General features: G+C 35.2%; 1 protein-coding gene across 6 annotated transcripts; it reads left to right on the plus strand.

The window, feature by feature from the left end:
* The first annotated feature begins 4,661 nt into the window (after positions 1-4,661).
* CABCOCO1 (ciliary associated calcium binding coiled-coil 1) lies at positions 4,662-119,033 on the plus strand. Of its 6 annotated transcripts, XM_082719181.1 has the most exons (8): positions 4,662-4,839; positions 14,451-14,554; positions 19,211-19,380; positions 29,953-30,097; positions 34,390-34,462; positions 112,404-112,526; positions 112,918-113,058; positions 118,640-119,033. In XM_082719181.1, exons 1-8 carry the CDS (start codon positions 4,765-4,767, stop codon positions 118,712-118,714), a joined length of 906 nt encoding a protein of 301 aa, XP_082575307.1. In that variant the 5' UTR covers positions 4,662-4,764; the 3' UTR covers positions 118,715-119,033. The 6 variants fall into 6 exon arrangements, with proteins under 6 accessions (XP_082575307.1, XP_082575302.1, XP_082575305.1 ...); XM_082719176.1 differs by lacking the exons at positions 112,404-112,526; positions 112,918-113,058; positions 118,640-119,033 and adding an exon at positions 103,814-104,360 and having other exon boundaries at positions 4,679-4,839; XM_082719179.1 differs by lacking the exons at positions 112,404-112,526; positions 112,918-113,058; positions 118,640-119,033 and adding an exon at positions 50,274-51,550 and having other exon boundaries at positions 4,679-4,839.
* The last annotated feature ends 25,146 nt before the right edge of the window (positions 119,034-144,179 follow it).

A 144,179-nucleotide genomic window follows, 5' to 3' on the forward strand; every position in this document is an offset into this window, starting at 1 on the left:
TCCCATGGGTATTTACAATACTCCCCTGCCTGACATCAATTCTGAGAGTAGTGGAACTTGGGTGCGGCTCTTCTAGGTAGAGAATGGGTGAGGGTGGGATGCAGTCCTACCTGAATTATTGTTTAAGATTTCTTATAGACAATATTGCTCATTGCAAAACAACTAAATGGTAGACAATAATGGTGTTGAGCAAGCCAGGCTTAGTCTTTCGTGCTAAATATTCTAGAGTTAATTTTTGCTGATACCAGTCAAGGTGCCAGCGGGAAACAGATGGCAAAAGGTGGGAATGAGAAAAATTTAGTAAAGGAGCTATTTATAAACATGTGGGCAGACATGAGGGAAAGCAGCAAGGGATGGGGAACCATCCTGGGGTTAGCAGCAGGAGGGAGGCATCACCACTTCTAGGCCTGGAAGGGGAAAAGGGACACAGTTACCAAAACCAAGAGACAGCTGTAGCTCTGGAGAAGCTAAGGGATGGGCTGTGGCCTTGAAAGCCTTTGGTGTAGGAACCTGGTATTTCCAACCTACTATCCTGCAGGCGGGAAACAAGGGAGAAGAAATGACCCTCACCTCACTCTTCCCCGCCTCCAAATCCCTGCTGGTGTTTCCATTGGCCAAAATGAACCACAAGTCAGAGCTCAAGGAGTGTAGTAAATCTAACTGTTGGAGTCCGTAAAGGTCAACCATCCCAGTCACAAGGATGAGTGGAGAAGGAAAAGAGTGGACATGAAGGGAAACAGAATGTCCACACACCAGCGAAGACAGAGCCTAGTGGCAGCTCTCGGTGACGGACAGCTTGGGGAGAGCAAAGGAAACAAGCGCATGGAGTGGTTTAAAGGGAGATGAGGAGTAAGATCCCACTTTTTCAACAAATTGATCAGGAAGAAAAAGTATAAGTTATAAAGCTATCTTAAAGAGGTCTCTGGATTGGGAAAAGAGAGTATTTTCTGAATAAGGAAAGAAACTTGCTCCATTTGACGAACAAAAAGGATCCACTGTGAAAGGAATCACTGGAGAAAGAATAATAGATAAACTCACAATAGAGAGTATAGAGTTTGGAAGACAAGTTGCACATAATGAACAACGTCAAAATTGTACCAACTTTTTGTTGAAAATCATTACCAGTTCCCATAGCTGTCAGTCTTAGAAGCACTTAAAACTACTGCAATATGCCGTCTCCTAAACATATTTTACTAAGCTTTAAAATGTTCTCACATATGACTTGAACAGGTCAAGGTACTTGATTGAAATAAGAAGGCCACTGCTGCTCCCCCACACTTCCCATCATTCATGGAAAGAGCAGGACCTGGGCTGAGGCCCAGATGATCTGCTATTTTGTGTTTTTATAAGACAAATTTTAAAGAATTGTCAACAGGGGAACTATATAGACTGCTTGGCATCCAAAGGTTAGAATTTGGAGAGCCAGGAGTTTATGTGAGCAGTAGGTAAAGGTTAAGAAAATGGAATAGATTTCAAAATTGATTATCTATTGGACTACTTTCTTGGCTAAAATTAAATACAGAACAGAGAATGAGGGCAATTACTCACAAATTAACTCTTTTTATATTTTTTTTCTTTCCACATCTAACAATTTTAATGTATTTCGAGGCAGATACGTGTGGTCTGAATTCCATCTGCAGAATGTCAGGGTGTCTCAGAACTGCTTCAAGGCCAAATTGGATTTTTTCCAGCTTGATCACTTAAGATCATCAGGAGTGTTAAAAGATTGAAGACCTCAGGAATCACCTTGTTTGAACTACTAGTATAACATTAATCACACTAGTGACATTATTTCATTTGTTTTTAAAGAACTTCATTCATATTTAAAAGGAGCTATTAACACAGGTACCATGAAATGTTTCCTTACCCTAAGAAGTCAGCTGACATCTTGCTATTGGAGCTCATTGCCATATATTGCCACACTAGGCCATCAACATCCATCATAGCATTGTCTAGACATTTCCTAAATGTTTCTCAGGTATTTAAAAATAAGGTTTATTTTAAACATCCAATACTTGAATTAGCAAAATTGTGAAAATGCCTCTCTTCCAGAAAATCTGATTCTATTTATAAAAAGCACAGGTTTACAGGTATATGGATGAGAATACTTTCATGAGAACAGGGACCAATCCGAATGGTCAAAATAACAGTATTGAGCTATCCCATATTTCACTGTGATGTGGTAAAAGTCAAAGGTCTTTTCAAACAATAATTGTAAACTACAAGACCCATATGTTTCCCTTTCTCTTCCATCCTACAACAATAAGATAAAAAATTGAATTTTACAGGCTTTGGTTTGAAGCCTTTATCTTCAAAAGAGACCTGAGAAGGAAGACTTAACTGACCTTTCCATGTAAGAAAGCACATCACCTACTGAGATTTGTCTTCCTTGTTGGCACCTCCCTACAAAAGAAGTGGGAGGCTAAAATCAGCTTCAACTTGTGCAAATTAAAAGTAACCTTCAGGCTAATGGGCTTTCAACGCCACTCCTTACTGGGCAAAAAATTTTGTGTCCCATAAAATTAAATTACCTCCTCGAAAATGACTTCTCCAATAAATTACACCATTAAATACAGTAAAACTGGAATTCCTACAAAACAATTCTCCCCTTTCTGAGGAAACACTCCCATCACTGTGAAAATTGATTCCATCTTTAATGGAGTATCCATCTAGTCCAAAAAGGGGCACAGAAAACCTAAAAACTATCAAAGAAATAGCAGTACAATTAAAGGCCAGAGAAATAAATCAGACCTTTGAGGTGACTAGAATGGCAGTTTGGAGAGATCAATGCTTTAGCACTTTATCAAATGCTAGATTTAAAGAACGTGGAGAATTGTCACCTAGCAGAAGGTGACTTGTTATTTTCAGTTTCTTTGAAGTAGCTATCAGAAGGAAACAATCAAATAATTAAGCATTGTAATGAGTTTGTGAGGTGGTAGCTCTTATATTAACTCTGGCAGTCACTATAAATAGACTATATTTTCACTAATTGAGGAAGTTCTAATGTAGTTCTCTTTGAATGGGGTTGGAAGTCATAAACACATTGTTGAATGACTACTCTGTGTTAGGAGCTAAACCAGTTTCTTTAAGAATGAAGATATCAAGGAAAGGACCCTACAATTCACGTGAAAGATTGACCAAACATACACAAAATGGGAGAATTCATGAACAAAAGTTGACAGTATGAATTGTATGCATAATTGAACTGTGAGGCAATTGGGCACAATTATTATGAGGCTATGTAAAGCTACAGTACTCAATTTGACCTGAAAGGCCAAATAGGAGTATATAGAGGGGGCAAATATAAGAGGTCCATGATGAAATATTGTCCTGGCTACTGTGTCCTGGGTGGATTAAGGTGACAAGAAGCATAACACAACTTAATGCAGATCCTAATAACATCTAACACTTACAGGTGCCAGACATTTTTCTAAACATTTTCATATATTAACATGGTAAATCCTCACATGTAAAAGCCTCCTGTATTAGCATGTTAAATCCTCAATGCTTTGAGGAAGTCCCTGTTACCATCTCCTTTTACAGATGCGGAAACCAAAGCACTTAAGTAATGTCTGATCTTTACAGTAAACTTTCTGCATAGCAACCCCCATGCAGTTAAATACAAAGTGAACTTTCAAAGCGGGTGTTGTCATCAGAGAAGAATACTAATAGAGCCACTAGATATATTATTTGTAAATGCTTTATTATGGAAAATCTCAAACATATCTAAAATATAGAGTAGTATAATGACCCCGCCCCCTCCATGTACTCAATCTTGATTCACCTACCATAACTCCACTCAATGATCCAAACCCCTCCCCTCACTATTTTGGAGTAAATGTAAACATTGTATCACTTCATCATCCCTAAATCTGTCCGTATGCATCTCTAAGAGGAGCCTCCTTTTTTTTTTTTTTTTTTTAAGATTTTATTTGTTTATTTGACAGAGAGAGCCAGCGAGAGAGAGAGAGAGAGAGAGAGAGAGAGAGAGAGAAAACACACAGGCAGGGGGAGTGAGGGAGAAGCGGGCTTTCTTCCGGAGCAGCTAGCCCCATTGGGAGCTTCATCCCATGATCTTGGGCTCATGACCTGAGTCAAAGGCAGACACTTAAGGACTGAGCCACCCAGGCGCCCCAACCTTTTTTTCTTAATATCGCCTTAAAAGTACAATAACTCCTTAATATCCAAAATCAATGATCAAGTTCCAAAAATATATCTCACTTTTTAAAAAAAAATTATTTATTTATTTATTTATTTGACAAAGATCACAAGTAGGCGGAGAGGCAGGCAGAAAGGAGGAAGCAGGCTCCCTGCCCAGCAGAGAGCCTGATGCGGGGCTGGATCCCACGACCCTGAGATCTTGACCTGAGCCAAGAGGGAGGTTTTAACCTCTGACAACCCAGGTGCCCAGGTGCCGCATATATCTCACTTTAATATTTATTGAGAACTTGCTATGCTAGCATTAGACACCTCTCCACATACTAACTCATTTAAGTTGCCTTTTTTTTCCCCTTCTTGCTTTCATTCTTACTAAAAGGAACAAGTCTGTCTCTAGCAGAGTTTTCAAAGCGCTCCTGAGGGGGTCTTTCCCCGCCCAGCAGCCCTGCAGCGGCCCGGGCCCCGCCCCTGCCCTCCCCCTGAGCGGCCCAAGTTCCGACCCGGAAGTCTCTTCGCGGAGGGATTCGTTCCCCAGGCTCGCGCCTGCGGCCCCGCCTCGGTTGCCTAGGCGACGAAGGGCCGCAACTCCGGGGCGAGATCCTGAGGATGTCTGTGGGGACCACTCCCGGGGGGACGACCCCCGCGGCGACGACCCCGGCGGGAACCACACCCGAGTCGGAGGTACGCCGCCCCTTCCCGGCACCCGCGACCCTCGATCTCACGCCTCAGGCCCACGCGGCCCGCAGCTGGGGCCCGTCCCCAGGGAGGCGCCTGGCTCCGGGATTGGGAGCGCGGCGACGAGTGGCGGCGGGGCAGGGAGCGGACCCGAGCGGACCGGAGCGGACCGGGGCGGACCGGAGCGGTGCCAGGGTCCGGGAAGCGCCCTGCGCTCCCGGAGCCTTACCGCCGGCCGCGCCCCCGCCCCGGAGCGCCGCGAGAGGTGCCTCTCCCGGATTCTCTGCCCTTGAACGGGATCTTGGGATCTAAAATGGACAGGTCCCGTTTGGAAAGTGCTGCTAATTCTTTCGCAGTGATCATAGTTCTCTTGCTCAAAGGTGTCATGGAATAATAACTCTTCATTGTTAGTAGATTGATTAATATTTGCAAGGTCAGGGCTTGGTGTCTCCCTGATTATTTTACCACTTCTCTAAATACGGAGATACATGATAGGACAAAGGAGGAGCCCTGGAAAATCGACCTTTTGGTTTTGGCTTCGTTGCTCATCATCCACTTGTCTCTTTACGAAGGTTAACTTTCTCCAGTGGTTTCCTGTATGTGGAAAAAAGAAAAAGAAAAAAGGATTTATCTTTAGGCCCCTCCCAACACTAGCTCTCAATAACAAATGGGTTTTAGATTACTTTAATTGCGCATAAACTTGGTATCCTGAGATTTTAATGAAGAACATATCTGCCATTCCACATACTGCTAAAATGTTTAAATCTTCACACGGAGTCCATCATGTTCTAGAAAGTTTTTTCTTGAGTTTTTTTTTTTTAAGACTGAAGGTGAATAATAATGTAATTTACATGGCTATACCCAACTCCCTTCTTAGTCTAAATAAGATTTTTTTGTGCAGAAGCTAAGTATTAGCTGCTATTTTCTAAATGTAGAAACACACAGCCAATAATCTGGTGTCTTGCCGCAGAGATACATACAAGTCGTTCCCAATCCAGATTCTTCCCAATACTGCAGACCGCTAAATTAGCACACTGACTGTCCTAGGAGTCTGTTGAAATTAGCATACATTAAAAATACATTTTAATGTGATAAACTGGTTACTAAGCTAGTTACTCCCTTGTGATCTCTAATGTAAGTAATACAATTTCGAAAGTGGCAGAGCAAATTTCCCAATTAAGTCGTGTTATTTAAAAATACACAAAAACTTACCTAAGAAAATGCGCAATTGTCAGTGTACACTTGTTCGTATGTACTTGTCCATGTAGATATAGATATGTCCTTTCTGATAATTTGGAGCTGATGAATCTGCACTTCAAAAAAAATAAATAAAGGAAGAAAAGAAAAAGAAATACCCCCCCTTTTTTTTTAAGATGCAAAGAAGTGCTATGTTCCAAGAGAAAAGAAAATCACTTTTGTTTTTTAGATGGGTCAGATGAGTTGAGTTAATTATAGACCTCAGGTGATTGTCTGCCATCTTAGCACTGTTGGTGGCATATTTGTTAACTTCTTGGAGGAGCAGGTATTCCCTGTGACAGGCAATTCAGAAAATATTCAGTCTTTTAGTTGGTAACAAACTGAAGAAATCAAGAGGGAATTTGGACTCATTGAGCTGTACTCACTTAGCCTATACTGAGATGAACAGGCTGATACACTGCATGGTAGAGCCCAGTTTCCATTCCAATGATAGCAGGGTTCCTCTAGGCCACAGAGAAGCCAGTGGATCTGTAGAGCCTGCATTCTTTAGAGTGATGAGGTCTGCTGGCTGCCCATTTGTGTCCACAATATGTTTTAGGGGTTAGATGGAAAATATGGCAGAGACCCCTCTTTCAGTTAAATACTGAAAGGTTCTTCTTAGTCAGATTCTTTCCAGTATTGATCTCCCAAGACCTGAGCAGGACCCTGGGGGAGGATAACAAAATTATTACTTAAAATACTGTTGAGAAAACAGTACTAATATTCCTTAAAATGTTAATATACAGTAGTAGTATTTATAAAACATTTAGAACTTCTGAGAGTAGTGGCTGTGGGTGTGGCGAATTTGACAAATATTTGGGCTTGTCCTTTTTATTAGTGGTCTTTGGGTTTCCTTTCTTATTTTCAAAGTCCTGTTTCTCCTGTCTTCATCCTCCCTTTCAGACAATGCAAGTAATCTTTACTCTTTTCCTAATATATAAAGTATTGTTTTACTAAGGTTTAGTCTTTAACATGGCTAAAATTAATTTTTGATAGATATATTTGATATATTTGAAATGAGTACCTAATTTTATTTTCTTCTAGACATGAACCATCAGTTATGCCAGCTTCATTTACTGAATAACCATCCTCTCTCTTCCCCTTGAGAATGGACTACCACTATCACATTATGTGTATATACATGTGAATGAACACAAGGATGGACAGAATAGTGGAACTGAATAGACACGCCAAACATTTATTTATTTATTCACACACACACACACACACACACACACACACACACCCCACACACATATGTATACATGTATATGTATTTTTGAATTTCTGAAAATTTATATATGTTATTGTAGATATATTTTTGAATATCTTTTTCTTTTCCACTGACCAGTTTTCCCATTCTTATGTCAATGCCATACTATTTTATATTTAGCTTTAATGTCTAATTTGGAAAGGTTCCTCTCACTATTTTTCTTTTTAAAAATATATCTATTCTTCCATAAGAATTTTTAAAAATTAGTTTATAAAGTTCTAGAATGATATAGTTGAGATTTAAAATTGCCATCATGTTACATTTATAATGTAGGAAGGATTTAATTTTTTTGAAGTTTTCCAATAAATCTCCTTTATTAAGCTTTTTATTAAATTTTTGATAAAGTTTATAATTTCTATAGGTCCTGTATCTTTCTTACTATATTTATAACCAAGTATAGTTTAATCACATTTCTGCCATTTCCATTTCTAATTAGTTTCTAATATAGAGAAAAGCAATTGGCCTTTATATATTCGTGTTATGTTACCATCTTATCAAATTTCTTATTAACTGAAACCATGTTAGTACAATGTCAGGTGTCTTAGGTATATAACCATGTAACCTTCAAATAAAAATTTCTTTATTACTTCATTTTTAATGTTTAACCCACATGTTTTCTTATTATATTAGTTAGAATTTCTACAGAGTGTTAAATTGCAATAATGTTACTAGCCAGAATCTGGTTTCATGAGAATGACTTCAGTTTTTTACCATTCAGTCTGATGTTTTGACAAATAATCTTTTTTGTATTTCAGCTATTTTTTTCTATTCATGTTTTACTAAGAGTTTTGCTCCTGAATTCTAGCAAATTCCCACTTAATATTTCATTATTATATCATTTTTTATCATTTAATTTGACACAAAAAGTATCTTGTTAATGATGATCCATCCTTGAATTTCTGAAATTAATCTTACTTGGTCATAATGATAGCTTATTTTTCCTAGTACACTGTTGGATTCAACTTTCTAAGACAATATTTTAATTAAAATTTTTACATCTGAATTCATGAATGATTTTGATTTATAATTTCCAATTTGTGCTTGTTTAGGTTTTTGTGTGTAGACTCTGCCAGCTTCTTAAAAATGAATTGTCTACAGTCTGTAATTATTAGTCCACAGAATTTATGTGTTCTTCATTGTTAGGTAGAACTTCAAGTGTACAACTATCTGGGCGTGGTGACTTTTTTAAAAAAGCAGACTTACAGTTTAGTTTATGTGGTCAATTCCATTCTCTTTCTTACCCCTGTTCAAATTTGAGGACTTACACATTGTCTTATAATTTTCAAATGTAAGTCTATAGAATGTGTCATATGTTTATTTTTTCATTTAATCATGTTTGCCAAATATTTTTACCTATTTTATTCATCACTTTAAAGAACGAGTTCTTGTTTCACTTATCCTTCTTTAATCTGTTTTTTTTTTTTTTTTTTTTTAATAGCTTTCTTTTTCTTAAATTGGCTCCTTAGCATGGCCTGGACTGTAATGAGGGAAGTAGAGCAGTCTTCTTGGGCATAAAATTTAAGAGATGCCAGAAATTCAGTAGTCAAGATACGTAACTGCAGTGATATAATTGGGATTATAATGCAGTCGAGGGCATTTTTTTTAAATTAAAAGTTAATACAAAAAACTCATAATGGATCAAAATTTTAAATAAAGGCTGAATCAGTAGTACTGATCTTCCTTTTGCATGGCTTCTTAGTTCATTTATTTTCATGCTCAAAGAGAGACTTTCTAAGTATAGAAATTGTAGGCTAGTCTATATTCTTTATGACTGTGAAACCCCTCTTAGTCATCTTTGATGAACTATGTTATCTTTTTTTTTTTTAAGATTTTATTTATTTATTTGAGAGAGATCACAAGCAGGCAGAGAGGCAGGCAGAGAGAGAGGAAGAAGCAGGCTCCCTGCTGAGTAGAGAGCCAGATGCTGGGCTCGATCCCAGGACTCCGAGTTCATGACCTGAGCCGAAGGCAGCGGCCTAACCCGCTGAGCCATCCAGGCACCCCTATGTTATCTTTTTTTTAATGAACATTTATTAAGAATCTTTTGGGATACTACCAGTGATGGATAGAAAGATATCTCAAAAGCTTAAATTCTAGAAGGAAGACATACAATGTGGAGAGTTTAGGTGAATAAGAGAAGAAATTCAGAGAAAAGATTATCTGGCATATAATATTAGGCTTACAATTTTATTGCTTCTAGAATAATTGCTAAAATTACCAGGTGGCGGAATAAAATGAGTTACAGTGAAGTTTAGCTTACATATTTTTCTAGTCAGAGATGGAATTTTACAGAGAAAACCAAATTACATATCACATTTTTATTAGCCTATTCATGAATTTTGTATTGTATCTTTAATTTTCATAAGTCAGAATATATGTGTTGAAAGAATAAAGACTTTTACCACCTTATATCCTTTCAAGTGCAAGACAGTATGTAAACAAACAAGAAAGAGCACTAGTTTAAAATAGGTTCAGGAATTCAATTTAAGACAAAAGAAAACAAAAACCAGAGGCAAACCCTCCTACAAGATGATTATCTTAAACTATCAAGTTTTAGTAAAAAACGAAGCACTAATATTAAGCATTTTACCTAGAATTATTATTGTACAAAAGGTTTAAGATTATTGTATTCCCTTTCATACAGTCTTGTGTGACCTATTTTTCTCTATCCAGAAAATTTTTACATCAAATAAAATTGATCTGAATGTCTGTACAGTGTACCCTCCATGCATATTTTTATTAATAATGACAGTAATCTTGTGTTTTAAAACATTTCAAAATGATTTTTTTACCATGAATTCAACTTAGATTCAAATGACTTGCTGTAAGTCACAAAATTAATCAGTAGTCGAACCCTCTGAGCCCTCCAAATTCAAGTCCCCTATTCATCATTTACTATCATCTAATAATGTCATCAGATGATAGAGATGGATTCAGACAGTCGATTAACAACCTATGTTGACATAACTAGGATCTGCAAAATTGTAAAAAGAAGTAAAAGATTGAATGACTGTCCCTGAGGAATTTACAGTCTAATGGAGTTGGCAGTATAGAATAATTATGCTTTACAGCTAATAATAAAAAACATAACCAACAAACATTTAACAAATATGTAGTCATATGTTATTGACTAAAATACCATCCTGTCTAAAAACTGAGTTCATACAATTCTATTTATAAGATCTAAGAGCCCACTAGGTGCAAGGTATTCTATTAGGTACTAAAATATTTTTTTTCTTATTGAGTTTATAAACTAATTGAATGATATAGTTTAGGTTATAAACTAATTGATTAACCAGTTTACTTTGCTAGCCCTAGGTTACAAAAAGATAGCTAATAAAGTAGCACATTTAATGTCTAAATTAGATTTTTAAAAATAAAAATACAATAACATAATATTAAATACAAACATTAAGTTGTTTGCCATTACCAGTAAGTTTTAGTTTGGGGATTTTAGTACTCTTGGAAGGAAATAAGGAAAATGTAGGATGTGCTCTTGTTAGCTATAGCAAAGCATTTTGTTGTTCTTCTTATTCACTAGAACCCATTCACATAGAAGGATAAATAAATATTTATTGAATTGAAAACATTTGCCCCCACCCTCCCCCAAATCTCACAGTTTTTTATTTTTATGGAGCGACTGCTTTTTACCTCTGCTTCTCAGTCTCCTCTTCCATCCCCCATTCACAGCTCTTCTCCCCATGCTCTGGCTCTGGGCAGTTTTATCCATTGTCATACTTGGAGTGACTCTTAAGCCAATATTTTTAAACTGGACTTTTCTGAGTCTAGCATTTCTAATTACCTCCTAAACATTTCTTCCTCGATATGCGTATTCCACCTTAAATTCAACCACTGAAATCAAACTTGTCATGTCACTCTCTTAAAACAGGCATCATCTTCCAGTGCTTTTTATTGGTGTAACAAGAGTGCCACATATGGCTTTTACAGTCTGTACTCTGAACAAAAGGACTCAGCTTCTGGAGGGCCTGAGAATTTCCACCTTTCTCTTTTCTCAATCATCTATTTCAGATACACATACTATTTATTTGTACCACTTTTAGTCCCCCAGATAATGTTGCATTCACCCCTTTTCATACACACTGCTAGGAGCCCAGTGCAATCCCGTGCCTCATTCCTGACCAGTTTCAAAGACATTTTCATTGAACTTTCCTCTGTGTCCTTTCTCTGCTTCTTTCCTTCCTTCATTCCCCTACAAATTGCCCTTCCTTAAAGAACAGATTTATCTTATCATTTCACTGCTAAAAAGCGTCATGGATTCCTTACTGTCTGTATTACTAAGAACAAACTCTTCAGCTTGTCATTCTTTGACCAGCCAAGGATCTAAAATATTTGTGATCTCTTGTGCAATATGTTGCATTTTGTAATCACTCAGTAAATATTTATTCAAGTATTAAATTTGAGATCTCCCACAACATGTTCCCAATGCCCACTTCCCACTTATGTCCAACTAGACCCTGATTTGTACCCAAGGCACCATTGTGTGAATTACTTGATATTTACAGAACCAGTCTACATGTGTTCTGTTGCTGATTCATTCCATCATTCTTGTCTAGTCTTACCAAGTGCATTTCTGGACCTCCTTTCTATAGGCTTTCATTGTCCTGTGTCTGTCCTTGTCCTTTTATTATGACTCACTTATTTTATCTTCTCGTTTTAAAGTCACCCTTGGTTTGTTCCTTCCACTAGATGTTAAGTTATTGAGGCTAACAAGTTTTTTACTTGTCTTTGCCTCCTCTTGAGCCCCACGCTCAATGAGGAACATGTAAGTATTTTTTAAAGTTTGTAATTCATTCTTGTTCGATCAGTTCCTGGATGCCTAAGAGGACACATACAACAAGACCACAGTCCTCCATTAAAAGCTTCAGATACCCAAGCAAAGATGAGGCTCATGCTCCTTTTCCTTTCTGAGTCTTTAGATGCTTTTACTGTATCTGCTCTCATCTCCTTGGCTTGCATTTGATTTCCATCCTGCATGAAGCAAGCACCCACTTGGCTGGTCCTGTGGGACCCACTCTGGGTCCTTGGACTTGGGTTGCCTGCATCATCTTGATAATCATGAAGTGACCCTCAGAGGAACAATGGTACCCCAAAATTAAGTCTGCACAGCACAATTTGACTTTTGGGGATTGCTAAGTTCCTCCTCTGTGAAACAGAGTTGGCGTAATGCTGCTGTAATTTCTGTCTCTGTGCACCTCTGTGTAACTGGTCTATTTTCTGGGGAAAAGGAAAACTGGGAGAACTGATATGGGACCTATTCTCATTCCCTATTCTCACTCCCTGTTCATTTCCTGTGCTCTGGATTGCTTTAGTTGGCTCTGAAACTTTACTCTCTCTTTAATTGTAAGACTCTCTGGTTCAGTTCTTGGACAGTTTTTCTTAAGGCTCTTAGCTGGCATAAGAGACTGAATCACTCAGCTCCAAAGAAAAGGGACACTTGTTCCTTCCCATCAGAAAGTGTTTTAAGGTGACTAAGAACCCAGGGAAGTGTCAGAAGTTATTTCTTATGTAGCAGTCCCTATCGAGGAAATCTTCTGCATGATAATTATTTGTGGCTTGCCGGGAACACACACATAAGACTGATCATCCAAGTCCTCCAAGCCCCCAGTGATTTAAGACTGTCACTGGGAGTAACCAAGATGCATTTGGGGATGATCAGCCTATTGGTGATTCTCTGGGAAGCTCTTCCCATAAGCAGCACGTTTGATCCACCACATGTTTTCCTAGAATAGAACACAGACTCTTAAGTCTTTCTTTCTTTCTCATTACTGGGTGGATGTCTCCTCATTGTAATGGTATGATGTTGGTATTGCATTGAGGATTGGTGACCAATCCTGTTGAGGACCAAAACTCTTAGAATAAAGAAGTGGTCCTGCTATACCCCCAGTTGCACTGGGTTTTCAGCTTCTAGGGGTAAGATATATGGCATGCTGGTCACTGCCAGGTAGACGTTGCGTCCTTGAATGAGACATAGTGGATATTTCAGTGAGACATGTGGCAGACTGGTCACTGCTGGGTGGATGTCTGCTTCTTGGATTTCCTAGAGACATGTAATCTACCAAAACTAAAGCAATGAAAAAAAGAGAAAAAGAAAATTTGAGAAAACCAGTTACTAGCAATGAAATTTACTCAGTAACCAAAAAATGTTCAAAAGTCAAAAACCAGATTGCTTCACAGGCAAATTCTACCAAACATTTAAAGAAATGTTAATACCTATTTTTCTCAGACTCTACCAGAGAAATACAAGAGGAAGGAAAACTCCCATATTCCTTCTATGAAGACAGTATCACCTCAATACTCAAACCAGATAAAGACACCACAAAAAAAGGAACTATAGACCAATATCTCTCATGAATAAAGATGCAAAAATCCTTAATATCCTTAAATCCTGTATATATAATATTATATAATATATAATAATATGTGGGATATGTAATATAATATTATATAATATAATAATTTAACAGAGTATAATTAATAATTATAATTATTAACAATAATTAATATAATATATAATAAATTATATATAATATAATATATAACAAACTATATATAATATATACACATTATTCAGCCATAAAAAAGAATAAAATCTTGCCATTCATGAAAACATGGGTAGAGCTAGAGAATGTAATGCTAAGTGAAATAAAGTAGAGAAAGACAAATACCATGTGATTTCACTTGTATGTGTAATTTAGGCAACAAAACAAATGATCAAAGGTTAAAAAAGAGACAAACTAAAGGACAGACTCTTAACTACAGAGAATAAACTGATGGTTACTGAAGGGGAGAAGGGGGAAGTGGGATTAAAGAGTACATTATCATGATAAAAAAAATAAATACCAAAACGTGTTTGTTAATTGAAAGCCATCACCCAGTTTTAAATATGCATAAAAGACAGTTTAACTAGACATTCAACTTTTGAGAGGTACCATTACTTGAAAATGAAGAGAAAAATCATTATCTAGAAGACTATTGTGTTTCACTTTTATTTCTGATAGCAACTAGAAACTAAGCACATTTTGATATTATTGGGTTAATAATATTATTGAAATAACTCATTTCTGTTGTTTTGTTTTTGTTTTGATAGAGAGATGCTGAATTCCAGGAACATGAAAAGATTCTGTCTCCAGATTTTCTTTCAGCTGCTCAAATCACTGAAATGCTGGCAGAGGACATAGATGGAGTTCAACAGTAAGTATTTCAATATTACAACCAAATATAAAACAGTTCTAATTCTGCATCTATAAATCTATATCATGCAAATATAGATAGATATATAGATATAGATATATCTCCATATATATATAATCTTCAGAGTCTGAAACACCAAAATTCTCAAACAACTGACTTTTTACACTGCTCAGCTGTCGTCTTTATGTGAGAAATGCATTTCAGACCAACATGCAAATGTTAACAGAGAAGAGGGATTTATTGTTAAAAGCAATCTTTAACATATGCTCTCTTCTACTTCTTTTCTCTTTCATTCGTAAAACTGTCAATTATGCACAGTAACCTTTAGGTCTTCTGTCTCATCGTGACAAGAACAAGTTGTTTTTTCTGTAATATTAAGAATTAATATATTTTAATACTTTGGAAATTATGAGTATTAGCCATCCACCTGTGATTTTTATTGGATATAAAGCTATACTAAATACTCTAATTTCATGGTTTTTTTCCTAAAAATGTGAATATAACTGAATTTATGGGAATAATTCTAATACATGTACATCTCATTCTCTATAGCAAATCATTTACATAGAACTCTAGTCAGATATATCTAACACACAAGTTCCTAAAATGTGTTTTGAGTAATCAGTCATCTTAAAAGTTATCTTGCTCTAATAATATGAAGACTGATTGACTATAATATGTAGAGAGCCCACTTTACACATGATGTGATGTTCTGGACTGTAATGTCTCTTCTACAGGCCAGTCATCTGGATATTAGGAAGGTATTGTGGACCATAATGGACAAATAGAAAATGACTCTGTCAGTGGCTATCATTTGCAAATCTTTCAAATATTGTGGAATAGAGGTGATTTACTACTAAGAAGGAAATATGACAGATGTACTGGCTGGAAGAGAAATCTGAGAAGGGAAGACATATTAAGAGCAGGCAAATGACACTGACAGGCCTTTTCCCAGGATGGTCTTCAGTTTCAGGGCCTGCAACTCTTGCTAGAAATCCTAGTATCTGTGACTTGGCCATATTGCTTACCATCTATATCTTTATAAGTATTAAGTCAATTAAAAATTTCACAGATTTTTAAACAAGTATATCATGGTAATTTTAAGATTTTTATAGAAATGAATGGCCATTGGAAATTCTGAATTTTAGTATCAGAATTGATTAGCAAAATTCTTTTATTAGTATCACTGATTATTTATGCTTTAATAAGTATTTTCCATTTCTAGATATTCCAAATATTGATCATTAAAGTGCAAAAAATAGGTATTTCATACTAGGCAAAATAATATGATGACAGATATTTTTTAGAATTTACAATTTATTTGTATTAAATATCAAAGATGTTATATTAAATGTAATTAATATTAAATAAAAGATAATGCAAACAAAATATTTATACTTGTTTCATTCTTACCACATCTTAAGTTGTACTATGTACCATACCTTGTGTGATGATCTTTTTTTCCCACTTAATGGCTCTCTTTATTGCCAAATATTTAAATTCTAAAAGTATTTTTAATCTTTAAGTGGTGATGTCTAGGATAAAAGAAATAACACAGAGAGTGATACAGAAATTAACTGTATAAAAACAACCAGGTTCAACATGGGTTGACCTTTTAGACTGTTTCATTAATAGACTTCACATGAAGTAATCTCGGATTTTTGATATCAATTTTGGATAAATGACAATGTTATGTCAGGAGGTATTTCTTTGCAGAGTAATTTTTTGAGGTTCTTTATAAGATTTTTACAATAGTAATCCTAAAATATTTGCAATCAATCCTTCACTTCCCATTTAAAATAGCATTATTCTAGATGGCGATTATATACTTTTCAAAATGACAGAAATATAATTTAGGTACCCTGTCACCAAGTAACAGAAGTATGCCAAAATCATGCAGTCTATAAAGCTATAAACCTATTTAAATAAATTATAGGAAATCACACTTCCCTACATTTTAAAATTAAAAACTGTTTCATGAAAGCAGCCAACCAAATGAAACATTATCGTATCATTAAGACATATTTCTAGATTACACTTCAAGTAAAGTTAAACCTCTGAGTACATTTCTCATGATCTCCTAACTATAATCAAACATTCATGCTTTTAATGTAACCCTGATTTTTTACAGATACACCCAAATCCTTTTTGAAAAAATGTTAAGGACTAAATTGAAAATAACTAAACACAGAAATAACCCTGAGAGATCTTTTAATAACCTTCCATAACTGGGCTTCCATGAGCTGTTCAGCTCTTGCCTTAAGGCTTATTTCTGAATATCATCATATTTAAAAAAATAAGATGGGCTCCGATTTCAAGAGCATATAGGAATAATGTAATACCTTTCCTGGGCTTCTTGATGAGATGAAGTATATAGTTACATCACCTATCACTATAGTAAGACTTCCTAAATCCCAGTTAAGCATCTTTCTCTTTCCCCATAGTCTCTAATGCCACAGCTATAGCCTTCTCTCCTCTCCCATGTCCCGTCTTCCCTTATCCCCAGACGAAAAACTTAAAGATTTGCCAGTAAAATGCTTGGGACCTTTGCATTCAAATTGCAGCAGCATCTTGCTCCAGATGCTTCCCTGCATAACCTCCTTTGGGGTGAAATCTGTGAGCTGAGATTAGAAATGGTGAATAGTCAGCCCTGCAATTCAAGTTGAAGGTTAAGATTCAAATGGTACTAGGGAAGGTGGTGGAGGGGGTATGGGGGAGAGCAAAGATAGAGGTGGTCAAAGAAGTTTCACTAAAATACTCTTAGACAAATAGTTGGCTTCATTTACATATAATCAGACACTGAAAAAATGAAAATTAAAAGCAAAGAGCACATCAACTATTTAAGTCAAATATCTAATTTTTTTTAAGGAACAGCATGGAGATGACAGATGAAATGTACAGTAAGAAGGAAGACTAACTGTTGGGAAAAAATGTTCAGAGATATTTGACTCCGGAGTTGACTCAAGTCCTCCATAGTATCATAAAGAAATTTATAATTTTAGAATTGATTTTTCTTATGACTACAAGGTGGCTGCCAGTAGCAATCAAACATACTTATTTACTCTTGTATTTTTGTCCCACAGAATAAAATAAGCCTCATCCTTAGGAATTAGAACAGTTTAGGAGAGTGCCCACCACAGACCAGTAGTTACTATAGAGAATGCCATATATTGAATACCATTATATTGCATTATGGGAAGAGGGGGAGATTATCTTAATTGGTTTAGAGGAATCAGAACTCACTTTTGTGGTTGAGGTCTACCTTGACACCACTGTAGATAATAAGATTTATGTTAGAGGTTAAATACAACATCAGCTTAATTTTTTCCCAAACTTGTTTCATCCTGCTGTAATTATTCTGATTATAGAACCTATTTCAATATTATGAATAATAAGGACTTCCTTTTTTGAAATGGCAGTATAAAGTTGTCATACGCCCATATACAGTCCTTCAGAAAACACATATAAGCAACAAGGAAATACCAATAACTTCTTTATCCAAACAAGGAGAATGCTGTATGTCCAAACCACAAAATAGAGGATGACTGCCAGAAGCATTATAGTTCAAGCAGAAATGAAAGAGAAAGAATGAGAAAGATACACATAGTTGAAGATCTTAGAGTGAGTTAAAAAACATAATTATTCTCCTAGGTGAGAAGAAAACCCGGAAGTGCTATTTCAAGAACACTTGTTTGCAATAGCAGGACAAGGATATACAGGCTTAGAACAGATAATTCCCATATTTACAAGAAATAGATTGTTTATGTGATGGTAATGAGAACCCATCCTACTTTTTTTTTTCCTTTTCCCCACTAATTGAAAAATGAGTAAAAAACTAGAATAAATGATTCTGTACAGAAAATAGCTTGTCACATGGCCAAGTCTGAGTAAAAAAAAAAAAAGGAATATGCATACAAAACCATTTTAAGAAAAAAAAAAAAACTGGCAAGAAAGAAAATACAACCAAATGAATATAGCCATGAGCAGAAAAAAAAAATAGTTAAACATATATCATGAATTTACGAGACCAGTGCTCTAACCCCTGAGCTATGGAGCCTTTATCATGAATTAAAAAGACAACTTATGAAGCAACCACAGCAAGAGTATAAAATAGAGATATAAAAACTCAAGGAAGAGATAACGAAATAAAAGGTAATAAAGCATGTAAAAAGGTAGAGTAGAAAAGAGAGAGCTCTGTGAACAGCCCAAGGGGCAATTAACACTGCTGAAAACCCTAAGGGACCTAGAAGACAGTATTGAGAAAAGTATAAAAAATGAAAAGGAAATTATTTCAAAAAAATATTTGAAGGTTAATAGAAAATTATAGCATAGACAAAATGAGTTGTTGTACTTCGAAGACAGAAGAAGGAAGAAGAGGAGGAAGGTGAGAAGGAGAATTACAAGAAGAGACCAAATGGAAGAAGAAGACCAACAGGAGTGTGGACTCTTGCTCTCTTTATCTCTTCTTCCTCTTCCCTCTCTCTGTTTTCCTTTTGAATGTCATTGTGGACTTAGAATTTTGATATAACTATGAATATTTTTGGATTTAGGGCATTATAGAATTTTCATTCAAGAAAAATCTTCGTGTTTTCAAAACTTAGAAAAGGAGCTATGCATTAATCTGGTTTTAATGTCTGGATTTCCTTTTTGTTACAGAAAATTGAAAAAGTTTTTGAATTTCAAAAACCTTAACACCTGTCTAAAGGAAGCCATTCTGCTAGATTATTATGTATCTGGATTTTTGTGGGCTAGAGGAATGGAATTTTCTGTTATTCAATATTCAAAATTTATGACTTTACTAGATATGTTACTTCATAATCTTAGAAGTAAGTACATTATTTTTTCTTTTTTTTTTTTAAAGAAAATTTAGGCCACTATCTACATTAATGTTCTTAAGCAAAAGTTCCTAATTTTCTTGCAATTCCTTTAGTGAAAATTATAAGGTTTTTTCTGGGTAGAGCAAAGATATATATAGTTGTGAAATTCCTTAAGTTGTGAAATTTCAAACAGTATTTAATAGGCTAAAGTTCTCTTAATTAACTTGCCAAAGATCTGTTAACTTCATTTAAAAATCTTATCAATGCTGTATGTCCCCAAAATATCATGTAGTTCACATTTATTTAGGTATTTTTTCATTGTTTGAACTGTTTTCATTTCATCTTACCTACAAGTATTACTGGGATATCTCATAAATGACTAATGAGAGGAGGTACGTAAGTCAATATCTAAACCCCATTAAATAGACATTACTCACATAACTTAGATTTTGTGACTTTTTTTCTTATATAACTTTGGAATGAGTTACTATAGGAAATTTGGAAATTCTTCCTTAGAGCACTTTTCAGTTGATAATTTTTTTTTTTTTTTCAGAATAAATACAATTGCTTCTTGGAAAAAAGGAAAGAAATCTATTACTGATGTATTGCCAACTCTGTGTGCTAGGCATTAGTTTGGTTCTAATCTTTAACATGCATTATTGAACCTCAGAGCAACTCCTGCATGGGAGGTATTATAACCACTACCTCAGTAGGTTAAGCATCTGCCTTTAGCTCAAGTCATGATCCCAGTCTCCTAGGATCAGGCCCTGTGTCAGGCTGCCTGCTCAGTGGGGAGTCTGCTTGTCCCTAAGCTCGTCTGCTCATGCTCTCTTTCTGTCTCTCAGATAAATAAATAAAATCTTTAAAAAGCAAAAAGATAAATAATTGTACCAATAGAAGAAAAAAAATAATTAAACTTGATAATGAAACTAATTTGTATAATATTAACTGATCAGACAGACTGGTTGTTTTTTTCCCTAATGAGGAAATGGACAAATATTTATAGAATCTTTGAGTACTACATGTCTCTAAACAGTAATCTTTCAACACCATTGCCAAAATTACTTGGCAAACAAGGAATCATGTAACTCTCAACTTGCATGGAAGATAATAATAAATAGATGCCAACTATAAGATGAAATAGATATTGAGATTATATGTTAAAGACTGAAACTGGTATTACAAAAATGCTTAAATGAACAACTGTGAACATCCTTGAAATAAATTTTTTAAAGAATCATGAAAAAAAAAGGAAGGTATAAAGAAGAGATCAATGGAAATTTTGGAACAAAATTATACAATAGCCGAAATTAAAATCTCATTAGATAGAAATAATAGCAAAATGGAAAAGAGACAAAGGAAAAAAATTAGTGAACTTGAACATAGTGTGATAGTAATTATCCAATCTGAACAATACAGAGAAACCTGCCAGAATCCCAAGCTGATTTCTAAATTTATATGGAATGGCTAAGGAATTCGAATGGCTAAAACAATTTCAAAAATAAGGCTAAAGCTCCAAAAAAGCATATACCCAATTTTAAGGCTTACTGTAAAGTTACAATAATAAAGTCAATATTGAATTAGTGAAGGGATAAAAGCATAGCTCAATGAAACAGAAGACAGAATTCAGAAATACACTGATGCAAAAGTGGTCATCTGATTTTTTTTTATAAATATGTAAAAGGAATTCAACAGAACAGTGTAATCTTTTCAACATATGTTGGAACGATTTCTCTCTATATTGAAAAAAATATATAGCTCAGCCTAAGCATTTTATTTGATACAATTAGCTCTAAATGGATCATAGGCATAAAGTTAGAATGTAAAGCTATAAATTTTTTAGAAGAAAATTGGGAGAAAATCTTCATGATCTGGGGTTTTACAAGAATTTCTTAGACATGACCCCCAGACCATGATGCATATAGGAAAAAAATGATAAATTAAGACTTCATAAAATTATAATAGTTTTGTTTTATGAAAAGTCACTGTTAAAAGAATGGACAAGCTGGGCACCTGGGTGGCTCAGTGGGTTAAAGCCGCTGCCTTTGGCTCGGGTCATGGTCTCAGGGTTCTGGGATCGAGTCCCACATCGGGCTCTCTGCTCAGTGGGGAGCCTGCTCCCCCGCCCTCTCTCTGCCTGCCTCTCCATCTACTTGTGATCTCTCTCTGTCAAGTAAATAAATAAAATCTTTAAAAAAAAAAAAAAAAAAAGAATGGACAAGCTACAGATAGGGAAAAAATATCTGTAAATCACATATTGACAAAAGACTTGTTTCTGTAACATATAAAGAGCTCTCAAAACAATAAGAAAACAAATAATTCTATTAAAAATGGGCAAACCTGGTGATTCACAGACCTGTACCCCTGGGGATAAAAATATATGTTTATAAAAAATAAAAAGTTAAAAAAAAAATGGGCAAAGCTGTCAAAAGGCATAACTCATGTCAACTAAGAGGAAAACGTTAGACAAACCCAAACTGAGGAACATTGTACAAACTATCTCACTCTGGTACCTCCCAATCTGGCAAGGTTATCAAAAATAGGAAAAGAGTGAGAAATGTTCACTCCAGGGTAACCTCAGGAGACAAGACTACTAAATATAATGTGATATCATAGATGGGAATGCTTGAAATTTCTTATTATTTTTCTAGAATGTTAAGTAAAAATTGAAGAAATCTAATAATAATTTTAAAAATATATATGTAGTAAAAGAAAGGGATTTAATGAAAGCAAAATATATATACACTCTGACAAAAAACTATTTAAGAATAAACTTTAAAAAGAAATGTACAAGTCCTATGTAAAAAACTCCAGAACTTTTAAAGGTCACAAGGAAGTTTTCTACATTTGGAAAAACCTTTCAACATTCTTGGAAACACTCCACATCACAGAGAAGCTAAATCTCTCTAAATTAATATATAATATTAGTATTCCAATAAAAATACCAACAGTTTTTTGTTGATGTTTTTGCCTGGACTGACTTACTAGGCAAGATGATTCTAAAAATATATGGAAAGTAAGCAAATACAAATTGTCTTTAAAAACTGTAATAAACCATAACATATCTTGTTATTAGCAGTAGAATTAGTAATAGTAGTGTTATAAAATCTCAAATATTTGAACACGGTGGTTAATGACCAAACAGACCAAAAGAACACAATGGAAAGTGTAGAAATATAACCAAGCATTGGAATTCAGTATTTGATTGAATGACATCTCAAATCTATAATGAAAATATATTCTATTCAATAAATAATATTGTGTCCTTCTAGAAAAAAATAAAATTGAATCCAACCCTCTTTCTAACCATAAACCAAAATATATTTCAAGTGGGTCACATTTTTACTTAAATATAAAATAATCGGAACAATAAAAATGTTGTAGGAAAATATGAATTAATTTCTTACAACCTTGGGTGGGGAAAACCTTTATAAATATGCCTCAAAATTCCAAAGACATAAAGACAAAGATAATTAAAGTTGATATATAAAAGTAAAAGTCTACAGAGAAAAGAATACCAAAAGAAAAATTAAAAGAAGAATAAGTAACTGGGGAAATTGTTGCATCGCAGACACCAGCAAACTATTAAGTTCTATAATATAAAAAGAGCATGCAGAAGCAAGAAGAAAAAGACCAATAATGCAATAGAAGAACAAGCCAAGGATATGACTAAATAAATACAAGAGTGTTTTGGTTTTTTTTTAAAGATTGGATTTATTTGAGAGAGAGGGAGAGAGCATACACACACATGCACACACACACACACACACAGACACACACACACACACACACACACACGTAAGTCGGGGGAGAGGCACAGGGAGATGGAGAAAGAATCAGAAGCAGACTCCCCACTGAGTGCAGAGCCTGACACTGGGCTGGATTGTGAGATCATAACCTGACCTGAAACTAAGAGTCTGAAGCTTAACTGACTGAGCCACCCAGGTACCCCAAAACAAGTGATTCTTAAACAAATGAAAAATTTAATATTAAAGGTAATAAGGACAATCCTAATTAAAACTACACAGAAATGTCATTTGTCATATATCAGATTGACAAAATTGTAAAATTTTGGTAGCATTTTGAGCTGTCAAAGCTATGAGAAAAATGTACTATCTTATATTACTAAAGGGAGTATATATATAACCCCCCCCCATAAGTTTAGATTAGCAGCTATCTATCAAATTTACAAATATACTGTCCCCTTTGACCCAGCAATTCTACATTTGGGAATTTATCCTATATATACACTTACACACGTGTATGTAAGGTCATCAGTTGCAGTAATGTTTGTAAAAGCAAAACCTTAGAAATATCACCTGGAGACATTAGCATGACTCATGTTTAACATAATGTAGATACAGATATATAGTTGTACATCAAGTTTACACATATATGCTTCTTAGCTCTGTCCATGGAGAGGGCCTAGAAGCAATGACATCCAGTATTAATAAGCATACCCAGGATCTAGGTCTTGCTTTATAATTTAATTCTCCAATAAAAGAAACCAGGGCTCCTTAGAGAAATGGCTGATTGTAGACCTGGAGCAGGGAACATAGAAGATGAGCCTGGGGCATATTGTAGTGACTAAGAGTAAATGCTCAAAAAATCAAAATGCTGGTGGTATGTCAATGGAATAGAGAAGACAACTGAAAAGATTCTAGTGTCCCAAGTTGGAACAATTTGAACAAAATAACATAGTATATTGAATTATAGTCCAAAGTATAAAATTAACATCCACAAATCCATACTGATACAAATTAATGATTTGTATAAATAATCAACTGGATAACATACAAATTCCTAATACAGAATTCCTAATAATTTATGTAGATAATTCACCTTCCAGAAGTTAAAGCACAATTCTTCACCCTTTCAGTATGAGATATACATTGACTTCCTTCCAAAGAGGACAGCATGGAAAGTGGAAAAAACTGGAACTCCACAGCAGAGAAGCCAAATAAATACTGTTCAACCAGGTGACTAAGGCTGACATCGTTAATGAAGAGCCATGTCAAATATCATGTGCCCTTGATATAATGTGATAAGAATGGCACAATGGTCTTTATCCCCCAAATCCTTAACCCCTGCCTAATCATGAGAAAAATGTAGACAAACCCAAATTGAAGGACTTACTACAATATTTCCAACTCATACCTCTCAAAACTGTCAAAGCTATCAAAACCCAGTCAAGTCTGAGAAACCGTAGGGTCTAAGGAGGCATAATGACTGAATGTAATTTGGTATCCTGGGTATTAATGAGCATAATTTCTTAAGACAGAAAAAAAGACTTCAATAAAAACTAAAAAATAAAGAAATCCAAAGAAAGTATGAACTCAGACAATAATAAATTATCAATATTTGTTCATTAGTTGTGTCAAATATACCACAGCAATGTTAGCAATATGGGAAACTGTCTGGGGTATATGGGAACTCTCTGTGATATTACTGAAACTTTTCTCTCAAGCTGAAACTACTCTGAAATTAAAAGCTTATCAATAGGGATTAACTCATCCCTAACATGGAATACTATGCAGCTATAAAAATAAAAGAATGAGGATGTTTTCTAGGTATGGTATGGGGAATTGTGTATTGTTATTGAGTAAGACAAGGTGTAGAATTGTGTGCTTTTGTGTATGAAAGACAAGCATGAGAATTTATGTGTTATATATACAAAGAATACTAAGAAAATATGGAAAAAAACTAATAAAAGCTTTCCATAGGTATCTAAAATATACAAAGAACACCTACAACTCAATAGAACAAAAATAAATAACCCAACTTAAAAATAGGCAAAAGACTTGAATAGATATTTCTCCATGGAAGATATTCAAAAGGCTAACAGGTTTATGAAAATATCAGTAGTCATTACAGAAATGCAGATTCAAACCACAGTGAAATACCACCCCATGACTGTTAGAATGGCCATCATCAGAAAACAAGAGATGACAAATGCTGGCATGAATGTGAACAAAAAGGAAGCCTTGTGCATTGTTGGTGGGATTGTAAACTGGTACAAACCACTATGGAAAACAGTATTCAGTTTCCTCAAAAAAATTAAAAATAGAACAACCGTTTGACCTGGCAATCCCACTTCTGGGAATATATCCAAAGGGAACAACAACACTAACTCAAAAGTATATCTGCATCCTCATTTTGGCATTATTTAGGATAGTCAAGATGTGGGAACAACCTAAGTGTCTATTGATGAATGAGTAAATAAAGAAGTTGTGGTAAATATATAATAATGGAATGATATTCATCCATAAAAACTAAAAAATTCCTACCATTTGTGACAACATGGATGGAACTTGAAGCCATTATGCAAAATGAAATGTCAGACCAAGAAAGATAAATACTGTATAATCATACATGTAGAATTTAAAACAAAAACAAAACAAAACAAGAAAGAAAGAAAGAAAGAAAGAAAACACTGAACCTATAGAAAAGGAGATCAGACTTGTGTTTACCAGAGGTGGAAGGTGGTCAAGTTACAGACTTCCAGTTACAAAATAAGTACTAGGGATGTAATGAACATGGTGACTACTGTTAGCACCACTGTGTGGTATAAAAGAAAGTTATTGAGAGTAAATCCTAAGAGTTCTCATCATAAAGAAATTTTTTCCCCTCTATCTTCTTTCCTTTCTTTTCTTTTTATTGTATCTATATGAGATGTATATTAGCTAAAGCCATTGCAGCCACCATCTCGTGGTAAATCATGCTGTGTGCCTTAAACTTACACAGTGACATATGTCAATTATTTCTCAAAAACACTGGAGAAAAATTTTTTGTAGGGAAGAGTGTGGGAACTGAGCATGTGTGCAACAAAGGTTAAGGAAGCCTTTTTACAATGTATTTCACATATGGTTTTTGAACCATGTGAATGTATCACCTATGCAAAAATTAAATTGTAAAAAAGAATATATGATGTGAGCAGTCCTATGGTTTGCAAACTTTAAACTGAGTGTTCACAAACTAGAAACAGAATAAAGAAAAGTAAAACATTTTCATGAATCTCACATTCCAAATTTGACAAGATATTTCCATTTTAAATTTTTTCCATAACTTACAACTGACCCAAAATATTTCTTCTAGGTGAAATTTTATATTGTTGATATCAGTTCAAAAATGAATTTTAAAAACTTGAGCAGGATCCATCCACTTACTCATAAACTAGGAGAGAGTGAAAGTGCACATATAAAACTCAAGCAGGAAAAAAAAGTCAGGGATCTAGTTTTTCCTTTGGGAAGGAAAAAAAAAAATCCTCTCAAACTTTTAAACCTAACAAGGTTATAACTATCATGAGGAAAGAATATAATTTTAGCCAAGCATGCCAGAGAAAGAGGAAAAGTCTGTTTATACTTAAACTAAAATGTGGTAGAGTCCTGAGCCCACAGTGAACATTCCCATCCAGCAACATTTTAATAGAAAAAGCTACAGAGAACATAGTTGGGGCTATTAGTTGTAGCACATGGTTGCCCATTAATAAAACTCCAGTGAGGAACTGCATTTTCTACTGATTCAGTTTCTGATCTGTTCCTTGTCTCATGCTAGTGCTACAAGGCATACTGCAGACAACCCACCTCGAATCAGAGTGAATCAAGCTAAAAGATTATGCAACCTGGGATATATACAGTTCTCTCACTAATGCACATTCTGGGGAGCCTGTGTGGCATAGTCGTTTGAGCAACCGACTCTTGGTTTCCACTTAGGTCCTGATCTCATTATCCTGAGATCGAACCCCAAGTCCGGCTCCGCGCTCAGCATGAAGTCTGCTTGAAGATTCTCTTTCTGTTTCCCTCTGCCCCTCCTGCTCTTGTTCTCTCTCTCAATCCATCTCTCTCAAATAAATAGATAAATAAATCTTTAAACAAACAAACTAACTAACAAAAAACCAGTATACATTTTTGGGTTTAGTTTTTCCAGAGCCTGACCAAGAACGAAGCTGTCAAGTATTAGATTATTTGACCTCTGTCCAAATCCATAGGCTTAGATTTATTCCATTGTATATAACATGAATATTAGCAAATAACCATAGGATACTTTTTAGTTCTATGAAATTGAATTGCTTCCCCCTAAATAAGAATGATAATAATAGGTAACATTTGGGTAGGATTAACTTGCGCCAGTTACCGTGCATTTGCTTTCCAAATTCCATCTCATTTAATTCACACACAACCTTGAAATAGTTCTATTATTCTCTCCATTTAAAAATTTTTTTAAAAAGTAAATGAGATTTAGAAAGATTAAATAACTCCTTGAAGCCACAAGCATCAGCCGCTATGAGTGAGAAACTCACCCTTCCTACTACTATATTAAATGTTGCCAACTTTATGCTAATTCTAGAAAACACTATACATACGTAATATACTAGTGTACATAGCATTTCAGTTTCTCAACTATTTGGCATGCATGTGTTATTTGAACCTCACAACAGCACCATAATTTTGAAAATTGGTCTTATTCTACACTTACAGATATAGAAAATGAAACTCAGCTCACCTAGCTAGTAAGTTAGGGGTAGTTACCATCTTAAATCTTCCAACGAATTATGACTAGCATGCTCTTTCATTACTGTAAATTTTTGAAGATAAATTTTATTTCTTACAGAACATACTATTTAAAAGGTTTAATCTTTCACATTTTAATCACATCACTAAATGTGGTTTTTAAAAGAGCAAATATTTCAGTTAGATAAGTGAAATGATAACTTTCCTAATTCTTAAAGCCATTATCTATAGAAAGACATTAGACATAGAAAAACAGTTTTAAAGTGTCAATTATATTTCAACATAAGGAAATAGTCATATAAATGTATTTTTGTGCTTGATAAGTATAATTACATCTGGAATTATAATCAATTATCTAAGAATTTCTTTTTTCTCTGCATCTCTAATTAATACCATTTTAGTAATAAAATGATTCAGATTTTTAATCCATTCATTTTTGAATTGCTTTTATCCAGTAGATATTTCATTTCTGAGGCTATCCCAAGAAAGTTTCAAAAGAAGGGGATCATAGGGAAAAAAGTGTACAATAATAATTGAGCTCCCCTTAGAATGATAGAGGAAAGCTCAGTTATCCAGCAATAATTTGTGTATCTGACATCTATAAAGGATGATCTGGAGGGAGGCTATGAGAGAGGGACAAATTGCCATTCATTAAACCAGTTTTTAATTGCTAACATAGTTTGTTTCATTCTAATTCCTACAAATAGGAATCTAGATGAAACAAATTGCAAGTTAGTGATTATAGTATCTTCCTAAAATTTTTAATTGCTTTACTATCATTTTATCAGTAATCTGGGGTCATAACACATCCCAAAGTGAAAGGGTAGCTGTGTAACCAGAAGTGGCTATGTCCAACAATCAGCTTATGTTCTCATAAATCCTGTGCATTACCCTCTCTTGCTGCCCTGAAAAATTCACTCAGTTAGCGAGAAGTCCTAACTGCACTGGTTTCCTGAGAGACATGGAGAGTTGGTTGGGACTGACCTGGAGGGAGGAGCTTACATGGAACAGCTCAGGGTTCCCTGGAGCCTTCCTCCAAGCCCCCAGCAGACACCTCCCCCAGGAAGCTGTCCAAACTCGCCTTTGCTAGAGACTTTCAGTTCTCCACCTCCAGACTCTTCAGTTTTACGTCTATACTCGTCACTTGTCAGTGTGTGTGTGTGTGTGTGTGTGTGTGATGTAATAGTATTTTGCCTGCCACAAGTAAAAATGAGCATAACTAAACAGGAAAAGAAGATGGAAGTTCCTATTTGTATCATAGACACTATAAATGTTAAGTCTAAAGTTTTTGACATTTATCTACTTTTTTTTTCAACTGGACACATGCCATACAAGATACTTTTGCTTTTTTGTTTGTTTTTAGTTGCAAGAGAAGAGACCACAATCACTGACTTGTTTATTTTTGGTAATGGTGGCAAAGTGGTGTCAGCGTCACTCGGCACTGTCATCTGGCTCTCACCACTTCCACCAGGCATACATTTGAGAAACAGCTTACATAAGTTATAAGTCTGTAGCTTGGAAAAGAAAAAAAATATCTTGATGTTTTACATAAAAATACATATTTCTGGCATCTATTGAAAATCTTCAGTCCCAAATTCCCACATGTTAACAATCAGTCAAAGCCAAGTGTTGGTTGACTCTGTTCATTTACATTTTCAGTTCTGATCAGCTCTCCTGTCTACAGTAACCGAACCTACTATGTAGGTCTTCCTCACCAGCTAATCCAAACAACTTTTGTTTCATTTCCATATATACACTCTTATTCTAAGACCATTAAAAAGCATATTTTCTATTTTAAAGTAATTTTGGGGTAGATTTAAAATTATCTTTGCATCTTAAAAATGGAAACAAAGTCTTTAGACAATTGTGTTGCATTATATTGTTGGGTGTATCAGCTATTCTTTTATAAAAAATGTAATTATTAACCTATCATTAAAAAAACATTGCTATTACCATTGTCCACACAAATATTGAAAAAGTAAATATTTGCACACTAATGACATCTTGGATTATTTTTTTCCCAAAACATCTATCAAAATAATGCTTAAGACTTCCCTGGATCTTATTTTAGCACTGCATATGTCTTTGGAAGACAGCATAAAATGGCTTGGAGAAGTTATGGCTGAAACAGGACCATCACATTCACAGAAAAATGAGGAATCGAATGTCTTTAATATAAAACAAGCCAATGCTGTCATCGATTACTTAAAAATCAGGTATGGATTTGCTTTCAGTAGCATGTATTTTTTCATTTCATTATTTTTTACAAAATGTCTATTAAATAAAAATGAATTCAGTTTTTAGATATTTACAGAATTTATGCTATAATTAACCCAGCCAATAATGAGATAATATTAAAATAATGAGAGAAAGTTAAAATCCAACAAGTAAATTTCAGGACATTGAGATTTTGGCTAGCTTTCCATTCTTAAAAAAAGGTTTGTATTTGATAAGAATAATTTCATCTGAAATTATAATAGATTATCCAAAAATTTCTTTTTTTCTCTGAATTTCTAATTAATATCACTTTATTAACAAAATTATTCTTTTAGATTAATCAGACTTAATTACAGTAGACTATATTTTAGTAGTTGGCCTTGGCATCAAAATTTCACATTTTAGAATAACATTCATTTCCATTTAAACATTTATTTTAGATGTTTTGTATTAGAAATTAAAGAGATTTATGTACAAGTTTCCTTAGGTTTATTATGTGCCCTAAAATATTTTGTAGTATTGACCAATTAAATTCATCAAGTTTTTCTTTATGCTTAGAAAATGATGGTGAATGGAGGGAAAGTGTTTTTATTACAGTGATTCTTCATTGGTGAAATAAGAAATCCTTTTATATAATGTCACAAGGTCTCTATTACAGTCATGCACCTCTCCCAAGTGACATTTTTAGAGTTTACAAATATTTAAATAAGAGTTGGTAAAATCTTTCTTTTGCCTAACTAAAATCTTCTACAAAATATCTCTTTTCCTCCATTACTATATACTGCAGTGTTTTCCAATTTTAAATTTTAAAAATTCCAAAATAAAGCATGCTGCATGATGTCCTAGACATGCTCATCATTTGCTTGGCAAAGATCCTAGCTGTTGTCTGGAAGCTTTTAAAATATTAACATGTTTTATTTGATAATGCTTATATACTGGTTTCTGGCATGAATTAATAATAGTATATGATATAATGTCTTTTTTATATAATAACACCTGATATAACATGATTTCTTAGCATAAAACATATACCTCCTAATGTATGTCTCTCACTAAAAGCTACAGTACTCTTCATATCAATTAGAGTAAAGCAAGGTCCTTGTGTGGGAGGAAGGAAGGAAGTGGAAATTCAGAACTGGAGAATCTGTTTTCTGAGGTCTTTCTGCCCAACAGAATCAGTGGGTGAGGGGAATTCTCTGCACATTTATATAGCATCCTTCTTTCTCTTCTTTATCTATTTGAGACCACCAGATCTCTCTTTGAAGAACACACTATTACATCTGAGCTCTAAATCCCAGATGTTTATAATGGACACTGGGACTAATAGTTAACCACAACAACTAAACCCATGCAGATGTCCTAATGATATTTTCTAGATGGTGAAAGATGGCACCTCTTTTCTCTTTCGTCTTGTCTCTCTGGACACACACTCACCAGTGAATTTCTTGACATTTCATTTCAGAAAATGGTTAAGTTAGGAAAGGATTCCGGTGTTAGTCACCATTAAATGCTTACCAGGATAACTTTACTTACCAAAAATTTTTAGCCTCATTTCTAAAAGCAACAACAAAAAAGTAGTATTTGAGAGATAGTCATGTAAAGTAAATCAGAACTATTTTTGATGCCATTAAATCTTCATATTGTGATTTAAAGAAATTATACATTTAAATGCATCTGTTACAAAAAAAATAAAATATCAGTTAGTATGATATCTAGAATCGATACTGAAGTTGTGTAAAGACAAATGTCATTTTCTACAATTTCTATTTAGAATGACTCATAGGTCCACAAATACAAATTTAATGGCAGTTAAACCATATAATATTTTTCATTTTAATGACTACAAAGAAGTTTTGTAAATATGAAGCTAACTCAATTATTGAAAGTATAAGCATGTTTCAATTTAATCTGATATTAAATTTACTCAACCAGTGAAACTCTCATCAACTTAGAGAGAGTAGTTTTTAGAACATGACCTATAGAACCTGAAACTTAACTGTCAATAAAATTGAAATTTTATTTGATACTGTTAATAGAATCTAAATTGTATACTCCATCATGTGCCTGTGATTTGGAAAAAACTAATACCAAAATTCCTCTCTAATGTTATTGTAGGTACTGACCAATCAACTCAGGTAATATATATTGATATGTTTTATGTAATACATACAAATATAAACGCTACTGCAGCTTGTCAATATAAGACATCATTTAGATATATGTGATCCAAGTACACTTCTGTCATTGTGTATTCTACCCATTCATTGGGAATCAGGTAAAGGTAATGTGCACAGGCATTTCTCAATATAAGAAAATCAACACTGCCTCTCTGTGCACAACAGGGTATCCTACTTCCTGGCACGGAGCCCAGATGTCTTGACCCATTTTATTTCTTCCTTTGATTTAGAACTAAGACAAGATGTTTAACAAAATAGTCAAGGGGTTTGAGTCAGCTGGAAGTCTTCCTTCTAAAGAAAGAGGAAATGTATTCCCATAGCAGAGGTGTCACTTTGTTCCCATAGGAAGTCATTGAATAGTTCCTTGATAAAGTTAGAGAACCTCAACCAATATGGGGACCAGAGTGAGGCAATGGAGGCAACTTATCCTAGCCCTGAAAAGTGCCTCTTCAGTAGGTGTCCTACTCCCCCCATCTGTCTTACACTAGTCCTGGCCTTGCCCCAACTTGTATCTTTGACTACTGCATCCAAGTCATGAATTTTATTTTCATTGCAAGAAGTGAATTTTCCTTTTGGCATGAGACAATCTAATTCTTATATGCAATGAGGAGAATAAGTCTGACAGATTATAAAATTGCAGGAAGGAAGATTTATGAATTAACTTATTTGTGTAACATGAGATGCAAGGAAAATTTACACTAATTCACTGAAAGGAAGTCAAGTTATTTCCAAATACTCTACAGGCTTCAGTTTTTTTACTCAAAATCAGTTATGGCCAGTCTAATATTTTTAACCTTAAAGCTCTCTCTAGGTAAGCAATGTAAGGGAAGGAGAATTTGAATTTATTTTGCTTCATTGAATCATCAAACTTCACTAATCTTGATGTATTTTCTAGCCAACAAATCAAGCTAATGTCAAAAGCTAAGTTAGTTTTCTGAGTGTTGATGACTAATTTGAATATGTGAGGTTTTTTTTCCCCAAAAAATTTAAAAACCCATGACTGAAGTCTGCATGCACATCACTTTTTAATGGATTGTGTTAGTAGTGAAATCAACTGCTGATAAAACTCAGACCCAGCTGCCTGAGGATTTCTTCATTGATTTCAAATGAATTGAAACTTTGATCCATTACAGCATTCAGGAGAAGCCATTATTATACATGCTCTGTAGCTACATTTTGCAAATGTTAATTTCTCAGTTATATTAAAATCAATTTTCTTAAATAGCAAAAGGCACCAGAGTGAAAGAGAAACCACTAAGACAATTTTTTTGTTCTTGGGCATTTTGCTGTATTATGAGTCTATTAATTTTCCCAACCAGCAGGAAGAGAATTAGAAAAATCCAAATATTATCACAAACAGGATATTAGAAATCAGCCCTTCAGTAAATTTTTAACTCTCAATAATACTTCACTGAAATCTTTAAACTTACTAGAAAAACTTGTTTTAAGACTCCTATCCTTTAGCTCTTCACAGTTCTTATATACTGACCGCCTAATCTTTGGATAGAAACTGAAGAATTATCTTTCTTAAATTAATTCCTCTTTTTGACCTGTGATCAAATATTCTATAAGAAAACCAGATACCTTCTAAATGGATTTCAGTTCGTGTTGCATCATTTTCAGGTGTTATCAGAGATTAATTTAATCTTGAAACAGTTTGAGAACATGAGACGTAATTGATATGGAAGTAGATTATAGAATTCAATGCCTTCATTCCAGAGGAAATTGACTCCAGTTTGAAGCAAAACATGAAAAATAATGTGAAATTTAATGTTATTTAGGGGCAGTGCATTATTTGATTGTCAACCAAGAAAAGTCAAAATGTAGTCTAATTGCTCCCTTATCCCAAACCTCTCCACACATCACAGATTAATTTTCTGATCTTATATTATGTACTGTGTTATACTGTCAATGTCTCAAAAGAGTAAATCATTAGTTTCTCACCATTTCTGGATAATTCATTTGGAATAAAAGATGTAGCTAACTCCATATTAGTGTTTAATGTCTTTCGTTTGATCATTATGAACAACTTTCCTTTAATAAATACTCTCACATATTTGTTTTCTTTCCCAATATAAGCTTATCAGTGTTGCACATTTATTTTTGTATTTCAGCTTATTTCAACACTACAAGCTATATGAGTTTCTATTCTACTCTACCAGGGAAGAAATTGTGATAGGAACTGAGGTAAGTAATTTATCTAGATGGAACCAATTAAGCTGAATCACTTAATGCATGCTGATCAGCATCTGGATCTTTAACTGCTTAAAGCAACTTCTTGTCAAGATTACTCAAGTGTTAATATAACCAACTAGTAGTTTGCAAAAAGAATAATTACATAAAGTGAGCTTTGGATTAAGAAAATAAGCTGTCTTTGGGCATTAAAAGCATTGTTAATCACATATACTTTATGTATTTATGGATTATTTGACAAAGCAAAATTGAATAGGTTATGTATGTCTTCATACAAAGAAAATGTAAGGAAGTGAGATAAATTAATTGCTAAATCTCTTCTAATTTCACATTTTTTTCAATCTACTCATTTTTTTAAGGTCTAATTCAAATCCCACTTCCTCAGTGAAGCAAATCTTCCTTAATTGCATCACATCTCAAAGGAAGGGTATAGACAATGTCTTTAATCACATTCTATTATTTTATTCTAGTTTATCTCTTTCTGCTGAATTCTGGGTACTTTTACTACACCAATAAGCACATAATGATACACTATGATGCACACTTTTTTTTTTTTAAGATTTTATTTATTTATTTGACAGAGAGAAATCACAAGTAGATGGAGAGGCAAGCAGAGAGAGAGAGAGGGAAGCGGGCTCCCCGCTGAGCAGAGAGCCCGATGCGGGACTTGATCCCAAGACCCTGAGATCATGACCTGAGCCGAAGGCAGCGGCTTAACCCACTGAGCCACCCAGGCGCCCCTGATGCACACTTTTTAAAATTATTTTTTGTGGATTAAATTAGTCAACACAATTCAACTGTAATTTCCTTGAAGGCAAGGATGAGGCACTGTTTTTCTATCAAAGCGTCAAGTATAATGCACCATAGTGGCCCCTCAGTTGATACTATGTAAGTGATTCAGTGACATTGAATACAATGACATTTCTATAAAAAATTATCTACCTAAAGATACCTTGGAACAGCTTTATATATTAATTACAAACTCATAATTGCTATAAATAAATCGCGGGTAAGAAAACATCTTAAGGAGGCTAAAGATGCCATAAAAAGTGCTTCTTTTTTTGTCAACTACTGGAGAAGGTAATGTTGCCCAGAAGTACCAGACAAAGGAGAGGCCCTGGTCACAAGTAAAGAGTGAATATGGTATGTTTACATGATCTTTTTAATTTTCTGGATATTAAGCACCAGGTGGAATGTGCGAACTTTTTTCCTGCCAGAGTGTTATTTTTCTGAAGTTTATAAAGTGCTTATATCATTAACACCTAAGTCACTGTTATTCATCCTCCATGTGGGTCCGTTTTCTTTGTGTTCTCCTCACACTATATCTTTTTTTTTTAAGGATTTTATTTATTTATTTGACAGACAGAGATTACAAGTAAACAGAGAGGCAGGCAGAGAGAGGAAGGGAAGCAGGCTCCCTGCTGAGTAGAGAGCCCAATGCGGGGGCTCGATCCCAGGGTCCTGGGATCATGACCTGAGCCAAGACAGAGGCTTTAATCCACTGAGCCATCCAGGTGCCCCTCTTCATACTGTATCTTAAATTATGTGTCACTTGACAGAGTTTTACTGAAAATATTTCCATTGGAGAATTACATCATTAGTGCAGCAGAATTGCAGTAATGATCAGTTTGGAATAATACCCTATCTCATCTATTCAGCAAAACTTCGGAAAAATGAAAATGGTTTTAACAGCAGCATAAGCAGATATTTAAAATCATCAAGAAAAAATTTCATAAAGAACTCCCTTTTCCTTTGTTAGTTACACAATCACGCCTTTCTTCTTTGTTGTAAGGATATATTTAGGTGACATTTATGCTTATGGAAAGATAAAATGGAGAAAGTAGACTGGGATTGGTGCCTTTATTTTCCTTTGTCTTTTGTATTTTCTCCAAGCTGACCAGAACTATAAAAAAAATCTTTAGTGAATGGATATTGGGTCTTCAAGTATTAGACCACTCATGGTACTTTAAAGGATTAACCAAAGCAGATATTATACTATAATATTTGATGTCATTGTAGAGTGTCTGATAACTCTTGGTGCAAATATGTTTTTTAATTAACGACCTTTCATAGAGGAGACAGAGGTCTGCCCTGCTAGATTATTCACGCTGACTTCAGTGCTCTGGGACCAAATAAGGTCGACACAACAACTGCATAAATGTTTCAAGTTTGACTCTCAGGCTAGTGTTAAAATTAAAGAACACTAGCAAAATTTAGTTTCTTTCTTAATTATTGATAGATGGTTATAATAAAACATGCAAATCCCCTCTAAAAATAATTACTAAATATTAATTTCCATCATGAAAAGAACATGAGTAAACTATATTCATACTTTTTTTGGGTTTTAGTTTAAAAAAATCATCTTTTTTTTTTTTTTTTTTTAAATTTTTAATTAAAAATATTTTTTTTTTTTTTTTTGTTTTGGAATTTAGTGATCATTTCTGGCTGTGTCTACTCACCTTTTCCAAGAAGTTTCACGTTATGTTTAGATCATTGAAGCATATTTCCAGTAAAATCATAATCTTGACTTGAGATGCTTCATAGTCTAGAAACATTTCTAATAGATACAGTTCTGTACCGTTCATGTTTTGTAGTTCATTTGGTGGTTCACAGATCATATATGTTGGAAGGCAGTAAACAATCTGATTGAGCTAGGATAATTACAGAATGGAAGTAGCAAATTCCCATAGTTGTGGCCTCCTGAGAGGATGCAGTATATGAGATTCTCTCACTATTTAAAGGGATGAGTCACTGATTTCTACTCCTGAAACTAATTTTCACTGTTTGTTCACTAAAATTTAAATATAAATAAACAAACAAAAAGGATGGAAACTAACTAAATAAATAAAAAGACGAGGACTCCCTTTTAGTCCTGTAAGCCAGGAGCTCTCCAAGTCTAGTTTTGACAATGCAATTAACCCAGATACTCTGACACAAGAATTGTAAGGGAATCAGAATCTCCTTTGGGGATATGTATTTCCTTTAACCTAAGGCCCCACCCAGCAAGAAACCTGGAAACTATTATGTTCTCTGCCTTTGTTACCTAAAAACTACATGAAACATTTAAAAATTGCACACAAAGAACAGTATCAAATATTAACAATGGTGATGATCAAAATCTCATAGCAGATATCCAAAGTCATGGTTCTAGTCAGGTATCTGCCACCCAGCATCTATTAATATGAGATGATACAAATATAAAATTATTTATTTATTCATTCAACATATGTTACTATTACACTGTAGGTTTTGTTAACTTCCAGGAATACACAATGATAAGCAACAGTTCTTGTCCTCAAGGAGTTGGCTGTCTAATGAGAGGAGAAAGGTGATTAAATAATTATAGTATGGAACCCAAAATGTTATGTTACTATGGGAACAAATAGAAGACAAAGAGGAACATCTAACGTTTATAGGTTTATAGAAGTTTCTAAGAACAAGTAAAATCCTAAGAGAAAATCTAAAGGTTGTGAATGATTTAGGCAGTATACTTTCAGCACCAAGAAAGAAATCCCACTCAAAATAGTTCATGCAATTAAAAAAAAAAAAAAAAAAGAAACGGATATATTACTTGATCACAAAGTGGTAAATAGAAAATGAGCTGGACTAAGGTTAACCAACTCTAAGTAGCCAAACGATGTGAACATGTGAATGTGTGTATGCATGCATATATGTCAATTCTCATCTCTCTTGGACCTTTTTCATCACTTTTCTCTGATTTTTTTTGTTTTGGTCTCATTGCCCTCTACTGCACACAGTCTTTCCTCCAACTGGTGGGAGATATGTCAGAGGCAGCTCCAGGTTAGCAACTCCAGGAGAAAGGAACATTCCTTCTCACATTGTTGACATTATTGGCTATGCTTGTGCCATGTGTCCACTCTCAATTAACCACCGTGGCCAGAGGAGTGGAGTCATGCTCTTGGAAGACCCAAACAGCCATACTGAATGAGTGTCAGAGGATGAATAGCTCCCCCCAAAAAACAGAAAGAGCCTTTGCAAAAGGGAAGAGTGACTTAATCAAAAGAGTGAACTAAGCAGACATGTATGACTCTTCCATCCAAAATTCCATAAGGCCAAAAAATCAAAAAATCCATAATGTAATGGGTAAAAGATTTTATAACATGTAAAACTATGTTTAGATGAAACCACAGCTAATACATGCAAAGAAGATGCTACGGAGTTAATGACATTTCCGTAAGCATCCCTCATTGAAATGAAAATGGGAGAAAGCTTTAGAAGGAAAAAAGCATGTAGGGGACTGCTTTCAGAGCAACTGCACTGTTCATCTCCTTTACCCTCTGCTGCTTGTGATAGGGACTCTATAGTATTTGCTCCCAAACTAAAGAAACTAGTTTGGACGTTGACACCAAAACTTCAGTTCTGAAGTTTCCAGGAGAAATCATGAATATACCTTCAGTATAAGGTACTGGTACATATAATTGCCACAATTATTTTCCTTCTCCTGTAGTCTCTGGCAGCAAACTTTGGCAAACAAACATCTCCAAGCAAGTGAACCAAGACCATCTAATGTAAAGATAAGCTGGCAGCCCAAAATCACCAAGAAGTTGAGGAAAATAAAATCATAGATAGACATTAAACTCTATTAATAAATCAAGAATAGCTAAGGAACAGAGTTGACAGAGCAAATGGTAGAAGACTTTAAGTCTGATTAAGATTCTCAAGAAAGTTTGAAAGTTTATTGTATTCTTGAAAAAGGAACTAATAGAAATCTCAGAAATTTAAAATAAGATTTGAAAACTTTTAATAAAGTATCAGGTATAATGTTGAAATATAGAAAAAAAATACTTAGAACTGTGAATTACCAATATTTACTTGAGGGCATGTAGAAAATCTTAACGGAATGATAATTACATAAGACATTGAAAAATCCAAATATAAAAATGGCTCCAGCATTAGAAGATTTTATAGACTAGTTTCACCAACATTTCTAAAGTAGATAATTCCCTTTTATATAAAAATTATGATAGAGGATAGAAGGCGTTAGGGAGCTTTCAACTCATTCTTTGAAGTTAGTATAAATCTGAGAATGCTTTCAACTTATTCTATGGTTGACAATAAATTATAATCAAGAATAAAAAAGAATGACACAAAGTTATGGTCAGTCTCAGGTATGATAATAGATAGAACAATCTTAAGTAAAATATTAGGTTGGTGGGATTATGGATATTGGGGAGGGTATGTGCTATGGTGCGTGCTGTGAAGTGTGTAAACCTGGCGATTCACAGACCTGTACCCCTGGGGCTAAAAATACATTATATGTTTATAAAAAAATAAAAAATAAATATAAATAAATAAAAATAAATATTAGGAAGTGAAATATAGTAGAAGATTGGATGTTCAGATAGGATTTATTCCATATGTGCAAGTGTGGTTTAACAGTGGGATATCTATTAATGCAATTCAGTACCTTATCAGCTTAAGAGGAGAAAAATCAAGTGACCATCTCAATAGATATGGTAAAGTATTTGATAAAATTAGACACCCATTTTTCACTTTAAAAAAACTTCAGTTATTCAGTAATATATAATTTTTAACTGAGAATATACCAACACAAGAAACTCTCTAAAACCATCTTAATGACAACATTAAAATACCATAAGGAAAAAGACAAATCTGATTATTATTACCAACATTGCTTTTTATTTCCTAGCCAATGTAATAAAACAAAAAAGAAGTCAAAGTAGAAGAAAAAGAAAAATATTAAAACAAGACACAAAGCTTTTATTATTTGCGGATGGTATGTTATGAATCCATCATTAAGAAAATAATATTTTCTTATACATTAGTAACAGCTAATAGAAATAAAAAAGGATCACAATGATAATAATGAAAACCATAACAAAAACATGCAAGGATAATACAAAAAAATAAGTAGTTTTAGTAAAGTTAATTGGTTTTGATTCTGAGTAAATAGAAAGTAAAACATGTTCCCAGTTGAGAACACTCAATTGATGAAGACATCATGTCATTCCAAATTGGCCTGTAAACTCAGTGTAATCAAAAAGTGCCATTGTGGTACTTTACCAAGAAATTTTTTTAAAAATTTTTTATTGTGGAACATTTCAATCAAATACAAAATAAAGGAATAGGATATTAACCCTCATATATCCATTACCTAGCTCCAACAGTTATGATCTTGTGGCCATAATGGCTAAGTATTTTTTTTAAGATTTTATTTATTTATTTGATAGAGAGATCACAAGTCGGTAGAGAGGCAGGCAGAGAGAGAGAGAGGGGGAAGCAGGCTCCCTGCTGAGCAGAAAGCCCCATGTGGGGCTTGATCCCAGGACCCGGGATCATGACCTGAGCCAAGGGCAGAGGCTTAATCCACTGAGCCACCCAGGTGCCCCATGGTTAAATATTTTAATATGTGATTCTAAAATATAATGAATTTAAAGTAGTTCTTTAAAATCATCACATATGTAGTTAATGTTCAAAATTATCTTATAACTTGTCTGTATTTGTGTTTTATGTATCCATTTGTTTGTTTGTATGTTTCTTTGAAGCACCCAAATAAAATACCCATATTGCAATTAGATTCTTATGTCATTTTAGCTTTTTTTTTGTACCCCTGGGGATAAAAATATATGTTTATAAAAAATAAAAATTTAAAAAAAAAGAAAAAAAGATTCTTATGTCATTTTAAATTTATAGGTTCACTATTTGTATTTTTTATTTCCTTATAATTTGTTGAAAAGTCCACATCTTCTATCCTATAGAATTTTCCAGAGCCTAGTTTACCAATTGTGTTCTTGTGCTATTCTTAACATTTCTCTATCTTCCATATTTCTAGTAAATGGATAGTTAAATGTTGGAAGACTGACTAAATTAAAGTTCAAATGCTTAGAAAGAAGAATTTACAGGTGGCTATGTTCAATTTTATTAAGAGGCAAATAAGGTTTAGTTTTCTTTTTGGTGATGTTAGCAACCACTGATCATTATTACTAAATCTATTATTTCATTAAGGGTTAAAATTGGTGACATTCTACTTCATCATTCTTTTTCTATTTATGAGCTGGATACTTCCATGAATAGAAACTTCCTCTCTTTAATTGTTTGATTAAATTGAGGTACAGTTCATATAGAAAAGACAGGATAAGTGCTAAGTTCTTCTCCTTTCTTCAATAGTTTTTAAAATAGTAAGTTGGATTTTTAGTATCCTCCAAAATTGACTGGTAGACTGCATGATTCTCCCCAAGCACCTCAAGATGCTTGGATACTAATTCCTGAAACCTCTGTATATGTAGCCTTACATGGCAAAAGGAGCTTTGCATCTGTGACTAAATTAAAGGATTTGAGATGGGGAAATTATCCTGGATTATCTAAGTGAGCTCAATGTAATCATAAGATTTCTTATAAAAGAAAAAGGGAGAAAGGAGAGTCAGAGTCAGAGACAGGGAGAGAAATTTAAAGATGATATTACTAGCCTTAAAAATGGAGGAAGAAACCAGGAGCAAAGGAATTAAGGTGGCCTCTAGGGGAATGGATGAGGCAAGGAAACAGATTCTCCTCTAGAGCCTCTAGGATGAATGCAACCCTGTCAACATGTTAAGTTGAGAACTTCTGACATCCATAACTGTAAGATAGATCTGTGCTGTTTCAAGCCACTCAGTTTGTGGTAATTTGCTATAGCAGGAATAGGAAACTAATATAGACTTTGATATAATAGCATGCATTTATTGCATTTTGATCTATTTTAATTACTATTTTTATTAATGCTCAAGTTGTCTCATCTTTGATCAATGATCACATTGATCTGTTTGCCAATCCCTGTCTGAATACCATATTTTTTTAACTACCATCACTTTATAGACTGTGCTGGTATCTGATATGGCAATGCCTTTTCCTCTTCCTTCTCCTCCCTTCATCTTCCTCCCCTATCCACTTCCTCCTCCTCCTTCATCATCATCATCATCGTCATCATCAGTATTTGATTGATTATATAGTTCATTATACGATAGTTTATATTTCCACCAATATGAAATTTGGAATTAAACACATGTGTGTATTTCTAGTATGTAACATATACAAGTATTTAGAAAAGTGACATTTAAAACCAGTCAGGAAACTAGAGATACAGTAAAACACATCAATGAAACTAGAAGCTGGTTTTTTGAAAGAATCAGTAAGATTGATAAACCATTGGCCAAACTAATCCAAAAGAAAAGAGAGAGGACTCAAATTAATAAAATTATTAATGAAAAGGAAGAGATCATGACTAACACCACAGAAATAGAAACAATCATTGGAAATTATTATCAGCAGTTATATGCCAATAAGTTAAGCAACCTAGATGAAATGGATTGAGGCAGTGATCAAAAGCCTCCCAAAAAGCAAGAGCCCAGGACCTGATGGATTCCCTGGAGAATTCTATCAAACATTCAAATAAGAAATAATACCTATACTCCCGAAGCTGTATCAAAAAATAGAAATAGAAGGAAAACTTCGTTAGTTCCCATGACCTCCTCTGAACCAGTTCAGAGGAACGATACTTAAAATGCCATCCTGATCAAAATTCCACTGGTATTTTTCAAAGAGATGAAACAAACAATCCTAAAACTTGTATGGAACCAGAAGAGACCCCGAATTGCTAAGGAAATGTTGAAAGAGAAAAAAAAAAAAAACTGGGGGCATCATGTTGTCTGACTTCAAGCTTTACTACAAAGCAGTGATCACCAAGACAGCATGGTACTGGCACAAAAAAAGACACATAGACCAGTGGAACAGAGTAGAGAACCCAGATATGGACTCTCAACTCTACAGTCAAATAATCTTCAACAAAGCAGGAAAAAATATACAGTGGGAAAAAAAGACAGTCTCTTCAATAAATAGTGCTGGGAAAATTGGACAGCTGTATGTAGAAGAATGAAACTCGACCATTCTCTTACAACTACACACAAAGGTAAACTCGAAACATAAGGTAGGAATCTATCAAAATTCTAGAGGAGAACGTGGGCAGTAACCTCTTCAACATTGGCCACAGCAACTTCTTTCAAGATATGTCTCCAAAGACAAAGGAAACAAAAGTGAAAATGAACTTTTGGGACTTCATCAAGATCAAAAGCTTCTGCACAGCAAAGGAAACAGTCAATAAAACAAAGAGGCAACCCATGGAATGGGAGAAGATATTCGCAAATGACAGTACAAAGATCTGATATCCAAGATCTATAAAGAACACAAACTCAATACACACAAAACAGATAATGTTGTCAAAAAATGGGCAGAAGACATTAACAGACACTTCTCCAATGAAGACATGCAAATGGCTAACAGGCACATGAAAAAATGTTCATCATCATCAGCAATCAGAGAGATTCAAATCAAAACCACATTGCACCAGTTAGAATAGCCAAAATTAACAAGACTGTAAAAAACAAGTGTTGGAGGGGATGTGGAGAAAGGGGAACCCTCTTACACTGTTGGTGGGAATGCAAGTTGGTGCAACCACTTTGGAAAACAGTTTGGAGATTTCTTAAGAAATTAAAGATAGAGCTACCCTGTGACCCTGCAATGGCACTACTGGGTATTTACCCAAAAGATACAGATGTAAGGGAAAAAAGGGCCACATGTACCCCAGTGTTCATAGCAGCAATGGCCACAGTTGCCAAACTGTAAAAAGAACCAAGATGCCCTTCAACGGACAAATGGATAAGGAAGATGTGGTCCATAGACACTATGGAGTATTATGCCTCCAGCAGAAAGTATGAATACCCAACTTTTATATCAACATGGACGGGACTAGAAGAGATTATGCTGATTGAAATAAGTCAAGGAGAGAGAGTCAAGTATCATATGGTTTCACTTAGTCGTGGAGCACAAGGAATAACACAGAGGACATAGGGAGATGGAGAGAAGTGAGATGGGGGAAATCAGAGCGGGAGACAAACCATGAGAGACTGTGGACTCTGAGAAACAAACTGAGGGTTTTGGAGAGGAGGGGGTGGTGAGATGGGGTGGGTATTATGAAGGACATGTATTGCATGGAGCACTGGGTGCAGTACATAATGAATTTTGGAACACTGAAAAGAAATAAAATGGAAAAAAATAAATAAAACAAAAACCAGTCAAGATAATGGGCTGTGTGTTTAATTTTAAAAGTTAGATTTCTACCTCACCCCAAACTTGGAAATGAGTCTAACCTATTAAGAGATTTATTTTCTATAATAGCAGACATAATGACAAATTATAATTTGGCCCCATGCTTTCTCTGATAACAACTAGAAAGACTGAACAGGGTTTTTTTTGTTTTGTTTTGTTTGTTTTGTTTTTTTAAGACGATGAATTGTATGGTGATTAACATACCTCAATAAAAAAATACTGTAAGAAGTAAACATTAAAAAAAATCTTAAGTGTTTGAAAGTATATGTGCTAGACAAGTTCAAAAAAATTGGGGGCCAAACATACACATGAAAATTGCTCAACATAAGCTGGCATCAGTGAAATACAAATCAAAGCCACAGTAAGATACCACTTCACACCAGTCAGAATGGCTAAAATTAACCAGTCAGGAAATGACAGGTGGTGGCAGGAATGCAGAGAAAGGGGAGCCCTTCTACACTGTTGCTGGGAATGCAAGCTGGTGCAGCTACTCTGGAAAGTAGTATGGAGGTTCCTCAAAAAGTTAAAATCAGAGCTACCCTATGACCCAGCAATTGCACTACTGGGTATTTATCCAAAAGATACAAATGTAGTGATCCGAAGGGGCATGTGCACCCCAAATCAAACGTTTATAGCAGCAATGCTCACAATAGCATTTACACACACACACACACACACACACACACACACACACACACACACACAGTGGAATACTGTGCAGCCATCAAAAAACCCCAAATCTTGCCATTTGCAACATCGTGGATAGAACTAGAGGGTATTATGCTAAGTGAAATAAGTCAATCAGAGAAAGACAATTATATGATTTCTCTGATATGAGGAATTTGAGAGGAAGGGTGGGGAGCCATGGGAGAAAGGGAGGGAAAAATGAAACAATATGGGACTGGGGAGAGAGACAAACGGTAAGATACTCTTAATCTCAGGAAACAAACTGAGGGTTGCTGGAGGGAAAGGAGGTGGGAGGAATGGGGTGGCTGGGTGATGGACATTGGGGAGGGTATGTGCTATGGTGAGTGCTGTGAATTGTGAAAGACTGATGAATTGCAGATCTGTACCCCTGAATCAAATAATACATTATATGTTAATTTAAAAAATGGGAGGGCAAAGTAGTAGTGAGCCTGGCATTTGGAAATGTTTTGGTGGACAAATGGTACTAGGAGAACAAAAACTGGAGGGGAAGGGAAACATAGTAAATCCAACAAGTTGTTGGGACTCCAAAAGACCACACTCAAAGAAATCAGCCCTGTCATAAACTGAACTTCAACTTCAAATGATCTCATGTTTTTGTAGATTTAAAGAGCATCAGTAGTTCCATTAACCTCTTCTGTAGAGTAAAACAAACTCGTGCTACACTTCAGATAATATCAGTAGTTGTTTATTTTATAACTGGTGTCTGCCACTCAGTAAAATTATGAGACACACAAAAAATAGAAACAGATCCAGAAGTGTTTCCAGTGGTGGAGTTATTAGTCATACACTGTAAAATAATTATGCTTAAGAAATAAAAAATATTCTGGAAAATAAAATATAGTGAATTTCAGCAGAAAATTATAAACTATTAAAAATACGAAATGGATATTTTGGAATTAGAAAATATAATAATTGAAATTAATAACCAAATGGATGTATTTAACAACAGGCTAGTCATGACTACAGAAAAAACTGGTAAATTAGAAGATTAATCAAAAGAAAATACCTAAGGTGAATTATGGGTATGCAAAAGCATGGTAAACACAATAAGAGATATAAGAGAATACTGACAGAGTGAAAAGGTATGCCATAGAGTAACTGAAGTCAATTCCACAATAAGAAGATAGACACAACATTTAAAATTAATTTTCTAGAAATAATAAGTTTTACACCACTTTAGATTTTACTCACCTGTAAACATACCATAGTAAAATTCACATCTAAACATATAATAGTAAAATTTCTAAAAATGATAGGTTGGAGTAGTTTCCAGATCTGCATGTAAGGAGTTTGAATTCTCCACTCTATCCTAACAAAGAATAAAAAGCTGAACAGATTGAAAATGAACAACTTCATGGATACATATGAGAAGGAAGGACACAGGGCAAATGGCTTCCCCCAAGATTGGAGAAACGGCAAATTCAGGTCACTGTGGCTTATTGTAATAGACTTATAAGTAGAAACTGTCATGGGAACCAGTGCCAGGTAAGAAAGCCTGAAATGTAATTGACAAACTGCTGGAAGCTCAGTGCCAACAACTCTTGAGATTTAAAAACTCTAAATGGGCCCAGTCATGAGGGGCCCCACGACATTCTGAGATTTGCCCCCCAGAGCATGATTAGAAATCCACAGTAAATATTGAGAAAAATATCACTGTATTTCTGGCAGGGGGAGAGGGAAAAGAGCCACTTTGAAATATGCCAGACTACATAGTTATTCTTAACAAGACCTGCACTCAAGGGAAATGAGTTAACCAGAGCCTAACCTGCTGTGGGTATTGTCACAGCCTGACCAACCTGTGTAATTGGAAACACCCAATTCCAGCCCACTCTAGCCATTTGACCCATCTAAGGAGGGAGAAAAAAGCAGAAACTCTTGTGAAGTTTGCAGTCCAGAGGCACAGGCTACCTAAAAGACTGATATGTTATCATAGAACCATAGAACATGTTCTCTACCCTCATGCTTTACCACCACATTACTGAAGGCCAACATACAGTAGTTTCTTTTGCCTTTTTACTATTTATATTAGATCCAAAAGATGAAATACTTAGGTATAAATTTATATGAATAAGTACAAGATCTGTATGAGGAGAACTATAAAGTTCTGACAAATGAAATCAAGAACTAAATAAATGGAAAGGTATATTCCATGATCATGGATAAGAATACTCAATATTGTTGTCAGTTCTTCCCAATGTGATGCATATATTAAATGCAATCACAGTTAAAGTCTCAAAAGTTATCTTATGAAGATCAAAAAATTCATTTTAAAGTTTACATGAATAGACAAAAGGGTCTGAATAGCCAATACAAGGTTGGAGAAGAAGAAGAAAATTGGAGAACTGACACTACCTGAACTCAAGACTTACTATAAAGCTAAAATAATGAAGATAGTGTGGTACTGGTAAAGGACAGACAAATAGATTAATAGAACAGAATAGAGAACTGAGGAATAGACCTTTATAAATATAAATATTTATAATATAAATATTGATCTTTGACAAAGGAGAAAAGCAATATATTAGAACAAAGGTGACTTTTTGAACAAGTCATGCTGAAACAACTGGATATCCACACAACAAAAAAATGAGTCTAGATACAGAACTTATCCTATACAAAAATTAACTCAAATGAATCACAGATATAAATGTAAAACACAAACTACAAAACTCCTAGAAGATAATGTAGAAGAAAACCTAGATGATCTTGGGTATGGTGATGACTTTAAAATACACACAATTCATTGAAAAAAAATGATTTAGCTGGACTTTATTAAAATAAAAAACTCTCTGAGAAAGTCCATTATCATGAGACTGTAAAGATAAGCCACAGACTGGGAGTAAATATTCACAAAAAATACATTTGATCCAGAATATACAAAGAACTCTTTAAACTCAACAATAAGAAAACCAACAATCTGATTATAAAATGGTCCAAAGATCTTAACAGATTCCACACCAAAGAAGATATACAGATGGCAAATAAGCATATGAAAAGATGCTCCACATCATATTTCATCAGGGAATTGCAAATTAAAACAATAATGGGACACCACTACACACCTATTAGAATGGCCAACTGAAACACTGACAACAACAAATGCTAATAAGGTTGTAGAGCTCCCTAATGCATTCCCAAGAAGTATTGAGACACATTTTATAAATTAAGTGCAGGCATATAAACATGTTTCCATACTAATATATTGACAGAGATCATCTGGGTGTTTACACAATAAAAGACTGAATAGAAAAAAATAGGTGAACTCCCAATCCATAAAACTAAATACTTTGTAAGTGTGTTGCTGCCACGTTTTAAATATAAATTAGGTTTAGCTGAAAAGTAATTTATAGAGTAAAAATCTGGTGTTGTGTTATAGCATCCCAAATTTTTTCTGAGAAAATAAAGTTGATATCATGAATTATGTATACATAGTACATTTTAAAAATATTTATTCATTTTAATTTTACCAAAGTGACAACATATCAAATCTTGGATCATTTGTACTTTCAAAGGTTATATATATATATATATATATATATATATATATATATATATTTATACACATATACAAATATATATATATTTAAACATACATGTACATATTTGTGTTTTAATATAAAAACCTTACATGATTGCTTTGATAGTTTCTCTAATTTACAAAATGTAATAGATAAAGTTTTATTTTTGACTGTTTAAGTCTGCATACTTGATATGTTTCAGAATTTTACTTTATAACATGGACTTCTTCACATAGACTCCCTCTGCACAACTCCAGGAGGCACCATTCCATTGTAGTCTATATGATTAATGGAGTTGTGCATTGTACAAACTGCAGCTGCTATGGAGGCCCTGTTTTCACAAGTGGTACTGTAACAGAATCTGATTATTATAAATATGGTATACTCAGAAAGATATTTAAAGAGAATGATAAATATACCTAAGTGGTTACCTTGCCTAGAGTCATGTTTTGGCAGTCTTTCATAACCCAAAATAATACCACTTAAAGTCAGCAAATATAGAAAATTCAGACCTCTCTAAAATCAGTGAATGTCAATTGTATATAATTTCATTTTCTGAGCACTTATTCCTAAAGCAAAAACAAAATAAAGAAAACACTTTTTTCTTTCTTATTTCAAAACCCACATAGATTATGGGTGTTAATGACACTGCACTTAAAAATTGTTAGCTTTGGGGGGGAAAAGTAACCAGATAGGAACATAAATTTTATTTTCTTTCTTTAAACTATAAAGTTACAGTGTCCTGAATAGACAAAATATGAGACTTATGTAAACACTCACTCTTTTAAGGGGAAAAAAAAAAGCAGCAAAAACAACATTGCATGTCTGGTCATATTTTGAAAAGGGGAAAGGCAACTGAAGCGTATCTGTAAAGATACCTTTTTTCTATTCAGTTTACCCTTGAGATGTAATGTACCTCTCAAAATAATCTAAACTTATCCAGATGATATTTTTAATCTTGAAAAAAGACTTTTTTTTTTTCTTGTTGGATGATCCTATTAGCAAACTGCTGGAAGGGAAAATCATACAGGACATAATTTGTAGTTTGACCTACTCACATTGGGTGTTGCTAAAGAAAATCAATCAGAAATTGTTGTGTTAAAATAACTCTATCTGCTCTAGCTGGCATGTGTGACTGACTTTAGAATCTATCATTTAAAGAAAATGGTTGACGTTTGGGTATACAATTTATCAAATTTCACTCTAGTCCTTTTTCTCCAAAGCACAGGAAAATAATCATCCCTCCCTAAATATAAATCTTTTAAGAGAAATTCAGAGATCTGTCTTCAGTAAAATAACTGATAAATAGCAGAGCATAATTTAAAGATGGTTTCCATCACAGATCACATGGCGCCTAAACTCTTGAACCTGTCACTCAAGTCTTTTCATCAGTTGGCCCACTAGCATTAATCTCAGCTCCTCTCTGACCAGTTTTCTGATTGGTCTTTTCATAATTACAGGTTTCCTGCTTACTGCGGCCATGAAGTAAACTCTTCCTACCGCCTGAAATGCTCCCCAACCTCTCTTCTGCCAACCCAAAGCTATTATTCCCTTACAGCTCAATTTGAGGAACACTCCTTTTAAGGAATCAAAGATAGAAAAAGAAAAGAAGGAAAGAGAAAGGCAGGAAGGGAAACTATAATGGGTGGAAGGAAGGGAAGGAGGGAAGAGTACTTTCAATCATTACATTTTTATTTCCTCATTATTAAATGCCTTCCAAATATAGCACTATACCTTAGGAACTAATTACATAGCTCTATGAGATCAGAGCAACTGATTTTTTTTTTCCTCTTGTTTTTCTCAGTATAGGAACTATTTTTATTTACCTAATGTTTTGGTAATTGTTTACTGAACCAATTAACCTAAAAGAAGGGACATTTTTTTTATTGACCAAACCCAGAACATTATAGTTGGGGCTATTATTTAAAAAATCTGAATCACCCCTTTTAAATATCAGTCATTCAACCCATTATCAGAAAATTGAAAGTTGATATAGAAGAAATATGTTTACATTACTCATTTTTAATTATGAAGATTCTACTTTATATGGACCACCTAGGGAATGTTTATTGAATAATGGGAATGTCTATTATAAATTGAGGCTACTAATATAGTAGTATTAAGACAGCAGAGGCTGCTAATGCATTGACCACATCAAAAAGTATAGCTGTTTTAGGGGATGGGAACACACCACAAACAGAAATCAAACAAACCCAAAAAATAAAATTTATACTACAAATGACAGAAAAGCATAAACAGACTTAATGTTTTACACAATTTCTTATAAATCAATGAGAAAAAGGTGACCACTAATAAAAAATTAACAAAGCATATTTAGAAGAGAAGATATATAAAAAGTCAACAAATGTATATAAAGATTTTCACACTAGTACTCAAATGCAAATTGAGCTAAAATAATCATATTCCCCAAAATTACAATGGTAACATACTGTCTTGTGAGAGTGTGGTGAACTGACATTCTCATATACTGATGGGAGGAATATAAAATGGTAAACTCTCCAGAGAGCAGTTTGACAAGCTATATCAAACTTTAAAATGTGTTTACCTTTTGAGCCAACAATTTGAGTTTGAGTTTATCCCAAAGAGGAAATCAGACTATAGGCAGAATTGTTTATTTGTATACAGTAGAAAAAAATATATAACATCCGAACTGTGAATTACCTAAGTGCCTATCATTAGCAAGCAGTTTTATAAAAATATGCGGTGACTTCATATAATATATTGCAGTCATTATTAAGAATACTCATATAGGATTGTGTTTATGATGGAAAATTATTCACATTATGTTAAGTAAAAAAAAAAGACTACTGAATGTGTTTATTGTGATTGCAGTTTATAATTTTATATCCATATATATGTATATATAGAGAGAGAATACTCCCTGAAGGACAGACATCAAATCATTAGCTACAGCCATTTGATAGTAATAGTATATATCTCATAGTATCTGCTTTCCCTTTATGTTTGTCTGTATGTCCTCAAATTTTTTGCAGTCAGCATGTAGCTTTTTCCCAGAGTGAAGACTATATAAGTTTTATCTCATTTCCTTTTACTTTTCTTATTCAGCATTATTTCTTCTTTTTCTTGCTTATTTAACTTTAAAAGATTGTATAACATTATGAAAATGTCTGCTTTATTTTGAAGAGATGCATTTCATGTTTATGCGATTAGGCAGTGTTCTTTTTCCCTAAAGCAAAAGGTTCTATTGCAAATGATTTAATTGTTACTCGAGGATGAGCATCTTATTATTCATGAGTTATATAAATCACCAAAATGTCCACAGTGATCACAACAAGACTTGGAAAACAAGGATGCTAGCTACAGGGAGTTACTTTATTACTTAAGATATTATCCAGCCAATAGATGGCAAGAAGTGGCAGGATGAATGGAGTCTAAGAAAAATCAATGTCCCTATTTTGTGATTACATACTCAGCAGAATCCATTAATAATCCAAGCTTCTGGTTTAAAGAAAAAGTACTCTTTTCATTCTTCTCTAAGATGTCTGGACATGTCTAAAATAGATTATATAATGTTCAGAGACCGCATGTTAAAAGAAGCATATTCAAATCACAATGTGTTAGGAGAAAAATAACCTGGATTTTTCATGACCAGAGAACTGACTCTGAAGAAGAAAAAGTTCAGAGAAGATATAATAACTATCTTCAGATCTAAAGATCTGGCAAGATAAAAAAGAGATTTGTCTTTGTTTGACTCCCAGCTGGCAGACCAAAGACCAATGACTGGCTACTCTGAAGGAAGATTTTGACTAGGTATATGCAATCACTTTCTAAAAAATAGACATATACAGAAATGGAAAGGATAAGCTGTGGAAAGGCAGGGGCTTATGCCTTCCACACTCTGATACTAGCAACTCCTAGCATAGATCCTGGCAAACAAAAGGCACTTACAAAATTTTATTGAGTGAATTGAGAGGTAATAAATTTTATCTTCATTGAGTGTACTCTGATTCACCTATATGATTATTTTGGAAAGATATTTTGTAAAATAGTTTACAGCATTAGATAGGAGATTGAGTCAGATTATCTATAAGTGTGTGGCTATCCATCCCAAATTTTTCTAGGATTTTCTAGTATAATTCCAATTTAAACTATTTTTGTCCTGTTCTTCCCTTGAGTATACTTCCAAATGTTGTTTTGTTAGTAAAGCTAATAAAATTTATGATGAGCCAGTCTTACTCTAGGTAGCATAACTAATAGAATGACAAAGTAGATTCCTTTCTACAGGCTGGAAATCATGTTGGACTGCTATAGTTGGTGTGGATAGAGAACTACAGTTGTTTATAACTGGGAAGTCATTCGCTATAAATGTATAGCTAGCTCTATCTTGGTGAATGCAGACTTAACTGTTACACATTTCTGTAATCAAACAAAGCCAATCAAAATTGTATGTAGAGTAACATGTTTTTATTGATTATTTTCTTTAAGAAGATGATTTTGGTCACAGTTCTATACTATTCGGCCATACATAAACCAGTGTTTCCATAGCATTCAAGTTTGATTACGAGGCCAGACTTAAGTCTTCATGTTTGACAGATGGTTGGGAATATGCAAGTAAGTGTGCATTGTGCAGAAAAGCATGCAAGTGAAGAGTCAATCAAGAGAGAATAAACATGCTTAGAAAGAGACTACCTTATTGGTATTCTGACTACAGAATCAAGCAACTTTCTATGCAAATTATGCAGCTGCATCAGCACCATTGACACTATAGGAGTAAAGAGGATAAAAATCCCAAAGTTTTCTGTGGCAAACTAGCTCTGTGCTTTATCAAGGAAATAATAGAAGGGTAGGTGAGGTAGAGTGTTTTTTGTTGGTTGGTTTGATTTTTTTTTTAATTGCTTATTTCTTTTGTTTGCTTGAAGCACTAATGACCATAGCAAACGTGGCAAGTTTAACTGATGAATATAGAGTTTCAAAGCTCCCAGAGCATGGCTTTTGGACTAATAGAAATTTAGATGGGAACAGCAACCTACTTTCCCTTATTTCAGGATTAGCATGCCTGCTGGTACAGACAGAATTCTTCCAGTGTTTATGGGTGGAGTGTCTCTCTCTTTCTTTCTCTCAGGCTCTATCTCTGTCTGTCTGTCTTTCTGCCTCTATTTCTCTCAAAAGAACAACCAAATTGGTACAACAACCCATTATTCAGAGAATGTTTTACGGTTCTTATTTGATACTCAGTAACTTAAAGAATTTAGGACATTTTAACTAAAGAGATCAAGAATTTTAGATGGGAAGAGACACACAGAACTAACAGTTAAGTGAACAGATATGTTTGCTCCATTTAAACAGCAAGAAATCAAACTCGAATTATCTTTTTTTCAATAAAAAGCAAAATATATAAACATCACATATTAATATTTACAATTTGAAGCAACTCTTCTATGAAGCCATTCCTGACTTCCATAAGCCATGCTGAATCCTCCCTTCCTACTGACCACTGTTGGGATTTGACATTAAGGCATTGCACTTTACAGTGTTAGTTTGTATGTCACCTGACTATGGAGGGAGTTCCTCTCAGGCCTGCCCTTGCCTTTTGAAACACACACACACACACACACACACACACACACACACACACACAAATACACATGTACAAAAACACAAACACAGTTGATTCCTAGGAGCTAGAGGGAGATAGTTAAATCTTTATATTGTAAGCTTTCATTACAAGGTCAGCCCAGACATTATGCATCTGGATATATCTGGATATTTCTGGATATTTGTGCCCCTTCATGTTTCTTCTAACATTCTTAAATATATGTACACAAGTTCCTTAACACTTCTTCATTCAAGAGCTTTCTCTTTCTTTGATGCAGGCTGGATTTAATGACTCTCTTTTAGAGAACAGAATATGGCAGAACTGATGGGATGTCACTCCTAAAATTAAGCTATAAAAGAACTGTGGCTTCCATGTTGTAATTACCATAAGGCTTTCTTTCACTCTCTTGATATCTGCCTCTTGAATCATTTGCACTGGCATAAGCCATCCGCTGTGTCACAAGGACACTCGGGAAGCTTTTGGAGAGGCCCACTTGTCTGGGACCTGAAGCCTGCCATCAACCACATGAGTGATGTAGGAGGAGGATCCTCATCCCAAGGTGAAATGATTACAGCCTTGACCAACAGCCTTACTGGTGAGAGCCCCCGAGCCAAAACCACCCAGCTGAGCCAGCTTCAGATCCTGACCCACAGAATGGTTGACTTTAAGTGTTTAAGTGATTTTGAGCTGCCACATTTGGGATAATTTACATAGCAGCAGATAAATAGCATATTTCCTATTTATAGCAATAGCTGAAATCTCTTTTTCCTCCAATTTCAGTCACCCTCCAGTTCTCACATCTTCATCTTTTGTTGTCTCCTCCCCTGTGTCAGGCTGCTCTTGCACAACACACTTGTCCTACTCTGATGGCTCCTCACTCTTAGGAGGCCTTCTGGAGTTGAAAAAAAATCAAATTCTCCACTGTGAATGGCTCATATCCCAAATTAGATTGCACATAATAGGTGCTTAATAAATATCTCTTCATTGTATAATCAAATTTCTATTTCTTCTGATTTGTGCAAATAAAAATCATTCATTTGAAAAATAGCATTTTCTTATTAGGTCAGACAAGAATTATAAAGAGAACTGTTTAAGTGTTTGAAACTAAGCCTTTCATAAGCAAGACTTACTATAAAACCTCACCTGGTACCTGAGCCAAGCAGATATTGGTCTCAGTGCCTTCTTTGGCTTCAGAAACCAGAGATAGTGTGCATTTAAGTTCCACATGGGCAAAGCTCAACAAGTATTTCACCCTGAGGAAAAATTGTAGGTTCAAGATCACTGTCTTATAAATGCATTTCCAGTACTAGGTATTGCCAGTAATTTTCAGATTTGTGTCTATTGCTACCTTTAATAATCAAGATAATTATTAAACAATTGTGGTATGCCTGCCATACTAAGTTCTCCGAGTCAGTTTGTTTACAAATACTTTTTTCACTATCGGTGTGTGACATGGGTTAGCAAAACAAACACAGTTACTTGTAATGCCAAATAGGCAAAAGAAATGGACAGTGATTTGATGAGCCCACAGGCATGTACTCATAAGCCAAGTACTGTAAAGGAAAAATACAGATTACTATAAAGACCTGTATTAGAAAGCTTTCTCTAATCTGGGACAGAGAATCACAGAAAGTTCCTCTGAGCTAATTACCTTGGGTAGAGATCTAGGATAATATGTAACTAGGTAAAAGTGTAGGGCTGATGGGAAGCTAAGTTAGCTGAGCATTTACAATATACCAGGAACTGTCTAAGCACTTCAGGTATCAACATAGGTAATCCTCACCATAGGAGGTGGGCTCCAACTAACCACATTTTAAAGATATGAAACCTGAGAACTAATGTCCACATACTTACTGCTGTTCCAGACTTTCTGCAAAGACTGACTTAAACCGTAGGGACACCAAAGAAAACTGTGAATGAAAGTGATTGTTCAGACCACTTTCTAGCTAAGCAGCATGTCATATTAATTACCTGTGGAAGTTTTAACAATTGAAATACCAACAAATAGAACATGGTATGACTTTATTACCTTCCAAACATGTTTTCTAAAAAAATAAGATATAAATCATATTACAAAAATTTTGTTTTAAATTATTACGCACTTTTATAATTTTCTTGATTTCTTTATGCTTTCTACACAACCACCCCAGGCTATTCTTTTTTATATAATAAATACTGCTAAACAAATACATATACTCGGCTTATATACAGTTTATGAAAATGGACACTGTTACTGTATATTAAGTTACAGCCAACATTGAGAAAAGAGAAGGGAAAGTACTTTATTATTCTTTGTTAAGTAATGAATATTTTGGAGTAATGTAATCCTTAAACACAAATGAGCATAACTTTGATATAAATGTAAATTTTTTTAAATCTTGAGATGTTCCTTAAGATAAACTCTATGACTGAAGTCCTGAATATTTAATTGTTCCATTTTTACAAAATGAATGCAGTCATTTATTCAATATAATTAGTTATCTAGATGAAAACAATTATAATTGAACATAGCTATTTCCTAAATACATTTTAAATACCATAGATAAGCCTACATTAAATACTTGGTCTATTGTTTGGATAGATTTTGTTTGCCACTCCAAGATCCACTCCCCCTTTTTCTACCCTACTCTGTGCCTCAGAAGGCCAGCATTTCTAGAAATTATCAGTAGGCTCCTTTAGCCTTTGACCTCTAGCTGAGCCAGTGGGGTGACAGGGGGCATGAGTGGGAGGAGAGAAACTGAACTGGCTTTCCTCTCAGCTCCCTCTCTACTGGGTCAGTGCATATTGGGTGTGTCCTCTAGAGAAGGATAAGGTTCCTGTCATGTCGATACAGCCCTTCCGTCTGTATTCTGGAAACTGTACCATCCCTTTCCCCATAAGGCCCAAGAATAAAAATAGATAGAGTGCTGAACCATCCTTGTTACTTTCTCCCAAACCAGCCTCCATCTTTGTAAATAATCCCGTTATTAAGCCCTCCTCAGTTACCCAGGGCCAGTAATATAGTTATTTGTAGAAGCCTGACCATAAAATAATTGACAATAGGATTGGCCTCCAGAATTTGCCTTCACGGAATTCTGAACTGGGCTGATCACATATGAATGGGGTATCCAGAAAATTTACTGGACAGGAGTAGGGTGAAGTGGAAAGGCAACACCAAAGAATATGGTATTAGACAAAGAGGGCAAAACAAAAGATGAGAAAATAGAGGTTGAGGAGAATGAATGTATTGATGTGGGTGCACTTACTCAGGATTCAGGACTTGAAAGTGTGGCTCGAGTACCCAGAAGTAGCTTTACTAGTCTGCTTGGCTTGTTAACTAAAGATTGAACTCAATGGTGGACTACAGTCAATTAGGATGATGTGCCAGAATTTCTCTGCTATAATGCAAGGAGAAGATTCAGATAGCTCAGGAAGAGGAAACAATGTATAACCTATTTAGCCGCTTGCTAACCATTATCCCTAGGTGGGTCCGGAGGACACACTTCTTTGATCAAGGCATTAAGAAATGCATTGGTGAGGGAGTCAGTAAGATCACTGGTGGCTGGTCTCTGTAGGCTGACTCTGAGCATGGGAACCATGTTTGGAATATAGATCACATTTGCCATTCCTACGACATGCCTATACTTTAAACACTGAATGAATTTTTAATAATATTATTGAGAAAAGAATGCTACAATGAAATCCCCCTTTTAAAAAATCTCCCATAAAATCTACACTGGTCACTAACACTTTAATGAATATACTTTGCATGATTGATACAAAAAAACCACTGAGTCCTATTTCAGGTTTGGCACAAGGCGAAAACGAAAACTGATACATGAGATTGGTCCAAAGTAAATCACTTACAAGTTGGGTTTTCATTGACAATACTCTTAATCTCTATGAAGCCCAGTTTCTTCATCCACAAAATGAAGGGAATAATATCTGTCTCTCATAGTTGTGAGGATAAGCAAAATAGAGGGCAGTAACTCAATTAATTAAGTTTGCCGTCTTCTGGGCTCCAACACCTTGGGCATTTCTCTCTCATAGCACTTGCAACCTAGTACCATATGCTATACTGCAAACCTCTTAAGTTTGGGATCCATGTCTCTTTATATCATTTTATATCCCCAGGGTCAATACCTCAACACATCATCAGAGGCCAACTGTGTGAGCAGTTGAATGAAGAATAAATGTGTTATATTGATAATGAAATGAAAGTAGTCAGCTTGTGATTTACCTTCTTTTCTATTCCTTTGTGTGTTTAAATTTCATTGCCATCTGCTCCCTTTATAACCATAAACAAATTACTTAACTTTACTGAGCTGTAGTTTCCTCATCTTTGAAACTGGGAAAGATTTGTATCATTGAACTTTCAAGTGTTATAAAAAATACATATATAATATATAATATAAATAAATATATAATAAATACATAAATATATTTATAAATATAATATAAAATATATAAAAATAGTGACGTTATAAAAAACTTTGAAGTGTTATAAAAAATAAATTATAGGGGCGCCTGGGTGGCTCAGTTGGTTGAGTGTCTGACTTCATTTCAGCTCAGGCCATGATCTCAGGGTCATGAGATAAAGCCCAGGATCCGGCTTCATGCTCAGCAGGAAGTCTGCTTGAGGTTCTCTCACCTTTCCTTCTGCCCATCTCCACCCTATGCTCACTCTCTCTGTCTCTCTCAAATAAATAAATAAACCTAAGAATAAAATAAAACAAACTATATAACATTTAAGGTATCTGGAAAATAGGGAATACTTCATAAATTTTATTTTCGTTTCTCTTCCTCCTTTGTATCTCAAGGGCCTGGCACATTATAAGCACTGAAATATTGTTATCTGTGATGGATCATACATGCATTTCTAATTTTAAAGTTTATACACCATTTATTCTTTAAAAAAACAACAACTCCTAAGTATCAGATTACTGTCCATGGGATTTCAAAATATTTTTAAGTCTTTTATAGTTCAAGTGTTCTAAGAATTTGGAAGAGGCCCCACTTCTGAAAACTATTTCAGTAAATCCAAAATGGATAGTTGTGGAAAATATTTAACATTCAATAGTTAATTTTGAATAGAAAGGATATATAGTTAATTTTTTCCTTTTTATTTATACAAATCACAGGAAACAGTTTAGATAGGTTATTCAAAAGAAGCTCCCCACATCATTTCTAATGGGATACATCAACTCAACTGTTGCCCGAAGATTATTCCTAACAAATGTACATATTGTTTGACTTTACTTGGAATAAACAAAAAGCTTAAAATTAAATTATTGCTTAGACATAAAACCATTAAGTTAAAATAAGTCCAGACATTTGGAATTAAGTCAGTTTAAGATAGTCACCTTTGATTAAAACATAGCTACAATGTTTGGATTATTTTATTAACTTTATGTCATAACCATAAAAACTCAGTTAAATTTTAACAGTAAGTTCATAGTGCCTTTACACAAATTCACAAACAGAAAAAATCAGTGTCTTTACACAAATTCATTTAAATACTGCAAGGGACTCCAAAAATTACTAAACCACTAAGACAAAAGACAAAAAAAGAAGACTTTTAAAAAGGCATTTAAATCTCTACTGGCCTGCCTTTCTTTCTTCCCTTCAAATAGAAAAACATATATGTGTAATTGACAAAAGTCAGTGCTATTTCACTGATTTTTTTTAGGGCTCTCGTACTGTATCACTATCTAAAATATAAGTAATTTGAACTGATTTAGAAAAGGAAGCTTTACTTGGAGCCTTATTTGTGTTGAGTGACTTTTCAGAAATCACATTTTTCAGATTAAAGGGAATGTTTTTGGTAACATAAGCTGTACTTGCCATTTCAAAATTATAATGAATTAAAGGATGAAGGACATGTTAAAGTATGAGTGACTTCATAAAATAAGCATTTTACATAACTTGTAAATTTAAATTTTTGTTAACTTGAAGACAGAATGATTTAAAAATGTAATGTATCAATTTGCCAAAGAAAGAGAAGAAACTTACCTACTTACTATTTTAAAAGATTTCCAGTGAGATTTTTGTATGTAGTCAATGGAAAACTTTTGTTCTATGCCATAGATTTCCAGTTCCTAATACAGCATTGTGACAGGAGGCTTTAGATACTGAATCTGTGTCCGTGTGTGTGTGTGTGTGTGTGTGTGTGTGTTTAAACATAGATATATATAGGGAGAGTGATAAAGATTTCATTATAATAGCCTCCTTAAGGAGCTCTTAGAGTGAACTAGAGAAATCCTAAGTTTCTGTTGAACAGTTTGGATCCTAAAAGCAGTTGTGATGTTGCTGATACTACCTGAATATACATACACTGAGATTCTCCCCTTAGGACAGTGACAGATCTTGGTACATACATCCTCAACTACTGGGAAATATTAAAAATGTAATAGGTTGTGTGGACAAGCACAAATGTTAGAGACACAATGAAGAACTGAGGCAGAATTGAGTGACAAGGATCATCTCCTACATAAGCGCACTCCTTCAAGACTGGGAAACATGGCTATTTCATCCAGAAGCCAACACAGAATCAAGCAAAAGGAAGAAATAGAGGAGTATGTTTCAAATGAAAGAAAAATGTTAAACCTTGGGAAAAAACTTTAATGAAATAGAGATAAGAAATTTACCTCATAAAGAGTTGAAAATAATGGCCTAAAGATGCTCACTGAGGTGGGGAAAAGAATGAATGAACACAATGAGAACCTTAACAAAGAGATGGACAATATAAGAAAGTACCAAATAGAAGTCACGGAGCTGAAAATCATGATAGCCAAAGTGAAAAAAGAAATACACTAGAGAGGTTCAACCGCAGACTAGATGAAACAGAAGAAAAGATCAGTCAGATGGAAGAGAAGACAATGGAACTCATCCAGTCAGAGCAGCAAAAGAATGAAAAAAAAAATGGTAAAGATCACCTAAGGGACTTACAAAACATCAGAATACTAACATTCACTTCAGAGTTCCCAGGAGAAGAGAGAAAGGAATAGAAATCTCATTTGGAGAAATAATTACTAAAAACCTTCCCAACCTAGAGAAGGAATCAGATATCCAACCCAGGAAGCCCAGAAAGTTCCAAATAAGATGAACCCAAAAAAGACCAACACCAACACATGTTATAATTAAAATGTTAAAGACAAGTAGAGAATAAAACAATTTATTACCTACAAGGCAACCTCCATAAGATAATCAGATTTTGACCAGAAATTTTGTAGGCCAGAACAGAATGGCATGATATATTCAACTTACTGAAAGGAAAAACTTCCAATCAAGAATATTCCATGTGGCAAACTTATCTTTCAGAATTGAAAAGAAAGATAAAGAGTATTCCAGACAAGCGAAAGCTAAGGAGTTCATCAGCACTAAACTGGCCTTAAAAGAAATGTTAAATGAACTTCTACAAGCAGAAAGGAAAGGACACTAATTAGTAATAAGAAAACATAGAAAAGAATACATCTCACTGGAAAGGTAAAAATATAGTAAAGGTAGACATGATATTATATAAAGAAGATCCTAAGTTGTCCATCAAAAAACTGTAAGAACTAAAAAATTCAACAAACTTGCAGGATAAAATGTCAAATATACAAAAATCTGTTGTTTCTATATACTAATAACAAACCATCAGAAAGAAAAATTAATGAAACTCTCCAGTTTATAATTGCATGGAAAGGAATAAAATGAGTAGGAATAAATTTAACTGAGAAGGTGAAAGACCTGTATATTGAAAAGCACAGGATATTAATGAGAAAAAAAGGAAGACACAGATAAATGAAACAATAGTCCATGCTCAAGATTTGAAATTATCAATGTTGTTAAAATGTCCATATTACCCAATGTGATCCTACAGATTCAGTGCAATCCCTATCAAAATTCCAGTGAAAAATTTCATAGAAATATAACAAATATTCCTAAAAGAACCACAAAAGACCCCAAATAGCCAAAGCAATATTGAAAAAGAACAAAGCTGGAAGCATCACACTCCCATATTTCAAAATATATTAAAAGCCATAGTAATTAAAACATTATGCTATTGATATAAAAACAGGCATATAGATCAATGGAATAGAATAAAGAACTCAGAAATAAACCCACACATATATGGTCAATTTATTTATTATAAAACCAAGAATATGCAATGGGGAACATTCTCTTCAGTAAATGGTGTTGGAAAACCGGAGCAGCCACATACAAAAGAATGAAAGTCAACCACTATCTTACAGCATACACAAACATGAACTCAAAATGGATTAAAAATTTGAATATAAGACCTGGGGCACCTGGGTGGCTCAGTTGTTAAGCATCTGCCTTTGGCTCAAGTCATGATCCCAAGGTCCTGGGATCAAACCCCACATCTTGCTCCCTGCTCAGCAGGGAGTCTGCTTCTCTCTCTCTCCCTCTCCCTATTTGACATCCCTCTTTGATTGTCTCTCTCTCTCTCTTTCAAATAAATAAAATCTTTTTTTTTAAATAAAATCTTTATTAAAAAAAAGATATAAGACCTGAAATCATAAAACTCCTAGAAAAAGCATAAACAGTAAGTACCTTGATACAGGTCTTTGTGATGATTTTTTGAATCTGGGCACTATAAAAGCAAAAGCAACATAAGCAAAAATAGAGACTGTGGATTCTGACAAATGAACTGAGGGTTTTGGAGGGGAGGAGGATGGGGGTTGGGTGAGCCTGGTGGTGGGTATTAAGGGCACATACTGCATGGAGCACTTGGTGTGGTGCATAAACAGCGAATCTTGGAACACTGAAAAAAATTTTAATTTAATTTAAAAATAAATAAATAAACAAGCGGGACCAAACTAAAAACTTCTGAACAGCAAAGAAAACCATAAAGTGAAAAAGCAAGCTACGGAATGGGAGAAAATATTTGCAAAGCATGGATCAGACAAGGAGCTTATATTAAAAATATATAAAGAACTCACATAATTTAATAGCAAATAAAAAACACAAACATTCTTATAGGAAAATGGGTAGAAAATCTGAATAAATATTTTTCCAAAGACCTACAGATAGCCAAGAGGTACATGAAAGTATGTTCAACACCATTAGTCATCTGAGAAAAACAAAACAAAATCACAATAAGATATTATTTCATACCTGTTAGAATCGTTATTATCAAAAAGACAAGAGATAAGTATTGGCAAAGATGTGGAGAAAAAGAAAGAAACACTTTTGCACTGTTGGTTGGAATGTAAATTGGTGTAGCCACTATGGAAAAGAGTATGAAGTTCCTCAAAAACTTCAAAATAGAACTAGCATGTGATCCTGCAATTCAACTTGAGTATCTGTCCAAACAAAGAAAATACTAACTTAAATAGATATTTATTGCAGCATTATTTACAATAGCCAATACATGGAAACAACCTAAGTGTCTATCACAAATGGATAAAGAAAATGTGGGGTGTGTGTGTGTGTGTGTGTGTGTGTGTTATTCAATTGTTAAAAGAAAAAATGAAGATTTTGCAACATGGATGGACCTCAAGTGCATTATGTTAAGCGAAATAAGGCAAAGAAAAACAAATACTTTATGATGTCTCTTATATGTGGAATAAAAAATAGAAAGAAAGAGGGGGGGAGGGAAAAGAAAGAAAGGAAGAAAAAAGAGACAGAAAACTAAAAAACAAAAACAAAACCAAGATAGAACTAATTGGTGATTGCCAGCAAGGTGCAGCAAATAGCAGGAGAAAGTGGTGAAGAGTTTCAAAGGGTAAAATGAAAGAAATATATTCTTACTTTTCAAAATAGTAGAAATATGTTCTTTGGGGGCATTAAACAATAAAGCATAAATTTTACAGATAATTACAGATTTCTTCAATATGAAAAGTTCTTCATTCAAAAAATAATTATTCTGGCACATATCCCAGCTCTGATTGATTATCTTGTAATGGATCATGCAGTAATCAAGAACAAAAGAAAAGTGGATACATTTTTAGAAATCCACTTGAAGGCTTTGGATATCTCACAAGGCAGTTAGGACTTAAGGCACAAATCCAGAAAGAAATGAACCTAATATTTTTGTTCTGCTTTTCCCCTAGGGGCATTTATTTTAGAAAGTACAAGGCAAGAAGTTGAGAAACAGGTAGAGGACAACCTTTAAGAAGCAGAAAAGCCAACGGAACTTTTGGCAATTTTGTAAGGCTAGGAAAACAAAGGTTAGAGTATGACTATTCCAAGGCTGTCAGGATTAAGAAATCGAGATCACGGATAGAAGGTAGATGTAGAACAGTGAACCTTATACTCTAAATCAGCTATCCACTCCACACATATGCTGATTCTTAAGATTTGGCACGCAAATGATTCAAATGTTATGCAGATGAACCTCTTCAGCAAGCAGATCTTTAAGCAGTCTTATGGTATGAGGGGCATTAAAAAAAAATAAAGTTCAAAAATCCACTGGCCAGTTGGGATCTTAGAGTGATATATCCTAAGAATGGAGGTGAACTGAGGCATACTTAGCCTTACAGCGTTTGGAAACTAGCTCCATTATTTTTCAGTCCATAATTGGATTAAAATTACTCTACTCCTACTTATGCCTGTCTGGAGGAAGATAAAACAAGTCAGTGACCTGATGGACAACTTCAACTGGCCAAATATATGTGTAATGGACTCCTAGAAAGAGAAAGGGAGGAGAAAAAAATATTTGAAGAAACAGTGACAAATTTTTATTTGAGTTTCATGAAAACTATAAACTCACAGATCTAAGCAAGAAGCTCAAGAAACCCCAAACATGAGACCCATAAAACTCAAGAGAAATCTTAAAAGCAACCAGAGAATAAAAACATCATCTTTTTTTTTTCACATGGAGGAAAAAAGATAAGAATGAGAACACAGTTCTCACTGGATGAGAACAAAGCTCTCCTTGAAAACATGCAAGCCAGAAGATGGTGAAGCACTAAAAGAAAATAAACTGTCACCCTAGAATTCTTTATCCAGTGAAGATACCTTTCAAAAATGTAGGTGAAATAAATAATTTTCTAGAGGTACAAAAGCTTAAAAATATATCATCAGCAGACCTGCATTACCAGAAATGTGCAAGTGAGTCCTTCAGGCAGAATAAAATGATACTAGAGGGAAATCTGGAGCTATACGAAAGCATGAAAGCACTGGAAATGGTTAATATGTGAGACAATATAAAATAATGAAAAATTATGTAAAGCAAAAATTAAAACTATATTATTGGATTTATAACATATAAAAAACCTAAAATGTATGGCAACAGTAGTACAAAGGCCAAGAGGAGAGAAAAAGGAATACATCATCCTAAGTTTCTATACATGAAGCGATACAGAATATTACTTAGCGTAGACTGGATTAAAGGTGTATACTATAAACTTTAAATCAATCACTAAAATTACACCAAGAAATACAGTAAAAAGAAGAATTGAAATGAAATAAAAATATGCTCAATTAATTCAAAAGTAGACAGAAAAAGAGAACAAAGGACATATAGGACAAATAGAAATAACTTGCAAGGTGTTAGTTTAAACTCAACTATATCAGTTATCACATTCAATGGAAATGTAAAACTAACGATATCAATTATCACATTAAATGTAACATCATAAATAAAAGGAGATCGTCAAATTGCCAACTGTATGACCCAGCTATATGATGCCTATGTTAAACACACTTAGAATATAAGGCCACAAATCAGCTAAAAGTAAAAAGATGGACAGTATATATACATATATATATTATATATATGTATATATATATATATATTATATATATATAATTCTAATAGTCATAAAAATAAGGGAGGAATAAGTTTATAAATATCAGAGAAAGTAGATATCAGAACAAAGAATTGGCTAGTGAAAAAGGTCATTTCATAGTGATAAAGGAGTCAATTCAAGAGGACAAAAATTCTAAACATTTATGTGTCTAAAAACAGAGATTCAAAATGTGTGAAACAAAAACTGATAGAATTATAAAGAGAAATGATAAATCCATAATTACAGTGGGAGATTTCAACCCCTTTCAATGACTGATAGAATAAGAAAACTAAATGAATAAAGATATTGAAGACTTGAACAATACTACTAAATAAAACAATACTACTAAATAACTTGACATAGTTGAATTTATAGAATAAAAACAAAACATTTCTCTAAAATGAACAAAGAATATTTATAAACTTGTCCATATTTTGGGACATAGAACAAGTATGAATTAATTTCAAAGACTTAAAACCATGCAAGATGTTTTCTGATCAAATTAAATTAGAAATCAGTAACAGAAAACTCTGTATTTGTATAAGCTAAATAACACAGTTCTCAACAATCCATAGATTAAGAAGAAATCAAAAAGGAATTTTAAAACTATTTTGAATGGGATAAAAATGAAACAAAATATATTAAAATTTATGGGATAAAACTAAAGTAGTATTTACTGGGAAATTTATACCACTAAAGAAAATGTCTTTATCTCTGACCTCAACTTCCACCTTACGAAATTAGCAAGAAAGAGAAGATTAAACACAAAATAAATAGAAGAAAAGCAGGAAGTAGGAATAGAAACCAAAAAAATACAAAAGCAGAGCTCTTTCTTAGAAGATTGATACAATTTATGTCTCTGTGAAGCCTGACCAGAGATAACAAAGAGAAAAGACAAAATCACCAATATCATCAAAAGAGAAGTGACATTACTAAAATTTCTACAAATGTTAAAAAGATAAGGGAATATTATTGTCAAGATCTGTGAAGGGTCTGAGATTTTACATACTTCACAGTTTAGCTATCAGTTTCATGGATGCTGGCAGAAGACAGACTCCTGAGCCAGAGACAAGTTAGAGAAATAAATGTAAAATACCAAATTACACCAAAAGAAAGAATTAGGAAGGAAATTAAAAAACTAAGAGCAGAAATTAACAAAATGAAAAATATCAACCGATAGAGGTAATTAACTAACCCCTGAGGTTATTCTTTAGAAAGACTAATAAAATCGATAATGTTCTAGCAAGGCAATTTAAGAAAAAAGAGAGTACAAAATACAGTGTTAGTAATAAGACGGAGATCTTTTTAAAAAAATCATACAGACATTAAAAAGATAGTAAGATAATATAAGCAATATTGTATCTAAATTTTTATACTACATAAAAATTATAAATTTTATAAAATCTAATAACTCTATTATATCAAAGAAATTGAATTTAATTAAGATGTTTTAAAATTAGCTTAAAATATTTTCCTAAGGAAATTTCCAAGGCCAGATATCATCATATTTAAGAAAGAAATAAAACTAATCTTATATAAACCTTCAAAGTTTATAAAAAGATTAACAACCTTAATTTCAAAACTTGTCAAAAACATTACAAAAAAAGGCAAAGTCTTGATCTGTCATGAACATACATGCAAAAATTCTAAACAACATGTTAACAAATCAAATGCAATGGCATATGAAAAGATAATCCACCATGAACAAGTTAAGTTTACTTCAGGAATGCAAGATTTATTTAATATTTGAGAATATACCAATACAATTTATCACCTTAGACTAAAGGAGGGCAATCATACTATCTTCTCATTAGGAGCAGAACAATCATTTCATAGATCTGACACCCAGTCATTATAATATCTGCTAGAAAATGTTGTATAAGTATCATAATTAATGATCAAATATTGAAAAATTTACCCCTGAAAGCGGGAATAAGTATATCTGCTCTCACTACTTCTATTCAGTATACACTGGCAATTTTAGCCAGTTAAATAAGGCAGGAAAAAAATTGGAGGTATAGAAATGGGAAAGATCAAAAGCTGCCATTTTTCACATTTGACCTGATTGTATATGTAAAATGCAAAAGAACCTACAGGAAAATCATTGGAACTTACAAAAGAATTTTGTAAATCAATGAGCAAATAACCAATATACAGAAATATTTTTTCTATGTACTAGCAAAAAACAATTAGGAAATAAAATTTAATAAAATGACAACCTTTATAATAACATCAAAAAAGCATGAGATCTAAATGAAAAGTGCATAAAGCATATATACACAGAAGACTACAAAATGTTACTGAATGAAATTAAAGAACACCTAAACAAATGAAAGAATACACAGTGGCCATGTGCTGGAGGTCTCAATATAGTAAAGATTGACAGTTCCCTCCAAATTGATCTACATATTCAACATAATCTTATTAAAAATCCCAGCAGATTTTGTGCATTGACAAACTGATTCTATAATGTATAAAGAATAGTGAAAGACAAAAATGGGCTAAAATGATCTAGAAGGAAAAAATTAAACAGTTTATACTATCATATTTTAAGATTTGTAAATCTACAGTAATTAAGACAATGTGCTTAGTTTTGGACATCTAGACCACTGGAAGAGAATAAAAGACTCCAAAAAGAGACTCACAATTACATGATCATTTAGTTTAATGACAAAGGTGGCAAAGTAGTACAGAGAGGAAAACATGGTCTCTTCATTGAGTGATGTTGGATCAAATGTATAATTCCATAAGGAAAATAACGAATCTGGATTCTCAACTCACGGTATAAACAAAGATCAATTTCAAATGAGGTATACATCTCAATATGAAGGGTAGGGACGCCTGGGTCACTCAGTTGGCTTTTGATTTCATCTAAGGTCACAATCTCAAGGTTGCAAGATCGAACCCCATATTGGGCTCCCTGCTGAGCATGGAGCCTGCTTAAGATTTTCTCCCTCTCGCTCTGCCCCTCCCCACTCATAAATATATAAATAAATAAATAATGAGCAAATAAATAAATATGAAAGTTAAGCATTTAGACTATTTAGGCTAGCAGAAAACCTAGAAAAATATCATAATGGCCTTAAAAAATACTAACCAGAAAATAAAAACCTTGATCAACTCTACTGTAATAACATTACAGACTTGTTCCTAACTGAAGACACAATTAAAAGGACAAAATTTCAAGCAGATTGGGAGAGTGTTAGGAGAGAAAGACTTATCTGCAATAGATAAAAAGCTACAAAGCAGTAAGATATAAGACAGAGAAGCCAATAGTCATCAAGAAAATGCAAACTGTTGGAAGCTGACCTCTCTCTATACGCTCTCTCAGCATAGTTTCTCCATGTGGCTAGCTGGGCTCATTGCACGGACGGCACTCATTACATGGATCCCACAAGTGAAGTTTGTAAAAGGGAGGAAGGGGAAGCTGCCAGTCCTTTTTAAGGTTAGGTTTAGAACTGGACAGTGTCACTGTGACCACATTGCATTGGTAAAAGTCGTCACAGAACCAGCTAGGATTCCAGAGAAGGGGAAATTAATTCAACCTCTCAATGCAGGAAGTGACAGAATTTGCAGCCATCCATAATCCATCACATCTTCCCACCTCCCTCAAAATTATGCTTTTCCAAAACTAGCTCTATCATCAAAGTTCACTTCAAACCCTTTCTCTTTTATGAATTATTAACCCCCTAAACTGAAAATAGCTCTTCCATTTCCCCCTGTGAACTCTCATTTTATCTGTACCTTTCTCGGGGCACTTTTAACTCTCAACCTTGAATTATTTATATAAGTCTTATCTCCTCTACATTTCAAATAACATTATTTCTAGTTGCTGAAATAAGAAATTCATATTGTAGAAAATTATCAGGATATATGTCTGAATTATATGTGCCTCCCCCACATTGCTTTACAAATACGAGATGATTAATAAACATTTATTGAGGAACGTTGGAATAAAATCCAAATTTCTAATAGGCCAATACTAGAGGTTTCTGAAAGTATTTGACTTGCTACTTTCTTCTTTATCCTTAATCATATTTTTAAAATATAAATAGATAAAATAATATTAAATAATGTTTGTGTATATTCTACCAGGCTCATATGAGGGGCAGGGTACCATAATAAAGAAACAAAAGAAAATGACACAGTGCTAAAACTGAGCTCTTAGCTATGTGCCAGGAACAGCTCTGAGAACTTCATCTGCACAGCCCTACAAAGCTTTTAAAGAAAAAGAAGAAATAACCAAAGAATGAAGAACAAAGGAAACAAAAGAGTCAGGAGAAAATGTATCCTATAGACTCCTGAGCAGTTCTAAGACTTCTGAAATTCTGACATAAGTTGGCTTACTTGATGAGGGAAACCAGACTCTAAAAACATACTCAGGAAATGACTTTCAGGGAAAAAAAGGCATCTTTCCTCTGAATTAGAGTCTACATTTTCCATATTTATATGGAATACAGTCTATCTCATGAATTCTTATTTTTGAAAACAAAATTATCAATTCTTTCTTCCTAGAATTTCAAAGACTTCAAATTACCTTGGTGTAATTTTTAATATAATATTAAATCCTTTAATCATGCATACAGGAAAAGCAAAGCCTAAGAATGACTTACTTTTTAAAAATTGTGCTCTACCTAGACATAGTAGTCCACACTATAATTAGAGAAAATTAAACATATTTCTGATACTTTTTTTAACAATCAGAAAGTATTATGTGCTCAGTGCTATGCTGTATGACTGTTGAAAATTTTAAAGGAGTGTAATATGGTATCCAACATCAGAGAATATGCAGTCTGTTTGACAAGATAAAATTAAATAATTAGGGACTTAACAAAAAAGGTTTTGTTTAAAAAAAAAAGACAAAGGGTCAGGAAAGGGAGTAATTACTATGGAATATAACACAAAATAAAATTCTGTGGAGGAGTTGGGAATTGAGGTAGACCTACAAGGAATTATAGAATTTTAAAAGGTCAGCAAAGAACGTCCCAGATTTGAGAAGGTGGAAATTCGTAACAATATGAGCAAAGCCACGGAGGCAAGTATGTTATATTTTAACTAGATAACAGGGAAGAGACTACTCATCTTGAGCAGGGCTATGTATTAGAGAGTATTAGAAAATATAATTTAATGGGTAAGCAGGGTAGATTACTATAAATGGATGCTAGTCAGTGTGTGTGGTTCAGGCTTGGTACAATAAACAACTCAAAGGCGTTTTCATACTTCACTGTGAGAACATTTAATGAACTAAAGGGAACTTGCCTGAATTTTAACATAGGAAAATTCTTCCTGAAATACAGTACATTTGGAATGAAAGCTTTCTACTTTTTTGCCATGAATTCAGCATAATTTTCCATAAAGAGATTATTATTTTTGACATGAAGCAAAGGTCAAAGTTTGGGTGTGTATTTGTGTCCATGAACATGATGATGTGTGTAGATGTTTTAATTTACAAAGTCAGGGTCAGGAGGCAGGTTAGGGCTTCAAAGTGTCATAGTAGACTGTTCATTTCAGTCCAGAAAGTAGTCAGCTTACTGGAAAATAATCAACTGGATTTAAATTAAAATAGTTACATATTATTTGTGAAAAGCAATCCCAACTTATTTAAAGAAAAGTATAAAAATAAGCATTTTTTTCCACAAAGAGATTTTTATTTAAACATGAAGCAAAGGTCAGAATTTGTGTGTGTGTGTGTGTGTGTGTGTGTGTTTAACTTCCAAAGTGTGGTTCAGAAGACAGTTTATTACTACATTTAGTCAATCCAACCAATCAAGTTGGTCATCTCAGTCCATGAAGTAGACAATTTACTGGAAAAATTTCCAAAAAACTAACTTTAAAACAATATATTTACTAATTCATTGTGAAAAACCACTAATGAAAGTATTAATAAAGGTATTATTTGTTGAGATCTAAGAGCTTCTCATTCTGTCAATAGAAATAAATTCGATTAATCTGATGGGATACATTTCTCACAAAAAATGGTTAATTTCAACCCAGTGCCTATATCTTCTAGGTACTTAAAATTGATGTTCAATTCATTATAAAAGGCCAGCAAAACTGCCAAATGAAAAACTTTCATCAATTACTTTTCATTTCACAAATATGCTTTGAAAACACTGTTAATTTTACAGAAAGTCATTAGGTTAAATAAATTACCACTTGGATACACTTACTAATGAAGTAAAATAATTCCAATATATAATTTACTTCTAAATGCCTCAGAGCTTCAGAAAGTATTAATAAAACCCTGACTTCCTGTATCTTAAACCAAACAATAAGACTGATCATTGCTTTCCTGGGTCTTACTAAAACAAATTATGAAAACTATAATGGGCTTCTTGGAAAGGTAATGACATGGGCATGTTTACAAAACTCTTTTCTTTGATTTCTAACTGAAACTAAGAGAAGTTAGGCTGCTACTATAAATGCTTCAGACCACATTGAGAGAGGATACAGAGAGCCAAGTTTAGCTCTCCAGTTTATGACACAGTACAGAGCTGCAGGTGACATGTGATAAAAAAAAAAATCTAAAGATTCCTGCTTTTTTGTTATTGTTAGCTTCAGAAAGCCAAAAAATACACAGCATAGGGTCTACTTTTCTACTCCAAATGAGCAAGATTGCCAAACAGATAGGAAGTGGTTTCTCCAAACAGCACGCAGTCATCTCTGACCTGTTCTTTTAATCAAAGGTCATGCCATCTTGGGACAAACATTAAGTGGTAGGGTATGAAAGCCTTCTTTCTATGTTATTCTCTAGATTTTTTGATATTTTTTGACTGGAGGCTGCTTCTCTCTGCTAGGAGTTTATTCTATTTTGTGATTTGCTCCCTTAGCTTTCAATTACTGATTTGGGAGGATGTCAAGGGGCACCAGATAGAGGGTCCCTCACTCAAAAATAAGTAAACAGTTTTTTTAAAAAACATCTGTAATTAACAACAACAAAAATGAGAAAGAAGGAAAAGAAGAGGAGGAAGAGAGGGAAGAAAGAGAAAAAGAAAAGAAAGAGAAGAGGAAGGGAAAGGGAGAGAGGAGAAAATGAATGAAAAATACACACTGGCCTATTAAAAATAGATGAAGAAGACTAAAGATTTAGAGAAAAAATTTTAAACTATAAATGTTTCATAGCCCCAAAGAAATTAAGGAAACATGTATGACATATAAAGATATAAAACAGAGTAAAATGAAAAAAGAACTGATACTCTATAGAGAGAAAATGATGACATCAAAGAAATTAAAATATTTAAAAAATAATAAAGAGTAGAAATGACCCTAGAAAAACTGACCCATGACATGGAAATCACATAAGAAGTATGTGGAAAAAGACAGAGACAAGGATTATAAGAGATTCAGTGGAAACCCAATATATGGAGGACTGCCACCTCTGAAGAAAGCAACAAAAGAATAAAAAAAAAAAATCAAAACATAATTGAAGTAATATTTCTGAAATGAAGAAAGACAGGATATGAAGAACAAAAAGAGTCACTGTTCTAGAAGAAAAAGGTAAAGAAAGACAAACTCTGAGACATATCCAGGTGAAGTTATTGAACTTCATGGCTAAAGCATTTAAGCAATAAACATAAGTCACCTGGAGTGCGTGGGTGGCAGTCAGTTGAGTGTCCCCTGCTTGGTTTCTGCTTGGTCATGATATCAGGGTTGTGGGATCAAGCCCCATACTGGGCTCCATACTCAGGGAGTTTGCTTGGGATTCTTTCTCCCTCTTCCTCTGCTCCCCTCATTCATGCTTTCTCTCTTGCTCTCTCTAGCAAAATAAATCTTCAAAAAAGATAAGCTACCAACAAAGGGAGAAGGAAAACAAAAACACAAATTTAAGAATTCTCCTTAGCAGGTTTAGATGCAAGAATATTTTTTTAGGGGCACCTGGGTGGTTCAGTTTTTAAGCCTCTGCCTTCGGCTCAAATCATGATCCCAGAGTCCTAGGATCCAGCCCCACATCGGGTTCCCTGCTCTGCAGGGAGCCTGCTTCTCCGTCTCCCACTCCCTCTGCTGTGTTCCCTCTCTTGCTGTGTCTCTCTGTCAAATAAATAAATAAAATCTTTTTTTTTTTTAAGAATATTTTTTAAAGATTTTACTTATTTCTCAGAGAGAGAGAGAGTACAAACAAAGGGAGCGTCAGGCAGAGAGAAGCTGGTTCCTCTTTGAGCAAGAAGACGGATGCAGGGCTCAATCCAGAACTCTAGGATTATGACCTGACAAAGGCAGCCGCTTAATTGACTGAGCCATCCAGGTGCCGCTAGATGCAAGAATGTTGTGGAGCAATGTCAATGGAATTTGGGGAAAAAAGAGATTTGACTCTAAAATTGCAAATTCAGTCAAATTGGTATTCAAATATCTAGACAATATGAAATAATCTTGGATATACAAAGTTTGAGGAAGCATATCTCCTAGGTATACAGGTAACATTTTTGAAAAATCCATTAGTGAAAACAATCTAGTCAATATAGAGAGATTCATCCAAATAAAAATTACAGAAACGGCAAAGTCACAGGATGAGAGATGGTTGGTGAATACTGAAGTTGGCTGAGCATAAAATAAGGCCAAATTCCTAACTAACGAAGCATAAAACAATGTAATCATTATAATTTCCAAAAGAAAAACTACAAAATGTGGAAAGAAAATGGTGATAAAAGACTTTGTGAACACCACAGTATCAGGGTTCTGGGCATGAAACAGCATCCTTAAGAAACTTAAAAAAAAAAAAAAAAACTTTGCTTACATGGGGATGAGAACTTCCATAAGCTGGTAAGCACCTAGGTATAAGCAACAGCAGGAAAGGCATTGATACTTCTGGTAGAGAGTATTAATGTTCCTCCATTTCTTCTTCTTCCTGGGGAGGCTTATATCTCTGTGCTCCACTGAAGTTAGTGTTGGCCATTACTTGTCTGAGCTAAGAAAATGTGAGCTGAAATGTCATGAAACAGATAGGCAGAGACTTTTTAAAAAATATTAATTATTTATTTTAAAGTGAAAGAGAATGAGGGTGGGGGGGAGGGCAGAGAGAGAGAATCTTTCAAGCAGATTCCCCACTGAGTGGGAGCCCAGTACAGGGCTTGATCCTACAACCCATGAGATCATGACCTGATCATAACCAACTGAGCCACACAGGTGCCCCATGAGCAGAAATTTTAAGTTATATTGTGCTTCTCCATCCTCTGGATCCCAAACTGGACACCAGATAGCAGCACCACAATGAACAATAAACAGCTTTTATAGTTGTAAGTCACTGAGGTTTGGGGGCAATTTTTCAAAGTAGCAAATCTAGCTTTGTCTCACTAGTGTACTATCTCTAAGCCTGAAGAGGGAAGGAAAAGGCAAGTTGTCACTAGAGTATAAGAAGTGATGGAATCATTGAAAAGGAGCCTAGAACAAAAGTCAAAAAGAGGTATAATATAGGCAAAAACCATACCTAAGCAGTAGGAAATAGGGAAATAAGTACACCAACTTTTCTTTCTCTTTGCCCTTACATTCTCATTGTGGATCAACTGGGCCAAATCCAACTGGACTAAGAAGTAATCCATTCCACAGAATTCAGTGTCACAAGTTGGGTCTCCTGTAATCAGATGCTAAGATTAGTTTAGATGCAAAATCTTTACTAGGCATCAACACGTGTGAAGAGAAGGGGGATGAAACAGGATCAGACAGAGAAAGACATAAAACAACTACACAATGAACTGCAAAACATAAGCCACCCCCCTGTAGAGCTCTGAAGTGAGAATTATTCATCAGAGCATCCCACATAGGACCAAAATGGCCACCATATGTGTCCATCTTGCCAGAAGTAGAAAGCCTGGTAACAAAAGCTAGTTGATGTCACCTGGCTGAGTCATTTTGTCTATTCAGTCATTTAGGTCTTCCATGGTGGATGGCCTAGAGTAGGCATTAATGTGTGATACATATACACACACACAAACTATCTTTATATTTCATCTATTGTTTACAGAGAAGACGTTAACTTTAATCTGTCATCAAAAAATTGTAAATGCAATACTTTAGTCCCCAAAGAAAGCCTCTACAAATTCCTATATTTAGAAATAGTACATAACACACTGGCAATAATTCATTAAAATTAGGAATGAAAAACAACTAACAAAAACAACACAGTAATAAATGCTTGCAAATGTTAAAAGTCTCTGAAATGACTATAGCCAAAGAGTAAATCCAAACCAAAATTGCTAGAAAAATAAAAAATTTAAACACTAATTGCCAAATCTACAGAATACAACCAAAGCTCTACACAGGACCTTAAAGTTGTTTTACTATGAAATAAAAAAGAACTAATAAATAATCCTACTCAAGAATTTAGGGAATAAACAACAATTAATAGCAAAGAAATCAGAAAAAGTCATTAATTAAGAAAAAGAAGAAATTAATGAATTTTTAAAAAGAAAAGCAGCTGAATGAATAAATAATTGTTTCTTCGGAAAGAAAGTATACTAAGTAAAATATTAGCTGGTCTAAATTTTAAAAACATAAAGGGAAAACACTGATACAAAACTAAATGTGAATTAGAAAGTAGAAATGACCATAGATCACTATAGAAAAATGTGGTTGAGGGAGAAGAAAAAATTATCAAAATAGTCACAAGATGATTTTGAAAGCCTAAACCAACCGATAGCTGTACCATGGAAACTAAAAACAAAAAAATCTTCAGAGATGAATTTTTTAACCTTCAAATGGCAGTTAACATGTATTTAAACTCTTACAGGGTTACAGAAAGAAGAAAGGCTGCTCATGTTGTTCAGGAAGCCAAAATAATGATTCTAAGTCTTGTCAAAAGTAATCTAAAAGAGAAAACTATAAAGCAATTCACTAATGAATATTGGTGCAAATAACTCAAATACAATTTTAGCAAGTACAATTTACTGATACTTTAAAAGATCAATATGCTGTGATTAAGTAGAGTTATTGCAGGAATACAAGGACAGTCCTCTGACCTAAGCCATTTCTTAACAGACAAGAAGAAAAAATTATGTTATTTCCTTGATAAATATTTTAAAAGCATTTAATAAAATTTAATAGTCACACACACTCCTGACAAGAGCTCTTATTAAAATAGTAATAGAAGGATACTTTTAACATTTTTAAGGTATACATTTCCCAAACTTAAAGCTAAAGTACAAATACTACAAGCATTCCCATTAAAAATAGTGCCCTAGAGTTTCTGCTATTATTTAACAATTTTAATGACTTATAGCCTGTATAACAAGAGAATTAAATAAGCAAATTCATCTCCTTGGGCTGTCATAACAAAATACCACCCAGGCACCCCCATATATGAGATATAAGATGGCATTCAAATCAAAAAATGAAATATGAAAAATGGAAAAATGCCCATTACCAGGTCACTCTTAACATCAAAGAAAACACCAGATAAATAAAATATATAGTTAAGAAATTAAATCATAGTAGAACTAGATGAAAATATGAGTGAATTAATTTTTAATTTCTTTATAATTCTAGATGGAGAGAACTTTTCTGAGCATGTAAGAAAAAGATCAATTTATAAAAAACATCATAATTACATTTTTAATAGAGAGAACAAAAACAAGTTTGAAAAATTTTTAAAAGAGAAATATTATTTGTAATACATGTTAAACAAAGAATTAATATCCTTAGCAACTAATATATAAGAAGAGAAAGAAAGGGGCGCCCAGTGGCTCAGTGGGTTAAAGCCTCTGCCTTCGGCTCAGGTCATGATCCCAGGGTCCTGGGATCAAGCCCTGCATCGGGCTCTCTGCTCAGCAGGGAGCCTGCTTCCTCCTCTCTCTCTCTGCCTGCCTCTCTGCCTACTTGTGATCTCTGTCTGTCAAATAAATAAAAATCTTTAAAAAAGGAGAGAGAGAAAGAAAACACTACAACTGTAATATAAACAAACAATGTGAACAGCATTTCATGAAAGAAGAAACAAGTGTGTCAACTAGATATATGAAAAAAAAATTCAGGTTCACTAACAATCACAGAAATACAAACAAGGTAATGTTACACTATTTCCTTTATTAGACTGGCAATCCTGAGTGTTAGCCCTTTTGTGAAAAACTCTCCTGAATGGTCTGTGGAAAATTAAAGTGGTACTCTGCTAGAGTATAATTTGTTAAAATGTATCAAAATTTTTAAAAAAATCCTTTGATAATGGCAATTCCAATTTCAGGGTCTTAGTCTAAGAAGAGAATTCAACATGTACAGAGATATATCTATGAGGACTTTTATCCTAGTGCTGCTTTTTACAATCATGAAAATTTGGAAAATAATGTTCCTCAACAAGAAATTAAGCACATATGAATACATATATCCAATGTAAGAGTACATAATACCCATTAAAAATAATGAACTCATGAATTTTCACTCAAGATTGACAAGGAAAGATTACAAAATACCTCTATCCTATCACCCAATTACTTAAAATAAATATATACATATGCTGGGGCGCCTAGGTGGCTCAGTGGGTTAGAGCCTCTGCCTTCAGCTCGGGTCATGATCCTCAGGGTCCTGGGATCGAGCCCGGCATCGGGCTCTCTGCTCAGTGGAGAGCCTGTTTCCTCCTCTCTCTCTGCCTGCTTCTCTGCCTACTTGTGATTTCTGTTAAATAAATAAATAAAATCTTTAAAATATATATATATATATATATATATATATATATATATATATATATACACATATGCAATATTAAATGTAGCAATATAAAAGATATGGATTTATCTTATATCATATTTGGGTACATAGAATAATGTCTGGGAAATGTTTACATGTTAAAGATTTCTGGGATTTGAACAATTTTTAGTTATTTTTCTTTTGTATTTTACTATTTTGTATTGCTTAACTACTTTCACAATGATTCTGTTCTTTTTTTTAAATTAAAAATCAATAAAATCATTTTCACTGGTGAGGAAAATACTATGACAGGGGATATGTTTATTCATTCCAATAGTTAGAAACCACTATTATTAGTGGAATCATATATGATCACCCAGAATTGGACGACTTACTTTGAACTCCCACATCACTTCATTTATTATACTTGTATAAATTATACTAATGAAAGACAAAATGTGATATTTTAAACTATCATCTTCCACCAGATTATAAATTCTTAAAGTTATGACTATTTCTTATTTGAGTCTCCTACAAATTTTAACATAAGGATGTACTAAGTAAGCATTGATTGAGTTGAGCCAACTAAACTTATGCAACCTTTTAAAAAAATCATGATCTTTATACCTATTATACTAATAAAACTGGAATTTTCAAATCATTCTAGTGTCAAAAACCAAACTCTGCATACTGAATAAAACAAAGCAGAAAGATAGATTTATCAGAAAGCTTTTGACCTGCAAGTTGGGAAATTCAAGGTTACAGGAAAAAAGAGTTACAAGTAGTTCAAAGACTAAGAGATTTTTATGGAATAAAGGTGAAAGTCCTTGGCTTTTTTGGCTGATGGGTTGCCCAGTTGTCTTCTTTCTGATTTGGATCAGGGTAGCTGAGTCAAAGGAATCAGGAATTGCGGGGATGCGGGGTTTTTTCAACGAACAGATATGGCATTTAGGTTATTGGCTAGTATCTTCTCCTGGTTCTGAAAAAAAGTTGTAAATTCCTGTAAGGTTAGGTTAGCTTTCCTTTATGTGCCTTCATTGACTCCATTTTGTCCTTAACATAAGTGACTTCATTTTAGTGTGTTTCTACACTAGTTACAAACAAAAAGACTTAAGAATTGGCCATTGCAAAAATCTCAAGAATAATTTTTACAATAGTAAGATTTTTACTGGTGTTCTCAGAATATTGAAGAAAGAGATTTAAACCGTTTCAAGTTAATTAAAATGCATCCAAAAGAACTCTAGAGTTCAAAGAATGTACAATCAAGCCCCTTACACACAGCATTTCTCTCCAGTAAAAAAAATAACTAGAAATGTCTGTTTTCATCTATAACTCTGCAAATAGCACAAGCTCAGTTTAAAAAAATGATTTTTGAATGTATCTAAGATAAAAAGAAAAGCAGAAATGTTTTTTTTGATAATTGTCTGTCATTCTGTTCCTTTTCTGTATTTTCTGTAATGTGCATCTATAATGATCAAGAATATTTTCTAATTTTGTAAATGATCAGCATGACTCAATAAAAAAAATAAGTTTGAACACCTAACCAGTAATATTTTTAAATATTCCTTGAGCTGGAACAATTAGATGTTTGAATTACGTACTCTGAATGCTAATGTATGAATACTTTTCTCCTGTTCCACATTCATCTCTCTATATATAAACTATTTAAATCACAGTATAATTATGGAATATGTTAGTAGAGGAAAGGCACAGTGTTTTATCAATGCCTGTAAGCATCATTTACATTAACATCTGTTACAGAATTGGTTTTAAATTTATTTCTAGAGCCTTAAAATCTGTGGGTCACACACACTCAGTGTTTTTAAACTATAATGTCATAGGACTAAAACCACTTTTTCAACCTTCCTTTGTTTTAACATGCTTTTGAAGGCACCTGAAAATATGGGTATTTTATCTTTCTATCTAATTTCTTTAAATCCTTTTACCTCTGTAAGTCTTCTTATGTGTTGTGTTTTCCATTTTGTTGTTGTTTGTTTTCTTTTAAATATACAAAGTTAGTTCTCATGTTTATATCCGGGCCTTTACCACTTTGCATATCAATTTTCAGATGCTGGCAATAAACGTATCTTTCTTGAAATATGGAAGTATGAGATAGATCTGCCAGGACTGCAGTTGACTTATCAGTATTTGTAAATTAGCACCAAAGATCACCAGGTGATTGTGGATCTCTGGGCAAAAACATATCAATGGGGAACTAGCTTCATAAGTAAATTCATTAGATATCCCCTTGCCAATTCAAAAAGAAAAATAATCCTTAATATTTCTATGCATTTTATATCTTCCTTCAAAGATGAAAAAATATATTGAACTCTTGAGATTATAAGGGAAAGAGAATATAACAATATTAGTTCCTTTTATAAACAGATAGCTAACCTGATTGTTTCAATTAATATTGAATAGACTCCAAAAGATTACGTCAGGATTTGGAGTTTCAAAAATTTTGACCAAGTTAAGCTTCTGCCAGCACACTGGGCAGGAGGCTGGGGAAATACACTTTATCCATCCAGAGTCCAGAGTTTAGTCACTACAACTGGCAGCAGGATGGGAGATTGACGTGGTCAGAGCCAATATTCTTAAGTCTTTCCTCCTTCCTCTCTTCATCCATTTCCCTTTCCTCTCTTGGAGTTTGACTTGGGCCAATGGGGAGAGAGGGAGGATAGCACATGTCTAGAGTTAAACTTTTGATTGGCACAACTTTGAAAACTGGTGGCATGTGGTGGGGGGGGGTGTAGAATTGTAGAATTGAGCAAATAAGTTTGTCAAGAAAAATGGTTTTTTTTCACTCTAGGAGAAGGAAATTATATATGTGGTAAGAGGAAGACTACAACAAACCATATGGTATTAGAGTTATCAGTGTGAACTAATGGATTTTAATATTGATAGATGATAGATAAATAGTTAGAGCATAATATAATGATAATTTTTTTCTAATATCGTCCACTGAGATGACCCAGCACAATGATACCTTGGTAACATTCAGCACACTAAGGGCCCAGCTCTTGGTTTCTAAAATTCATTGTCCAGTAAAAGAAATGATTGCCTTTGGATTTGCGGGGGAAATGTTAGATGGATCTAGAATATGTTGACATACTAGAAAGCAAAGGAGTATACAAAGAGTGATGGGATCTTGTCCAAAGGACACATGATTCAGCTTGAAGGGCCTCCTATTAGCCAATCTGAACATCAGAATAAATTATGATATGAACAAACCATAGTCATTGGAGCAAAATATGTATCCATGAAGCATGACTCTTATAAATACATGAATTTTAAAAAATAAATATATGTGGGAAATAGGATACATCAGTAGAACGACAACTAATAAATCCAAAAAGAATAATGAAATTAGAATATTATTATTTAGTAATCATCACAATAATAATTTATTTCAGCATGAATGATCAAAGAATGTTAAAACTAAAGGTGTAAATTTGATGAGGAAATAATATTTAGTCTTAATGTATCTTCCCATAAAAATTGTTATTATTTATTAAATAATAAGTCTACTAGGTTGAATAATTGACTTCACAGCAGAGAACCCTAGCCAATACTATCCTATCCAAGTAATACACATTAATATTATAAGAAATTATGCAAATTGACATTGTTATTTACTGATAAGCTGCAATGAGAAGAATATAATAGAGTACTCCTGTCAAAAATGCGTTTAAGAAGGTATGTGCTATGGTGAGTGCTGTGAAGTGTGTAAACCTGGTGATTCACAGACCTGTACCTCTGGGGCTAATAAAACGTTATATGTTAATTAAAAAATAAAAAATTTTTTAAAATGCATTTAAGTCATGAAGATCAAATGAACCCCAAAGAACAATATCCTAAAAACTAACTGTAGGCCCTTCAAAAATATCAGGGTCAAGAAAAATAATCTGATAAATTGAAACAAACTGCAGAAACATTTAACAACCAAACACGCTTCTTCAGGATTGGATCCTAGACATATAAATGACATTATTAGGACACTTGGCAAAATTCTGTTGGAATCTGGGGGTTACATGACAATATTAGATCAAACTTAATTTTAATAGCTCTTCTGTGACTATGTAGAAAAATGCTATTGTACTTAAATTTACTCTGAAGTCTGATAAGAAATGCAGCATTAGTCTGCAATTTAATCTCAGCAGTTATACAGGAACTCTGTATTATTTCCATAACTTATGTGTAAATTAGAAGTTGTTTGAAAAGAAAAATGTAAAACAAACAAAATTTGATCAAACCTCTATGTAATATTTTTTAAATCTTAAGGTCTGAATTATGGGAGCACTGGGAATTTATATGGGCCCCTCAAAGAAGTTGCTTCCTCATGCTATGACTCTTGTTTCTATTGGATTTTGTTACATAATCCTGCCCAAGGAAGCACAGTGTATCATTTTGTTTACCTAAAGATGAAGCCCATATAAAATCCAGGGTTGTAAACTTCCCTTTATCATCCTCTTAACTATTGTAGTGTGAACTCAGCTAATCTCATATTTCATCTTCTGATTGTTCTTGTTTTTAAAATCAAAATGATAATCACTCCTCAAGCCACTGATTTTTTAGTGGAGTCAAATTTGGAAATTAAATGAATTTTGCTAAATGTTTAAGAAATGGAACATTTTGGCTAACCAAAATTTGCTTTTATTTTGACATGTCAGATCTTGCAAAAAATCTATCAGTATTCCTTACTGATTGTGGTAAAAATAATAAATGAAGAAGGAAGGAAGGAGGATAAGGGAGAGAGAGGAAGAAAGAAAGGAAGAAAGAAGAAAAATAGTTTTCTTAATAAAACTCTTTTTAAGGAAGACACTTTAGTATTCAAGAGTGATATAAAATTCAGTGGAAACCTGGTCCATCCTTAATATAGATCCCAGAAGTTGCATTTTTTGAGTTACTAACATCAAGTCATTTGACTACAACTGAAATAATCTTCGACAAGTGTGCCAGGAATACACAATGGGGAAAGGATAGTCTCTTCAGCAAATGGTGTTGGGAAAACTGGACACCCACATGCAGAAAGATGAAATTGGACCTCTGTCTTACACAACACACAAAAATCAACCCAAAATGGATTAAAGACTTAAACATAATACCTGAAATGGTAAAACTCCTAGAAGAAACATAGAGGAAAAGCTTCATAGCATTAGTCTTGACAATGATATCATGGCTAGAACACCAAAACCGTAGGCGACAAAACCAAAAATAGACAAGTAGTAGTACATCAAACTAAATGCTTCTGTACAACAAAGGAAACAAAACACGATGAAAAGGCAACCTACAGAATGGGAGAAAATATTTGCAAATTATATATCTGATAAAGGGTTTATTTCTAAAATGTACAATAAACTCCTACAATTCCACAGCAAAACAAAACAAAACTGATTTTAAAATGGACAAAGGACTTGAAGAGATATTTCTCCAAAGAAGTCATGCAAATCAACAACAGGTATAGATAGTAAAGGTACTAATATCACTAATCATTAGAGAATGCAAATCAAAAACACAATGAGATATCACATCACACCTGTTTTCATGGTTATTATTTAAAAGAAAAAAGATAATATGAGGATATGGAGGAATTGCAACTCTTGTGCACTGTTGGTAGGAATGTTAAGTGGTGCAGCCACTATGGAAAAAGAGTAAGGATGCTCCTCAAAAAAAAAAAAAAAATTAAAATAGAACTACCATATGATCCAGCAATCCCACTTCTGGGTAGGTAGCCAAAAGAATTGAAATCAGCACTTTGAAAAGATATTAGCACTTCCATGTTCATTGCAACACTGCTCAAAACAGCCAAGATGTGGAAGTAACATAAATGTCTATCAGTGGATGAATGATAAAGAAAATGTGATATATATATATATGTATATTTATACATATATATATATATGTATACACACACACACATACACACACACACACACATACACACACACACACACACACACACACACATATATATTGGAATATTATTCAGCATTTAAAAAGAAGGAAATCCTACCATTTGCAACAACATATGGATGGATCTGGAAGACATTCTGCTAAGTGAAATAAGCCAGTCACAGAAGGACAAATACTGCATGATTCCACTTATATGGGGTATATAAAATAGTCAAATTCATAGAAGCAAAGAACAGAAGAATTGTTGTCAGAGGATGAAGGGGGAGCTAGACGGGGAGCTATTCAATGGGTATAAGCTTTCAGATAAGTTGCAGAGCTCTGCTGTACAACATACTGACTATAGTTAAAGAAAGACATAAAAGAAAACTTTTGGAGGTAATGAGTATGTTTATTACCCTTATTGTAGTGAGAGTATCATGAGTGTATGCATATGTCCAAGCTCATTATACATTAAATATGTAAAATTTTTAAATGTGTTAACAGTGTACTTCAGTAACTGGAAAAGATTTTTGAACATAGATGTCCTAAAAACAAAAAATCCAGTAAATAGAATGTTCTGGTTAACTAGATTCCAGATTAAAAAGCAAAGAAAACCTTAATGGTATATGATTCTATTATTTATGGTAAGTATCTGATTATGTAATTTGCCAATTTTACATAAGAATAATATTTAAAAGGCATTTTTATTGTATGGAAACAGTTTATCCAAGTCTTTATTTTTTTATTACTTTTTAATCTACTTTTTGAGTTCTTTATTGGCTTAAGAATCTATAACTATGAGCTAAAAGAAAAGATAATTAAATTAAAACAGGCTGTCCTGAATCCCCAGGGGAGTGATGAACTAGTGTTTTAATTACCAACAAATTTAATTATTCAACACAGGTATAAACCAAGTTTTAGAGCACTCTGTTTTAAGTAAGTGCTTTGCATTTTTATGAAAATATGATGTCATCAATTTCTAATATAGAATGCAGATTAAGAAAGTTATGAGATTTGTACTGCAGTTATATTCTTTTGCTTCAACTACAAATTCCCAGAATATTAAAGCTATTTGTATTTGACCATAAAGAGAGATATGTACCACCCAAAAGTTAAGCCAGATTGATGTAGGGATTTTTACCACTTTAACTTTCTACCAGTCTTTCCCTTCCCTCCATTGTTAGGATTTTCCTAATTGCATGCCATTTTTTTGGCAAAACTATACTGAAATGACTAATTTACTTAATGGAAATAGATTTGTTATGTATTTGTAGAACTGTGTAACTTTAACTACTGATCTTGTTACTCTTCAAATTTTATAAAACTGTCTATTCAGTATAGCTGTTTTGAACTTGTGTGGCATTCTGTTAGTCCTCAAAATAACAAGACAAGACCCACAAGAGGTACATGATAACTGCCAAGAGCACAATTATTTTCAAATAAATTTAACTCTGGTAAAATAACAAAATATTTTATCTCCTGGGAACGACTTGAAAATACCCTAGTAAAATTGAAATTCAGGACCAGGGGCATTTAAAACATCTTAATTTGGACTAACTCCCCACTTTTATCATTATAGTGCATGTTTTTAAAGCCCTATTAGGAGGAGGTGAACCAGTTTGGAAAGGCTTTGCTATTTATATTTTGATTATATTTCTATATTCACTGAGATTGATTTATCTATCTACTCTATGGTTAGCTAGGCATACCATTATAAGTAATATATTTATTTGTAATAACATTTACATATCCTACTTATAGAAATGTACCACTTATAAGTAGTAATGCATTTATCCATTGAATGTCTTTTGGTTTTGATTGCTTATCCTGATAGTTCTAAAATATTCTTGTTATTTGTTAAAATATTATATAACTTTAATCTGTTTAGATTTTGCTTCATCCAGACCACACATCTTACCAAGTTTGCTATATTTTGTGATAAGATTTAATGTTGAGTATATGCCACAAAAGAAAGGTTAAATTACCTGTATTCTTTTTTAAGAAAAAATATTTGCCACATATGAAATCTACCTATCTTGAGTTTTGAAAACTAGACTTTTCTAATTAAGGAGAAGGAATCATTATTTTAGATGTTTAATCAAGGATCAGCTAATGACAGAATGGGTTGCTATAGTTGCAATTTATACCAGAGTCACACTATAGTGCCCTCCTGTGGAGGTTTGGTTAAATCTTCACTTTTATGCCCATGAGAATGACTTTCACACTAAGTGACAAAATCATTACATTCAAATTACTGAAGTTTGATATAATTTGGTCATTTTTTTCACTTATGACGAGATGTTAAATTACTTTTAAAATATAAGAACATTCACAGTTCAGAATATTTGCAGTTGAAAATACAAACTGAAACATGTCAGCTTTTTATCTAGATTTCTTAATTATTTTATGGAAATAGATTTCTTGCCTTGATTTTTCCTTAAATAATTAAATAATGAAGAAGAAAGAGTATTATAGACTCAATTCTATAATTAGAAAGATAAATTCTTCATCTAAGACATTTTCAGATTTATGTAATAGAAACAGTTTTATTGTAAGAAACATAAAGACTGTAATATTCTTAAACTACAAAAGAAAAAAATGATAATAAAGGTTTAGTTTAGAATATATACTTATTTATATTTGCCCAAAAATATGCAAAAGGTGACTTTTTCCAAACTTGAGCCCCCCCCCCCCACCAATTCAAGATTTAAACTTTTTCTGAGGATAAGTTAATGTTACATATTGGGTATTTATTTCAAATAATTTGGTTTGTTTGGTTTTCCTCTCAGCCCTAAACCTTCCCCTACTCTTAGTTTTCAGGGTTTGGAACTGCTATTAATTACCACATATGGCACACAGACACACGGACACACATATACTCAATATATATCCGAAGCCCTTTTCACTCTTGGCACATATTAATATTCAAGTTCAATGTGTAAAAAATCCTCAGATCAGTGGATTTAGGTGTCTCCTGATTCCTCTTGTATTTAGTCTTTTCAGTAGCCTACTGCTTTGCTACCCAACCTTTTCTATTTGGTAATGCTAAGATACCTGCTAACTTCTGAGAGCCTAAAGCCCACCTTCCTTCTTAAACGGGAAATTAGACAGGTGTTAAGAATCAGTAGAACCTAATAAGGATTTTCTTGAAGAAGTAGGAGAGGAGAAAAACATTAAAAAGAGTTGAGACAAAAACCAGAAAGCTATCTACAGCACTTTATGTAAACAACAAATACAATGGATTTTTGTCTCTTCACATAAATCTCTTTAAATCTGTCTCCAGCAAATGGGAAGGGGAAAACACTGGTTTTTCAAAGTTTAAACGTCTGTAATTACAGACTATTAGGTAACTGGCAACATTCATGACTAGAGAAGTAAGTGGAGCTCTTTCTGAAGCAATAGCCATGATCAAAGAGATTATAAGTAAGCTCATCCAAACTAGAAGTGTTGGATAAAATCTTAAAATAAAAATAAGATGAGATAATGTGGAAGAGAGTGGAGAATGGCATTCATTTTCTTTAATAAAATGAGATTAGAACCAAAGTTGAGAAACTCAACCTAACTTAAAAGTAATCTTAAAATTTTAGAAGTATTCTTAGTACTGCATATCCTTGTTCTTCTACATTCTAAAACAAATCTAGGAAAAAAATAGGATTTCCCAGGGCCAGGAATGTAGGAAGTTCCATTGACAAGGAGTGATGTAATATGAAATATCCTTATAGAATAGTAAAGTCACTGGAATAAAATTGGGGCCCAGGCAGAAAATTTCCCTCACAGGGATCCAGGACAAAGCCCCAAAACTGTTTACAGCAAGAGCATCATGTGGTCCTCAGTCAAAAAGGAACATGTGGGGCTCCAAAGACAACCTCAGAAAGCTAATTCAGCACAGGAGGAACTTCATCTCTCTTTCTAGACTCCAGGCAGGTTTCTGTCACAATAAAATCAGATAAAGTCAGCCAGCTAAAACATCTAAGACTAGGTGATGGTAATCCTTCAATACTGAGTCTTAGTTTCCCACCAAAAGCCCCTGAGGCAGCTACATATGCTAAACCAGTCCAACACCAATACAGCTTATTATTCCCTCACACTAATATTTTTTGAACTTCTACCATCCCATAAGCCCTGGAGGTCGTCTTGGAAAGGAAACTTTTTTTAAAGCCTAAATTCCTTTTTTTTTTTTTTTTTTCCTACTTCCTGTAGCAAAATTGCTCTGAGGGCTTGATGACAGGTGGGAAAGAAGAATGGATAACCAGATCAGATAAATGAGGGAAGAAATAAACATTTAAAGAGATGCGCACAGGGGTGCCTGGTTGGTTCAGTCAGTTGATCGACTGACTTGATTTCAGCTCAGGTTGTGAACTTAGAGTTGTAAGATTGAGCCCCACATGGGGTTCCACACTGGGCATGGAACCCACTTAAGATTCTCTCTGTGTCCCTCTGAATATGCTCATGTTCTCTCTCTCTCTCTCTCTAAAAAAATAAAATAAAATGAAATAAAGAGATGCTAACAATTCTAATCCAATGTTTCCTATATTCCCTTCCCTTATTAGTTCTTAAATAATATCCCACCAAGGGATCTGTGCTACTATCTAAGCCTGACCATGTACCTGAATCATTTGTAATATTTTCAAAAATTTATTCTTGACCTCCCCCACCATAATTCTAGTTCAATAGGTCTAGGTTAGGGCTTGGCATCTCTACTTCTTAAACACTGCATGGTGATTTTAATGTACATGCATGGCTGAAAACTGGCAGATAAAGCTTTGCCTGCTGCAACTAAGTTGAATTTTCTGGCATAGTTCCTACCATCTCCTAAGTATGTATGGTTTATTATTTGACAGCTGTGGACAATATGATCTGTGACAGAATCTCTGATTTGTCTCCCAAAATCTATTCTCTCATTTTCCCCTTAATTGAAGATTTTGGGGGGACAGCTGGATGGCTCAATCAGTTAAGCATCTGTCTTTGGCTCAGGTCATGATACCAGTGTCCCGGGATTGAGCCCCACATCGGGGCCTCAGTGGGGAGCCTGTTTCTCCCTCTCCCTCTGCTGCTGCTCCTCTTGCCTATGCTCCCTCTCTGTGTCAAATAAATAAATAAAATCTTTAAAAAACAGAAAATTTTCAATTGTGCAAATCATTGACTGGAATAGACTTCATTTTCCAGCCTCTTTTTCAATAAGTAAATAAGTAAACTTAGCCAAAACAATTCTGGTTTATGGGATGTAAGCATAAGTAAAGTGTGGAATTTAATGGAAGTGTCCTTAAAGGGAAGAAACATATCTTTCTTTTTCCCTTTGCGCTATTTTTCTGGCTAGAATACGAAAGGGAAGCATCTGGGTGGCTTGGTCAGTTATGTATCAGACTCTTGATTTCAGCTCAAGTCATGATGTGAGATCAAGCCTCACATCAGGCTCTGGAATGGGCATGGAGTCTGCTTATAAATCTCTCTCTCTAACCCCCACCCCCAAAGTCTCTGTCTTTCTCACTCTCAAATAAATAAATACATCTTTTATTTGCTTATAAATAAAATTTACTTAAAAATTAAAAATTTACTTATAAATGCAACATGGGGGCTTAAGTGGGTAGGAGAAGAATCAATGAAACAAGAATGGGATTGGGAGGGAGACAAACCATAAGTGACTCTTAATCTTGCAAAACAAACTGAGGGTTGCTGGGGGGAGGGGGGTTGGGAGAAGGGGAGGTGGGGTTATGGACATTGGGGAGGGTATGTGCTTTGGTGAGTGCTGATTCACAGACCTGTACCCCTGGGGATAAAAATACATGTTTATAAAAAATAAAAAATTAAAAAAAAATTTACTTATAAATAAAAGATGTATTTATTTATTTATTTGTGAAAATGAGAGATCAAGAGAGAGAGCATGAGCAGGGAGAGGAGCAGAAGGAGAGGGAGAAATAGAATCCCTGCTGAGCAGGGAACCTGATGCAGGGATCAGTCCAGGGACTCCAGGTTCATGACCTGAGCCAGAGATAGGCACTTAACTGACTGAGCCACTAGGTACCCCAATAAAGGAATCTTTAAAAAGAGAGCGGTATGGTTTCAGGTGGAGCAATTATTTTGGACCATGGAGTAATCTTGCAAATAGAGGCCAGGCCAACATGAAGGAGAAGCAAGACAGAAGGAACCTAGACCCTAAAATAATAGCCTTCTATTGCTAAACTCTTGATTTTTATGTGAAGGCAAGATAAAATAGAATCTTGTTAAAGCTATTGAATTTTGGATTTTCTGTCACTTTAATAGCTAAATGCTATCCAAATACACCAATATCACTACTTTATATTATTAACAAAAAAAGTTACCCACTTTTAATTTTAAAAATTAAAAATGTCTTTAATGATAACCCCAGAATCAAAATGTTATATTTTATCCTCTCAAAATATTTGTATTTTTCATATACTTCTAACATAAACATTGTAGTATACATTGTATTATATGCTAATAATTATATTGAATGATACACATTGTAACACTTAAAGTCTTTTTGAAAATAATAAACAGTAAATACTTCATAAATTCAAACTTAAATAACTTAAAATTTCAGAATGTCAACCTGGTCTACAGTAATATTAATAAAATATTAATAAAATATAATATAAAATATTAATATTTTGTTAATAAAATATAAAATTAATAAAATAAACAGAGACATAGAATGTAGACAATATTACATGGAGTCTCTTTATAAACAGCCTCTTGCTTTCTTAAGTGGAAGAGGTTTCTAATTTGGCAGTATTCACTGTTTGTATGTAAATGGGCATTGTTATTATAAATGAAGTAGTTTTGGTTTTTGCTTTTTATTTTTTAAGATTTTGTTCATTTATTTGAGAGAGAGAGAGCATGCGTAGCTTGGGGGGTGGAGGCAGAGGGAGAAGGAGGGGCAGACTTCCCACTGAGCACGGAGCCTAACGTAGAGCTCGCAGGGCTTGATGTAATGCAGGCCTCCTTGCGGGCTCTATGCAGGGCTCTATACCAGGACCCTGAGCCAAAGTCAGAGACTTAACGACTGACCCACCCAAGTGCCCCCTGAAGTGAGGTTTTTTAAAAGTCATTAAGGTAGATAGAGAATCTCTACTTGTAATATTTTATTAACAATTTATTTGTTATGCTAATCTTTTTAATAGTTGTTCTTCAAGAGACTAAGTCTTACAGAAAGCTGTTTAGGTGACTATTTTCTTGATTTTCTCAAGAATGATACATAGTAAGATTCTATATGCATAGGAAAGAAGTTAATTTATTATAAACAATGAATGCCTTAGCACAAAGGCTGACATCTCTGGGAATCCTTGTTGAGAAGCTTAGAATGCTACCACTTAAAAGTAAAGCTCTATTTAGAAGATATTGTATAAAGCTGTCAAATTGAGGCTGACTTTTCACTCAAGTCATCCAAATTAATAATATTAACTTGAATTCTTCAGAAATTTGAGCTCATTTTTTTATTCCATCTTTGGTAAGATGAAATGTTAAAAAAAAAAAACAATTCTAGATTACAGTTTTTAAGCATGAGACTGATATGATAGAAGTAGTATTTTGATCAAAGTAACTTGGTAATATTCTACACACAACATTTGAAATAAAAACATATTAGAGACAAAAAGATAGATGAAGAAATTAGGAAATTGAGAAATAATAAAAAATAGGCCTGGGATATAGCAATGGAAATGGAAAGGAATGAGCATATGCAAAAGTTAACACAGAAGTTGATGCCCATTTAGATATGGAAAGACTAAGAAAGTGAACCAAATCTTGTACAGATTTGAGCAAGAAGACCTGAAAGTAATTGTGCCATTGACATAATTAGAGAAGATATTTTCATAATGATAGTAAGGGTTGTGATGTTAAATGCATTAAATTTGATGTGATAATGGAATGAGAAAATATAAACTTCCTATAGACAGCTGGAGATAGACAGCTAGATATATTAGAAAGGTCAATTGTTTGAATCAGAAGAGGGAACTCTTTCTTGTATAATAATCTATATCTAACAAGCTTTGTGCTTTTACCACCCACTATGACATCTTGACACAAAGGTACAGGGTCCAAGGTCATATTGCCATGTGAGTGTGTCCTTTAGGACCAGGCCCCAGACATGTGTAAGCAGTGGAAGAGAAACCAGGTTTGAAATGTATTGAGATAGACGTTAGTCTATGAAAAATTCTAATAATTATCAGCAGTGTAAAAGTTATTCAGGTCTTGCAATAAGAGTTAAATGACATTTTAAGAACTCTAAAATATATTTTTGAAGACTTGGAAGAAAAACCTAAGTGCAAATGAAATGCAAACATTTTATTCAATAAATTTTGAATATACCATTTTAACTGCAATTTGGGCAGACTTTTGGAATGTTTTAGTTCAACAAGTGAGAAATTACAGCTTGTGATTTGGACTTATATTCAGAGTACCTTCTTTTGTCATCTTTAAATTGATTTATTAAAGAACTGAGAAAAATTTAAAGTATGGTAGAATATGAAACAAGGGTAATACAGATGAGCAATTAAATCAGTAGAAATTATTCTGACATCAATGAGTAATTGTAATCCTTCAAAATTCAGATCAGAACAAAAGTAGTAATCCAATAAAAAGAAGGAATACATTTTAAATCAAAGCAATGAATAGTCTTCTAGATTACTTGATAGTCCAATTAGTGAAGAAGAGTGAATCATAGGAACACATTGTAAAAAGATTTTAATTTCTTTCATTTTTACAAAAAATACTAATATCAGTGAAGATAACCTCAAACATATAATATTCCTCTACAACGAAGACATCGACACAAATTGATTAATGAGTGCCGTCCGTTCAACAAGTAAAGATTATTTTACATTGTTCACTACAGAAGAGAACCTGAAAAGCATCTTAAATTCTGCAAGTCATATACGAAAGGAAACTTGGGTACAGGTTTCCTGAAATCTGACATCAACCCTCAAATGTACGTAATACTACATGATACTGCCAATAATGAGTTGCAAGGCTGAAATTCCATTTACAGGCTAAAAGACCCACTAAGCTTTACATTATTTCTATGGAAGATAATATTACAAAATCGTCATCATGTGAATAGCAGATGAGAGTATAAAATCCAAAAAGTTAAATATATTACAGTTGTGAGGTCAACCAGTTAATATTCTTTATTTTTCTATTCTATTTGTAGAATTTGTCCATTTTTGTTTGTTTGTTTGTTTGTTACATTTTATTTATTTGAGGGAGAGAGAGAGTGAGCCAGAAAGAGAAGGAATGTGAACCGGGGGAAGGGGAGAGGGAGAAGCAGACTCCCTGCTGAGCAGAGAGCCCACTTCCCGGCTCTGTTCCGGGACTGCTGGATCATGACCTGAGAGGAAGGCAGACGCTTCACCTACTGAGCTACCCAGGTGCCGCTGTCAGCTCTTTAATATATGTAGTTTCTCGTTACTACTATTACCATTCTATATATTCACTTTTGTATGTAATTTTGTATCATTAACAGCTTCACGTTCCCTCAAACCTATATTTGGCTGCCCCTTGTACATGGTTCCTATTGGTAGAGGAGAGGAGACACTTATTTTCCATAGCTAGAAGATGATGGCTGTGGTCCTGGGAGCTTGGAGAAGTTGGTGGTGGCAGGGAAGGCAGATCGAAGTAGATGTCAGATTTCAGAGCAAATCTGACAGGACTCGCTGAAGAACTCGATACAAAGGCTGAGGGAGAGAGAGGAATCAGGAATGGCCCCAGGGTTCTGATTTGAATATCCGGATGCGTATCTGCGCCATTACCTGGAAAACTGGGAAAGGAACAGGTTAAGGGATAAAACAAAGAGTTCCTCTGGACAAGAGAAGTTTGTCATGATTTTCCCCATCACACCACACTGCCTTTCATGCTGCCTATCATACTGTACTTCATACTATAGTCACACCCACACCAGACTGTAAACTCTAAGTAGAGTAGAGAACTCACTGCTCTTTGCCCTCATGAGCTTAAAATTTCCATTCAGTTGAATTTAACATGTATCACAGCGAACATATACAAGATGCTCTACCAGAACTAGCTTTAAAGTCTTTGAATCAAACTTGTCCTACAAAAAAATGCAAATGGACGAGAACCCAGGTTTAGAATGAAGTAGACCAGATTTAGCACTCTACTTCAGTCTCCTGCCAATTGTGGCATCTGGGAAAAATACCATAACCTTTCAGAGCCTCTTGTTTCTCGTCTAGAAATGAGAACAATTATCCTTACCTGGTAGGATTATCACAAGTAAGAGTAAAACAATCTATGCAAAATGCTCATCACAGTGCCCAGCATCCCTGAGCACTGAATAAATGGTAGGATGCACTCGCATTTGGTTTTCTTGCTAATACAGATAATGTCTATACCACCAGCATCACAAAATCAGTGTACTAGAAAATGTTGAGAGAGAAAAGTTACACTTTCAGCATAAGAACATAAATTATTTCAGGAAAAGATAATAGGCTTCTGTATTCTTTCAGTCCTGAAAAGGGGGAGGGGAATTAAAGGCGCTGTGAGCAAAAATAGAATGACTTTACCCAATTCTTTACTGCACTATTTAACCTCTGCTTTCTTAATCATATGCACAGCAGGGGAAAGGATGTGCTAAAACAATTCATGTGTCATGAACAAAGCAGTCACAGATTTTAGCTCAAAAATCACACTAGGAAAACCACCAGTTGGAAGTAAAGTAATAAGGCCAAATTTATTTTTTTAATTGAGTCTTGAGTTACAAGCAACCCTTTAATTACATTAATCAAGCAGGCTTCCTCTCAGCCAAGGATGGGGGAACTGCATTGTTCTAACTTTTGCTGAATTTGTTTTAAAAATTGCTGGATGTTATTTAGACATATGGAAAATAAAATCCTTTGATTTCTTTTTAATTTTTTTCCCGATGTTTCAATGTAGCTCTAGCAAAAGACACACACTTACTTCTTAGACATAACTTACTCTAAAAGGCTATAAATCACATTTTCAATTTAAAACATTTAAATATTTAAAACATTAGCACTCCTCAAATAAAATTTCATTTTGTTGTTGGAATTTTACATCATAATTTTTATTCCCACTGTTCTGTGCTTTGACTTTTTGATATATGTTCCCACAAAATCCCCAAGAAAATGGTTCTATCGATTAAACGTCAGTCAGCAAGTTACTTGCCCCATGTGATAGGTGGCAAATCTAAGGCATACTGGAAATTAAATGACTTGCCCAAAAGTTACGTAGTTAACCAACACCTGCCCCTTATGACCCTCGCTCTTCACCATCACTGAGTGCATCTCTTGTCAAAGTGCTCTTCTTACTCTCTGTGTTTATGTAAATGCCACTTTCCCTGTCTATCTTTCTGGCTGGGATTTGCCCTCTCTGTCTGACTCTGTCTACTTGCTAGCCCTATTTCTTCTTTAAGATTTAATTCAGGTACCATGTCCCTTTTACATCTCCCTGGGAGATCCCCTCTTCCCTTCCACCGCAATGAAGTGGCTCTTTCCTCTAAGTTTCTAGGACGCCCTACATATACTTATAATAATTACTGCACACTGCCAATTACTGTGCTATTTCTACCAAGCCCCCCACCCACACACTGGCTTGTGACCTCCTTGAAAGTTAGGGAATGTATGTTGGTCATGTCTGAATTCTCAGGGCCTAGACAGCAGTTGGCTTATTAGTACACCCTCAGTAAAGGTATGATAAAAATGGTTGTTGTATATGTGAGAGTTTTGGAAACGTAGATTGACTTGTTTTCTGGGAGAAAAAAATTATGAAAGCTTTAAGGAGGAGCTGGGAGTTTAGCTGAACTTTTGAAGACATACAGGATTTATATTAATATCTTTACAGGAAATGTAAAGAAACTATATTTCTGTCACTGCCAGTCATACTTTGAGAACGCAATAAAATAATTAATATTTTACAGTAAGGGCCCTAAAAGTATACATTAAATATTCTATGTTGTCTCATTTTTTAAAGTGATTATTGCCATGTAATTTACACTTTGCTCAAGTAAGTATGACAAACGTGGCATATTTTTCATCGGTGTCACCAAGCAGCCCAGCAACAATTCATTTGATCTAATATTTCATAAATGAAACTTGTTTGAGCCAGGTGGTTTCTTTCAGATAAGTGAGGATAATCTTGGTTTGTAATCAAACAAAACTAGACCTCCAGTGGCACTCTCGTGTTGCACTGGTGTATCAGCCCTAGGAGGCACTACAGAGCCAGAGCTGACACCCTCAGAAAGGAGATGCATTCGGCCCTGGTCCTTACTCACTGCCATGCAGCAATCGTAAACCAGCTCAATCTCCATTTAAGAAAAAAAAAAAAAAATACAAACACCATCTGTGTCTTAGTCAAAAATGGAGTTAAATAAAACCACTAATTCAATAAGGTTGAAATAAAATGACAAATGCTTCAGGAGGGAGGTACTGTGGAATGAGTTTTCATTTCCAAATGAATACCTATATTCTGCAGACCTGTATTTAAGTAGATCATCCATTTGTTACTTTTCTCTTGAATCAACATCTTGTCCTTTGAAAGAGTAGCAGCATTTCAGTGCTATTCCTGTGTGTGTATAGTCAGTAATGTTTGTCAAGAACTTTGGGAGAAAAGGACTACACAAATGTCAGTAGTTATTAATATTTGGGTTTTTAAAAATATATTTAACTATCAATACATTTTCCATAATCTATGACCAGAGGCCCATTTGTATCCCTCCCACTATAAACATTTTAAGTAAAAATAACCATTAGCCAACAATAGTATTTCTTCTGTTCTTCCTTATAAGCAAAGTAATATTTATCAGCAATTAACAATTATGCTCAAATTCTTCATGAGCCAAGTTTATTTTAAAATGTTTTTATAGTCAAGTGGTTTAATGCCACTTATTCCTCTGGCTTTGGATAATTATTATGAAGAGGAGCTAGCTGACAGTGGAAACACCCACATACTCCTCCATGCCCTTCCCTTTCTTGCTAGTGTCTTCATTTGGCTGATTCCCTAACTGGTACATCATTCAGTCATCAGCTAAGTAAAGGATGACTGACCAACAGTCCCCTATTCTAGCCCAGTTGTAGCCATTTCCACACATCGTTATAATTGATTTCGTATCCCTTCCTTCTAACTTCACCTCCAGATTGTAACCCCTTTGAGCTCAGAAATCCTACCCAGATGGAATGCACCCATCTCAATTGAAAGGAACTGAAATCTAAATCTTGCTCAAGAGACAAAACTCTTCTTTTAAATATGGGATCTGGTACAGCACATAGCTTACTAGCAAAGTCACAGCAAAGCCAGCAAAATGGCTTTTTACTTTTCTGTTAAGTGGTATTTCTACTTTGTTTTCTTTGAAAGATCCAAAGTATTAAAAAGGGGGGACAGAGGATAATGGAACAGGTGGGGTGACCTACAGCTGGTTCTCAAGTTCTCTAGCTCAAAATCTAGTTTAGCTTAAAAAAACAAATTGATTTGAGGACCTCTCACCATGTGCCCCATCCACTCATGCATTTTTAAGAAGTATACAAATTCCCACGTTTGGCATTGACTCATAAAGAGAAGAATAGGCCAAAATGTAAAGACAGTGCTACATAAAGCAATCTACAAATACGGACGTATCCTCTTTCTGGCTTAAACCAGCAACATTAGCCCTTCACTTTTATGTGCACTAAATTTCACTCTAGTTTTAATAATAACATCAATAAATATAATAATAAAACCTTGTTTATACAAGAGGTTCTTCTAGTTAAAAATGCAGTGAGACTCATGGTACTTTATACGACCCAATTTATATTCCCTTTGATGATTTGAAAGTGATAACTTCGTGTGATTCATTGCCACCTAGTTCTGAATTTTAATAACATAATGACTCATCACGATTTTTACATTTCTTAGAGAACCAGCTTGGCCAAACTATTGCAATTGTTTTTAGTGGGGTCATCTGAACTACGGTTCCCAGAATGCTCATGAAAGGGATATGCTTATGTGTTTCCAACAGCCATAATCCATCATGGCTGGTGCCAGGTCGACACATTATGAGTTTACAGTGTCAGCCCAGTGAATTAAAGCTTTGTTGTAGACCAGCTTGCTCTGCAATTATTTCCAGTTCATATCCTATAAATCATCACTCTTCACATGACAATCAGCAATTTCCATCTAATATTCTAAACATCCATGTTTTATGTTAATTGTGCTATCTGATTCTGCACCTAGAACAATGTGACACGACTGGTACCAATAGCTTAGAAAATAAATGTCACTATCACTAGAACCTATTTAAGGAATATTCTACCTTCTCACATTTTTGTCGAGCTGTTTGGTATTTATGTTGAAATAATAGGAAATGAATTTAAATAGAAACACTTCTCATGTCTTATCTCTGCAAACAAAAAAACATAATTTACAATAAATTAGCACCGCAGTTGTTAGTGTAGCTCGGCTCTATTTTGCAATTCTCACACCGAGGCTCACAAGTTGACACTTTTTCTGATAAGGTAATCTTTATAAGGTAGTTCTGTAGGTGATTAAATCTGACAGATGCTAGGGAGATGGTGAAGTTCAGAGATGTAGCAGCAAACGCTTTAAAAAATTCTTGCTAAAATAATAAAATGCCTATGATCTACCAGCAGGAAAATCGATCTAATAAAAGAATAAATCAGTTATAAGGCTATACTTCTGTGTCTACAACCAAAAATAAAATTATTTGCCAATAACCAAGTAAGCAAACCAATTATAGCAAAATAAACTGTAGGGAAAACGCTATTTTTTTTTTTTTAGAAGAAAGAATGGCCGTAAAATATTATCTTCCCAGGTATTTCTTAGTATTTACCATCATTGCTGAGATGAACAGAACAAAATGTTTCAAAAACAACTAGACGCTAAAGAAATAGAATTTGCCTTTTCATAACATTTTGATCTTCTATCTGTTCTTCAAAACATGCCTTGAACACCAGATCCCTCAAAGTAAATCTTCATCTTCTCTGGGCTATGAAGTAATCAGGTGGCTGATGTTCACAGTGATACTCCAGTCCAAAATCAGTGAAGGCTCAGTTGTAGATTGTATAATTAGATTAACCCAGCTAATACTATGGCTTAGTTTTGCAATTTACCTTTATTATCTGAATGGTTTTAGTCCTAGTTTCTTACTTCTAGCCAGATTTCGAAACAGTAGCTCATTGTCCTTGCTTGTTTTAGAACACTTAAATGATGTTAGCTTTGCTGGAATCGATTGATACTACAATCTGTTGAAGCACTATATTACAGCATGTGCTGTTTTCTGATTTTCTTATCTAAATATCAGTTGCCTAATGTATGGAGTTCATTTATAAATACCAGGAAGTTCCCTACATCAAGTAAATTAACATGCCGGGCCACATTCTCTGGCTTCATTAGCAACTCTTCATGCCAGGGCTGTGTTCATACAAGTGTGAAAACCAGAACGATCCTTCAAGGCTTTTCTCCTGGCCTGAATAATTTCTTCATCAGGGAAAAGGCTATACTCACTCTAATATTCCAGTCTTACCACCACGATCTATACATTTGGTATAACTCCATCTTACTTCCACCTTTTGGAAGAAACGAACCATTAATAGAGGGAAGAATACATCAAGGAGCCAGGCTAGACACCCAGATCAGGAGCGGTCTGAGTTATAGGTCATAGTAGATGGCTGAAGTTGGGGGCACAGGCTGGTGGCAGGAAGGAGATACAGAAAAAAATCATAAAATTTGACACCTTGTATGTCAGTAGAGTTCTATAGCAGGGGGACATGGTGATAGAGTGATCTATGGACCACAGTGATTTCTTACATTTAACTATTCAATAAATATTTATTACTTTCCCATTATTTATCTGCTGCCTGCCAGGAAATGAAGTGGGGAACAAAACAGACCAAGTCCCTACCCTCAGGAGATCTTTGCTTATCATTATTGTAGACATAAATAAGTGACATGAAAATGCATATTTTTAAAAAAAAACCTGCACACTTTTAAGCTGTCTCTACATGCCTGACACTGTATAAGTGCTTTACACATACTGATTTAATCTTTACAAAACCCAAGTGGTGGATGACTACTATTATCCCCATTTTCTAGATGAGGACAGTGACCTTTGTTGTAGGACCACGTATGAATAAGCCTCCTCAGAGAGCTGCAGTTATGCCTTTCACTGTGTTTCAATATAGCTGGTGATATTTTGGTGCAACGAATTTTAAAATAAAATTTGTGCATTCTGTTTTTCACTCAAAATAAATGAATGATGCAAACTATGAAAACAGGTGTCTACAATCTGTAAAACAGAACACTATAGTCCCTATAGGACAGCTGTTGAGATCAAGCCAAAGCACCACTGGGTCTCTGCTAAAAGAGTAAGTTGGTACAGCTGTCTAATTCTTTTCATGAAATGGATGGGGCTGATCAGAAATTAGAGCCACAGGGTGGACAATGAAACTCGTCCACAACGGAATGAATATCTCATTCACCCAGGTTTGACTTTAAAATTATATCAGCCATGAAAATTATTTCACTGTCTTCTGTCGTGAGTAATCAGGCTATATTTAATTTTAATCATTAAAATGTAAAAATAATAAAAGCCACCAAAATAGTCTATAGTCAATTTTCTGATAAAGCAAATTTGTTTTTTTCTCCATTTGTGATTTAAATGGGCTCCAGAAAGTTTTTTGGGACTAAGTGTTAATTAAAAATATGGAAATGGATTTAAAGCACATTACAGCACACAGTGGAAGAATAATCACAAGAGATTTGTTCACACAACCATACTCATTTCTCAATGTGTTTTTTAACTGTCTAGGTTATTGGTTGCTTTTCTGCATGTGCCTGTTCCTAGAAAAAAAAAACTGTGATTCCAAAGAAAACAGTAATTACAATTACAACAAATGAGACAAAATGCTGTTTGAGTGGGAACATGCAGTTTTAGTCACCAACAGCAAACTGGTGCTCCTGTGCATTCCTGCTTACACAAATGAATTAAGCATGTTCTCAAATTTGTTTTTAAACCGAATGCCTTTTACATCTTGCCATCTCAAAAAAAAATTACAACCTCCATGTCTTATTTTTGTTGAGTTAATTTTGAATTATGCACAGTAGGGCTGTGGGGAACTGGTAAATAAATTCTTCCTGAAATTCCCTGACCATTTATGGTCAGATCCCTAGTGTGCATATATCATTTCGCTTTCCTGATCCTATATTTTTTCACTTGTAAACCAGAGAGAAACATTATTGGGACTCCATAAAAAAACAAGCAAACAAACAAACAGTGGGGTTCACTTGCTGCCAAGGATTAGGTGCATGGATTTTGACGTTAAATAGATCTGAGTTCAAGTTCTGCCGGAATTTGCCATTCTCTAGTTAAGTTGCGTGATCTTGGCTGAGCCCAAACTCTTGAGCTTTAGGTTCTTCATCCAAATGAGGTCTATAAAACCTCTCTTCACAAGGCAGTATGAATCGAAGGACCTAATATTTATAATGTGCTTTCTAACTAGCTCAATGCCAAGCTCAGAGTAGATTCTCAATAAATGAGAGTTTCTTTTCTTCATCAGCAATGTTCATTTTCCTGGATGGTGAGGAGTACTGCCACAACTCCAATGGGTACCATTCATATTTGTTTTGGGGGCTGGGGATGACGGTGGATGGTCAATGGAGAGCAATGTGAATCATGGACCCCGGAGGTGGGCAACTCAGAAAATCTAGGCATTTTCTGATGTTAATATTACTTCCATTAGAAGCTGTGTAGGGAGAAAGTGGTGTCTCTAAGGAATTCTCTAGAATTTTAAACTATACTGTGTAAAACAATTCTTAGTCAATTTAAGCAATGCAGTCAAGTCAGTGAGAGGTGGTTTTGTTGTTTGGCATTATGGTAATCAAGCGAATACTCTAGGATTCATTCATAACTGAGAAATACAGGTATTGCCCTGATGCAACAATAAACCATTAGATTTGCTTCTCAAGTGGTACGATTTTTCATGTTAACCTTTTAAAATTGAATCACAGCAGATCAAACAAGTTGTCAGCCCTGAAAATTCTTAAATGAATCGTTACCCTAATGGAGTATTTAATACCTAATGAATGCTGCCTTTGTACAAAGACCTGAGCTAGGGTCCCAAGACAAATAACACGGTCTTTGCCCTCAAGTCATTTCCACAAAGTGGTGGGAGATCAGGCCTGCATAGCTGTGACTCAAAGTACATAGAACAAATAGTCTTCAAGGGGAACAAGCAAAATGCTCTAGCACAAGGGAGGTCAAGGAAAACTTCACTGAGGTGAATGAGCTAGCCTGGAAGGGCAGATGTAATATTGATCAGCCAGGATGAGGAAAAAGTGCCCTCCCAGCAAAGAGGGCAGCATAGGCAAGACTCACAGCTGGGAAATCACCTCCATCCACCCTTGCTGGCTGACTGACTGACTTTCTCTTTTTCCATAGCAAATGTTTATAGAGCACCCACTGTGTTGTAGGCACTGTGCGTAGTGGGAAAGTAGTAATGCGGTATGGCTGGAGTTAAGATCTCTGAAGGCAAGATCTTGGCTCTGGAGGCTACCGGTGGGCACAGTTAAGAAAAATAAGGGGGCTGGTATGACACGCATCACAGAGGTGCCCCCCAACACTGATTTAATGTTAAAGCCAAAGGAGAGGGAACAACTGAAGACAACCTCAATGTTTTGAGTCCAGAAACCAAGAAGTTGGTGATGTCCTTGGGAGAGAAAGAAAATGAAAGAAGAACTGGTTTGCAGAAGATAATTAAGTAGAAATAAATGGACAAGCTGCAGCCTGTCTAAGACTCCATTAAGTACTGAGAGTGTCATCCAAATATTCTTCTACATCATGACAGAAAATACTGAATTTGAGGATCTGCACAGGCTGGCGACTTTGAGCCTTGTTTAAAATAGAGAAAAGCCTACTTGAAATTTAGTAATGTAGGAAATAGCATCTGTAACTGAACTAGAGAAGACCTAGCTTAACCCCCTGATTCTACAAATAAAGAAAACATGTTCCAGAGATACTCTCTACTGAGTGGCAGAGTCAATCCAGGACTCTGACTACACATTTAAGGGGGGGAGAAGGGGAACCAGATTTCTAAAACATTCAAATCTGAAATACAGATACCACCTAAATTTTTCAGATTTGCCATGATTTCAATTTATTTTTAACAGATTATAGGTGAAAGGTGAAAGGGGTTTGTTTTGTTTTGTTTTGTTTTGTTTTGTTTTGCAGAAGTCTACTGCTGTGTGTCATTGTCCACAAAACCAGTTTTGTAATTTCCAAGAATTCAGATTCCATGAAAAGCCTCAGAAACCTAGAGGACCTAGAGCTGTTCCTGGGAAGGAAAGACAAGACTCTTTTTAAGTTATAGAAATAATGACACCCCCATGTATATAATAATGGGCTGCACGGCATAGAAGGAAGGACCTGGGTGCTTTCTGAAAGAGCCCAGTTTCCAGAACGCCAGGCACACAAGAGTAATCAACAGCAGTTTTCTCCCAAGCAAGAAAATCCTGCCCTGCTGATCAAAGAAGAATGACTACTGCACTTAAAGAACCAGTTAGTGGAGATTTTTTAAAAGGAGGGCTGGGGGAGGGATGGTGGAGGGAGTTAGGCTGAGGGGGAAATATTTATAACTGTGACATGTTTCCTTGTAATAATTTATGAGCCCACTGGAGAAAAAGGAAACACACAAACTATGAATAAAATATCCCGAATGTAAACATCATGCCTTCTGCGAATTTTCTTTATTTAAAAATTAAAGTTGAGGTTGACTAAAGTAAATGACTACATTTTCGTGGTCTCTTATTTCCTTGATGCTAAGGGTTACCAACTGATTTACAACTTCCTGTGTTGTTTTTTAATCTATATTTGTCAGCACATTTTTAATGTCAGATTACTTAAAATAGACATCTTGGGTCTAAGAGGTCAGGAATAATAATACTATGTTGACTTTTCTGAAGACTTCATAGCACTCTACAAACATTCTGGTTTAGCCTTAAAAAAAAAAAAAGCTTTTTATTTCTAAATGAAATTAATTTCAATATAGTTTTAAGAAATTTTTTGTTTGTTTTGGAGGGGTTTTTTTGTTTTACTTTTTTTTTTTTTTTTTTTTAACTTCCAACGGATGATGACTTCAGGACCGAAGTGCAAGTCAATTGGTATGCTTTGAAGTTAAGTAAATTACATGGATAGCTTTATCCAAATAGTTTCAGCCTCCTCTTACTCAGGTAATTTAAGCTGTGAGAATAACAGGAAGTCCATGAAAAGAGAAAAACTAGAACCAAAGACTTAGGGTTCCTTCATTTATTGTAGTTTCTCTTCTAATCATTATGACTTACTGTCTCAGATTATTTTCTGCAAATTCCAGGTACTTGTTCAAAAAGAGTATTCTCAAATATAAAGCCCATGAACTAATTTCATCTTCATGGAACCTATCATAAGATATAATTAGAATGAAACATAAATAAGATCAATTTTTTAAATTTATATTTGAAAATTCAAAACCAGCTTCTCAAAGCAGCAAATATAATTGCATAACTGGTCTTTATCATGCTGACTAATTTACAGATCCTGATACTTAATTCTTGAAACAGGAGATGATTTAGAGTATTTCCTCAATTTTAAATATTAAAAACCATCAAGCTTTAAATAGAATGCCCGGATGAAGCTAAAACACATTTATCCATGATGAGAACTGTTTGAAATACTCTACACTGAGTTCAGGGATATCCCTTTCAGAGTGTAACTTAGTTAGCTAAACAAATACACTCTGAGTGGCTTTTTGTTAGTTATTTTCCAATTATTTATAATAGAACCAACCATACATTCCCTCTCTCACCCTAAGGAAGTTGCAAGATAAGGTCAATCTAAGAATCAAAAGTACAATGTTGAACTTAGCAGTTTGAAGAGGTCCGGTGTTCCAATTTTCACAAAAAGGACATTCTAAAAAATGTGTCCAATAGGCCCTAAGTCCTCACCTTTGATGACATCTGTTAAAGGAAATCTTTTGGGCGTGAACTCAGTTTGGACAACCATGGGCCACACTGGATGCTGAAAAACGAAAGGTGAAAAGAGTGATACATTGGATGGGGAAGGGTGAAGAGGCCGTTTTTCTAATTTTGAAAGTTAGATGTAAACATCTCCTTTTCTAAATAGGTGGTTTGCCTTAGTCTCGATCATGTCACAGAACAACTAACTATGTTATGCTATCTAGGTCTCCAGAGAAAAGTTATTTGGGTCCGAGGAACTCTTCAAATAAGGTGGCATTGAATACATATTTGGTAATTTAAAGGCTGTAACTATATGGAAACAGGGTGACAGCATGTTCTTATTAACAAACTCTTCTCCATTAGCTGGACTCTTGGGGCAATGTTAATTATTTCATACAGAAATACCATGGACCGATATTCTCAATATGGCTACTCTACTCTTTCTTCCAGTGCTAGCATTAGAAAGATGATCCTTTCAATAATAACAGTAATTATAAATAATAATAATAATACACCTTTGGGTTTAATAATACTTTCCCTTTGAAGAACTCCCAGAATTTTCATCCACATTATTTAATTTGTGCTTGAAACAATTCAATGAAGTAGCCAGGTAGCAATTATCATTATCCTACTCTTACAGATAAACAAACTGAGGCCTAGGGATTTTCTTGGCATCACACAATTAGGAACAGAGCCAAGTCTAAAGCCTATAATTCAGTGGTCTATCCTCCAGATTATTGCCATCTTTAGAAAATATCTGGGTATCTGAAGAACTGTTCAATCCCTCAGGAAATGTTTACACCAGAACCAGATCAAAACATCTTTTCCTTTTAAATTGCATTTACACTACAAGAAGGTACTTTTTTTTTTTTCCCAAATTCATTAGAGAGGATTTTCTTGTCTGAGGTCATTAAGATAGGAGTACTCAGATTTCTTTTCGAATTGTAATGTTGGCCTTAAGCAGAACTACGCTTGGAAATACTAGAGATGTCTCAAATACTCTGGAATCAGTTTCTTTAGTTATTTCACTTTAAAAAAAAAAAATTTGTCAAGCCCAAGTTATAACAAAAGATCTAAATAAAAATGGGCACAAGGTGTTAACTCAAGTGTCCTAGCCGGGCTACAATTTGGTTTACTGTGGTCTTGCCACTTCATCTGGAATGGGGAGTCTTCATTTCCTGTCCTAACTTTTCGTGGGTCACTGGTCACTGTTGAGGTGATCAGCGTGTGGATCTGATGGTCTCAAAGCTCTGTTAAGTTATAGATGTTCAAACTGCCAGTGTGTTGTGGATAAAAATAGAAGTTGCTATTAGATGTCTATTCATACCCTGCAGAAGCCTGGCAACATTTTGAACCTTTTCAAAATGTAAATACTGCATATTAAGCACAGGAAAGAAAATTAATGTGCTGCATTTGCAAATTTATTTCCAAGTCAAAAATGCAAAGGGGAGGAGGACTCTTGTAGCAGAATTGATATTCTACATTTATGGGGTATATTAAGAAGTTTGTAATGGCCTGAACACAAAAGAAAACACTTTAGAAATGGATTAATTGAAGTTTCTCTGATAATCTGAGCTTTTGAATTTCCTCTCTTTTGATTTTAAATTTATGGCCTCAGTATGACATTGCCAGAGTTTATTGCATTTTGCAGGTGGCACTCATATGTTGTTACTTTTTGTGTGGTATATTGTGGGCAATGGGTTACAATTTTTGTTAAAAATTTCCAGAACCACACATGTACCTCTTCATTAGACTTGCAAATGAGTAATGCCTTTTTTCAAGGGGAGAAAATAGTTAAAACATTACAGGAATTTTTTTTGCCTTTTTTCCTTAGTATTGGGAAATGTTTGTAATAAAGTTTGCTTTTTGAAACTTTGACATTTTGTAGTAAGTTTTGATTTACATATGAAGTCATCATCTGACAATTTGAAACAAATGTCTTTTTAAAGCATACCAGTTTTTTGTACGTATTTCTATCGCTCCAAAAAGGTTTAACAGATTTATCTTGCTTTCTGCTGTTCAAAACAGTGGAGAGTTGTCATTTTAATGGCATTTTTAATATCTTAAATATTTTAATAATTGGATTTAATAATTTAGTAATTGCCACCTTGATCGTGGATTTTATCAGTACAACCACTATCCACAAATCCACCCACACTTTTTTTCAAAGAAAAATAAAAAATAAGTAACAATAAACAAAAGCATTAAAAAAAAAAGGATAACAAAAACAGTAAGCCAGACTTCGCACTATCATTAACACGAACACATAAAATAGAAAAAGAAAGCATGTAGTAACACAATTTTCAGATACAATTTTTATACTTCTCAGACACAATAAAATCTGGAGCAGATTCTAATTCCTATAAGCATTCTTTAAACCTACACTGACCCTGTACTTAGTTCCAGGAGGACTCAAAATTCCTATCACTTATTCCCATGATAGATGTCCATTTCATATTGAATATGTAAAATCTTAAAAGTATTCTAGTGATTTCATTTGGCTTGTAAAGTAAAGATCTTGGATTTTTTAAAACCTACATAATGTTTCAGTGATGAAATTTTGTACTTACGAGTATTAAATTATGCCAAAAAGCCATTTACTTGATATTCTTTAAATACCATAGCACAAGTCAACTAAAGCTCAGATTGTAGACCATCTTAAATAACACTAATGCAGTGTGCACGTAATGAACAATATAGCTAACTTAAGTTAATTTTCATGTAACAGATAACATCTGGGGGAAATGTATATTGGTAAGTTATGCAAAACTAATTTTCTAGCGACCACATCTGTAGATGTTATTTATTGTATGTTCACTTAACAGTCCATTATTCTGTTTAGAAATCTATTCTCTTCTTTATTAGAACTTTTAATGTACTCACCTTGGTTCAAATGGTCTGCTCATTATCAGAAAAAATATAAATGGCATTCACATGGAACAACATGATTGTTTTTATTATATCCATTTGTGTGCAAGCATTCAAAAATGGCAAGAGAAACACATTTATTGCTTTACATTCAAAGTAATATTTAGAGGGTATTTGAAAGTCAAGCAAAACCAATCATTTGGCCAAATGGATGTATGTGTATAATCAGAAACTCCTGATTTTTAATCTCAGCATTAGGCCTCAGGCAAGTCACTTAAAATCTTTTCCTTTGTTTCCTGCTCTGAAGATTATGGGTGCTATTCTCTTAGAGGAGAAGAAAGGGTGCTTGCTAAATCAGGGTACCAAATAGGAGCGTTTTTTTAATAAACATACTTGAGCCTTTTTCTGTTTTTATTTTCCTAGGTTTAAGAGGTAACATATTAGACTTTTGAGGAAAAAAATATGAGACAATTACAATGCTACAGGAATGTATAAAAATAGTTATAAAACTAGCTTTATTTAATTTGCCTCAACTATTCATAGACTTGAGGAAATTATAACGTTCTTTCAGAAAATCTAACTTAATAAAGCTGACCATGTCTTTCTGTTTTAAATAGATTTTATTACAGAACCAGTGATGTTGTAAAACATGAGGTTTTGTTAAAAAAAAAAATACAAAGGCCTAATTGTATTTTTTTAAGAAAGTATTGCATCAGACGGTTTCATTTAAACATATTTGCTAGCTCTCTGCTCTCACCACAATTATTGATTCTAATTTTCCTTAAACTTATTTTTTAAAAAGACTTCTTGATGGGGGAAAATCACTATGATGCTTCTGGCACTAGGTTTATTTCAAACTATATATTTGATAGTATGTCTTCTTATTATTGAGGTGACATTATATTTACCCCCATCTAAAACTGGGGCATTTCTTTCCTTTGTAGTATCTTAGTAACAAAGCCAAATGTAACTCTTTGTGAAAGAGAAAAATGTGGCTATGATTTGGTTCACTGATAGTATGCAAAACACTCTGAAGAAATTCTCACCACAAGTTTTTGTGCAGCAATTAAATCAAATGAATAGCTGTATGAGTTATGAGATATATTCATAAAAATCAAGCAAAAGAGGTTCTTGAGATAAACAGGAGTTCCACTCCACCAAAAAAAAATAATTAATTAATTAATTAAATAAAAACGTAGGGCTGGAAGTGGCCCAAGTTCCCAAGTATGTGCCCGATACACACACACGCACACACACTGCCAAAGACCAGGAAAACCGGGTAATTGGCAAGTAGTTCAGATGAGCCTCGTAAAGAAATGCGGGCCACAGAGGTGTGAGGGAGGAAACTTGCCCACAAGTGTGTCTCTTGCACTTATGTGTACCATCTGATGGAAGAAAAGGCATGAGGGGGGAGGGGGGATCTGTTACCACCAGGATGCAGAGGTGATCTGCTGAGAACTTCCACGAGAGGGTCAGAAAAAATTCGCAGAAAGTCCTAGCCTGTGTGTAGAAAAGCAGAGCTGCAAGACAGATTTGGCAAGAGCAGCAAAATAAAATTCTGCTTCAATAAAAGAAATATTTTACCTTGAAGGTTTGCTCATGCTTTCCTTTTCTGGGCATACAGTAAAAGCAGCAAACCCTACTGGGTTCCTTGCTCTCTGCTTTCCAATGGCTGACTCGCCACCACTTCCCCCAAATTCCCATTCCTCACCCTCTGTGAGCATGTGCACCACTCATTAAATGCTTCATCATCCACCCTTGTCTCTGGATTCCCATGTGCAGCTTATTTATTTTACTGATAATGTTGCAAAGAACACTAAATTATATTTAGCTGTTTCATTTTCCAAGCTTGGTAAAATAAAGAGCAATATAAGGTGTGGGAGGATGAAAAAAAGACACAAATAATTTTGTGGGAAGAAGAAAATGTTTGCATGTCTCATTTAGGGGAAAAGATGACTTGTGAACATGATGAAAGAAAAGGATTGTTGTATATTTTTTATGTTTCTATTAATGTTTCGTCAGTTTAAGAAAAATAATCTGGAATGATTTCACCTAACAGAATAGAGATTAAGTGATTAATAATAATCAATAATTTCCAAGTACAGCAACATGATGATATGGATACTGAAAACTGCACAGGCTGAGAAGTCAGCACAGCAGGGTTTAACTCCCAGCCTGGGCCCTCGGTGATGATTTGACCTTAAGTCAACCATTTAATCTCTTGGTTTCCAAATTGCCTTGACTATTAACTTCTATCTAACACTTCAGTCTTTCTCTAGATTTACTAAGCAGCAACTTTCTATAAAATCGAATTAAAGTTAATAATATGAAATCAATATGAAATACATTGGGATGACCAAGCATTAGCTTAAGTTTTTAGGACATTCCCAAACCTATCTAAATAAAAAATATTACAAATATCCAATTATTAATATTCATAATGTTTCGATCATTTTGAAACATTACAACCTGTAAGTTATACATGATCACATGAAAGTTAACTTGAAATATTGCGGAGAAGAGGTTGGGTTATGGACAGTGGGGAGGGTATGTGCTATGGTGAATGCTGTGAAGTGTGTAAGCCTGACGATTCACAGACCTGTACCCCTGGGGCAAATAATAGATTGCATGTTAATAAAAATAATTAATCAAAAATAACAAAGAAAAGAAATATTGTGGAGAAGTTAGAAATGAATGGATGATGATTTCCAGTTTTTCCAGGTCCTGGAGGATAGTAATTAGCTGGTGGCTTTATGCATTTCCAGACTTTTGTCTTTAAACATGTATGTTCATGGTTTGTCTTTGTCAGCACATGGTGGGTAGCTTCACCTCTAGGCCTCAAAAGCAAGCTCACTGTATAAACGAGAACATCAACGTACTGATATACAGTGAGGAGTTTAATAGGGCATGACGATCAAAGCACTGAGCTCGGCACTTCTTCATAGATCAGTGGAGATGGGAAGTCAAATTACGATCAAAATGTTGAATTGTTAGAATCAGAATTTTAACAAAAGGAATTAAATGATTCAGATGTTTGCCATCATCAGTACCTTCCTCTCTTTCTCACCTCCAAGTCATGGTGGGATGGACACCACTTAAGTTGACTTCTTGACTCCTATTTCTTCATTTCCAGTTTTGACCTACCATTGCCCTCCATCAGTTTTGCCCACTTGCTACACAATTCTGAAGTGCTCCTGGTGAGGTCTCGCCTTGCCCTCTGTGTTTTCGGTTGGTTTTGCAGATCTCCTCTCTGATTCATAGTGTACTGACGTTATGCATTAACCTTCAGAGCCTTTATTGTCCTCATCACCAAGTTCTCGGTGGTCACTTTGCCACTGCCCCCAAGAATGGCCACACTCTGCTGAGTAACGTTGATCACCATTAGGCTGTTGGTAAATATTTCAAGCGCCCAACCTCTGCCAGAACTGGAGAAGGTATACAAAGGATCTAAAGCATGGTCTCTAACTTCAGAGAGCTTGAAGGAAACAGGAGGGGACACTGATGCATAAAACAATTAAAGATCAAAAAAAAATTAAAGATCAAGGCAGTATAAAATGGAGTCCTAAGCCACATAGTATAGAAAGAGAATAAGACAGTGAGAAGAATAAAATGCTAATTATCAGATACAGAGATACAGAGAACAAAAAGCAACAGAGAACTAAGAGGGCAGTGGTGTCAAGAATTCAGAGGAGATAGCATTTAAAAGATAATAGACTTGGAACTATGTATAAACATATGCATACTCATGTAAAAATTTTATGTTACATTAATCATAATTATGTATTATATAATTTTAATTAGTTTAATTGATAATAGGTATATGATGTATGTTATGTAATATGTGCTATGTATTATATACTATATATTCATTACAATATATAGAGAGAGATGAATGAACTGGCCGAAATTGTGGTTAGTCACCAAAAGCTTTTTCATAATACAGCTCTTTTCTTCCCCTCCAGCAAGTGTTAGAGGTGGTCAAGCCTTCAGGTGGTCTCTTCCCAGATCCTCTAGAAGAAGGAATCTCATTTGATATTTATTCAACATTCATAGAGACACCCCCAAAACTGGATACAGAAATGAAGGTAGGCTTCCTTCTGTCTCTTAATTCACCTTGTTTCAGCATTATATTCTCTATGGGCAGGAGAAAAAAAAAAATGCTCTTCCGTTGTCTTTCCTTCTGATTTTTCCCAGCTCAATATAAACATTTCTTTTAGGGTTGACTAGCTGGTGGGCCAGCTGAGAATGGCTCAGCAATTTTAATCTCTCTACCTTCACTTTCCTCAAAGGAAGCACTGATTAGCAGCCCCATGACTTGATCTGTCCATGAGAAATGCAGGATAACATCCAATCAAAATCTTCTTCCAGATTGACATCGTTCCTTGTAGAAAAGCACCCAGGAGAGGACTGAGGGCACATATAAATCACCGAATGTTCCAGAAGTCACTTAAGTGTGCTTTCCTTTTAATATTCCAGGGATTGGATCAAGAACAAGGCCCTGAGGAATCTAAATCAGAAGCCAACACTTTCGTCGTGGATCCTTTAATGGGTTTCACCATCAAGGATATAAAAGCAGTGTTGGATCAAGTCACAGATGATATTGTAATTGGCTTTCAGGTACTCACCCTTGATAGTGTGCTCACTTACTTTATTATTACTGGTTAATTAGCCAGCCTGAGCTTTAATGTCTGTAAACACTACCCACACTCTGCCAGCAAGAGTGATCCTTAGGATGGAGGACTTCAATTTCACATCTCCACGTAATTCACAGTTGAGTCATCGGAGACTCAATAAGATCACAAAACAGATTCACCAACAACACCTAGTGGTGGGGTGTGTTGCCAGTTTCCAAAATCCCCCATCATCAGAACCCAAAAGGTCACACAGTAAAGACTCCATGCCTGTCACACTCTAAACATGGCTCATACAAGAGTAAACCGAGAACGAACGTGGAATTTCAACCATGGTTCTTAGGTAAGTCTTCTCACCAAATTTGTAAGAAGAGGCCTAAAAATCCTTGAACTCCCTGTCAGGTAGTTTGTTCATTTTTAAGTACCATTAGTAGCTAAGCCATGTTCACCAAAGGCTGCATGGAAATGGGGATGGGACAGCTATCCCGGTAGCTCACGGACCAATCAGTTTAACTTTATGTTTAATCTTTTTTTCCTGTCCAAACAAAACAAAAACCCATCTTTACCTGAACACAAAGATTTAACATCATTTTTCAGGCAAAATGGTTAAATAAGTGAGTTGGATATCTTAAGAAGATTTATGATTTCTTGTAGAAATGACCATGAATCAATAGAACAACATACTACATGGTTAAAATATTAATGCATCTCAGGGAGGGATTTAATTGTTATCTGAACATGAGATGATATATGAAAAGCACATCATATTAACAACTAATTTAGAGAGAGCAAAAGATTGGCTTGGCATAAGCATACCTTGTTACTTGTCTAATCATCAAACGTTAATGCACTATTTACATGAACATTTAATGATTTGATACGAACAGAATCAGCCAAAGTCCTCAGCTTAATAAGGGGTGTTTAGTGTTTACCAGAAATAGTGGTAGAACACGTTTTACACAAAGCTTTATTGTTAACAATCCCATGAATGTAATAACTGGTTACTGTGTGGAAGGGCAGAGTGCAGTTGAATTAAACTGAGTTCAGAACATATCTCCTTTTTAGATTTGATAGCATTTCATCTAAATATAGTTTATGTATAATCATGGCCCTGGGCTCCTTTGCCATCCTGCAGCTCTGAAATTATTGCTGAGGAACTACTAGACAGTAATAGAATTGTTTGCAGGCTCCCAAAATTGAAAACATCTTTACCAAGGCCATGTTCCATGTAGTGAGCAGTATATTTTTAACTGTTCATTGAATTTTTTTTTTAACTGTTAGAGTTTGCAACACTTATACCACTACTCTATAACAGAAAGAATATGATTACTGTATGCGTGTGTTATTGTCTCTTTGGCCTGAAGCCAACCTTCCTGGCCCTGGAAGTTCATTAACTGGTTCATCTAAATGCAATTAGGCATAGAAAGGACTTAGACCAGAGGTGGTGGGAGCAGATCTTTTAGGTGCCACAATCCTTTCCATTTTAAGTGGATTCATGGACATTAATCTGGGCCAAATTACTGCTGATTTTTCAGTAAAATGGCTTGGTGATGTGGATTTATACAATGTCTCAAGATATAGCAAACCCTTTTATGTCTTTTCTCTCAACAGTCCTGGTAAACTACATGAGTAAGAGTCAGGCACTTCCCTGATAAGTAAATTGGAAAATGATAGACATGGAAAGACTAAATCATTTATCCAGCATTTCCAGAGTCAGAAACTGTTGAAAGGCCCCGAATGGGAGCTGTGACCTGGATTCTAGTTCTAATCCCAGTGTTATCCACAAAAACCACACAACCTCTAATATCACAACCAGACTACTTTGGAATTTAATACTCCAGTGGTGTGGCACGATTTCAGTGTTTACCCTTGTGTCTTGGTCAAGTCCCAAGTTTAATTACTCTCTGCCTACCTAAAATTTTTCCCCTGTTTTAGATAGGTAGGTTATTTTCCCCTTCTAAACCCTGAGTTCCAATGTTGCTCGCTCTTAAAATTGCAACGGTCCTGTTCAAAGGTAGCCACATGTCAGTGGTCAGGGTAAGAACATGCTGACTGGCTGTAGGAACAGTTAATGAATTAATATTTGCAAGATGTTTTCAATTTTCCAATAGCTTTTTTTTCTCCTTTATTTAAGAGCCATGTTGTTATTATAATTTTTGGAGGAAACAGCAGTAGAGAATTCATGTTTTGAATCCAGTTTTTTTAAAGCTCCTTCTCCAGTGTGGTTTCAGGCATTTTCACTTTTTATAATTCAGAAATTTCAGAGAATGTAGTGTGAATCTTTAAATTTTTTATGTTAATCCACTTACTTTCCCATTGACGCACTTTATAGTTCTAGAGATTTATTAAGAATGAAGTTATCTTGGCCCTGAGATGTTAATTAAAATTATACTGAATAGAGCAAACATTTTAAGCTTATATAGTTTAGGTATTATAATTTTAAAGATACATTCAAAATGAAATTATTTTGGCCCTGAGTTGTATAATAAAAATTATACCCAATGGAACAAACTTTAATATATTTAAAGAATTACGTTTCAGAGAAATATGAATACTAACACTAAATTCTTACATTAAATGTTGGCTGTTGGCCCTGTCCAAGCAACAGGGCAAAATAATGTAAAAACCTTGAGGGAAGTTTGCCATCTTGGGACTTCAGGTATTTTTAGGTCAACTTGAACTTCCAGGTTAGAAAAACTGAATGGGAGAACACCTCAAGGTAGTGGTCAGTGAGAGGATACTGAGACCAGGTCATAGGTTTTCTTTCTTTCTTTTTTTTTTTTTTATTAGGTCTTGTACTATTATTATTTTTTTAAGATTTTATTTATTTATTTGACAGACAGAGATCACAAGTAGGCAGAGAGGCAGGCAGAGAGAGAGGAGGAAGTAGGTTCCCCTATGAGCAGAGAGCCCGATGCGGGGCTTGATACCAGGACCCTGGGATCATGACCCAAGCTGAAAGCAGAGGCTTTAACCCACTGAGCCACCTAGGCATCCCGGTCATAGGTTTTCCATTCTTACCTTAAAGGCAATAGAAACTTTCCCTATGCTAGTGATTGTGGGATAGCTAATCATCTGCTCAGCAGCATTTGAAGAATAACATGGAGATGTGGTAGACTAATGACAACCTCGTTCTTGACCAGAGCAGGAGGCTTTTCATCCAGGCTCTGCTGGTTGTACCTGAACTGAAGTACTGATCACCATGGTCTAGAGATCTGAGATGTCAGCACACAATGCTATTTGGCACAGACTTTATCCTCACGAACCTTCTCCCCCAAGCCCACACCTGTGTCAATGATTTTTGTTTCGGTGAAATACCAGAGAGGTCTCCGGGTTAATGTGCAAACACAGGTGACACAGTAAAACAGAAGCTGGTGTCCTTAGTTGAAAGAAATGAAAGTATAAGACATAGAACACATAGAACACATCAATTGAAAGTGGGAAGAGTTAATTAACTGCTTAGTTAGAGTAATGTTTCTCAATCCTTTGGAATTGTGACAAGATTGTTTCTTCAAACCATTTCAATTTCTATATCGTCTATTAGGTTGCACACCAGAAAGAAGCAGGAGTAACATATTTTAAAAATATTTCACAGTCATACTACTGAAATATAACATTGGTGAATATATCAGAAAATTAGGAGTTGGAATTACAAATTTAAAAGTTAGCATGTAATGTTAACATACTTAATTTTTAACTACTTAATTTTTCAGGTAAGAACTAATACCCAAGGTGGCTAAGTGACTTATCCAAGGCTACATAACTAAATTAATCCATCTCCTAGACCAGTGCTCTTTCCACCTCTACTAAAACCATGACCGAGGGGATTAGTGATTTCTGAAAAATGACAGAGTTCCTTTATAATCTGGATACCCATGTTCATTCTTCCTTGCCTCCTCACCCAACCACCAAGAAAGGAAGAAGGAAAAAAAATGAGAAACCAGAGGCCAGAGCCTCAGGTAGGGCTTGATAAAACTTGAATCGGGGCACCTTGGTGACTCAGTCGGTTAGGTGTCTGACTCTTGATTTCAGGCCAGGTCATGATCTCAGGCTGCTGAGATAGAGCCCCACGTCAGGACTGCACTCAGCAGGGAGTCTGCTTGAGAGTCTCTCCTTCTCCCTCTGCCCACCTCATGCATGCTCTCTCTCTCTTTCAAAAGTAAATAAATCTTTTTTAAAAATAATAACAATGAGGGATGCCTGGATGGCTCAGTTGGTTAAGCGGCTGCCTTTGGCTCAGGTCATGATCCCAGCGTCCTGGGATTCAGTCCTGTATCAGGCTCCTTGCTCCATGGGGAGCCTGCTTCTCCCTCTGCCACTCTGTCTGCCTGTGCTCACTCTCTCTCTCTCTGACAAATAAATAAATAAAATCTTTTAAAAAATAATAATAATAACAATAAAAAAAACTTGAATCAAAAAGACAGATACTCACATAAGGATCTAGAATTGTTAACATCAATGATCTTTTCAGAAATATTGATTCTTACCATGAAAGTGAAACAAAATCTTATCCGATAAGGTAACCAGGGTGTACAATTCAAAACTATCTATTACAGTTACACTCATAAATAAATAAAGAAGAATGAACATTTATATGTAGCCCAAAACAGTATTTGATTTTTTAAATGTATTCTGTATAAATTGAAATAACAGAAGTTTCTCAAAATGCAGTAACCCCGAAGACATCAAATTATGTTATAGATGTTAACATTCTAAACTTCAAATTGCTTATTAATAGTTATGTGTATGAACTACTCCTCGTATGGTCGTAAACGTTTCTTAAATCACCTAAACAAAACACCAGTTTTGCCACATCGCTCGCCACTGGCTTCTCAATACATAATTTTATTATCTGTCATGAAAAAGGGAAGACATTTCCGGGACTACTAATGTTCAGATAATGTGGAAGGATTTCTGGAATTGTGCAGGTAGTAATGTCAGCCCACAGAATATCACTGCCAGAGGCTAAATGCTATCACAGCTGCAGCAAACACTCAAACCTGTCAGCAATCACGTACTTTTTTCTACCCAAACTGTACCACAAAGTGGCATAATTCCAAGAGTTATAAAGTATGATGAATATTCTTAATTATGAAAACTGTTCTAATTGTGAGATTATTTGTGTTGTGATTTCACAACAGAAGCTTTCTGAGATCTCATTGAGAAGGTATTACACAGGAGACAAAAACATGGCACAGGGCTGGGGGGAGCCACGCCGCCGCCCTCACTGAGCCCAGAGCAGTTATTCTGATTCGGTGCTTATTGGTAAAGTCTGTCTGAAAATACAGATAAATTATCCTATCTCCCAACACAAGGCTATGTGAAAAATGGCTGTCCAAATACCACTTCCTGTTCACAGCAGCCATGCTATACGTCGGGAATGTGCACAGAAATATGATAAAGTTTATCACATCACTACAGGCTGAAACACGGCTCTGTCTGCAAAACAGGAAGGTGTGTGAGGGATAATGTCTGTCTTTAGGCACTATAGTATGTCAAAACCACAAAGACAATGTGCAGCAAAAGATAGCTCCATCATAACCACTTTTTTATGATTGTCTTCACAGACCGAGATAAACGAAAAGCTGCAAATACAGGAAGAGGCCTTTAATGCACGAATAGAAAAATTGAAAAAGGCCTGAGGACCCAGTACAAGGAGAACGATGCTAAACTTCACAGAAACAAACACAACCAGCCAGAATAATAGACCCTACTTAGCAGCCGAACTCCTTCATTTTGTTGGGAGAGGAAAACCAAGATCCACATTTTATTATCTGAAGTAATTAGAAAAGTATTGGCCCCCATTTTGCTATCTCCTGTCCCATAACAGCCTCCAAATTTATGGCACTAAGAGTAATAAGGACATTTTGTATACAAGAGTTTGGAGAATTATATATAAAAATACAATTACTTTTACGATACTCCTTTGACATTTTGACTAATAAATGCTATTCATCTTCAGGGAGAATGAAGCCAACTTTTTTAAATAAGGAAAAATAATAATAATTTTATCCATATTGACCCAGTGAGCTGCCGCATTACTGGAGCCCTGTGAACAGATACGACACTGCCAAGGATAAAACATGCTAAACAATAGTAATTAAAATGCATATACTATGGGTTTTTTTCTCCCCTTAAATCACTTGGTTTTCTTATTTAAACATTTCAGTGTGAAGCCAATTTTCTGAAATTATATAATGCAGTTTGAAGCACTTTAATTTATTCTGTACTGTATTTGTTATTTCTAATCTTGTTACTCTCCCAGGAGAATACATGACCTATATAAAAAGAAGCAATGTATAAATGGTTATTAAAGACCAACCTATATATAGATTGTAAAAATCTTAAATACAAATCAAACTCACAGAGCTCTTAAAATTAACTGTTATATTGGAGTAGAATGATTGAAAACACCTCAAGCCCCTTAAATATGCTTAGTAAAATATGATTTTAGAAGAAAAATATCCATTTGCCAACTGATTGTTTCAGGTTGGATAAATTAAAATAATAGCTAGCTAGATCCTTTCCAAATTTCTTAGACTTTAGAGTATCTGAGAATGGAGAGCATTACTGGGAAGGGGAGAGTTCCTTTAAGAGCTCTCCAGCTGAGGAGTGCCTGGGTGGCTCAGTCAGTTCGGCGTCTGCATTTGACTCAGGTCATGATCTCATGGCTCCTGACATGGAGTCCCACATCAGGCTCCCCGTTTAGCTGCTTCTCCCTCATCTTCTGCCTGCTGCTCCCCTTGCTCTCTCTGTCAAATAAATAAACAAAATCTTCTTTAAAAAATAAATTTTTAGTTGATAAAGGAATATACACACTCAGTTAAAGACAACGACAACAAAGTATAGACAATGAAAAATACATTTCACCCAAGCTGGGTACCCCCATTTCTCTCCCTATGAGGCGAACATGGCTTCCAGTAAATTCTTTTTTTTTTTTTTTAAGATTTTAAAAATCTTTTTAAATAATGCTGAGTTTGATCCCAGGACCGGGGGTCATGACCTGAGCCAAAGGCAGGCATTCAACTGACTGAGCCACCCAGGAGCCCCCCAGTAAATTCTTGAGGAAGTATTTTTTATCCATTTAAATAATTGGATACTTGCATAGAGTGATCTTTAAAAAAAAATGTAATTTGCATGTTCTTTACATTGCTCCTTTCATCAAATAATATATTTTGGAGATAATTCCCTATCAATACATTTCCATAAGTTTTTAAACTAGTCCTATTGATGAACTTTTTATTGCTTCCAGTATCTTATGAGCACAACGCTACTTTGCCATTTTTATGAACATGTATGATTGTACCTATAGGAAGAATTCCTTGAAAGGGAAATTTCTAGGCCAAATTTAATACCTTTCAAATATATTTCACTTATCACTACATTGTTACCAACAGCAAGCATTGGCCAGTTTTTTATCTTTGGTATTCTCCTAAATAGAACATAATGTCACAGTGTTGTGTTAATTTGCTTTTATCTTCTTATTCCACACAGATTGAGCAACACTCATATGTTTATAAGCAAGTGTGTGTGTGTGTGTGTGTGTGTGTGTGGTAAATCCTCCTGATAACCCTAAGGCAGAGAAAGATAGGTATTATTAGCCTCATGTATGGTTGTACCTGTTGTGGAGCCTGAAGCTTAGAGAAATTATTAACTTGAACCGAGTTGCACAATTAATAATGGATGGATCAGGGCTTTAAACCCAGGTCTGACCTATTTTATAGATGAGGAAACTGGAACACAGGAAAATTTTAGGTACCTTTTCCATGATCACACAGCCAGTAAGTGGTAGAAACAGGTTTTGAATTTAGGTTGCTATGATCATAAAACCCACATTCTTCACCTTTATCTTCATTAAGTTATCTCATTGTCAATATGAAACAAAGTGAAAACTGGCCTTTCTTTTTTGTAGTAAGTTATAATAAAGGAACACACTCATTTTGTTGTTACCATATTAAGTATTTAAAAACGTTGCCCAAGACAGGAAAGTATAACTCAGCTCTGTTCGCTTGTTCATTCATTCATTCATTCAATCATTATCCTGTCCATAGCAATTGAGTACCAGGTCAATGAGTAGTGAGCCAAACAGACATGGTCTCTGCCCCCAGTAATCTAGTAGAGGAAACAGTTAATACTAACTGTGATTAACTATTAAGCTTTGGGGAATTATGAGACTATTGAACAAAAGTTTGGAAGGTCATGACATGTTCCACTGGTTTTGACATTTGGGCTAGGAACTGAGGGATACCTAGAATAACTAGAATTTTAGACAGAGAATCATGTGCAAAGTCCCTGGGACACAAGGAGAGGCTGAACAATTTAGACACAGTCAAAGTTCTCTCAGGGTACCATAGACTACATTATAGAATTTCATTTTTTGGCTAATAGCAATGGAAACTTGTTGATAAATTTAAAATAGCAACTGACATCCGATTTGTATTTTTTAAAAGGTCATCTCCCTGGTGCTAGGACTTCTATCCATGGAGATAAGGAAAATAGTATTTTCGTAAAAGGATTCCTACTGCTAATGATGCTAAGCTCTACTTCTTAGCAATTCCTACAAGTGAGATACATAAAGAAAAATTTTGACTTTTTGAAGTCACAGAGTTCACCTACTTGAAGCAGTCTTTGACACAAAGGCAGCCTTCTGAAGAGCCAATTAAAAACCAATACTAACCTATTACTTAGACAAGCAGCAATCTTTCTCTTAGCACCCACAGTAAGATATCTTTCTTCCATCTGCAGAAATAATTTGAGGCACTTTTTTCCTCACCTCCATGATAAGTTTCAAAGAGAAAATATATTCATTATGTTATGAACAAGCCACAGACTGCCACAATTTCAGGTATTTGCAGGCACTGTTGCGCCTATATATAGCTGTGGAGTCATTTTTCCAAAATCCGAATATAAAGCCCCTATTTCTATCCTCCATTTGATTGGAACCATTCAACCATCCTGGTAGATAATAAGTTTGCATGTTCTTAGATTGCATTTCATTATGCTTCAGTTCCCCTAGAGAATAAACGTGCTCTTTTTCCCAACAATTGTAGAAGAGAAATACTTTTGACATCTCAAATTTCAGAGAGCCTCAGGAAGACGTCCCTCTTCTGGACATCAAAGTCTTTGTTTTTTTGTTGTTTTTTTTTTTTTTTTTTTCCCCTGGACATTGATTTGTTAAATAAGAGAAGGCTGTACTCCTTCGTGGCAGCCAAAATATCTATTAATTTAAGTTTCCTAAGCAAAAAGGAATCTAAATCAAAATAATACCATCTTGTTGGAATTTAAATTCCAAAACAAAGAAAGAATACCAAAAATCTCTTTTGTTTTTAGGGTCCCTCCTTTTTTCATGGAAGGACCAGCAGTGGAGATTGGCTTATCTTTTTTCTTGGTTAGAGCCACCAAAGATTTTTGTATTATTTTTACTTAATTTTTAGCTTCAGAGAATGTTCAGTGCTGATATTTCCAAGGCTCATTTGATGTCTGTTTCTTCTTTTGAATATACTCAGAGCACTTTCTAGCTAGGACGAGCAAAATAAGACAGATAAGGTCCTTGACTTGTTGGAGTTCATGGAATTGATAAAGTTTATAATCGAGAAGCAGATGATAAACAAAGAAAAAAGAGGATTTTAGATAAAAATATATGATGTTAATAATTAACACAAAGCTATGGGACAGAAGGTTCTGGGATGTGGGAAAGCTACTTTACCTTGGGTGCTCCCTGAACTCTGCTTTGGAGTTGTGGCTTTCAAGTTGAGATCAGGGTAGGAGAAACCAGCCATGGGCTACACCATGGAACAATTGTTCCAGGCAGTGAGGATAGCAAGTAAAGTGCTATTGCCAAGTAGAACCTCCAATCACACAAAGCAGCTCTCAGGAGAGACAGGTCTACCCACATCTCACTTCTGGGAAGTAACCTGGCTGCTCTGCACCTCAGACTCTAGTGTCTCATGTTCTGAATCCAGTACCTTTCCACTCTGTCAAGTTGCCATGGTCATATTGCCATATCTAAAAAAATACATACATAATTATAACCACAAATGCTTATTGGGATAGCCTGAAACCCAAATAAACCCACCTACTTAACAGAATCTTGGTCTGAATCTTCCTTGCAAAAGAATTTCAAATAAACTATATAGATATTCTACTCCAAACGAGGAGGAGCATAACTCCCGTCATTACATGTGAGCTGCACAGAGTGACTTCTTTCCAAAGAATACAGTATGGAGAGATTACCTTAGAGTTAAGAAACCTGACTAATGCTACTTCCTCCATATAATCAATATCAACATCAATAGTCAAAAATCATGTTGATGTCATATACACTTGATATGAGTTGATGAAAATAGTACTTTCTTTCCAAAAACCAATAACCCTTAACTAACCATGAGGAAAAAATCAGGCAAATTCCAGTAGAAGAATATCCTACAACATACCCTATCAGTACTCAAAACCATCAAGGTCAGGGGTACCTGGGCTCAGTTGGTTATGTGTCTGCCTTCAGCTCATCTCATGATCCCAAGGGTCCCAGGATCAAGCCCTGCATCTCATCAGACTCCCTGCTCGGCTGGGAGTCTGCTTCTTCCCCTCTCTCTCTGCCCCTCCCCCTTCATTCCCGTTGCGTCTCTTGCTTTCTCTCTCAAATAATTAAAATCTTTTAAAAAAAATTGAAATCACCAAAAACAAGGAAAGTATGAGAAAATGTCATAGCCAGAGGAAACTTAAGGACACATGACAATAAAATGTGGAATCCTGGATTCTGGAACAGAAAAAGGAAATCTAAAGAAATATGAATATGAACTTTTACTTAATAAAAACATATCAATATTTGTTCAGTAATAGTACCAAATGTGCCATACTAATGCAAAACTAATAAGAACAATAGCAACTATCAATAATAGGAGAAACTGTGGACAGGGAGGGGAGCAATATACAGGAAATCTCTGTACTATCCACTTAATTTTCCTGTATATCTAAAACTCTTTTTAAAAATCATCTATTACAATTTAAAAGAATCTCAGTCAAAACAAAATTAGTTAGGAGGAAAGATATCCCTAGTCAGATTTCACCTCTGTTGTAGTGACATTCCCTTCCGGTGACACATGAAAAATCAGATATAGCCATCTTGCAAACTGGCAGGAAAAAGAAATGCTAATAAAGAAGGTCAAAGTGATAAATTCCATTTTTAAGAGAAACTGCAAACACCATCAGTCTTGGGCCTCACCCTACCTTCTCAGTTCCATAGAACATTTTGATGCTTTCTAAAAATGTGCATAACTCATAAAAGCAGACGGTATATGGGTTTCTTTTAAGTACCCAACTCTACAATATAACATGATAATATGGTCTATCAGCTAACCTTAAATAAAAACATCAACCATTTGAAGGATAGTCCCAGTCTCTAAAGGTGTTCTCAACAAAGTAAATTTCCACTAGATCCCGCGAAGTCTTCTCTCAATGAACATTTCTTGACTTATATAATATGGGCATAATATAGAGAGTGCTGTCTTTAAATACAGAGAGGATAGATAGATTAGATAGACAGATGATACATAAGTGATATCCAGTAACTTAAAATCAGGCATGGTAATGATCTCCTGCCATTATACCACAAAAAAAAAAAAAAAAAAAAAAAAAAGGTTAAAATATCCTGGATATAAATCTTTTTTTTATTGATTCAATCTCAAAATTTTAAAAAGCTCCTATTCATGTACGAATAAATTTTACATGAATGCCTTGTCATTCCTACTGTCCTTCCTAAAACCAAGTTTTAAATTCAACCAGAATAAAAGTAACATGGTGCTCATTTTCAGACACCAGAGAGAAGTTAATCTTATAATGATCAACAAAATGCTTGTGGCTTTTGTTTCCTTATCTTTTTCTGTATAATGACTGATACTATTATTTTTCATTAACCCTATCCAATCCCCTTTTCAGTTGTTACTGGACTTCATGGGTTAAGATACAGTTAACGTTTACGCTGAAATTCAAAGTGAAACAATAAGAGTGTTCTCACTCTACCTTGCCAGACCCAGAACTTGTTACATCTCCTTAAGAAATGTAGCTGAGTGACTAAACAAATGTGATGACCCACAGGATTCAGTTTTCAAACAGACGGACCACAGGACCATGGTGATGAAGTTCTTGAACACCATCTAATTCAACCCTGTCACATTGAAGAAACTGAGCCCTGACAAGTGAAGATTTTGTGATCATAGTTAATTTGTAGCAGGACCCAGGTTAGAATACAAATCATTCATTGATTCATTCATTCACTCATTGAAACATGGTTATGTTCAACACATGGGGTAAGAATTGACACTGGGCACATATAAGCTAAAACAGAACCGTTGACCTCATGGAGTTTATAGTCTATTGGGAGAGGTAGGTTTTAATCAGCCACACAAGCAATTATAAAAATGTAACTGTAATGGGTGTTATTAAAAAACAGATATACTCTTGCAATGAGAGCTTATTTAGAGAATTATGAGCAAATCAAGGAAGGTTCCATTGGGAGAGTCACATTTAAAGGAGTCACTGGGAGAGTCACATTTAAAGGCACTAATGAAGCAAAAAGGGGAGAAAAGAGTTTTCGGGCCAAGGGAACACCAAGTGTGAAGAACACGGGAAATAGAGACTGTGAAAAGGGGTGTGCATGGCCAGAGCCTCAAAAGTGAGCAGGAGTATTTTCCAAAATTGAAAATCCTTAGGTAAATGGAAAGTGGATTATGCAGAGCCTTGTGTGTCAGGATAAAGAGTTTTGTCTTTGTCCAAAATACAGTGAGGAGTTATTGAAATTTTTGAGAGATTTGGAGGCGGTTGGTGAAGGACAAGCCCATTTGCCCTATGCCAAGATGATTCTAATTATAATTATGAGACCAGGGAGGATGGGGTTACCCACCTAGGAGACTTTGCCAGCCTGGTGCTCTGCTATACTACATATCTTTCAGAAGCCATCCACCAAAATCCACTCTCCTAGAATGGAAGGACTCCATTTCCCAGGTCACATGGCAGTTGGGTGTGAACGTGTAACGAAGCTCCAGCCAGAGAAATGTGAACAGAAGTGAAATGGGCTACTGAGGCTGTTGCCCAAGACCAGACAACACCTCTCCTTGTTCTTTCTTCCACCTTTCTGCTGGATGGCCGTGAGGAGAGTGACATTTTGAAGGTAATAGAGCAACTGTCTGCCTAGATTCCTAAACGCCCCCATGGCAAGAAACACTTCCCAACCTAGATCCTGTGTCCAGACTGTCTTATGAGAGAGAAATGAGCTACTACTTCTTAGGGTGACTTCATCCCGGGGTCTATCTGCTACAGCAATTTAGCACGGCCTAATTAACTCAGTGAATATGTCTGTCTGTGTTTATGCATATGCACTATGTCTCATATGGGTCAGTGTCTATAAACTGGGAAAACAACTAGCAAATTCATTAACTAGAGACCTGCTTTAGTTTTATTACATAAGGTAATTACTTCTTAGTTTATATAAGCCCACGGCCCCTCCTAGACTGACATTCTATGAAATAATTGACTGAGCCTCACAAGTGTGATGAATTGCACACCCAGGAATTTCCCATGAGAGGACACACCTTAAATAGTTTCTAGTTTAAGCAAGACCAGTAAATTTTTAAATGTTTGTGGTTAGTTAGGGATTACTCTAATATAATAAGAAAAGTATAAATAAGACTCTAAATTATTAATTCGCTAATAATTTTTTCTTTCGGCCAAGGTTATTTCCTGAGTTGAAATACTCTAATTCACTGAAAATTGTTTACTAAATACTTCTACAGGAACCTCACTAAGACCCACATTAGAGCAAATATTGATATTTTGGGTGCTATCAATATTAACTATATTTATTTCTAAAGACCAACGTGTATTTCTGAAGTATTATTCTGGTTTGGATAGTCTACAAGTTAAAATAAAAAACACACTCAGATCATAGACAAAGTTGGGAATAGAAAATTGAGATTCTGTCAGGGAATAAAAAAAAAAAAGAAGGTCATTGGGCTAGCAGCTCCATGCATACTCCTTCTCCACAACACTTCATACTTCAGGATGTCCTACCATGCTTGGCATTTTCCAATTCCAAATTTAGATAGAGTATAGAGTAGTAGGTAGATGAGAGAGAGAGAGAGGATTATGCTACTGGTGCTGATTATTATCTATGGATATCTACACCCATCTACGGATGGGTGTGGTTTTTAAAATGTTTGCCATCCAAGAAGCTAAATGTATTCCAACATGCTTATGAAAAATAGCAAGAAATTGTCGAAACCAAACCTTTTCAGCTCTTAAGGTGCTGGATTCATATTGAATTATTATTATCATTTCCTTTCTGCTGAAATTTTGATGACATGGTCATCATTCATTCAACCAAGTGTGGCCATTTCAGATTCAGTTAAGTGTCTTTATTCAAGGCATCCTCATAGGCTCCTTTATTTGTTAGAACTATTTCAAAATGAATAGTCAGATGAATCACCAAAGCATTGCAAAGCAAAACTCATGTGTCAGGGCTAAACTGAGGAAACAGAACAAACAAAAAGATGAGGCAATTACAGGCTTGGGAAATTGTTTATGATATAATATTGAATTAAAAAAAAGGAAAAATCTATCATTTAATATGAAATGTGTGTTGTGGAGAAAATCTGATAGGCAAAGAAAAAGCATTCAGACAAAATGGGGGTTATCTCATGGCGGTAAGATTACAGGGGATTCTTAAATTTTTTGCAGTATTTTCCATTCATTTTATATTTACTTTTTTTTAACTAATAAGAAATAAGCACTGCTTTTACTAGGCTTAAGTTATCCCCTAGCCTACACTGTCATCACCCTTTTGACAGCACCTGGGCCAACCCCATGGAAGAGGGGCAGAGTTGGGGCAGGCCTGGAGTCTCTAGAGCAGAAAACATTAGGAGATAGCAGGTACCTTTTGGACCAGTGCAAGCACAGAGAACTGCCCAAAATATCTGCTGTTCTAAAAAAGCTTCTGGTCTTAACATTAGCAGGCCCATGGTGTTGGGTAAGTGGACATATTGCCCATTTGGTAGTGAGATGACTTCTAGAGCTGGATTCCACAGAGGATTCTGTTGGAAGGAACCACCTACTAGCAGGCATGTCACATAACCCCACTGGGCTTTGGGTTTACTGTTTATAAAATGACTGACAACAGGTAAAAGGACGTGACATTGAAAAGCCTTTTCCTAAAACTCCCTGATTTTAAAAAACTAGTCTTAAAGGAACACAGCATGTTGAAGAATGTCTCATTTTGGCTTAAAATTGAAAGACCAGATGTATTCTCATCTAAGCCAAGAATGAGACAAGGGTAGTAAGCAATGAAGTAATTATATGAAGACCTGTCTAATATCTGTCTCCAAGTCCAGGCTATAGCTCTAGAAGGACAGCGACCGTGCTCCAACATCTAGCACAGTGCCTAGCAGAGTAGGTGCTTCATTAATATTTTGTAGATGGGAGAGCAGAGAGCAAGCAGACACATTGGCTAGCTGGCTGTTTTCACCACCAGTATTGAACTTTTCCTAACACTACAATAAGACAACATATGGAAATTAAAAGTATAATTAACACAAAGCTAAAATTCTTATTGTTTTTAGATCATATGATCATCTACATTGGAAACCCATGAAAAAACTTTTAAAAAAATAAGAAAAAGCTAAAAATAAATATTAAAAATAGATTTTCTATAAATTAATGGATCCCAAGGTACAATGGAAAAAAAAAAAAAAAAAACCTCTTATAGTAGTAACACAAGTACTAAATACTTCAGGTGGAAATAGGAAACATAAAGAACCTGGCTGAAGAAGAACATGAAACTCTCCTACAGGGCATTTTGCTAGATGTAATGCTTAAATATAGTAAAAATGTCTTTTTAAGTGTAATTCCACTGAAAATCTCAGGGTCTGTAATTGCAAATGCCAGTCTGTGATCAACATGAATGCTGAAAGAATAAAAAAGGGCAAAGGCTTTCTTATTTAAAAACGTGACAAAACTAAAATACTTTCAAGTACGATATTAGTGAAAAAAAAAATAGTCACCAAATTAAGAATTTGTTTTACAGTGAAATTTACCTAGTGGCCAAGTCTATAAATTGGGTCCTGAGATCCATTCTTAGATCTTCCCCTGACTGTAAAAGTAGTGTGAGCTCACTCATCTCTAAAATGGGTATAAAAAGAATTCTATAGTCACAGGACAATGGGAAAATAAAGAAATCTATAAGAAACGATGCTGAGAATGTTTATAGCAGCAATGGCCACGGTTGCCAAACTGTGGAAAGAACCAAGATGCCCTTCAATGGACGAGTGGATAAGGAAGATGTGGTCCATATACACTATGGAGTATTATGCCTCCATCAGAAAGGATGAATACCCAACTTTTGTAGCAACATGGACGGGACTGGGAGAGATTATGCTGAGTGAAGTAAGTCAAGCAGAGAGAGTCAATTATCATATGGTTTCACTTATTTGTGGAGCATAACAAATAGCATGGAGGACATGGGGAGTTAGAGAGGAGAAGGGAGTTGAGGGAAATTGGAAGGGGAAGTGAACCATGAGAGACTATGGACTCTGAAAAACAATCTGAGGGTTTTGACGGGGGGGGGGGGGGTTGGAGGTTGGGAAAAAACAATGAATACTGTTACGCTGAATAAATAAATAAATAAATAAATAAATAAAAAGAAATGATGCTGAGAAAATAAACTGAGGAAAAATGTTTATTTGTTACATATTCATGTTCTTACATATCCAGTTCTTACATACATCTTACAGAGTATCAACAAGCTAAAGCATTAAATGCAAAATGTTAAAACTACAGAATAGCTAACAGAAAGTATAAGTGATTCTTCTCTTGTTATGGGGAAGGCTCTAACAAATAAAAGAAATTAAACAATATCACAAAGAAAAGGCAAAAAGGATCATTTTAACTACAGAGAAATTTGGAACTGCTCCATGTAAAAGAAAAGTCATTGTAAGTAAAAAGAAAAAGAAAAAAAATAAGAGAATTAGAAGAAAAAAATAAAAGAGAAAAATATTTTAGGCAAGACATATGACAAATATGGAGTTATCAACTTTAATATATAAACAGCTCTTTAAAATCAATACAAAGAATACTTAAAACTCAGTAGAAAAATTGCAAAGGATGTGAACAACTAATTCACAAATTAGAGAACTAAAGAAAAAAGGCAAATTGTCAGAATAATGAAAAAGTGTTTAACTTCATCAGTTCTAGAATTTCCAAATGCTATGTATTTGATGTATTTGGAGTCAAAGAAATCCATAGAGGGAAATGCAGAAATGAAAGCATTTTGTGTACCATTTATGCCAGAAATTGCCTAAAATTGACTCACATATATGAAGCATTGTGAAACTCCCATTTAACCCTGGTGTGTTAAGGAGTACTTCGAAAATTTTAATGAGATATTGGAACTCAATTTTGATAACTTGCACTATGCCATTTGCTCACTCGCTCTGCCACCTTGTGTTGTTCTCTAATTTTCTAACATGGTGCATGTAACTTTCCAATATGACCATGTCCACATCATAAATAACCAATATGGATGAGCAAGAACTAATTAGTTGATGAAAGGTCCCTGAGGAAACCGTAGAGAGATCTAGTTGTGGATCTCATTTTCTTACCACAGTCATTACTTGTTCAAATGTAAGATGATTATTAAATCAGTGTTTCTCCTAATGAGGTCTAAAATTCCTGCTCCCTATTTCATCCCTTCAGAATCAGAACCTGGAAAGTGGCATTTTTAACAAGCACCCCACTGAATGCTTAGGGACTTTCAAGTTTGTAAACTTTAACTATAATGACAGACCACCCAGTCCCCTCTATTGCCCCCAAAATTGGATAGTCTGAAGGAAAAAAAAATGCATGCTGACTAACAGCCTCCCTCTGTACATACAAGAACGATACCCACCCCAATTCTCAGATCCTTGTTATATTTGAGTTGACGTCTCTTTAGGTTTATTCTCCCAATTCCATGCATCAAATTACACTCATCGAAGCTGCCAGTCTTCAAAAGTGCTTTCAGAAGGCACATAAATTCAATCCTGACTCCTTATGATTCAGACATTTAATCACACCATAAACTTAATGGAATCCAATTTGAATGTAGACACCTCAATAGCTACATTGCATTGAATTCACAACCTTCATAAAATGTGGGTCTCAAAATGAATCACCAGCTTAATGAAAAGTTCAGAGGAGAATTCTGCCCTCTCATTGGTCACTGTCCTGGGTCTTCAGCTGCCAGGAAAAGGACTGGAGCTGTCAACACAACACTGTAGCCCAGGCAACCAACCATGCCACTGGGAACTTTTCAACACTTGAAAAAAATAAAAGTTACTATAGAAACTTTCAAGTGTTCTTTAGATTGTTTGGACAGCCCATGATTTATAACAGTAATGATGCCAGGGTCAGACTTCACCTGTCAGTTTAGGACCTCCCTTCATTAACAGCCCAGGAATAGGTTGCTTTTGGGGTTCTCAGACTCTTGCCTGATTCCCACCATAAAATGTGTTCCTCGAGTGGTGTATGTTCTCTGGGTAAGAAGAAAGGGATAGAGGAATAGTATGCTTCCAAAGGCCCAACAATTACTTAAAACAACAGGAAATAAAAATACAACTGGTTCTCCAAATATCCAGATGTGGTCTCAATGATGTTTGGCATCCTCTAGGTGAAGACATCTGGGTGATCGATTCTGACCTTCCAACCAGATGTTTAGCCATAGTGACAACTCAACTTTGAACTGAAACTGAGTAAGAATTGCAGTTATTATGGAGCTATCTTTGTGAGCTCCTTATATTGGGAATGTCTTCTCACATTAGCTTTCCTACCTTGGGTAGGTGGCTTTGCCTGAAAGAACCTCAGGGTCTGCAGAGACGCTGAGATCAACCTTCTCAATTGTGCTTTCTCTTCGTTAAGCTTTTGTTGTCATTGCTAAGCTAAGTAGAAGGAAGACCAAATCCTTTCTTTTTCTTTTTTTTTTTTTTTTTTTTTTTTGAGGACAGCTGATGGAATCTACCTATTCTTAAAAAGTTATTTACCTGAAGTAGGAACCATGTCCATAAGGGAAGGAGGTAGGTGTCTCAAAATGTCTTGTAAACTTTTTGAGTCTAATATGCTGAACTGCAAATTTAATCCACTGAAGTGGTTTCATGCAAACACTCCTCTCAAATTCCTTTTGTACAAAATCTTGATGCATAATGTATAGAGTCTGAAAATGGATTAAGCTACATTTGGAGATGGTTTGAGTTTTTTTTTTTTTCCTTTCTTTTTTTTTTTAAAGCAAGCAAAAACAAGCGGTTTTTTGTTGTTGCCTTGTTTAACCCTTCCTGCTCAAGCAAGCACACATGGATTGTGTCTTCTCAAAGCTGCCTTCCACACAATGTTTCTTGGTTGTTTTTTTTCCTTTTTCTTACTGTCAAAAAGTTTGAGATGTTAGAAGTTTTAATTAGAAATGTGAAGAGTGAATTAGAATCATTTCCCTCAGATTTCCCGACTCAAGCAAGCAAATAGACTGGTAAAACCTTCTGATTTACTTCTGGAAGATAATTTAGCAACCGAGTCAACAAATGAGTAGAATCTTACTGAAAAAAATGTCTCCAGGTATTCCTGGATCTTAACTACCCTGAGGGCTGTGGCCATAGGTGAAACACTTGGTCTGTATGTTGTTGGAAGAAGATGTGGTAAATGCTCAGAGACACGTCCACCAGTGCCAATCAAGGCCAAAATGGTGGAAAAGGAGACAGCCAGGGAGGATTGTTGAAGCTTTGAAAGAAATCACAGATACTAGGAATCTTACACTTAACGCTTTGATGAATCAATACATTTGTAATGCTCTGTTTCATCATTTGCTTATTTTTGCATATCATTTGAATATTATGCAAATTGTACTGAAAAAAGAATTGTGGCTAGAATGAGGAAATTTGGGCTGAAGCCCTAAGTTTGACCTAGCATTGTTCAATGAACTTAAAACCACTTGCTTTTTCTAGGTTCCATATCGTCATCTGATATATAAGGAGAACCACCCTCCCTCTAGCTGCCCACCTGCATCCAGGCCAGTGGGAGAGCGAATGAGATGGGCGGGAAAGTATTGTGTCAAGTCTCAAGCCTCATGGACATGGACGATTTCTCTGTTTTGGGTTAACTACTGTCTTCTTCTGAGTAAATGGTGGCATCCTTGGCTGTTCTGCCATATATTTCTTCACCAGGCTTCTCCAAAGCCAGGGTGAAGAGAACAATTGGTTCTCAGGGAGACTCACAGCTGCAGCACAGTTGGCCACTCCTGGGGGCGTCACATACTGGGTCCCAACAGGAGCTTTCATGTTCACACGGGGCTCCATACATGACTCTTAAAAACATGGCTTCAGATCAATACAGAGAACCAACACCCCCCTGACTCAAGATTTCTTGTGGTTCCCATTCTGAATCCTCACCTAGTACCATCTTGTTTCTGACCTCATGACTAGCCCTTCTACTATTATTTGCCTTGCCCTCCTGCTTCCACATCATTCCAGTTATCAGGTTTGGGTCTCTTCTCCATTGTGATTCAAATGATTCACTTACTCATACTCCCTTTCCCTTGTGCCCAGCACCTGACACCCCAGGCCAAGAATAGGACACAAACAAAAAGCAGGTTTTATTGGCAGGTATAAAAATTGAGATGTGCCTCCCAAAACAGGCCATGTAAAGCTTTCTGCCAACACTACAAACATTTCCTCTTTTGGAACTACAGACTTAGAACAATTGGACAGTTTCAGATTCTATAGGGGAAGACGACAGAAGAAAAAGAATGTTTTTTTTTTCCCAATTCACCTCCTCTTCCTACTTTAAATGTTAACACACACTAGTGTATGTGAAAACACAGAGGAATCATATCCTGTTTGTGCTTCTCCATATAGAGCTTGATTTGTTGGATGCAGTGTTGAATGGAAAGGGAAGACTAATTTAAATTCAAATTCATTCCCCATGACTTCACAATAATAAGGACCTTACTAAACATTTTTTAAAATCTCTACAATGTAGTGAGAGCAAGACCATGCCTGTCTTGTTCATTGGAGTATTTTTAGGACCCAGCACACAGAAAGTGTTTAAAAAATATTTGTTGCCTGAATGAATACATAAGAAGAAAAAACAAAGTAATATTTGAAAGATTTCTTATTATCTGATGCTGATAGAGAGTAAAGTTAATGATTTAGAGAACAAGTATCCAGCAGTACAGCTCGCTAATACCTTTTAAAATGTGTTGATACTCATAAATCCAAAATAAACGACCTGTAAAATCACTTAAGAAGAAATAATACGCATTTAATCAGGCTTCCAGAGGAAAGTCTCGGGGAAAAGCTGAGAATTTCAAGAATTATTAAATCCCTTCCAATTCAATCACTGACCGATCACAGACACACCGCATGTCCCTCTACCCGCAGGGCTGTCACATTCGGCAGTCCTGCTCAGCCCTTCGTTATAAAACTCCCAAATTACAGCCACCTCCTGAAGCCAGAGGGAAAGGCTTTGGATCAGCTGCAAAGGGTAAGTCCTCTTACAGGTCTACCCAGCACGCTTTTCCACATTCCACAGAGGGATCTTCAATCAAGGGGGAGAAATTGAACACATCACCCACATCCTAAAGCCAGCATCTTCAAAGTCTTAACACACGGCTTTAGCTTCAAGTCAAAGGGCTCTTCCTCTGGCAAATAAAATTCAAAATACTGTGAAATGCCAGTCTGTGCTTTATAATCCTGTTGAAGTTTTTGGAATTTAACAGTGTTCTGGTACCTTCCATTCCATCCTGAATTTTACCTCTTAGTCTGTTAATGAGAGTTACTTTACCTTTCCCAGAGTTTGATTAAGGTCCTGAGGGTGGTAGTAAAATGGATCCATCTTTTTGTTACAAACTCAATTAGCAGAAGTTGGAATTGCTCTCTTCAACAAAGTTAAATAAATTGTTAATGAGAAATTTACCTTCACTTGATTCGTTAGTTGCCTTATTAGCTTGGAGTCAACACTATTAAAGGAGAAGATGCTTATTAAAGCTTAAGGTGTTTGCTGGATTGAATGTTAAAAAGAAGATGGCAGGATAGCACTACTGACTGCCTGCTTCCAAAACCCGGAGGGGTTTCCATGATGCATCCAAAATAAGCAACTTTGAGCCTTCATTTGGGGTTTCCTCATCAGAGAAATAGAGATGTACCTGGTAGGTAAACGTGCCACATTCCCATTGGTAGGTAACATCTACAGCTTCTCTTTTTGGCTACTGTGACGAGATGGTTTTCTAAGCCATATAGACACTGGCCTGAAGGAAGTCCACTCAGTTGCAAGTGAGTCGGAACACCTTGCCTCCTCTGATAAGGAGGGATCTAAAACATGTTGAAAGAGGTCATCAAGGGGGACATGACCACTCATTGACCTGTGAACTGAACCCACACAATCAAAGATTTCTCATTCCCTCTCCTGTCCTTAGAAGGAACATTCTACCTACCTTCCTCATACTGGGAACCAGTTTCAAGGAGTAGCTTTGAGAGAGCAATGTGTTGTTGAGACCATCTGGACAGTATATGTGACTGAACCCAGTTAAGACCTCTAAACGTTGAAGGTTCTGGCAGGAGGGTACAGAGAGCTACTCATCTTACAACTTTCCAAAACAAGCCTCATATGTAAATTCCCTTGTTTATTAAATCTTCCACCTACCAAGCTGGAGTGATCTACCATCTTCTTGGTTCTTTCCTTGCCCTTCCTGTGTGGGAGCCGGTTTTTCAAACCACCACCTGCACCATAAACATCAGGGGCATAGGAGAAGGAGGCTATTTACTCAAAAAAAGTTTATGGGCAGATCTTAAAACCACCTCCTTGTTGTGGCATTTCTAAAATACCTCACTTTGACAACCAGGACTGGCTCTAGGCATAGTTGTGAGGTCCGTCGTGACTGTTTTCAGCCCCTTCTCCATTCCCCTCTTTAAAATTGCTCCCATACATTCCCACCATGTGGCTCCTCTGCCAGAATCTACAGGCTGATTCTCTCTAGTTTATCTCAACATCTTCATGGCCATTGGATGGCCCTGCAGAGGCTGGCAAGCTAAGTGGTGTCATTTCCCAGAGTGGCCTACATCTCAGGTTCCACACAAGACCTAACTTCAACCAAGCAGACACTCCCCCAGGAAATATGGAAGTAGACTTCAAAATGTAGGCTCTACTCTTCTACTTTCTCTAGCTAGCAAGTGTGGAAACATACAGATAATCTAACAGAAGCCCCGGGGGCCAGACCCTAGCACTATGGCTACTGAGAGGCAGGCCAAGAAGGACATTTGTTTTGTTGTTATGGGCTGGGATAGACACAGTGAGGTACAAAAGTCGACAGTTGTAGAGGTGATTTTCTTCTTTATCAGCTGGATCATGGCAGCAGCTGCCTTTGTGGGTCAGTTCTGAGGTGTTCTTCTAGAGTGTGATTCCTGGAAGGTCAGCTGAAAACCTTTTCCCCCTGCTCTTCTAGGGGTTTTTGTAAACTCCTTATTCCTTGTATGAAATCCATTTCCACTAAAAGTAGCTAGACTGAATTCTGTTACTTGCAACTAAACTCTAACAAAGACACTTCTTTCCTGCATAACAACCGAATGCTTTAATGCTTGCCCCCCCTCAACTTCTCAGATGAAATGAGTTGATAAATTGATTCACAATAATGTAGTTAATAACTACTAAAGTAATTTGGGGGTACTTGCCTTAACCCAAGCAAAAAGATTCTAATGGTGAATTTCCAAATATGAATCCTTTACAGTGTTGATGGGAATTTTTTATTCCTAGGTGGGGAGGCATATGTTTTTTAAACTATAAAGTAGCTGTTGCTAGTTGTTAATGATGACAGAGATGATAATTATAGTGGTGACGTCAAAAAGCATGAGAGAGCAAATCAAACTTGCAAGGTTCACTCAGCTGATATCCCCAAGCTCCCCTACTCTCAATCCTCTAACCAGGGCAGGAAACACCATGGTCACCACCCAGCTTCTCACTCCTCACTGCAGAACTCTCAGAGGGAGTGTTCTGTGATGTCATGACAATCCCATGAGAGAGAAAACCTGCATCAGAAGGAGACAAGCAAGAATCTCCCTGAAAGTCAAGCACATTACTCTCAGAGAAGACAAAGACAGGTGAAGAACGGGCTGTTGAGTGGAGAGATGATTGATGACATTTGTGTGCAATGCCGCAGAGCTTTTTGGAGCAGCCAGTCTGTGGAGGCACTCCCCTGACACTTGTGGAACCCATGATACAGGAGAAAATTTTCTTTCCCTATTTTCTTTCCAGGCAAAGAAAATGATTTCTTAATTATTTTCTGTGTGCCGGACATTTCTCCATTCATTTCATTCACTCAACAAACACTTTACTTGTGTTTTTGTTGCTATTGTAGATACTGGTGAATAAACTCTATTTACCAATCCTGATGTGACACCAGTACTCACATGGAAATTTCTAGATTACAGTTGAGGTCAGTGTTACAAAGAAAAACCATAGCACACTGCCTGATGTGGGAAGGGGCGTAGGCATAACTAAGTCTTGGGGTTCATGGGATACTTTCCAGAAGAAAAGCCATTCCAGCTGAATTTTAAGGACTGAGCACAACTTAGTCAGGTTGAGGGAACAGCACAAGCAAAGGCTCTGAGGTTGGAGGGAGCATAAACCAAGGGGATGCATATTATTACCTCCACTTTATACAGGAAGCAACAGAGACATAAAAAGATTAGGTAACTCCCTAAGGTTATGCAGAACTTAGGGCAATAAGAACCCAAAGTCTCCTTCCATGTGATCCAGCTTCCGTGAGAGGTGGAGACAAATATACCAGACAGGCTTTTAAAAACAATTACCAGGAGACCCTCTCAAGCCCTTCAAGGCCACCCCTCCTCCTGAAGGAGTTGAGGACAGATTTTCATTTTCTCACTCTACTGGGCTCGAGACTAAATTAAATGAAAAACCTGCTATTTCAGACGCAAAAGTCCTGGGTGCTTTTCGGGAATGAAACCATCTTCCCTCCTCCCCGGGGCCTTTCATACCATTATGGTGCAGTCCCAAGCTATCAATGAGAGTAAAAAAACGGGGCTTTGCGGTAGAGGAAAGAGGCTATTCACACTGCTCCTGATTTCTATAAAAGAGATCTTTTGATCTTTGAAACAGCCAAAAGGGCAGTTTGATCTTCCTCAAACTCATTTATTTTCAGATTCTTGCAAATTTCTTTTCTGTAGGTTTACTTCCTTAAAAAGCTCAATATTCAATTGAACAGTGACTTTTATATATTGAAATGCAATATTGAATAGCTGACGCCCTAATAAATGCCATCCTGGCTATAGAGGATATTTTAAAAATCATAAAAGGGCCGATTGAGCCCGATCCAGGCAAAGATGACAAAGCGAATTCAATGCTTCTTTTGAAAATGAGTCATGGTCAGAAATACTCACTTTGACCAAAAGCATTTCTTTGAATGCCAGAGGTAAATTTGCTCACTTTCATTTTCTGCCTGGATTTCAAGTCGGCCCCACAGAACTGAACAAAATCAACTCCGAGAGGCCCTGGCAGCTGTTCCAGATGTAAATGTGAACAGGATCGTGAGTTTGGGCCTATTCCCTTCAATGTCTCATTTTCAAATTATGTAGATGATGTTCATATAGGGATTGATCACACTTTGTATATTTTTTCAGGGAGGAGTAAATCATTGCTATTTTCTGCTGCTTTAACATTCCCCAGGACCACCCTTTCTTTTACATAGGAAAAGGATGTTTTATTATCATGAGCCTCCAAATTACTGGCAAAGGGAGAGTTTGACATATGTTCCCAGTCGTGGGGGACTCAGGGGAGGACAGGCACAACATACTCAATCGATTAGCCAAAAGGAACAGCCTTTGATGTCAGGGAACCTTTCCAAATTTCATTTAAGACTCAAACAATCTGTGGGAAATCAAAGTTCTCAATCAGAACCTTTGCCCCACTCCTCTGGGTGCAGCCGTGGCTGGAGGAACTTTTGTTTTAACTATTTGTAGATGATGACTCAGCCTGAGGATGTGTCCATCCTGTGGCCCTTTCGACACTGGGCTCATTGAGATGATAACTTCATTTCCCACTTTCTTCTAATCACGTGTGCTTTTTCCCTTTTGTGAGTATGTTTCAGGAAAACGCACATGAGCACTGCCAAAGAGGCCACTATGCAGAAGCCCCTCCTCGGCGTGACCTTCAAAGAGGGTCTGATTGTGTAAAGTATTATAGGAATGCCCTACGTTTTGCATACTTCTAGTATCAGCCGAAAGGCAGATCTGACTTGGGAGAGGAACGAAGCCCAGGAGAAACATGATGGCCCATGGAGGGGAACTGATAACTACCAGGAAGGAGGCGAGGGAGAAAAAGGAAGACTCAAAGATGCATGGAGGAATCTGGGTCTCACTCTCAGAAATAGCAAAGTCAAGAGGAGGAGCCGAATGTGCTATCTGGTTAGAGATCATGGTTCGGATTTTGAATAAATTTGATTTTAAGTGGTACTTTGGATATCTTAGCAGAACAGGCACTGCCTACGAGCCTGGATTACTTCGGTATTTAGAGGCAGATGTTTATCCTATAAATAAGAACATAAGAACATTCCAGAAGAATATTCCTGAACCTTCACCTGTTGTGTACTTGGTCAAACCACATCCAGGATGCCACACCACCTTCAGTGTGGAAACTACAATTCCGTTCACCTCAGCACTGTCAGTACTTCGTGCTGGTTTCTAATATAGACACTGACTAGCAAGAGTTTATATAGTCTAATATAGACACTGACAGACAAGAGTGGTCAAGATGGTTACAGCAGTTAGCACCCTAGAGATGTTTAGCCTAAGAAAGGATGACTTAGAGAAGAAAACACTGAAGATCTGTCATTTGAGGAGGGATTTGATGGACCCTTTTCTAGGGGGGAGGATCTGTGGGAGGTACTGGGGGTGGAAAGATGATCTTCACAGTTATAGAAATCCCAAATAATGCCTCGCTAGAGTAGTGGGTTTCCTATCATCCTTCCTATCCTTTGAAGATTTCCTTCACTTGAAAGGGAAGTTGTTGAAGAAGGAACTCAACATATTCTTGGATAATATCGAAACTGTAAGGGATCCTCAGTTGCCTGTGTGTCAGTATTCCCAAGTGTCCACAGGGTATAAGAAAATCCTGATAATCACACTTAGGGCTTGCTACCTTACCAGCAAGTAGACAGAATTTATGGTGTTAGAACACCCATAAATTGTTTTTGAGACAATCAAAAACAATTCCACAGAAGAAAGCCTCTCGATTCAGCACCCCCATTCTGGGTCTATGTACTAAGGAAATCAAATCAGTATCTTGAAGAGGTAACTGCACTCTCATTTTCAATGCAGCATTATTCACAGTAGCCAAGATACTGAAACAATCTAAGTTCTGTTGATGGATGATTGGGTAAAGAAAACGTGATATAGATGGATTAGATATTGATAGATACATAGATATACATACAATGAAATATTATTCAACCATAAAATGAAAGGAAAGCCTGCCATTTGTGATAACATGAATGAACCTGGAGGACATGATGCTAAGTGAAATAGGTCAGACACAGAATGACAAATATATTCTCACTTACATGTGCAACAAAACTGCTGAACTCCTAGAACTTGGGGTTAGAATGGTGCAGGGGTTAGTGATGGGGGAAAGTGGGAGATGTTGGTCAAAGTGTACAACCTGTAGTTATATGATGGGTAAGTTCTGGGAACCTAGCATGGTGATTAGAGTTAATGATGTAGTATTGGATACTTGAAATTTCCTAAGAGAGTAGATCTTCAGTGTCCTCACAACAACAACAGCAACAAAAAAAAAAAAAAAAAAAGGAGATATCTATGGGAGGTGATGGACATGTTAATCACCTCAATTGTGGTAATCATTTCACAATATATATGAGTATCAAAATATCACATTGTATACCTTAAATATATATGATTTGATTTGTCAGTTATACCTCCATAAAGCTAGAAAGAAATAAAAGAAAGTTTCTCTTAGGGGTGGGTAAACTATCCACAGCTTCAAAAACAATGGCCGACAATTAATGTCCACGAAAAAACTTGAAATAGAGAATACCAAGCAGCTCAAGGACAAAATTCAGAGCTAATTGAATACACATAGAGATATCCCCACACCTCTTTCTAAGGCTCTTAGTTTCCCAGTTTGGGGAAAGGAAATTTTTTTTTTTTCTTAGAAGCAAATGGGGTTTCCCTTTATTTCCTTAGAGAAAATTTTAAGACAAATTAACAAGAACAACAAAACAGTACCTGGATTTCTTGTCACTCACAGATAGGGCCCTTACAATCCAAGGACTAGACACAACATGTTCCAAAAGAAACATAAGATATAAAACAGGTAATTTCATTCAGGGCATGGTAATAAAAATCAAAGACAAAACGGCACCACCCACATCTCAGAACGGGCACGTGCTCTGCATCCAGGCGAACATTGGTTTGAATAACACTAGTGTGACAAGATTGCCTTTGTCACTCTGTTAGCGCCTCTTGTCTCCTTTTATTCACTTTGCTGCTTTCCGGTTGCAATTTTGTCAGGAGATTGAATCAAGCTGTAGACTTCTTATGGAATAACACCCCCAGACACTCACCTAAGAGTAGTTTGGGCAAAGTTGCCAGCGCCAGGAATAAAAAATGTTGGAATTGAGAGAGAAGTAGAACCAAATGGAAATCTATAAATGGCAGGCTGCCCACCTAATTAGAGTGGGGACAGGGGAAGAAATTGTGGGGCAAGATGCTAAATACCACAAGAAAAAATGGAGGGACCTGGCTTCAAGTAAGTAGGACCCACTCTCCCAGCATTTTTCCCAGGCCTCGGCCATCCTCTGCAAGACACACCACCTGCCAACTTCTCATCGGTAAGAGTGTGTCACTAAGTAGAATGGGTTCATTGGCACAGCTGTTTGGTGTCATTAGTTCTAGGATAAAGTGAGAGAAAAACGTTCCAATGCAGTAGTCAACACTGATCTTGGTGACTACCACCCTTACATATCCAAAGATCTAGGAAAGCAAGAGAAAACAGCAATAAAATTGCAAAGCAAAAACGTAATTTTGCTAAGCACCATTTATGAACTAAGCAACAGGGAAGAGTTGGGGGGAAATGTTCACTGACGATAGGCCAAAAGCTAGATACTTGCCCCAAACTTGCTATCAGTAAAATGCTATCAAAACAAGCAAGGAAAAATACATTCTTATTTCAATTTCTTTTTCAATGCAAAATACACCTCTCAAAATGTCAGTTTCATCTAGCCTGGCCTTTCCAAGGATGTGCATAGTTAAACTTCAATGACCTGGAGTGTTCGGAGGAGGATATTTAATTGGATTTTCGGGTTAACTGGGGGTGAGGGAGAAACCTTTTTTTCTCTTCCAGTTCTATTACGACTCAACATAAGATACTGATGGAATGAAGATGGTTTTCTTAGAGATCCAGAATCCTAGATCTGTGGACAATTCCTTAGGAGCCATATACAAGAAACTCCCACAAAAGAAAATACCTAATGCCTCATTGTCAATTGCCCTTGTGTCCTGAGCTCTGGGCAGGCCTCTCTGATAGGGTCAACCAGAGACGATGCCCTAGCTCAAGACTTTTGGGTCCTCTCCCTGCCCATCTGAATAAACACTAATCTAGTCATTAGGACATCATAGAACAAAAGAACCTTGACAAGTCCCACATGGAAATGAGCCCTAAACTTTACTACTTTAGCCTCATGAGGAGAGAAAGCAGACGTTCTTTCTTACTTATAAATATGGTTGATAGAAAAGCTAAATTTCACTTAATGGGCAATTTTATGTCTTTTGCTAATTGTAATTTTGTTATATGCAGGCGACAGTTTGCAGGTCACTTCTCCATATCTTTACCAGGTTCAGGGAGTGGAGCATCACCTTCATCACTGTGATTACCATCATCATAAACAAGACTTTTCTAACACAGTTAGAAAAGACCAATACATCCATCCTTACTGTAGGGAGATGTAAAAGAAAAGGCCAGTTCAATGGTGAGTGGGCAGTGGTGTACAGATCTAAATCATCCAAAACATTCTCCTAAAACCCTTCAAAGTTCTAAGAAGATAAGCAAAATTAATTTAATTCTTAAGTAAGAATACTTTCAAAAATTAACACATTGCTAAGAAAAAAACACATTATAACAGTCAAATAGATTTTTATGTGACATATGAATATTTCACATATAATTGGGGCACTTATACAAACAATGGCTAAGGGATATACATTTAATTTAAAACTTGTGATTATAGGCTTTTTAAATTTAATAGGAATTAGATCTTACTCTAAATTAATAGGAATTAGATCTTTCATTATTTTAAGATTTTGCAGTTTGTATCTTGAATTTGGTGACAATGAAAGGTCATCTCTAATATATTTGAAGCTACAGCCTTGTTCAGGAACACAACTCCCAAATATAACACTTTGAATGGAAAATATTGTCCATTATATAGTGATGTGCACAATGATCCAGTTTCCAAGAATATGTCTTGGCAAAGAGCTAGGACTGAATCCGTGCCTCCCTGTTTTAATTACCTATCTGCATCCATGAATCAGGAATAGAGAGCATTTGATGTATATTGAGTATATTGTCTACAGTAAACAATCACCATAGGGATCCTCACCGGCCCTTCATCAAAGGCTTCTAGGAGAGAGAGATGGTTCTATCCTTCCATCCACAAGACCCCTCCATGGGTGGAGTGACTGCAGCACCTAGAGACCAACCGTAAACTCCAAATAGCCTGCAACTCCTTTTGATTCTCCAGCCCCAGAAGGGGGCAGAAAGTGGTCTCCAAAGAGAATATGAAGGCCTTTGCCCATTGCTGGGAATGAAGCTCATTCAGATTCAGTTCTGAGGCCCTGCTTCTATAGGCTCAGAAGCTTTGTATTGCTTTGAGATCACAGAACACCCTCCCAGCCCCAGTGCATTCACGCCCCCACAGTTTAGCCCAGAAAACCAATATGTCAGGTTCAGACCAACAGGTAAAGTGGTCAAAACTGTGTAAAACTATCACTACTCCTAGAAGGAGAATCCTGGGTTCCTGGG

The sequence above is a fragment of the Mustela nivalis genome, assembly GCF_964662115.1.
Source record: "Mustela nivalis genome assembly, chromosome: 2".
Lineage (NCBI taxonomy): Eukaryota > Metazoa > Chordata > Mammalia > Carnivora > Mustelidae > Mustela > Mustela nivalis.

Excerpts from the sequence above, each read along its gene's own strand:
- CABCOCO1 (XM_082719181.1), top strand. The coding sequence starts at position 4,765 with ATGTCTGTGGGGACCACTCCCGGGGGGACGACCCCCGCGGCGACGACC. Across the intron at positions 19,381-29,952 it reads GTTACTTCATAATCTTAGAA|CACTGCATATGTCTTTGGAA; the intron begins GTAAGTACATTA and ends ATCTTATTTTAG. Across the intron at positions 34,463-112,403 it reads AAATTGTGATAGGAACTGAG|CAAGTGTTAGAGGTGGTCAA; the intron begins GTAAGTAATTTA and ends CTTCCCCTCCAG.